The sequence below is a fragment of the Callionymus lyra genome, chromosome 15, assembly GCF_982586985.1.
Source record: "Callionymus lyra chromosome 15, fCalLyr1.hap1.1, whole genome shotgun sequence".
NCBI lineage: Eukaryota > Metazoa > Chordata > Actinopteri > Syngnathiformes > Callionymidae > Callionymus > Callionymus lyra.
Genome location: NC_141832.1, coordinates 13,955,968 through 14,099,844, shown reverse-complemented (window position 1 = coordinate 14,099,844; position 143,877 = coordinate 13,955,968). Strand labels below are relative to the sequence as shown.

The window sequence follows — 143,877 nt, the reverse complement described above, 5'->3', positions numbered from 1 at the left end:
CTGAGAAGGCAGAGGAACCCTGGGCTGGAGAAGTTCATAGATAACTGAGGAAAGAACGTGGGAGTTCTTTTCAAAGGAGATAGTTTTGGCAGCGAAGAAGAGATTCAAGAAATTAGAGGATAAACAATCCGTGTGAGGCGGTGAAAGAGTTCGTCCATCTCAGCGAGGACATCGCCGAACCTTGTGTGGAGCAACCTCTTGATGTCGCAGGCAGAAGAAAACCATGTATTAAAATGAATCGACGAGGCAGAAAAAACAAGATAAACATATTTATTTATACAATTGTATTGTTTTTTAAAAGCCTTGCATTATTCAAGCAGCTAGTCTAAATCAAATGTTTTTTTGCATTTTATTGTTTTAAAAAAATGGTTTTATTTATCATTAATTATTTTCGATACTATATTATAATAATATTTTCATCTAATATTCTCATTTTTTATTTGATCTGCTTTTCTCTTTGTAAAATAAAACCATTTTTTTTCAAAAATCTTTTTTATTATATCTTATTGTGAAATTAAAGTAGTAAAAAATTAATTTATTATGAGATTAAAGTCCTATTAAGTACATATATTATAAGATTAAAGATGTACACAGAACTTTATTACGAGTTGAAGAACTAAATGTATCAAATGTTAAGTTAATATTAGTTAAGTTATCTCGCTGTTGAGCTGGTGATGTCTAATCCGCGCTGCTTTATACTTACCGATACCTATACTGTCGTTATAATTGCTATTTTGCATTTCGTACGACGTTAATCTCGTAATAAAGTATTTTGTACAACTTTAATCTCGAAATAAAGTATTTTTACAACTTTAATCTGAAAATAATGTATTTGGTACGACTTTAACCTCGTAATAAAGTGTTTTGTACAACTTTAATCTCGTAATAAAGTATTTTATCTATTTATAAATTATCTTGTATCTAATTATTTTATAATTTGTCGTTATTCTTCAGTGACTTTTTTTCTCTAACGTCAAATGATAAAAAAGTTTTTATTTTGGACCTTTTTTTAAGAAGGAAACTTTATTTGATTTGCTCATTTTGCTCTCATCACCGTCATAAAAACTAAAAGTTTTTTTAGTGGATGAAAAACCCTTGATTTATGTTTGTTTAACAACTTTTTATTTTTAATTTATTCGCTTTTTGTTATTAACCCAAATATTTACTCAAAACAAACGATTCAAAAGGAAACTTTATTTAAGAAAAAAGTCTCAGGGTCAACTAGGCCAAAAGCCCCAAAAACCAAGATGTTTGTGGTATCCCTTGTGTTGTTTTTGTGATAGATTACCCTGAATTTGAGGGATTTTATGACAAAACATTAAACAAATTTTAACCTTTTTTATTTCCTAGAAATTTAAGTAAGATTTTTGAATAAAATAAATTAAAGATTAAAAAGAAAAAGTGATAGCTTTACGTTGGTCATCTTATAAAATAAATATTAATTACAAATAAGTGAAAAAGAAAAATATAAACAGTATATCAGAAGAAAAAGTTTTTATAATTATTTATTTTTAGTGAGTAAATACAATATGAATCTATAGAAAAATAATCACCAACGATTGAAAAAAAAAAGGTGTTCAAAAATAAAAGTTTTTTCATTTTCAACTTTATAAGCTATATTTTGACTCAAATATTGAACGGCAGGTGAATTCGTCGAGACGATCAGAAGTTGATAAAACCGTTCTAGCGACGTCAAAGATATTCCGTTGACCCGTTTCACCTTGACCCCTGGCCGGGGTCAGACGACGAGATGTAAGGTCTTTGAAAAGCGACACACAATGAGCAGGTTTTTGGGGTCTTTGTGCGAGGGTCCGGTGTCACATGAAAGACATGGACGCCTTCATCTATATGTCAACATCGTCCACCACATGCACTCTGACAGCAGATTTATGTATTTATGCATCACGCCGGCGCTGCTCAAAGACTCCGGGTCGTGGGGGGGGGTCCGGCTTGTTTGCCCTGCAGACAAAGACGGATGAAGTGCTTTGGGGGGGGCGGAGGGCGACCTTTGGGTTGACGGGGGGAGACTGAAGGAGCGGGTCTGGACATCTGGTGGACGAAGACGGTGAGTCGTCTGGTTCAGATGGTCGACGAGGGACGGAGGAAAGATCTAGTCTGAGTGTCACAGAGTTGATCACCTGTTGTCGTCCCTCGCGTCCTGACGGGTTTAGAGGTGGTGGGATACGGGGGGGGGGGGGTTCAATAGCGTCTCTGTGTCCGAGCTGCATGCTGGGAGTCGACCCTTTTCATTCAGCCAGACTTCCATCTCATAAAGATCGTTTCTATCCCCCCAACATAGCAGCCTCCATGGGAACGTGCGACCTGCGATGTAATCCAGCTTCGGCCCCTGGAGGGGCCAAACACTCTCTTTTCTATGCAGAACCTCCGACCATCTCATGGCCGCAGAAGATCACACAAAATTAGGCATGTGGATAAATTTAGGCACCCTTAAATCTTATTGATTTTAATACCTTTAGCACTAATTATTGGAACTCAAAATTGGTTTGGTAACCTCAGTGACCCTTGACCCCCATACACAGGTGAGTCCAATCATGAGAAAGGGTATTTAAGGAGGCCAAGTGTTTCTCCTCTTTGCATCTTCTCTGAAGAGTGGCAACATGGGAGCCTCAAAACAACTCTCAAATGACCTGAAAACAATGATTGTTCAACATCATGTTTTTTAGGGGAAGGATATAGAAAGCTATCTCAGAGATTGAAGCTCTCAGTTTCAACTTTGAGGAACATTGTGAGGAAATGAAAGATCCCAGGCACAGTTCTAGTTAAGGCCCGGAGTGGCAGACTGAGGAAAATCTCAGATAAACATGAGGCGCAGGATGGTGAGAACAGACCTGCAACATCTACTTGCTGCAGATGGTGTCACTGTGCATCGTTCAACTATTCAGCGCACAAGGAGATTCTTTATGGAAGAGTAATGCGGAAAAAGCCTTTTCTCTGCACACGCCACAAACGCTTAGAGTAAAAAAAAAAGAGTTATTTGGGCATAACCAGGGGCGTTATACATGGCGGAAAAAGAACACAGCATTCCAAGAAAAGAACTTGCTGCCTACAGTAAAATTTGGTGGTGGTTCCATCATGCTGTGTGGCTGTGTGGCCAGTGCAGGGACGGGGAATCTTGTTAAAGTTGAGGGGCGCATGGATTCCTCTCCATATCAGCAGATTCTGGAGAACAATGTCCAGGAATCGGTAACAAAGTCGAAGTTGTGCCGGGGCTGGATCTTTCAACAAGACAATGATCCTAAATTACTGCTCAAAATCTACTACGGCGTTCATGCAGAGGAAGAAGTATAACGTTCTGGAATGGCCATCTCAGTCCCCAGACCTGAATATTATTCACAATTTATGGTGTGATTTAAAGCGGGCAGTCCATGCTCTGGAAAACCATCAAACCTGACTGAACTGGAGAGGATCTGTAAGAAGAATGGTCCAAAATACCTTCCACCAGAATCCAGACCCTAATTGGAATCTATAGGAAGCGTTTAGAGGCTGTTATTTCTGAAGGAGGAGGATGCACATTTCTTTATGCACATGCCTAATTTTGTTTAAATAATTCTTGCACTCTTTCTGTAAATCATATAAACTTTATTTCCCTTCTTAAATATCACTGTGTTTGTCTCCTATAATATATATTTAACTTGATTTTTTTTTTTATCCAAACCAACCAATGATTTATAAAGGAAAACCATGAAAATGTACAGGGGTGCCCAAACTTTTTCATACCAATCTATGTATATACAGTATATGTATATATATGTATGTTTATATATGTATGTACAGTATATATATATAATATATATTCACATTTATTTATAATACAATGTAAGCGTTTACATCTTTAAGTCATGGGTTCTAACCCTCGTTCCTCAGAGTGTTCAGTTCGCTCTCGAGTGTCACGGTGAAGTTCAAAGGTTGAATAAAAAGTCTTCGCTCCTGTGCGAGGCCTGATACGAGATCCAAAAGATTTTGGCCCTTTCTAGCTTCCAGAAGTCCCGTCCCCCCCGCCCCCTCTTGACCTCCTTTCATCCCTCCATCCCTCCACCTCCACTCTTTTTAATACAAATCAGCCTCTCAATGCCGTGCACATGTTCTAGTGTTATTTGAACTCTGGCTGAGAACTTCAAACGGCTCTCAAAGTGAACAGAGTTTCCTCCTCTTTAGCTCCGCGAGAGAACAGAGACGCTCACCTGATCAGAAGGTCCAGGGACCGGGATTATGGGATGCAAATGAGACCTTGTTATCAGCTCTGACGTTTGTTATGAAGCAGAGCAAACATGAAACGCCGGGACCTTTGTAAGCACAACCTTCCTTTTCAAACGCGTCCTCGTCTCTTCTTCTTCTTCTTCTTCTTCTTCTGTTCCTGAATTTGCGTCAAAAGGCTCCAGCGGAGAGTTTTATCACAGCTGCGTCATCAGAATATTCAAGGTTTAAATTTTAGTTTTATATATTTTATCATTTAATTGAAACATTATAATAAACCTAAAAAATAATTATCTTAGAACGTTTGATATTCTATTTCCAATAATTAAAAAATTTATATTATTAATGATTAATACATTCAAAATATTATAATTTATAGCTTAAGTCAATATAAAAACTTTGTATATATACGTATATATATGTATATACTATTTTACCAGACCAATCCAATCGAACGCTGAACCGCATACTGTAACTTTTAATGTTGTAAAACTACCATGAGTTACAAATTTGATGCATAATAAATATATTGTCCACTGCTTCTATGCCTGTGCGTTGAAAGTTTGATCAAGTAGCTCGGTACTCTATAGGTATTGTCTGCACTATTATAGAAACATTTTTATAATGAATTTTTAATAATTTAATAATTTAATATTTACTTTTTAATGATTGGAATTACAATAATAAAGTATGTGTAAAATAATGCATTCAATTTGAACATTTTCGAATATTTAAAATAAATAATTTAAAGAAAACAACCTATAATACTTAAATTGAAATATTATATATATAATTATATAATGATCTCAAAATGAATATGTTTCTTTTAAAACAAACATATTGTTGGACATTCTATTTCCAATAATAATAAAAATATATATATATTTGAATTCGGTAATTTTTTTATCCAGAGCATTTTTAATTAACTATTTTAAAATTCGTAGCATTTTAAATTCAATATAAAAGTGCTGGTATAATAGCACCATCTTACCAGACCAATCCAATCGAGCACTGAGTTACTTCCTCTATTTGTTCAGGCTTTTCCTTGATTTTCTGGAACTTTTGTTGTGTTATCAGTTTTATCTTGACCTTTAAAGTATATACTTTATTGAATATTGTTTTGATTGTTTAAGCGCTTTGTGACCCTGGTCTGGAAAAGCGCTATATAAATAAAAATTACTTACTTACTTACAAATTAAATGTATAATAAATAGAAGCCTCTATTGCTTCAATGTTGTCACATGATTATATGCTCGTCGCACGATTGGATGAAAGTTCACTCAAGTAGCTCAGAACTCAGAACTGGTAATGTCTGGTGGCTTTATTATACCAACATTTTTATATTGAATTTAAAAGCCTATGAACAAAAAAAGATTGAATTTAAAATATTTAATCTTTAATTATGGGAATTATAATATCAAACTCTATGTGTAAAAAAAATAAAAAATAAAAAAAATTATTTTACAAATATTCTAATATGTTTAATTCTATTCAATATTTTTTAAATAATTCAATTGAAAAATGATAATAATATAAAAAATAATTTATATATTTAAAAAAATAAAGTTGTTATTCATTTTCCAATAATTAAAATTAAAAAAAAAAACGTTTTTCTTTTGTAGCTAGCATTTTACATTTTAATAGCGCCATCTTACCAGACCAATCCAATCGAGCACTGAGCCTCTCGCTCTAACTTTTAAATCTGTAAATCTTTCATAAGTTGCAAATCGCATGTATCTTTTTTTTTTAGATATTCAGATAAAGGAATACAACTGTATGTGTAAAGTTTCAACATTTGAAATGTTAAATTCATCCTTTCAATATTCTGATGACACTGATATACTTCTATAAACTCTAAAAAATATATTTTTGTACTTGACTCAAGCTCCTTCTACGTTCTTTTTGAAAGTCTCAAGACGGACATCCAGCCCTTGAGCAACGCATGGCTCCACTACACCTGCTGCTGTAGAGTTCAAAGCAACACGGAGGTCGACTTCCTCAGCTCTGATATGGAGAGGAGTGGGCTTCAGACGGTTATTACGTCAGCCTGGAAGATTGAATCTCACAGCAGGGGGTCCGAGGGCTTTGATGTGAATTTATCTGGAGGTCGAGGGGAGTCAACGGTATTTGATGACTCAAGAACAGATTCATTACTTTATAGATTCAAAGTCAAATATGGCCAATTGAAGTTTTTCTTAAATATATATAAATCGATTAAAATATTGAAACTATCATAAAGGTAAATACATTTAACGTTTTTTTAAATAAAAAAAAATCAGAATTAAAATCATGTTTTATAATATTTATGTTATTTTATGTTGGGAAATTACCTACACATGGATATTTGTGGATTAATATTGAAAATATCCACGTTGCCAAAGAGGAAAAAAGGGAAAGTCTTGCATTTCTTACTTTGACCACCAGATGCCGCCAAAGCTGTTTTAGGCCTTTTTTCTTTTCTTTTTTTTTCTAATAAAATAGAAAATAATTTCTATGAAAAATATTGTTGACAGTGCTAGGTTGGTTTTTTTTGCGTCTCTACACTGCTGGCAGTAAGCTATACACAATACACTATAGAAAATAAACATTTAGAAGAACAAGAAGAATACAATATATTCATTAAATAAATGTACAAAAATAAATAAATACAAATTATGAAAAAAATAAAATAGTAACATGAATGTATAACAACCAAAATATCATTAATACACAATGGAAATGTTATTTATTAACATTTTTTATAATGAGTGATTGTTATAATTCAATGGTTAAGAACTAATTTGGTTAAAATTACTTTGGAAATGTTTTCTTTTGCTAAAGAATAAAAAATGTTTTTGACATATTTGTTTGCATGTAAATTAAGTAAATTTCGATGGAAAATAAATCAATAAATACTTTTCTAGAGTTTAAAACTGCATCAATTTCTCTCTGCGACATTTTTCCTTTGCCAATAAATGCACTTTACTGTGTGAGTTATGAGATAAGATAAGATATACCTTCATTCTTCACACAGTAAGGAATTTTAAGCTGTTGAAGCAGTTCACAAAAATGATTAACTTTTAAAACTCATCATATTACTAAAGTAAACATGTTAAAAATAGTAACGAAACCATAATAAGTAATACAATGAAGAATGAACGAAAAAACAGTGATAATCCAATTCAAAAATAATAATACAATACAATAATCACAATAATAAATTATACAAAAGTAAGTAAGTAAGTCATTTTTATTTGTATAGCGCTTTTCCAGACCAGGGTAACAAAGTGTTAAACAATCAGAAAAATATTCAATAAAGTATATACTTTAAAGGTCAAGATAAAACTGATAACACAACAGGAGTTCCAGCAACAATGTACGTAAATTATTATTATTATACAAAAGCGTTGTTTCCTAACGGTGTCCTCCTCGTACGTTCACATTTCAAAGTTTATAAAACTTAATTAAAATAACAGAATATCTGGTCCAGCTGACATTACCACCTCCGACCACAAGGTAGCAGCATCCTCAAATAAATCCGCACTAACAAATGAACTTTCCTTTTCAATGAATCGTGAATTTCCCTTGTTTGTAACGCGTGAAACTCTCTTTTTTACTTTAAACTAACTCAAAATAATCCACATTCTGAATTGTTTTTAAAGGAGTTTTTTTTTTTTAAGGCATTAGCGCAGGGTTGGATTTCCAGACGTGGGCGCTGGAGTGTGTTGACATCCACGCACGGCGCCATGACGCAGCTCTTCTCTGCTGCTGCATCTCAATGAAACATGAAGCACCGACGTTCTCTCCGGGCGTGAGACGCGGGTCTGGCGGTTGAAGGAGGGGGGTGTGGTGGTGGTGGTGGTGGCGCGGACCGGGATCCACGCACACAACAAGACAACACACACGCCCAGCAGCGGGGGGTCGCTTTGAACCAAAGACCCTTCTGGAGTCAGACCTGGATCCTGGATCGAGGAGGACGATGGAAGGTGGGTCAAGCTGTCACTCAACGAGGACAAAGAGCTGGTTTTGATCGTAATGTCGTGGATGTGGTCCAGACAGGCGTCAGCAGACGTGTTACCTAGCAACCGTCTCCGATGGTCTAAGATCACCAGCGTCTCGGTGACATGTTTGTTTTTTGCTCGCTGCTCTGTGACTAGATTCCTGTCAAGGTGTGTCTTCTCGTGAACATGCTAAACCCGAGAAAATGGACTCGTTTTAGGCTCGTGAGGAGAATTGTAGACTAGGCTATGCTAGCAAAAGATAGCTAGCATGATGTAAACATGTTCTCCACTAATGTTGTATTGTCATAACAATATTTGTATACTGGACACTGCAAAAGTTCAAAGTTCAAAAAGGGAATTGGGTTCGGTTCTTCCAAAAGAAGGTGACGCTGAAAATGTAGAACCTAAAGTTGAAATTCTCTCTAGAAATTGCAAGAAGTATGAACTCAAAATAAAATGACAAAAAACTATTAAAACTTGATAATTGTACGACAGTATTTGAAATAGAATGGTGTAGGGGTGTGTATCGGCAAGAATCCAGCGATACGATACGTATCACGATACATAGGCGAGCGATACGATATATTGTGATACTGTAGTAACGAGGATATATGTGCAGTATTGTCCGAGTACTTGACTCTGGTGTTGCAGAATTTACAGACCACATGACTCTTTTGTTTGTTTTGAAACCAAAATTTGTCCAAACGTCACCTTTAGAAGCTGCTGGAGTCAACCGTATCCTCTCGTTCTCAGTGATCTCCGGGATCTCCCGGGATTTTTACTATATTACTTATTACTTTAGCTGCGGAGGACGTAATGACTGCTGCCATCTAGCGGCTGAAAGTTTAATTACAACACCAAAACTAGTGTTAAGTGTAAATAAATAAAAAAACATATTATTTTATTCTACACACACTTAATTGAAATACACTGCACTTTCACTGGAGGCAGATTCAAACGTTCAGATTGTCCCTCGAAAAGAGAAATATTAAGTCAAAATAAAATGACAAAAACCATTTCAACATGATTATTTTATGACGCAATTTTAAATAAAATGATGTAGGGTTGTGTATTAGCAAGAATTCAGCGATACAATACGTATCACAAAACAGAGGCAATGATACGATACATTGTGATACTGTTGCAACGAGGATATATATATATATAGTATTGTCGAGTACTTGACTCTGTTGTTGCAGAATTTACAGACCACATGACTCTTGACGAAGTTGTAACTGCTTTCATTTGTTTTGAAACCAAAATATGTCCAAACGTCAGCTTTAGAAGTTGCTGGAGTCGACTGTATCCTCTTGTCCTCAGTCATCGCAGGGATCTGCCGGGATTTTTTTTTTATTCCTTTAGAAGCGTAGGACGTAATGACTGAATGAAAGTTTAATTGCAACACCAATAATAGTTTTAAGTGTAAATAAATAAAAAATAAAAAACATTATTATTTTATTTTAAGTAAAAATGGTTTAGGGGTACGTATTGGAATTCAGCTATGTATAACGATACAGGGTATCGTTACGATATATTGTGATAATGTAGTAACAAGGATACAGTTGTAGTATTGTTGAGTACTTGACTCTGAGGTTCCAGAATTTACAGCAAAGTTGTGCTTTTATTTGTTTTGAAATCAAAATATGTCCAAACATCTGCTTTAAAAGTTGCTGGAATCACTGTATCCTCTCGAGCTCAGCTGCAGCGGAAGTGATGTGATTTTATGAAGTAATATCATTTTCTTTATTGAAATATAAACCATAAAAGAACTATGATATAAAGAAAATGGCTTAAAAAGTGGCTAAAAAAAGAAATAAATCCATGCGGTACTTTTGAGTATTAATACAGTATTGTGATAAAAAAGACTATTGCAATACTTTGCTGTATCGTTTCTCACACATATCGTGATGGACTAAATCTTTTTCTTCCAGCTGAACAAGCTTCATGACGTGCGGCTCCGCCTGGGTCGCTGCAGAAGATTGAATGCCTTTAAAATCTGAAGGTAAGATGATCCTCAGTCCTTGCTCTCTGTTCAAACTCGCTCTTAAGAGCTTTGAATTATTACCCACAATGCTCTTGTAACCACCAACACAGTGGAGGTAAATATTTAGCTCTTCGTTCGCAGTCGTCTGGACAAAAGAAGAATCATTTTATCATCCTGGTTTATCAAAGGCTCTAAAAATGGACACTGACCTTGCTGAAAGAGGAAGTGACCATGATAAGAAGGAGGAAGTTGGTCACGGACAAACGACTAAACGCACCACAGATACTATCTTCAACATGTTCTTTCCCCGACTGAGATGCACGTCAGTAGAAGGACAGTTTGCTAGGTTTTTACTAACGTACCTGTTTTTGTTAATTTACATTTTACACAAGGACGAAAGCTCCAGTGTCATGATCAAAGTTATTTCCACTAAAATATGGGAAGAATGAAAAATATAATAAATATATATATTTTTTAAATATTTTAATATCCAAACAGTCTTTACAAACATTTATAATTATGTGACAAAACACTTTTTATATACAATGTGGAAATATTTATGAGACGCTTATATTAAATACTTACTAATATTTATTTTTATTTCGAGACTTTTTGTATAAATCAATAATTATGAGACACTAAAATATAAAATGCATTTATTTTTATTTGTACTTTTTTGTAAAAATATGAGACACTTAAATATAAAGTACATTTATTTTTATTTGTACTTTTTTGTATAAATATGAGACACTTAAATATAAAATGCATTTATTTTTCATTGTACTTTTTTGTATAAATATGAGACACTTAAATATAAAGTACATTTATTTTTATTTCGAGATTTTTTATATAATTATGCGACACTAAAATATAAAATGCGTTTATTTTTCTTTGTACTTTTTTGTATAAATATGAGACACTTAAATATAAAGTAAATTTATTCTTATTTCGAGACCTTTTGTATAGATATTAGACACTTAAATATGAAGTACATTTATTTTATATTGAGACTTTTTGTATAAATATTAGACATTTTAATATAAAGTACATTTATTTTTATTTCGAAACTTTTTGTATAATTATGAGAAACTTAAATATAAAATAAATATATTTTTATTTCTAGACTTTTTGTACAAATATGAGACACTTAAATATAAAGTACATTTATTTTTATTTCGAGACCTTTTGTATAAAGATTAGACACTTAAATATAAAGTACATTTATTTTAATTCGAGACTTTTTTTTATAAATATTAGACATTTTAATATAAAGTACATGTATTTTTATTTTTAGACTTTTGTTTAATTAAGAGATACTTAAATGTAAAATGCATTTATTTTTATTTCTAGACTTTTTGTATAAATATGAGAGACTTAAATATAAAATACATGTAATTAAGTAAGTAAGTCATTTTTATTTGTATAGCGCTTTTCCAGACCAGGGTCACAAAGCATGTATTTTTATTTCTAGATGTTTTGTATAAATATGAGACACTTAATTATAAAAAACATGTATTTTTATTTCTAGATGTTTTGTATAATTATGAGACATTTAAATATTGAATACATTTATTTTTATTTCGAGACTTTTTGTATAAATATGAGAAATTATTTCTACATATTCTATATTCCTTCTTTATTTTTCTTGTTTTTCTATAAACATTGTTTTGTTTGTTATAACGATAGTTTTGTCGTGTATATTTCTAAATGCTGGTAAAAATGCTGAATCATATGATACCAGCAGTATTTGAGCAGCTCTTCCCTCAAACACACGGAGCGAAGCACCTGCTCAGTCACACAATAACACACAAACAAGGCTTCAGTGTTGTCATGGCAACAGTGAGGCACCAGAGGAAGAGAACATGTTTATTAATCCTGTATCAGCAGGTGTTTGTTTGTGCTAGATGACGGGATCTTGACAATATTTCCCGGATGTCCCTTCAGCTTTGAAAACCGTGGGTTGGTTCTGACACCTCTTCGTAGCAACTTCTATTTTTAGGCTTCCGTATCACCGTGAGTGTCATATTTTGCCCTGGACAGTCATAAAACGCATGAATGTATCGTCTCTAGTTTATTGATAATTTTCTAAATGTCACGCCAGACGCTGCGATCTTAAAGGTCATTCTGCACCTCCTTGGCTTCTGGCCTTGTTCTTGTTATCTGTTGTGCCCTCATCTGATGCCAAACCGCCCGCGGGAACAGACGCTCTTACGCAAGTACGCACCTGTACTTGAAGAGCAAACTGGGAGAGTCTATTTTTGCTTTAGTAACCGAGAAAAAAATTCAAGGAATGAAACGGGGGGGGGAAATCTGAACAAAGTAGAATGACCTTGGCTTCAGGTCCCAAGTCAACACCAAAACCAGGTCACTTCCTGTCTATCCAGTACAATCTGGCCCTCATTCTTTGTCCCCTTTTCTCCCACTCTCTTCATTCTTTCGGGCACCATTCCACTTCCCAGTTCCAGCCCTACTTGACTCTACTTGTCCACCAGCCCCTGCTATCTACTCGTGGTGGGCCAGGTAATCCTAAAATAGTGCCGCAAAACATTGGCATTGGTGTTCTTACCAGACACAAAAAGGTCTGGGCCTCATCCATGCACCACAGAATGACTTTTGCAACCAGCCAACTCGTAGTGTTTGTTTTCAGTGGTCGCCTTCTTTGGCAACACTAAAAATAGTAAATGCTCTAGTCTAGTCAAGTAGGGCTAGTGGTCAAGGGCTATTAGAGGTTGAAAACATGGTACCAACTTCAGAACTCATCTTCTTGATACCTCCTTCATTTGATGATTTGTCCTCCCCAGGTTGAGCCCGCGACAGGGTGGTGATGAACAGTCACGGGAACAGCAGCGGTGGAGGTGGACAGCATGCTGACACTCCTCGGCCCACACCAGGGCCCAAGTTGCAGGTGCAACGATCTTTGTCTCGTGACACCATCACCATCCACTTCTCAGCTCTGGGGAAGGAGGAAGATGATGAGGAAGAGGAGCTCTATGGCGGGGCTGTTGGAGTCATGACTCATTTGGATGGTGAGGAAGTTTCTGTGGCTGAAGACCAACCTCCTCGGACTGGGTTTGAAGCAAGAGAGGCGCTGCTGTTGGACGATGTGAAAGCAGTTGCTGTGCTGGATGTCTCTTCAGGGTTTGAGACGTCTACTCCATCTGAAGCGATGGCGATCATTCCTACTACCAACAGCACCACCTCTCCAGCCAGCTCTTCTTGGCCTTCTGAACGGTCCTCAGTCATCACCACGTCCAGTAACTCCTCGTCCCCGGTCAAATCGACACCACTAACATCATCCAAACCGTTCCTCAGCCTGGTCAGATCCTTGTCCAGTGACGTTGAATCCAGAGAGACTCATCCCCCCCCTAGCGTTGCATCATCACATGCCCGCCACAGACATTTAATGAAGTCTTTTGTGAAGTCCCTGTCCACAGATGCCTCAAAGGCTGACCAGGAAGGCACAATGCACCAACAGCCTTCTCATCACCTAGTCACGGCCTCCCAGCGGCCCCCACCACGCAACATGCAGCTGTTCAAACAGTTCTCGCAACCTCGCTTATCTTCCTCTCCTGTTATTGCCAGTCAAGTAAGCAGTGATTCCAAAACAGCCCCTTCATCTCCCATAATGTCCCCAGATGGCAGGTGTTTCTTTAAGGTGCAAGAAGTAGAGGCCAGAATAGAGGACACCAAAAGAAGGCTCTCTGAAGTGATGTCTGATCCTCTGCAGCTCTTTAGTAAGATCATAGGAGATGAGTCTAACATTGGAGCAGTTGGAAGTTCCCCTCATCGTGCCAAACTCCTGTCCTCCAGTGCCTCCGAGCTCAGTGGTGGGATGGCGCTGAATGGACACTCGGAGGGTACTAACAGCTTCAGCATCAAGGAGGAGGAATGGCTGGAGGGGGAAGAGGAGGAAGAGACCCCCACTGAATCTGCATTTTCATCCTTTGGATCGCTGACACCTGCTCAGACACTGTCTCAGCCTTCCACCTTCCCCAAGTCCCCTTCGCTCACTCTAGGTCGTTGCTCCATGTCTGCCCTAGTTGCCCGCCAAGAAGATGAGGATTTTTGTGAGCTGTACAGCGAAGACTTTGACTTGTGTAGTGATACAGAAACACCAGAAGGAGACAAAGCCGGCTCCCACCAACCAGCTAGCGACGGGTTGTGTAGCGAGCTGGAATTGGAGGACGTGGCAGAAGAGGAAGCGGATACCGTACCTGTAGTTTGCCTGGTCTTTCTGACTCAGATAGTTTACTGCTATCTGGTGCTCCAGGTGCCTCCGTATGTGTCCGCAGTGGTGCACGGTGTAGTTTGTGGATTCATGCTAACCCTTGTAGTGCTTTGGCTATCTGCTCCACGTCAAAGCTATTTGGAAATGCGGAGGAGAAGGAGAAGAATTGAAGCGTGGAACTTGGCTCAGTTGGACATCAAGGAACCAGGAATATTCAAGGTACCGTGACTCGTAGGATTAGCAAACTCTTGTCAAGATACCAGTGAATAATGAATCAGTCGATTAAGTGGATATTGATGTAAAAGTGGCTGAACTATCCTTTGAAAAAGGGATTTTTTAATTTTCCATGATCTACTCTTACACAACTACACTACACCCAGAGAGTGTTTTTGTTTGCATTTAAAATATGCTTAATGTCAAGCGATCATAGTACCGGTACACAGTGATATTCTTGCACCAGCAGAAACAAATGGGATCAGATCTCTGTACCACTGGAGGTGATTCGTCCACAAAAATCCTTAAAAAGAGCAATTATATCATCTTTTCCTCCAGCCTTGAACTTACAAGTCTGATGGAATTTGTGTGATCTGTTCTCAATGAACCTGCCGCATACAGGAGGTTCACAACTGTTGACCCACCAGAGGAAGTTATATAAGCACGTACACTTCTAGGTTTGTTCCTTTCATTGAACCGCGGAAACCTTGTGGCCTGAGGGCTCCACTGTTCTGAAAGAGACATTGTGCAGTGAGGCGGAACCAGTGGACGCATATGAGCAACAAACCTTGAAGCTTCCTTTTGCTTTGAGAATAAACAATGTGTTTTTTAAGATAAAGACATGTTTTATAGTGTCTCCAATCTGACTCCGATCTAAGGCTGCAAATTACTACTGAGCCAGACCTTTGGCCTTTGAGTTATTGAATAAATGGATAAGTTAAAATAATCTAAAGTAGAATATTTTCGAGACAGTGGATACAGATTCCATTTTTTAACGGCATACAATCGAATAAATAAAAGCACTTAAACAGAAAAAACGTCCTAGATGCATAATCCAGAATGTGGGGGTAAAAATGCAATGTCTATCCACTAGGCCACCAGTAAATAGAATTGGCGCATTCCAGACTTATTGAAACCTTAGTGATCTCATCAAGCAACCCTAAAACAATGAGAAATTTCATTTAATTTTATGCTGTAAAAAATCCAGTTTTTAAGAATTGCAAATACCAGCTGGAACAAACATCAAAAATCCTGTTACACTAAACCTGTGCACCTACAGGGCTGGATGAACGAGATCCAGAGCTACGATCCAGAGATGTACCACGCCACCCTGACGCACTCTGTTTTCGTTCGTCTGGAGGGCAGCGTCCTTCGTCTTTCCAAACCCAACCGGAACATCTCCCGTCGTGCCATACACAATGAGCCTAAACCCGACATCACTTACATCAGCCAGAAGATCTACGATCTGACAGACAGCAAGGTGAGTTTACGATAATTTGGCAAGGCTTGATGTGTGAGGTAACAAGACTAACCAACGAATCATGAGAATGTCTATATACTTTTCTTTTTTTTAGATCTATCTAATGCCACAGAGTCTGGCGAGGAAGCGTATTTGGAACAAAAAGTACCCAATCTGCATCGAGCTGGCCAAGCAGGACGACTTCATGTCCAAGGTCCAAGGAGAAAGATCGGAAGCCGGGGAAGACAAATGTCCAAGTGAGAAGTTTGAAAAAGCCGAGGGGTCGGGGGAAGAGCTGAAAAGGCGAACTTCTGGAGGCGGAGATTTGACAATCTACTTATTTGGGAGAACCGGTCGCGAGAAAGAGGAGTGGTTTCGCAGATTCCTCCTTGCATCACGGATGAAGTCGGAGGGGCGAGGAGGCAGCCTGTCTGTCATCTGTAAGAGTGGTAAGTGTCGGTTATCAATGTTTATTTTCACGCTCATAAATGCTAAACATTAGCTCTATGCTAAAGGGGTTATTTTAAAGACTAATGGTATCTTATGAACGGTCAGCCTTCCAACCCGCTCACAGCCGCACCAGCAGCAGCCAATCAGGTGGAGGCCTGGAAGCTGACAGCCGGAGCAGCAGTCGTGGAGATTTAGACGAGTTGTCCCACACTCGCCCAAGGGAGGGCTTGTCTGCTCCTTTAACCGGATCTACAGGGAAGCAGAAGATGCTGCTGGACTACAACATCTACATGGCCAAATATGTGAACCCCCAACCACTGTGCACCACCCCATCATCGAGCCTTGGGAATAGCCCAGAGGGCAGCCCAAAGACTTCCAGGAAGGTAAGATGATAAATAAATATATCCTTAGCTGGGTAATATCTATCTATGTGTGTTTTGTTAGCGTCCCGACGGCAGCGTAGAACCGGAGGCTTGGGTCAATGCCTTCCTTGGAAGAATTTTCTGGGACTTCCTGGGAGAGAAGTATTGGGCCAATGTGGTCTCTAAAAAAATCCAGATGAAGCTCAGTAAAATCCGGGTGAGGAATTTTTTGCAGGACGGAGACAGAAAGTGATCTTTTAGTAACTAAATTATTTTGAAATGTTGCAGCTTCCATATGTTATGAATGAACTGACTCTGACTGAACTGGACATGGGCTTCTCCGTACCAAAGATCCTCGGTGCCTCCAAGCCATCTGTGGACCACCAAGGTACAATGGTTTACACTGAAATGATGATCATTAAAAAAACAACAATGCCTTTAGGAGGGTTTTGTTCCGATGAACTGACCCCTCCCCAGTCTTGATATGTGGTGGTGGTAAAGAAGGACAGACGCAGGATTGAGTTTAAGAGAAAATGCTTGTTTAGTGAAACATGCAAAAGTCAGAGAAACAACTTACATAATCATGGACTCTTGGCAAAGCAGAGATCTATCGCAAAAGATATCTTTGAGTGCCTAGCGCAAATTTCTTACGAAATGGCGCCTATTTTATAGTGAATATTGAGGTTAACACCTCTGGTCATTCCCGCTTGGATGATTGGTCAGCTACTCTAAACAACTAGCTTCTAAGATGGCCGTGCCACATGTTCTTGGTCGAAAGTTACTGGAGTTGATTTCTTCTAGAGAGAATTGGTTTATCAGTGGACTTACGCAGATGTCTGTCCTTGTCCTTGACTAGCTGGTACCATCCAAAGATTGTTTTGTTTCTCTCAGTGTGAGTGTAGGCTTGACCCGACCTGAAGAACAGCCGAGCACGTGGATTTTAATGCAAGGCAATGATTATTTAATTTTAATTAAATATGAAACATAACCAGTTAATCAAGTGATTATTTTAAATGTCTGTCAAATCTAGATGATTGATTACAGTAAAATTGTAATTTCCTTCCAAGGTCTGTGGTTTGATCTGGAGGTCTCCTACACCGGGTCTTTCCTCATGACCCTGGAGACGAAGATGAACCTGGCCCGACTCGGCAAGGAGGGCGAGGGGCTCGGAGAGCATGGGAAGGAGTGGTAAGGACTATAAATACATTAAGAAAACACGTCAACTGTCCATAGTGTCAACACAGATCATCATTTTCTTTTGTCTTTCCTGTTGTTTGCTGATCACAATTAACTGTGGATTTCTTGCACGGATGGTAAGTACTGAAGTCAATGCTGTTCATAATTATTTTCGTGTGAGTCAGTTGAGCCTGATTTTGTGTTTGTGTTAGACCCAGGCCACGCACCTACTGCCTGGCAGATAGCGATGAAGAATCGTCGAGTGCGGGCTCGTCGGACGAGGAAGATACAACTGAAGTCCATAGTGAAAAGTCCCTTCAAGCGGGTGCAGAAGGGTGAGTGGTGGAGATGCTCGCTGTCGTTCCATACATCAGGGATGAGGAGGACGCTCAGAATAAGGCGATAATGGTTAAAGAAAATCAAATTAATTCTTTTTATTCAATTTTTTCCAGATTCATTATTGTTTTGTTGTCTCGGAATACGGTAGTACCACGGTTAGACTTCCATGGTCACACACTTTCTCAGATTTCTTTTTTGGACAAGGTACTGCGTATTTAAATGTATTGTAGCAAACTGCAGTATTGAATTTCAAAGTGCTTGTCTTGTGATGTGCGCATTGTTACAAACATGTGAGAACTTAGTGGTAGGTACTAAATACCGAAGCCAACTTACTTATGGTGCCATTAAAACAGTGAAATCCCATGATATTTTTGGCAAGAATCTGGATACCGTAGTAACAAGAATATATGTGTAGTATTGTCGAGTACTTGACTCTGGTGTTGCAGTATTTACAGACCACATGACTCTTGACAAGGTCGTAACTGCTTTCATTTGTTTTGAAACCAAAATATGTCTAAGAATCTGCTGCTGGAGTCGACTGTATCCTCTCGTCCTCAGTCATTGCTGGGATCTTACGGTATTTTATCGTTCTTTAAGCAGGACTTAATGACTGACTCCATCTAGCGGCCGCAAGTTTAATTGCAACACAAATACTAACAAGTCTTGGGAATACTTGCATGTTTTATTTTAAAAACAATTTATTGAACTTTAAACCATTAAGGAACTACGTTGAAAAATAAAATATAATTTGAAGAAAAACTTTAAAAATCCATACAGTGCTGTTTAAATATCGATACAGTATTGTGAAGAAAATAAATTGCGATATATTGCCGTATAAATTCTGACTTCAGGAAATTCATTGACGACTCTTGAGGAGATACTTTTACAGCTGATAGCGTCTGTTGGGTTCATATGTGAGTATTAGCTTCCACGTTGGTCAACAATGATTTCGTAAATCATCGAGTCAGCGTTCTACACAGTGGGTAGCCGGAGATGCTGTCGTGAATAAATCATGAACCTGACTCACTCCGCTCTTCTCCCATCCTCCTCTGCAGCTTCGTAGGAGGCCACAGGCCCAGCAAGATCATGCGCTTCGTGGACAAGATCGCCAAGTCCAAGTATTTCCAGAAAGCCACAGAGACGGAGTTTATCAAGAAGAAGATGGAGGAGGTCTCAAATACGCCCATACTGCTCACTGTGGAGGTGCAAGAGTGCCGCGGGACACTTGCTGTCAACATTCCACCGCCCCCTACTGACAGGATTTGGTACAGTCGTGCTTTTATTTTTACTGTTGCTACAGGACATTCGACGGTAGCGTGATTTAGAGAAAGTTACCATATCCTGAAAATGTAGTTACGTATTTATTTATTAATACGTTTCTTAAGTTATTTGTTATTTTATGCATTTTATTATTTTCTGGAATAATTAAAATCAATAATTAATATATTATTTTTATTAATTAAATTTCAAAAATATTTTCTTTATTTTTTTATTTTTTTTACACATATAGTTCAATATTGTTATTCTAATAATTTAGATATACATTTTTTAAATTCAATATGTTTAATCGTAGCCTTTTAAATTCAACATGAAAATATTGGTAAAATAATGCCAACAGAAAAAGAGTAAGTAAGTAAGTTAGTAATTTTTATTTATAAAGCGCTTTTCCAGACCAGAGTGACAAAGCGATTAAACAAACAAAACAAAATTCAGAGTTCCAGAAAATCAAGGAAAAGCCTGAACAAATAAGCAAATTGATCATGTGCTTCTACTTCTGCACTTGATTGGCTTAAAGTTCAAGCTCACTATTTTACATTTTATTTTTATGTTTGATTGAAAAGGCAAGGAGTTTTAAAAAGTTTAGAAAATGTCTTTTTACATTTTACATAAGGATTTCAAACTGTGTGTTGCAATGCAATATAAAAAAAATGTAATTAAACGACTCCAAAAAAATAATAAAATGCTTAAAAAACAACAAAATTTCCATAAAAAAATTAAAATATTTAAACATATGAGAAATAGATCGATCAATATTCTGATGACAGGGTTCTCCTTCCACAGCACCCTCTGCTGGACAACAGTAAAATCACATTAATAATAATTATAGTATTTAATAGGAAAAAATTAATCGTGGTGTTATTTATTTTTATAGTGATCGCTCATATCCAGAACACTAATTTTATTTTTAATTGTTATTAATTTGTATTTCTGCATTCAGGTACGGCTTCCGGAGTCCACCCCACCTGGAGCTAAAGGCCCGACCCAAACTGGGAGAGAGGGAGGTCACGATCGCTCACGTGACGGACTGGATCGAGAAGAAGCTGGAGCAGGAATTCCAAGTATGATCGATTTAGAACCAGATCAGTGGATTTTATATGAATGTATAGCTCTGCATTCACTTCTTCTTTGGTCTTTTTTTCAGAAAATATTTGTGATGCCAAACATGGACGACGTATGGTTACCCATAATGCACTCTGCCATGGACACACGCTCTAATGCCAACTTAGTTACTGTGACGAGCGACGCCTTGAAGGACTCCGAATCGGAAGAATCCGAGGTCTCTTAGGTGCGAAGTCGCCGACGGACCTGGACGGGTCAAAGGTCACCGTGGTCACGGGAAGAGTCGACCTCGCCCGACCGTCTTCCGGCTTCACTGTTGCACAAATCCATGGCCAGACTTGACAAAGACGCACACAGGTGAGCCGCCGACATTTAGATCTGGTTCTGTATCAAGTCATTAGATCGTCACCTGTTCATCGGACCTTTTCGTTGGCGACGGCGCGTGTGAAGCAAAAGTCTGTGGTCCGTGTTCGCCGTTCAATTCAGCTAGCGATTCCCGAAAAAAACCTTTCCTCCACCAACACATGGACCCACTTGCCTTTTATCAACTACGATTCTTCAATAAGGTCCGGGAACCGGCAAATGAGATGACTTTTTCCGAAGCAGTCGGGACGTCTTGAATCTCAACTTTACGATGTCGGGAGGGGGGGAAAAAAAAGGAACTGATGATCCAAGAGAAAAAGTGTGTTGCTTTCCAGCTACTCCTCGAGATGAATTCATATCAGCTGCCAGCCTTTTGCCGAGGGTCCGACGAATGTACCACACTCTCTCGCTGCGCAAGGAATTGCTCTTTCACCGACGATGCGCTTCAAGGTCCATGTTTTCGTTGTGGCGCGTTCTTTGGAACCCTTTTTTTTGTTACTTCCTGTGTGTTTTTTCTGTTGTGGGAAATCCTTTTTCGTGCTAATGGGAAAACACTGTGTGGACATTTGTGAAAACACATTTGACAAATACTTTACTGCTCATACTATTTAAAATTATTTAAGACCGTATCATAGGCCGGTGTTGACGCTCAACGGCGACCTCTGCTGGCGTTTTGTTGTAACGGATATTTATAACGAAAACATTCTGACCTCAAAAGTAAAAAAAATATAATTCGAGTCTACTTAAGATGTTTCTTTTTGTGGACACTGTATACGGTTTGTGAACAGCTGGGCATTAATGTTAATGGTTTTGTGACCCCTGGCGTTTGTTCAGAGTGAAGTTGGCTACAAGCTCCAGTCGATTCGTGATAAAATAAGCGTTATTTCTAAGAGATGTAGGTGCTAAAAACAAATTTAGCTTGTGGCCAAATTCTCTCAATGTTCAAGATGTCATGGTGACGCATTGCATTTTTTGTTCAAATATTTGGTTTCTCTCATTTTTCCTCAATACTCATTCTACTGCTATCTTTTAATCAGTACATTTAGCTTTAAAGGGGTTTTAGGTATTGTATCGACCGCTCATAGCAAAATAGATCCAGGAACAATTTTTTTTCAACAAATCTAAAAAATGTTTGACTTCATGACCAATTCGTCGGCTCCATCGCTGTAGATTCGAAGGAAATGTTAATTTAAACTGAAGAGCTGTGATTTCGTTTTTCAGTATGATTTGAAGCTGCTAGTTTGTGTTTGAATAAGTCGTCCTTCCTGTACCGTACACTAGCGTGGCTTTATGTTCAAATGTGTCAAGTGACGTATGAGGCAGAAAGTGCCTTGAGAAACAAACATTCCTCCATCGTAAGCCGTTACATTCTGTTGGTTTAAAAGAAGAAAAAAAAAGAAGTCTTTGTGCCATCAGTCTTCATGACATCTTTATTTCAGTTGCACAGTGATGGAAAAATTGTCCAACGTCGCTGTCCAGTTATGTCACAGAATGTTTCCCCTTCTGATCAAGTAGATCAATAAAAAAATTAAAAAAAACATTTGCTTGATATTTAATTCAAATGTTGTTTCTTGCTTAAAAAGAGAGACTTGGGGAGGATGCCAAGAAACTCCAGTTATGACAAGATGTCTGCTCTTGCACTGGTCTTCACCCTCGGGACCATGAAAAGGTCGGTCAGGTTTGAAGAAGAGTGCCATGGACGTGTGAAGAAAACAAACCCAAGAGTGGAGTGTAGAAAGTAACTTTATTCACAATTACAAGGCAGATTCCAGCAACACAAACAAAAAAATCATGTCAACACAGATGGTGCTAAAATTACCTTTATCCGGAATAAAATGTTATGTTTATAGAACTTACCAGTCAAACATACCAATGCCTTCAGTGTCACTATCCTCACGTAGTTACCAGCACCTTTATGAAAATAAAGAACAATTAATTCACAAGAATAACGATAACAACTAGAGAAATTGAGGCAGGAAAATCAGACGAATTAAGTTAACTTCACAAAGAGTCAGAAGTCTAACGCATTGAGGTCATCATTTAATATACAAAGAGGTTTTTCCCACATTTAAAAAAAAAAAAAAAAAAAACTCACCGTCAAGGAAGTTGACACGATGCAATACTTTCTTTCAGGGCCACACATTCACAGCATCTAGAGAGAAAAAAAAATGTTTTTCTTCTAAAATATAATAAACTAAAGAGTAAAAAAAAACGTCAATGGGGAAAATTCAGGTAGAAATTTGTACTTCATTTTAATCAGAAGTCTAACGCAAAGAATTCATCATAATTTCCCCCACATTTTGTTAAAGAGATGTTTACATTTTCATCCGTTCATCAAACTCTTGCACCATCTAATAGTAAACTATAAGTTCAGTCACGTGTTCTTACGTCCTCGAGGGCCATTTTCAGTCCACGTGGTGAGGCGCCACCATTTCACGTCATCTTCAGGGGCCTCCACGCAGGAACACTGCACCACACAAAAACACACTATTATAAGCACGACTTACAAAATAAAATATGTATTCAAGCGTGGTTAAAATAAAAAATAAAAAAAACTCACCTATGAATTTCCTTCGCGGCAAAAATGATGAACCATCATGAATGTTACATCATGTGTTAAATGCTTGATAAGAAAGTTGACAAATTAAACTAGAAAATTGATGGTTAAGCATCGCTTTTATCGCAGTTAAACCTCAAGAACCTCCAGCACATGTGCTGCTGCTGCTGCGTTAAAAGAAACTCGTCTTCTTCTTCCTCTTCTTCGCAATCGCATATGCCTTCAGACCCACTACTGCCACCCATCGGCCGATAGAGCCATTGCAGGCAATTTCTTAAGAACCTTTTCGTATTGTGAAAATCTTGCAAACATTAAAGGTCTAATTTGTTTTTGTTTTTTTGTGAATTAATTACTAAAACAACTTTTAGTATTATTATCATCACAACTGTATTATTTTTGTTTTTGTCAAGATCATTCCGGACGACAACATCCAAGTTTATTTACTTTTTGTCATTTTATTTGCCACTTTTATTATATTCATTTGTTGTTTTTATGCCACTTTAATGTAACATCTCCTATTTTATTGTATTCATCTAATTTTATTTCATTCATATTTATGTCATTCTTATTATTCTAAACAGTCATTACCATACACAATTCCTGGGATGTGTATATATGACAGGCACTTAAAAAAACAAAAGATTCTGATGTATATCGTTTTTTAAAACAAATAATAATAATAATAATAATAATAATAAATCATAACAACAGTACATCAATGTAGCTTTATGTCACTTTAGGGGCTCTGCCAAAAAGAGTGTGTGTGTGATTGTGTGTGTGTGTATATAAACTAGTAAGTAAGTAAGTAAGTAGTAAGTATAATTTTTATTTGTATAGCGCTTTTCCAGACCAGGGTCACAAAGCGCTTAAACAATCAAAACAATATTCAATAAAGTATATACTTTAAAGATCAAGATAAAACTGATAACACAACAGGAGTTCCAGAAAATCAAGGAAAAGCCTGAACAAATAAAAACGTCTTAAAATGTTTCTTAAAGGAGTCAGTAGATCCATCAAGCGCAGAGAGAGAGGAAGATCGTTCCAAAGTTTAGGAGCAACAGCCTGGGAGGATTTCTCTCCTCTGGTCCTGAAACTATTGTTTTTCTGTTGCTTTTCTTTGTAACCAAATGTCTTGTTAATTTTTACCTCACTTTTTTTATGGCTCAAATGGGCTTCAATTAATCCGCCTGTGTGCAAAATAAAGTTGTAACTCTATTGTCCATGTCTTGTATCAAAGGAATTAAATATATACTTTTTTTGTGAAGATGTCTCCATCGTATATTAATCTGTTTAAAGAAGTATATTCTAAAATACGGATTTATTCAAATTACATATTTATTTATTTGTTTATCTTCTGGGCGACCACCCCAGCGATCCGCCAGGTGGCAGCAGGTCTCACCGAGTGCGTCGCGGCCCCGGCATGAACAAGCGAAGAAGAGCGATGAGCAGAAAGCACACACACTGGTTTACTCCAGGAAGACACCGCTGATGGTGTCTCACGTTTTTCATGTCCTTCTTAGCGACCGTCTTCGACCGAGACCGAATCATGGCGTCTTCATAGTGACCCGGACTGACCAGTATTTGAAGTGAACGAACATGGACTGGACTGTGAGCAGGCGGGCCCTGGTGTGGTGCCTTCTGTGCTGCGCCGTGTTCCCACCGAAGGTAAGAATCCAGCAGAATGTATTGTCCTGGTAGAAAACACAACAATTCGTCTGTAAATAAACCTGTTAAACCCTGTTAAATCCATCTCAAATAATGGCCGTGCGTCTGTTGTGGTGCTGGCGCATATGTTCTTCAGATGGAAGCTAGTATTAGCTGGAGCTAAAAGTCTGATTAAAATAAACTAAAAAACATTTTCTTTTGCTCTGTTTTCTCACTTCTTTGTTCTAAGTGATGCTGGAAAACTGTTTAAATAAAACTGTTTATGTCGTTGTTTTTGTTATCAACAACCTGAATCGAGGCTGTTGATGTCATTATACTGTGTATAACTACATTAAATACATTGTTTTGACTTCACTGTTGGTTTAATCCCAGATAACTAATCTAAAGTGATCATTTGAAGTAAATACTTGTGTAAAAGCATCGGTTGAATTCACACACTAAAGCTTTTTCAGTGATCAAAACTAGTTGTATCCTTTGTCTTTGTTATTTTTGTTTGATCTATGTTCGTTATCTTTTGACTTGGATTGTATCATCTTGTTCTTTCTCTTTATTCCTCTTTTTTCTTGTTCTTATTTTATTTTTATTTTTATGAATAATTGCTGTATTGCTGTGTCTAATTGGGAAAAAAACAATTTATATAAAGATCAATTAAGTTCTACCTAATATAACCTAGTTTTAGATCACAATAAAAACTCCCTCCATGATTTTTGATAATATTCTCTTATCCAAATGCATGTATTGTCTACCCCTAGAGTGACCCTCTCCTGCCCCCCCAAATCTTTGTTTGTGACCCAAGGGGATGTATATATCGACCAATCCACAAAGGGCTCATTATGTCATAAAATTGTGATTTTTGTTTTGTTACAGAGGCATCTGCTGGTACAAAATCCATGGCTTTTTTTCATGGCAAACCTATCCTGACATAAAACAGACAACTTTATATTAGTGCCACTACATGATCTGCGAATTGTTTAAAAAAAAAAACACAACTTTATTTAAAAAAAAGCTAAGAATATATATACATTACAGATGTATATTCTAAGCCCAAAATTCATTTGAAATATGAAACAAATAATCAAGTCTTTGTGTATGTTGACTTTTAAATATCACATAACATTTTGTCTCCTGTTTACAATTAGTTGAAGCATTACACTGTGATTTACTGGGAGCTTCTAAAAAGAACCACCTTAAGCTCAACAAAAACCTTTCCCAGGAACGTCTTATTAGTTGTTTTATTATGAACCCCTTGATGTTCTCGACTCGATTAATTTTTCTCTTCATATTTTATAAAAACCAATGATGAGAGACTTGAAAAAACATTATTATCGGCTATTAAGATGAAGTTTTTTTTTAAATGTAATGCAAATGGTTTGCTGATTTCTCAGAATGTGTAATAAACTTTGTTTTTTTTTCCGAATCTCCTCGGCATAAAAACATGGCGACCCGAGAGAAGCCACCGCGCCTGCGCAATTGACATCATGAACATGTTTCCATCTTCTAAGACCAAGTGGTAACAATATTTGGGGTTTTCTCTTCAAAAAAACCCAGATGCCCTTATTAATAAATCTAAAGTTAAACCTAACCATTAGTTTCATATTAGCTTAGCAAGAGGACAATATGTTCATCTTTAAACAGCCTCTCGGCTCAAACGGTTGAGTAAACCCACTCAGCTAAGTTGCGGATTATCAGCCAACTAGATCTGTGAACCCCCCTCTTGTATTGTTAAGAGGATTCTCAGGTGTATCTTGGGTAAAGCCACAGATTTCCTATCCTCTCTATGTCGAGTGAAACGACAGTCGTTTGTGATCGTGAACTGTGTAAAAGCAGCATGTTGCACTGCAGCTTCTTCTTATCACGACGGCGTAGATTGGGCTCGGCGTGTGCGCCGACCGGAGACGGCACGTGACCGACATCCTCTCCGCTGAGGCGAAAACATGCACCGATAAATCAAGTGTTTGTTCAGGCTGAATACACACTCCAAACTTTCACCTCGCACCGTTGGATGGATAATACCGTCTGATGGCATGTCAACCTGCCCGGTTCTCGAGAGTAAAACCATCGTCGGGTTTGCTTAACCCCCGGGGGGGTCAACTGCCGCAACTTCCTCTTCCACTGAGCAAAGAGGCATTTAGATCATCTATTTAATGTTTGAACTCATTTGCGTAACCAGAAGAAAAAATACTTTTGCTTAATTCCGAGGAACCGTCGAGAAACTTCGTACCAAGAAGACTTTTTTTTGTAGCGGCCACAGGTCGACATCAGGAAAGATCTTTGTGAGATTACGAAAGACTATTAGTTTTCATGCGCCTCAGGTGAAATGGTGCGTCAGTTGTTAAACACTTTTCTCAAGTAATTCTATCCTTTTCACCACAGTCCTGGAGGACTTCTATGGAAAGAAAATGAAATGTTCTGATGAGGATATTTATGTTTGAGGTGACGATGAGACCTTTCCTGTGCTTACCCACCTTTTGATTCAGTTCCTTTTTATCTTCTATTTTTGAAGCCACCACTTTCCAGATTGATTGTGAACATTTATGATCTCTGCTTGATGAAAAATTTGAACACAACATTGTTGTCGTACCTTGGCGGTAATCCGGATTTTAGAGTACTTTGAATTCGATCTAGCTATGAAGCTCGGGCCTGGAGTTTAGACGACGTGTTTTCAGTTTTTCAAACTGAAACTCTTAATGTTGCCACATATGTATTTGGGACAAATAAAATGTCATTTAATTATCCATTTATTAATCAATATATCTTGACTTAATTGTAATTGACTAACGTCTTCGACCCAGCTCTTCCATTATTTACAAAATAATTGATACAAACTTATTTAAACCTACTATTTTATTGTTGAGCAGAAAGAACTTTCCTTTTTTTTTAATTATGGGATAGCTGCCAGAAACAACATGTTCCCGGTGCAGAAGGTTGTGAAATACCAACTCTTTGCTCTTTAGTGATCTTTTGAGTGGAGTGTGTATGAAACCAAGCCTCAAGTTGCACTTATGTTTGGATAATTCAACCTTTTTTTTTCTATTGTGCAACACTCGTGCGAAGACGTGCATTTAAAAAAAGGGAAGAAAGAGGAAGCACAAAAAAAAACTTGCGCCACGATGATGCATCTGTTATTAGACTTGCCTCAAATGAAAAAAAATTGAGCTGTTGTATGTTAATCAAGATGCCTGTTGTGCTAGAAAATAAAGTAACATAAAATTTAACCCGAAAACCTTTTTTTTAAAGAAAGATGTTTGTGAGCTTTGGCATCGCTCCACGAGCGGCGTTGTGCGCTGAGAACTGTAGCAGGTGCACAATGTCAACATGAATTTTGTAGATCGCAGTGATAAAATGTAATGTTTGCAAACGTGAGCGAACCTCGAGATCTCGGGTTGTTTGAAGTTTTCCCTTTAAGTACCATCAACCATTTAAAAGCGGTTTAATCGGCGGATCCGATCGCCTTTGTCTCGTTAATACGACCAGTTAATCCGGTTCAAAACAAGACGCACTAGTTTCCATCGATGTAAAACCATACACTTAAAAATTCTTTAAAAACTCTTCAAACTTTCATGGTGTTTTGAAATGTATATCATAAAAATTGAATGTAACCACTTTTTGGCCAAATATCAAGATGCCTCCATTTGCGAAAACATAACTATACATTAAAAATAACGATAGATTAATTAATAACTTTTTTCGCCACACGTTGAATTCAACAATACTTGGAAGAATTATTAGCTTCCCACACTGGTCCAAAGGTCACTATCGTTTCACTAGTACTATTGCACAACACAAACCCTAATTTACAACCCCCTCGTTGTCCCTCAGCTCTTGGCTGTATAATCACTCAGTCGGCATCCCACTTCTGACACCTTGTGTTTGGGATGAGAAGAATGCATGGGCTTAACCCATGGTCACCTTGGCCTTTTTCTTCATTCTGTTTTGACTAGCAATAGTTTGTCTATCAAGTGAAATTGACACAGCAAAACCATGTGACCTGTACTATTTGCTTTCGACACAACCTGACTTTGACCTCATCCCTGCCCACGAAGAGCGATGTACCCACCTTAGCTACCAAAATCTGTTGACGGGGAAGCTTGAAAGTGTCAGATTTGTATGTCCATGTTATTAGCTTGTGTGTCTGTATGGCGGGTTATGGAACAGTAGTTTAAAGGCAATAGGTGGCGCCCTAGCACAGAGCTTTAGTTGGTCAGTTTGGTTGCTAGGGAGAGTTTGAAGAGAGGAGGTTGGTCTTTTTAATTCAAAATGTAGCTTGCTAACCTACACGACAAAGTCAAGGTTGTTGTACTTACCTTTCCTCTCTATTAGCATACCCAAAAATGTGCTGAATGTGGGCTTTTCTTTTGCTGTGCAAAGCTCATCTGTTACACAAATATTAGGTTTTCTGAGAAGGACTGTAAGTTAAATATCCTACGATGCCAAACGTTCTTTTGGAACATGACGTCTTCATGGGAATAGGAAACAAATGTTGGACTGTATTTGTACTTCCTTAACTTCTATTTTCGGTGAACGCATCTTCTTTGGCCGCATTTTGAAGATACTAGGAATCAGGATAGATAGATGGATAAATGACAAAAGTATCGCCCGTCTAAGAATTTACAGACCACATGAGTCTTGAAGAAGTCGTAACTGCTTTCATTTGTTTTGAAACTAAAATATGTAAAAACATCAGATTTAAAAGCTGCTGGAGTCGACTGTATCCTCTCGTCCTCAGTCATTGCAGGGATCTCGTGAGATTTCATTGTCCCTTTAGCTGCGTAGGAGGTAATGACTCCATCTAGTGGCCGACAGTTTGATTGCAACACAAAAACAAAAAAAAGTGTTAATATTTTCATGTTGATTTTTTTTAGATTTTTTTTTTCTTTTTTACACAGTTTATTCAAATATAAACCATAAAAGAACTTTGTTAAAAACGAAAAAATATTTTAAAGCCCAAATAATTAATTGGTAATAATAAAAAAATAATTTAAAAAAAACATTCAATATCGATACAGTATTGTGAAAAAAGAATAAAGCGACATAAAGGTGTATCGATATTTTCCTCACAACCCTGCTCTCTTCAACTTGAACCTCATACTGAAGGAACTTGTTATAGTGTTTGGTCAATTTCACGCTTTCCAGTAAATTCCACTCGATTGATATTTGAAATGTCCGTCCCTGCAGGAGCTGTGCAGCGCCAGCACAGTGGCGCTCCCAGAGAGCCTCCTCTTCGTGTCCACGCTGGACGGTAACCTGCACGCCGTCAGCAAGAAGTCCGGCTCCATCAAATGGACTCTGAAAGAAGGTAGGAGCCTCAGATCCTGTCTTTAGACCAGAAGCTAAAGTGTAATTATTAACCGAGAGGGGAGCAAATGTAGCCTGTAATCAAGGACAACATGAGATACAAGCGTGTCACCTGCTCACACGCATGCATGTCACTATGATATTATGGTATGTTAATGGATAAGAGAGTGGGCGGTCTTTGAAATACCTTTTTTTTTCCTTTTTTTTTTGTGGAAGCTGTTTTTGCTATGTTTGATTAATTCATATTATGGTCCAGACAAGCGTCTGGTTAAGCCGGCCTGTGTTGTGGCTTCACCGTGATTGGCTGATCTTTTTTTTTTTTTTTCCTGTGTCGTCAGTTTTTCCAAGAGACCTTGTGAATTCTAATGAGGATTGTTCCGTCCACACACACACACACACACACACACACACACACACCTGTTGTGATGCTCTGACCAGAGAGAGTAAATCCATGTTCGGCTCAAACGTGCTCGACCCCCAAAAAAACAACATAAAAAACGCTCGACTCCACTTGCCTAATATTTGCTCTGGGCTCCCTGAAGCTTATTTGTGGGTCAACAGTGGACCCCACCTTTTCTACCGTGTGCCAGTCGTTTACCTTGAGCCGACACTGGTTTGCAGTTTGAAGCTAAGACTCGGCTTCCTCGTTCTATTGAGCAAACAGATCAGACGTCGGCCTCGCCCTGAAGGCGCATCCTGCAGGGAGGCGTTTGAGATGGATTAAGGGTGTGTTACTTTAACCCAATTACATCAACTAAACATTAGTTGGGGAAAATACCGTCTTGTTTTTAAACCCACACATCAGAATTCCTTCTTTCAACGTTAAGTCACTTGACAGATTTGCCCCCCCCCCGGCCATGGGTTTAAAAGCTGTGGCCTCGGGTTCACCTTTTGTTCAATGTTATCTATAAAAATGGTCTTAATTGTGGGAGTTTTTTATCCACTGACCACATCCGGAGCGTTATTCACAGTGGTCCCTCATCCATGTTGGAACATCAGATAATCCTCAACACTATCACAGAACTCGGTGGGAGGATCGCCGCACCCGCCTTACTTATGGTGCCAACAAAATCCCATGATGCCTTTCTACATAGTACATGCTCTGTTAGTCACGGCTGATTGATTGCTACAGTACTGTATATAAATTTGCCATATATTGCCATGTTAGAAGTCCGTTATGGCTACAGTTGGTTGGCTGGGCGGCAAAGCAGTATTGGAGCTGTTTAGGTCACCGTTTCCAAGAGAGCTGTTAAGAGAGATGCAGCTTAATATGTGATGTTAGGTTTTCTAGTTCAATTTAATTTGTACTTGTTTAAATGAAACACATTAATTTATTATTATTTGAAGTAAAAATGTGGGAACATACTTCTTTATTATTTAACTTAAATAAAAAGTGCGTAAGTGATTTTAATAAACAAATAAACGCTCCAGTAAAAGTAGTTGAGTAAGGTCACTTCTGAATATTTACTACTGTCTTTTTCATGAGGGCCTAAATGATTGTTTCAAAAGTGGTCATGCCTGCTTGTTCTCCCCACAGATCCAGTTCTTCAGGTCCCGACCCACGTTGCCGAGTACGTATCTCCCGAGCATTGTGTGTCCTCTGTGTATCATGTGTCCATACGACTTGCTGAATGGAGAATGGCCACTGTGGCGCCTCCGATCCTTTGAAAAGGAAAATGCATTGTCAAATCTTCCTCTTTGCGGTTTCTTGTTGTGTGAAAGCAGGACTTTGTGTTGCAGGCCTGCTTTCTTGCCCGACCCCAATGACGGCAGCCTCTACTCTCTGGGAGGGAAGAAGAACGAAGGCCTCACAGTAAGAGGAAATAACTTTTATCGACAATGATCATCTGTCTCGTTCCCCATTTCAAGATCTTTTCTTTTTTTTTTGTCTCGATAGAAATTACCGTTTACGATTCCTGAGCTGGTCCAGGCTTCTCCCTGTCGCAGCTCCGACGGAATCCTCTACATGGGTAAGATGTGGAAGTGTGACCAGGAAAATATGATGAACTTAGTCACTTCTGTCCTCTTCATGTCCCGATGTCCTCTTCACGTGTCCAAACCATCTCAACTTTGTCTTCATCCACCTCTATCCCTGATGAACTCATTTATGATCTTAAAACGAATCAAATCTGCTCTTGAACAAGATCCAATTAGTCTTTGAGTAAGAAAAAGGGATTTATTTTTTTCCTCGTAGTGATCCGGTCTAACTTCCTTCGAAAAAAAAAATCCTGTTCTACTCGACCTCCCGGCAGCTCCACCTTGCATCAAGAAAACAATCGTTTCACTACATCCAACATTATTTAATGAAGGAACTGCTGCGCCCTTCTTTGAGAAAACCTTTTTAAAATGTGGTTTCTGATTTAAAGGAACCTTCATGATTAAAGCGGCACTAGGTAACATTTTGATATCTCTCTAGCTGTTACTTTTATTGTGCTGTTGGGGAGTTACATTTTCTCAGCTGCTACATTTGTCGCAGTGGCTGTCGAGCACAAAAGAAAAAAGGGGTCAAAAGTTTAAAAACCAAGTAATACAATCAAGTTAAATACTTTTATTTTATATAAAATTAAAATAAATAATTAAAAGCACCGTTGTCAAAATAAATTTACATTCAAAAATCAAGTTAAAAAAATGATTATTATATTTGACCTAAATTGGAAAATAAAAATCTGTTATAAAAGCACCTTTTCCGAGGGTTGTTTTCTGTTTACTGAAATATTTTTGAGGGGAAATAAATCCTCACAAAAAAGGACAAAATTCCTAAAACCAAAACCCTATAGTCATATTTGGAGCCCATTAATTAACAATCAAACTCTTAAATGGTTATTTTCGTCATGATCTTTGACCTCATGAGGGCCACATTACTACAGTCAAGGGGGGTCGCAGTCACAGTTCCGACACTAGGGGGAGCCAGAAACGACGTTTTAATTCCTGCGTATTCCTAACACACGATGTTTGTGCCGTGCAGGGAAGAAGCAAGACTTGTGGTATGTGGTGGACCTTTTGACCGGAGAGAAACAACAGACGCTGACGTCTTCGTTTGCTGAGATGTTGTGTCCCTCCTCGTCTCTTCTCTATCTGGGACGCACCGGTAACTTTATTTGGAATTCTTTACACACGTTCAGTTATTATGTTCTCAAGAAGATGAGAACCTGCATAGTTTGATAATCGTGTTGTAATTTACCTTGAGCTAAAAGTACATCAGTAATAAACCTTTATTTTTGAAATGCCAGTGAATTATTTGATTAACATTTCGAACATTCCACGATGGATGTCATCCGCCTTCAACAGAATACACCATCACCATGTACGACACCAAAAGCAGGGAGCTCCGCTGGAACGCCACCTACTCGGACTACGCCTCCACGCTACCCGACGACGACACCAAATACAGTAAGACTCCCCCATGGCTTCGTGAGAGGCTTTGAAACATGATCTTTACAGTGTTTTTTTTTCCATGTGCAGAAATGGCTCATTTCGTGTCCAACGGTGACGGCCTGGTGGTGACCGTGGACAGTGAATCCGGGGACGTCCAGTGGGTCCAGAATTATAACTCTCCAGTGGTAGCCATGTATATCTGGCAGCGGGAGGGTCTGCGTAAAGTCGCCCACACTAATGTTGCCGTGGAAACCCTGAGGTACCTCACCTTTATGTCCGGGGAAGTCGGACGCATCACCCAGTGGAAGTACCCCTTTCCTAAGGAGATGAAACCCAAGAATAAATTGATGTAAGTGGATTTGATCGTTCCTAAGTAGTAGGAATGTGAGACATATTGATACATGATATATCGTGATATTATTTCCACAATACTGTATAAATATTTAATGGCACTGTAACAATTTTAGTTTTCGTTTTTTTCTTTTAAATCAGACTTTATCATTTATGGTTTGTATTTCAATTTAGTGTCTTTAAAATATATATATTTTTTATTACAATTTATTACAATTGACATACAAAAAACAGCGTTAGTTTTTTGTTGCAATTAACGTCTGGCCTGTAGATGGCAGCATTCATTACTTCCTCTGCAGCTTAAGGAGAAATGACCCAAACAATGACTGAGATCGAGAGGATACAGTCGACTCCAGCAGCTTTTAAAGCCGATGTTTGGACATATTTTGTTTTAAAACAAAGGAAATTAGTTACGACTTCATCAAGAGTCATGTGGTCTGTAAATTGTGCAACACCAGAGTCAAGTACTCGACAATACTACACATAAATCCTTGTTACTAAAGTATCATGATATAATGCAATATATTGTATCTCTTTTGTCATACAGATTCTTGCCAATAAATGCCAAACGGCAATTAACTATTAACAATGGTAAAGCAGCAAAATATTAGTTTAAAAATATTGTTTTTGGCTCCCTCCTGAGTCAGAACAGTGTAACTGCGATGTTCGACCTACATTGCCACACAACTGCATGTGCATTTGTTAACATCTTCCTGGTAACTTCATGAAGTCTTGCGTTATGTAGTGTGGCTTTGAGATAAACTTCTAGAACATAATTTGTTGTATGCATAGATGGAATTGTGTGCTCAGTACTACTTTTATCTTCAGGGCTACGCTGTATGTGGGCAAATACTCCACCAGCCTGTACGCGTCTCCATCCCTGGTCCACGACGGCGTCACAGTGGTGGTAAGAAACATGTCTTGTAATTCTTGTGAATTGTTCAGCTACATTCTCGACTGAACATCCCTTAATGTTTGCGCAGCCTCGTGGGAGTTCCTTCCCCATGCTGGAAGGTCCCGGCAGCCAGGAGGCCGACGAGGACAAGGAGTGCGTCATCACGCCGAGCACCAGCGTGAAGTTCAACGCCGCGCTCCGGGAGAAAAACCGCATCAACTTCATGAGGAACTCTCTTCTCCTCATCGGTACGATTGTTTTGCGGCTTCATCATGCGAGGATCCGGTACTGACGGTGAAGATTATTGGCTGTTGCAGGACATCACGAAATGCCACCTGAAGCTCACAACAAGATCCTGGAGAAATTCCCGGAAAGCTTCCCACGCAACCAAGGCAACGTCATCCCTCCCAAGACCGACAAGAAAGTGGAAGAGGTTTGTTTCTTTCACATTTCTGTCCCTGAAACGGTAATTTATTGGACTTGTCTATCGCTGCAGAAGGTGAATGACAGCGGGATGGACGAGGGCCCGTCCCCCTCTCTGCCCGACACGTCCATCCAAGAACCCGGGATTCACGGTCGCACCGTCCGACCAGAGGCGTCTGTGGATTCCATGCTCAAAGATATGGCCACGATCATCTTCTCTACCTTCTTACTGGCAGGCTGGGTTGCCTTTGTCATTACCTACCCAAAGGCAAGTTCAACACCTCCATCTGGTGGTCAGTAGAGGGAAATGCATGCCTCTTAGACAGTGGTCTCAAACTCAACTGTGGTCAATTCTTCTGGAAACCAGGCTGGAGGTTCTTATATCATCGTTTTCTAAACAAGTTACAGTTCTAGGTTGATGTTTGATGGATTTTTGTGTGGTTTCACTGTGATTTTTGGCAAGTTTTGTTCCATTGTACGTCATTTTATTTTAGAAATCTCTTCCATCTCGACTATGATCAAAGATGTATAATTTATCTTTATTCCTTTACATACCGTTGTTGTAAGAAGCTTGCTCTGCCTGCACTCAATATACTCAATATGAATATCTCATCACAGGCTGAAAATGGCCACCAGGGCGGACGTTTCATCTTAAAAGGCACCTAATGGGCTGATTTAGGTGTCTCTTAAATTGTTCTAGGACCTCTATTATACTCATCAGCGTGTTTCTTTCTGCACAAAGCTCTCATTTAATAAAAATATTTACATTAGAAAATACGCTTAAGCCCCGCTCACTTAAAATGCACTGTTTTGCCTGAGAAGAAGTCTCGTCCAAGCAACCAAGCACCACGAGTTGCATTCAAGGACTCACCCCTGGAACTCCCGTTTTGTACATTAAAAATGAATAATAAAAATAAGGTTTGCTGCTTAATGTACACATTACAAAAATGCCTAAAGGCAGAAGTAGCTCTCACCATGTTTACTTAAATATTTATTTTGTTTCACGATTAACATGTAGGTACTTAACTTATTTAGGGCCCCAAATAATTTCTGACACAACAGCCCACAAAGTCTGTATCAATGGAAGCAATGGAATTACATTTCTATAAATAATCTATTTTATTTTCATCGGCAAAAAAAAGCATGTAATAATTGTTAGTATCATTATCTATCTGGTACACATTGGGTTTCTGCGATTGTAGTTATTTGCTTATACACCAGATGGAGCCACACCTCCAGCTAAAGCAATACACCAAAATAAACCCCAAGTTACAAATGTATATAATTCCAAATGTAGGTATGAAGCATGGCTAGCAGCAGGTTAGATAATCTCAAGGTTTAAATAACTGCATCTATATACTCCGGCCTCCTCCCAGACTTCTGTTTTTAGATCCTCCATTCACTTCATGTTTTTTCTTCATTGTATTGAGGGCATTTTTGAGGCAGGATCTTGAACAATCTTCTGTACGTTCCATGCAGAGTGTCCACAGGCAGCAGCAGCTGCAGCACCAGGAGTTCCAGAGGCAGATGGAGGAGCGGCTGGAGCTGCTGCAGAGGCAGCAGCCCTTCTCTCCTGCAGACATGGCTTTGACCCCAGACAGCGACTATCTGGACGTGGCCCACGCTCGCTCCGACTGCTCGGACCAGAGCAGTCCCAACGTCACCCCCCGTGCCTCCAACCACTCCAATCTGTCCGTGACCGAGCCCGGCGGCTTCGCCAATGAACATGAAGAAGCAGGTACAGAAGCAACAACTCCCATGATGCCTTTTTGACACACTGCTCTATTTAGTGACGGCTTATTCGGCTATTACAGTACCGCATTTAAATTCTTTGTTGCGATGTCGAAAGTGATCGACAGCTGTGATGGGGTTGGCTGGGCGGCAAAGCATTTTGGTAGCTGTACAGGTCACCGTTACCAAGAGGAACCAGGGAATATTTTACTGGTCACTATTTAGTGAAAAATGTTGAATGTAAACACTGTTAAAAAAAAAAAAAGAGGGACAACTGTCATCGTCTATTTGGCCAAGATTTAATGTTATTATTGTTTGTTTTTAGAAGAGGACTCCGTCTTTGTTCGAGTTGGAAACATCACTTTTCAGCCCAAGCAGGTGTTGGGTCACGGCGCGGAGGGCACCATCGTTTACAAGTAGGTTTGTCTGCACGACATTTCCCGGTGTTCCCGCTAACACTTCAGTGCCTTTTGATTATAATTATTTTTTTATCCACCAGGGGGCAGTTCGACAACCGACCCGTGGCAGTGAAGAGAATTCTACCCGAATGTTTCAGCTTCGCAGACCGCGAGGTCCAGCTGCTGAGGGAGTCGGACGAACACCCGAACGTCATCCGCTACTTTTGCACCGAGCGCGATCGTCAGTTCCAGTACATCGCCATTGAGCTCTGCGCTGCCTCGCTTCAAGAGGTATTTCATTTTACTCCTCCTTGAACTTTTGTTTGCTAGGTGTACGTATTGTCAAGACTCTGGCGATACAATATGTATCACGATACATTTTTAACGATACGTTTTGATACTGTAATAACAAGGATATATTTGTCGTATTGTTGAGTACTTGACTCTGGTGTTGCAGAATTTACAGACCACAGGACTCTTGATGAAGTCGTAACTGTTTTAATTTGTTTTCAAACCAAAATATGTCCAAATATCAGCTTTAAAAGCTGCTGCAGTCCTATGTATCCTCTCGTCCTCAGTCATTGCCAGCATCCAGCAGAATTACATTGTTGATTGATTACAATTTATTGAGATATTAAACCACAAAAGAAATATGATCAAAATAAAATATCACCTATCAAATTGTACACCCCTACTAATCGCTGTGTTTGATCCCAGTATGTTGAACGGGCCGACTTCAACCGTCACGGGCTGGAGCCGGTGGACCTCCTTCAGCAGACCATGTCGGGACTCGCTCATCTACACTCTCTCAACATCGGTAGGAACCACCACCACCACTTTATCTGTGCTCCTGCCCACTGGTCCTCATCCTGTCCACTCCAGTCCACAGAGACCTGAAACCTCACAACATCCTGGTGTCCATGCCTAACGCACATGGACGCGTCCGGGCCATGATCTCGGACTTTGGACTGTGTAAGAAGCTGGCAGTGGGCCGGCATAGCTTCAGCAGAAGGTCTGGGGTTCCTGGGACGGAGGGCTGGATCGCTCCCGAGGTACTCAGCGAGGACTGCAAGGATAACCCGGTAAGTGGTGCTTTTTTTATCCGTTCCAAGATTCAGAACCTACAGTTTACGCGAATACCTGCAGAAGAAATAAGTGGTTTGAGGAGACGTCTAAAGATGAGCTTCACAGGCATTGATGTTTATATCATTGATTTGTTAGCGGTGGTTACAATGAAAAGTTATTCCCCTCACAAGATCTCCTCCCATCAGTAATGTTTGAGTCATCTAGTGATGTTTAGATCTATGTTCACTTGAGTGTTTTTTTTGTTGTTAGAATTGACCTTATAAATTTAGTTTATTCTTACCATCAAATGCGACCTCTTCCAGACCTGCTCCGTGGACATCTTCTCTGCCGGTTGTGTGTTCTACTACGTGGTGTCCCAGGGATCCCACCCTTTTGGGAAATCTCTACAGAGACAAGCGAACATCTTACTGGGCACTTACAGCCTCGAGCACCTCCAGCCCGACATGCACGGTGAGAAAACGAGAAAAGTTCTCGTGTCTTCGCTCGGCTCTAAACCCAACTCCTGCTAACAGGTGACATCGTGGCTCAAGACCTCATCGAGAAAATGTTGAGTGAGAAGCCTCAGCAGCGCCCGTCAGCCGAGTGCGTCCTCAAACACCCGTTCTTCTGGAGCCTGGAGAAAGAGCTGCAGTTCTTTCAGGTGTGTTTTTTTTTTTAATACCAGTCAGTCGTGTCAGTCGCCTCCCTTCATGAATCCTCATGAACTTAAAGAGTGTTTTGAACAAGTTAATTTGGTTCTATTTCAGGACGTGAGTGACCGAATAGAAAAGGAGCCGCTGGACGGACCGATCGTCAGACGGCTGGAGTACGGCGGCAGAGCGGTGGTGAAGGGCGACTGGAGAGAACACATAACGGTGCCACTGCAAACAGGTAAACGTCTGACACGGATCCTTCAACTATCTTTACTTCATTCAATCTTCAGGATCAGATACGAAATACATTTTTCGTTTTAAATTTAAGAAAATGTAAGCGGGCATCTCCACTGGTGCTGGAAAACATTCTGTTACGGTTGCAGATGAATACCACACAGTGATTACTAAAGGGTTCCTTGGAATAATCTTAAAGGACATTTAAAACAGGATCTGAAAAAATACATTAATTTGCCCTAAAATGTCGGAGATATTTAACCCGAAATTTAAACTTCAAAACATGTAAGTAAGTAATTTTTATTTATATAGCGCTTTTCCAGACCAGGGTCACAAAGCGCTTAAACAATCCAAACAATATTCAATAAAGTATATACGTTAAAGATCAAGATAAAACTGATAACACAATAGGAGTTCCAGAAAATGAAGGAAAAGCCTGAACAAATAAAAACGCCTTAAAATGTTTCTTAAAGGAGTCAGTAGATCATCAAACACAGAGGAAGATCGTTCCAAAGCTTAGGAGCAACAGTCTGGAAGGATTTCTCTCCTCTGGTCCTGAACCGTGTGAGAGGAACCATCAGTAGCTTATTATAATGTAGTGGATATTTTTAATTTTTATTTTCAAATTTGCTTCACGGTTGACTAATAAAGATTGATTAAATGATAAAACAAGTACAACAATTGTATTTATTGATATGTTTAATGTTACAGAGACTCACGGAGTGAACTCATCATCTCATAATGTGCACTATGGATTTTTTGTTACAAATTAAAATAATAAAAATACAGTAAATGAAGTCAAATAACTGTTTTGTTTTTTCATCTTAAGATTTGAGGAAGTTCCGTTCCTACAAGGGCGGCTCGGTGCGAGACCTTCTTCGGGCAATGAGGAACAAGGTTTGTGTTGTTCTTTGACACAAGTAAGACTTTCTTCACTTCTTCTATTCAATCTCCGTTCTCTTTTTTCTTCAGAAACATCATTACCGGGAGCTGCCACTAGAGGTTCAGGACACTCTGGGTTCCATCCCCGATGACTTTGTCTCGTATTTCACCTCACGGTTTCCTCACCTGCTGATGCACACATACCTGGCCATGCGGACCTGCACACAGGAAAGGCCTTTCTTGCCTTACTACTCCACTGCTGAGCAGTTTTTAAAACCCGATGCCCTCCACACGCACCCGAGGCCGCGGGTTCACACGTGTGCTCCAGCACCTCCGTCCCAGTCGCAGGAGTCGACACCAGAATCGGCGTTGATCGCTGAGAAACTCTCTGGTCCCTGTGAAGAACCGGAGCAGACACACCTGCACTGCCAAAAAGAGTCCCCCCAGACGAGTGAACCAGAGTGAACTACAAATGTTTTCACCCAGCACAAAATAAATGTCGCTACTGCCTTATTTATGGAGGAGAAATGGAGCCGGGGTAGATGTTCTGTGTGCTGGTGAGGACCAGGCCTGCAGTGCCTGGGATTCACCGGCAGAATCAGCTGTCGACCCTCCAGTCAAGTGCCTCCTCTTGTTCCCAAGGCTTTCACGAAGATCCATCCGCACGTTCTTCTGACGCCCAGGAGCCAACAGGGGGCGCTGCCTCTTGTTCCGCAGTTATATTTTATATTGACACGGCAATGGAGTCTGTCTCCAAAAAAAAACAAAAACACTTGGCTCCTTCTGTTGGCCCTCAGCGGGCCCGACAGTCGTCTGTGATGTTATTGTGCATGCTGTATTGTCAAGCGCGTCTTTCCAACGCCCAAATATGGTATGCAGATTTTTATCCAATCAGTTGTGACGACTGGTGTCAATCATCTAATGTCATCAATGTGCCTTTTCTACATTTTCTGATTCACCTTCTGGGTTCAGATCTTTTAAATGAACTATGCTTAAAGCTGCTAATTTGCTTCTCTTGTCAGTAATTTAAAAATAGTTTACAATATTTTTTATCGTGCAGGAAATTGAGTCAAGTGATGGCGCCGGAGTTCCTGCTCGTTCAAGTGAAGTTGACGACTTGTCTTTTATTTTTTTTCCATCGTTGTTATTGTTTTTTTTATTAATTTCCGAAGTTTTCTACTTTTTTTCTGTGATTCATTGTCTTTGCTCGTTCACAATAAGGCCTGTTCAACAGTGACGCAGATTTTTAAAAAATAACTTATATGCTGACTTTATCAATAAACTCACTTTTTGAAGTCACGAGTGCAGAACTTTTTGTTCGGTGCCTTGTAGTAGAAAATAATCAGCTTCATTATGTTACTAAATACTAAAAATAGCATTTTTAAGATAAAAAAAACGTGATTTATTTAAAATAAAGATTTTGTTATGCAATATATAAATTTGTTAATGTTTGCTTTAATCATAATAAATAATATATGTAAAGTGCGGACCCTGAGGTAATTGAATTGCCCACACCTGCTCAACTTGAATTGTTCGCGGACTTTTATTTTGAAAGGGCCGATCTCCGGGTCTCGACGGAAGTACAGCCGTTAATGTATCTCACCTGCTGAACTCTAATAACGGTACGTAAATATTTCATGTTGAAGTCTTAAACAGTCATTTTGGGTCGATGCAGCAACTGTGTTTTAGGCATAAGAGTTATGGACATTTTCTGGAACCAACAATTATTTAATATTTCCCTGAATCATGTGTTTATTTTTGTTATAAAACGGCTAAATTGTTGCCAATGCTTGTATTGCATCAGCCATGTGGGAGAGCTCGCGCCACTGTGTGTATCTCTTTACACAGTGTTTTGTTAAACAAACGTTATTTATTTAGTTATTGTAAAAGTCTGTTTAATATGTAGAAGAAAACAACAAACTTGTTTCTTACTATAAAGTACTGTTACGGTTATCGATCAGGAAAAATAAAAATACTATTTACTTTTAAGGGAGTAATGTAGTAGGTATGTGTGTACAATTTAATTTAATATTAAAGTAAATACGTTTCCAATGATATAAGTATCATGTCACTGTGATATATACGAATAAAGTTATGGTAAAAATGTACAAAATTCTGGTCAAGCTTCTTATTACTAAGACAATTGTTCAATATTTTAGGTTTAGATGACCCCCTTCAGATCCACTGGGGTCAGGCGGCCACACTTACCCGTGGCAGACCATCATATCTCCCCAGAGACATCTGTACTCTTGGCCTGGAAGTGAGAGAGAAGATGCCGTTCTGTTTGCACCTCACTGTGAGTTCAAATGTCATTTTAAATGCAGATGTTTAAGGTAGTTTCTCCACTGATCTATGGGTATAAGTGAAGAAACGACTACTAAACCTACTTGAATTGTTCTGGTAGAAAAACTTGCTAATATTGATCGTGGTTATGTTGGTATTGTATAAGCTCTAATTTATCTTTGCACTATTTTAATTGTGAATTCTTTTTTTTACGTTGGCTTGTTATTTTTCACCTCCTAGTTAAAAGACCACTCATTTCCTTGATAACAAGTTCAGTTACTGGTCAACAACCGAAAACCCCTGAGTTATCTATCATAACCTCAGGTTCTACGAGTTGGTGCGAAGCCCTCCAACGGCTTCGCTATGGGTTTACCCCGAGGCACCGCCTCGTCTCTGAGAAAGCTTAATGAACTCGCCACCCAGCAGGGGGCAGTCCCTTCCTATAAAGGCGGGAAGCACCCGCCGCACTTTCTCCAACTGAAAACTCAGCGAGAAGGGCGGCCGCTGGGCGACGAGGTTGGAGGGCTTCGCACCAACTCGTAGAACCTGAGGTTATGATAGATAACTCAGGGGTCAGAGACATTGACAAAATTAAATTGATCAAAGAGAAAATCTCTCCCCCTTTTTTGGGAACCCCTACTGTCTCTGAGCCCCTCTCCTCCTCTTGGTCATCCTTCACTGCTGTATCTTTGGGTGATATTTCAGCACTAGTGAACAAGATGAAACCCTCCTCTTGCTCAGATGACGTCCTTCCTTGTAGGCTTTTTATCAAAGTATTTGATGTAATTGGCCCCTGGGTTACCAATATGGTGAACCTCTCCCTTTCCACAGGGGTTTTTCCCAATGCATTTAAACATGCCATTGTGGAGCCTCTGCTCAAAAAACCAGGCTTAGACCCAACTGACCTCAGTAATTTCAGGCCTATTTCTAAGCTCCCTTTCTTGTCCAAGATCTTGGAGAAGGTGGTGTCCGAGCAGCTGTCTTTGTTCTTGGATCAGAGCGACATCCATGAGAAGTTTCAGTCTGGCTTCCGTAAACATCACTCTACGGAGACAGCTTTACTGAAAGTGTCCAGTGACATCATGATGTCGGCTGACTCTGGTAAATTCACTGTTCTGGTTCTCTTGGATCTGTCGTCAGCCTTTGACACAGTTGATCACCAGATCCTTCTGAGAAGACTAAGGGATGAAGTGGGACTGTCTGGGTCTGTGTTAGAATGGTTCTCATCTTACCTTTCTGGGCGCAGTTTTAGTGTATCTGCCAATCAAATGAGGTCTGAATCGGCAGATCTGTTGTGTGGAGTCCCTCAAGGTTCTGTTCTGGGTCCTTTATTGTTTTTGCTGTACTTGATTCCCCTTGGTAAAATCATTCAGAGATTTCCAGATGTTTCTTATCACATTTTTGCTGATAACATCCAGCTCTACTGCTCTTTTGACCCAACTGAGCCCCAAAGGCTGAACAGCTTAGTCAATTGTTTGCTAGAAATCAAACAATGGCTGAGTGAAAACACTTTACAGCTTAATGTGGACAAAACTGAAACTCTGGTGATTGCTCCTGATGATACGATTCCAGGGTTGAGTCAGTACTTGGGTGACTTAGGTCAGTCTGTCAAACTGAGCCTGAGAAACCTGGGTGTTGTATTTGATAAAGACATGTCTCTTGTTCAACACTGTAGAAAACTGACCAGAAACTGTTTCCTTCAACTGAGAAAAATCTCTAAACTTAGGAAAATGCTGTCACAACATGATCTGGAGCTTGTAATCCATGCGTTTGTTTCTTCTCGTCTGGACTATTGTAACAGTTTGTTTTCATGTCTTAACAAGAAGGAGCTGTCTCGCCTGCAGTTGATTCAGAACTCTGCAGCGAGAATTCTGACCCGCTCTAGTAGAAGAACTCACATTTCTCCGGTCCTTAAAACTCTTCACTGGCTTCCAGTTTCTTTCAGGATCAACTTTAAAATTCTGGTTCTTACTTTCAGAGCTATTCATGGTCAGGCTCCTCCTTACATCACTGATCTGATCCAGCCTTACACCCCAGCTCGGTCTCTGAGGTCTGTGGATCAGAATCTACTTATGGTTCCACGCACACGGCTCAGGACCAGAGGAGAGAAATCTTTTCAGGCTGTTGCTCCTAAGCTTTGGAACAATCTTCCTCTCTCTTTGCGCTTGATGGAGTCTACTGACTCCTTTAAGAAACATCTTAAGACGTTTCTATTTGTGCAGGCTTTTCCTTGAATTTCTGGAACTCCTGTGTTGTTCTCGGTGTTGTCTTGATCTTTGAAGTATGTACTGTTTTTTGAGTATTGTTTTGATTGTTAAAGCGCTTTGTGACCCTGGTCTCGAAAAGCGCTATATAAATATATATTACTTACTTACTTACTTACGTCATTGGTGCTCCGCCCTCCAACGGCTTCGCTATGGGTTTACCCAAAAGGCGAAGCCTGACGGGATAAATGTACCCCCAGCTGGACGCCGCTCCTGGAGCAGCATCACTAGGGCCCCGCCGGCCCAGGGTCCAAACCCACTTGAGCCGTGGGCCCTGAGGGGGGCACAACAGCGCTCAAAACAGTATGAGCTACTGATCCCGCCGTTACGTCGAGGAGATAGGCCTTAGAGAAGGTAGACGTGGACGCCCAAGAGGCAGCAGAGCAGATATCCTCTGCTGCCACACCCCGCAAAAGAGCCACTGAGGCTGCCACGCCACGGGTGGAATGTGCCCTCAGACCGCTAGGAGCGGATCCACCCGCTGCTCGGTAAGCTCGGATAATGGCCGATCTCACCCAATGAGAGAACCTCTGGGGGGAGATCGCCCCTCCCCGCCGGCATCTACCGTGGCAGACAAAAAGGGCATCAGAGCGCCTAAACTCGGCCACCCGCCGCAAGTAACAGGCCAACGCCCTCACTGGACACAACAGGTGGAGACGTTCCTGACCCGGGTCCGAGTGAGGCGGCGGGTGAAAGGCCCGCAGCGTGAAGGTCGTCGCCCGGAACAAGGAACTCAGAATCTTCGGGCGGAACGCTGGGTTAGGACGCAAAGACACCGAAGACTCCTCGACGCCAAAGGAAAGACACTCAGGGCTAATGGAGAGGGCACAAAGCTCACTTGCTCTCTTCGTGGTTGTTAGTGCCAGAAGGAGCGATACCTTGAAAGACAAGATATCCAGTGGGACTTGGTCAAGAGGCTCGAAGGTCGGGCCTGTGAGAGAGTCCAGTACCAACTGGAGATCCCACTGAGGGCTGGAAGGCCTTGCAGGAGGTCGAAGCCTGCAGGCACCCCGCAGGAAACGCGCCACCAAGGGGTGGGCGCGAACCGAAGCACCCTCAAAACCGACATGCCTCGTCGCTATGGCTGATGCGAACACTCTCAGTGTCGCCACAGTCCGCCCGTTATCCAGCAAATGTTGCAGGAAAGACAGGATAGCGGAGACCAAACAAGAGCTGGGGTCCAAGGACCTGTCTGAACACCAGCGGGAGAATATCCCCCACTTTGAGGCATAAAGCCTACGTGTTGATGGGGCCCGGGCGTTCTCCATCGGTGGAGAACGTCCAGGTCCAAGGTCCCGATCAGCTCGTCCCGTGCAGGAGACACACCTTGAGAGGCCGGCCCAGCACCGGGGGCGCTGTCAGAGTCCCCCCCCGCCTGACACAGGGCAGCGGGGCCCCAAGGGATGGCCCACGGGGCCCCGACCGCCATGCGCACCAGCTCCGGGAACCAGAGCGCCCCCGGGGAGTCTGGTGCCACTAGAATTAACCTCAGCCCCCCCCGCCTCGTCCTCCGAATCAAGGGGAGAAGGAGCTGCGGAGGAGGGAAGGCGAACAGCAGACCGACCGGCCACCTCGAATGGGCTAAAGCGTCCACGCCTAGTGGGGGGGCAATCCGAAGCCCTGAGGGAGAACCAAAGAGGGCATTTGAAGTTCTCCTTGCTGGCAAAGAGGTCTGCAACCGGGTGACCGAATCGAGACCAGATCTCGCTTGCCACTGCCTCGGACAGACCCCATTCGTCCTGGACGGCCCCCCTCGACAGTCTGTCCGCTACTGCATTCAGCTCGCCCGGGACGTGCTGGGCTCTGAGCGAAAGCAGGTGACAGTCCGCCCACAGCCAAATCTTCCTTGCCACACTCAGAAGGGCTGGGGATCTGACTCCACCTTGGCGATTTACGTACGCCACGGCGGTGGAGCTGTCTGAAAATACTAGGACGTTGGACCGTGACAGTTGGGGAGAGAGGTGAAGCAGGACATTGTGAATCGCCTTCAGCTCTAGCCAGTTTATGTGTCTGAGCACCGGACTGCTCCAGACCCCACTGGCGTAGGCCTGACCCGAGGTGCCTCCCCAACCTGTCAGGGAAGCGTCTGTAAACACTTGAGTGTAACGAAGGACGCAACCCAATGGAACTCTCCGCCTGAGGTTGGCGTGAGAGTTCCAAAACTGGATGTCCTGCAAAACCCGAGCGGGAAGGCGCACTTTCCGACCTCTTTCCCGCTTGAGGTCTAGCTTGAGACGACCAAACCATCTCTGAAGCTCCCTCATGTGCAGCAAGCCCAGCCGAACAACCGTGTGGGCTGCCGCCATGAGCCCCAGGAGGGACATAACAGTGCCTGCTGTTGTCACGTGACACCGAGCTTCCAGCAACTGTGTTGTCAGTCGGAGAATGGGCTGGATACGCACGTCCGGGAGGCGCGCGTATCCTTCCTCCGAGTTCAACAGTACCCCCAGGTAAACTAACTGTTGAACTGGAGTCAGAGCGCTCTTGCTGAGGTTCACTGTGAACCCCAGGGTGGCAATATGCCTCAACACCTTCTGTGTGTGAGCGTAACTTTCTGCCTCTGACCTGGCAAGGATCAACCAGTCGTCCAGATAGGTCAAGATCCTTACCCCACTCACTCTCAATGGCTCCACTGCCGCTTCCACACTCTTGGTGAAGGTCCTGGGTGCCAGAGAGTAGCCGAACGGGAGTCGAGTGTATTGAAACACCCGACCCTCGAGGGCGAAACGCAAGTACTTTCGATGTCTCTTGACTATCGGTATGTGAAAGTACGCGTCGGTCAGGTCGATAGATGTCATCCAATCCTCTGGACTTACACCTGAAAGCAGTTCTTGACCGTCAACATGCGAAACGGGCGGGTAGCTATGAACTTGTTCAAATAGCTGAGGTCCAGAATGGGCCTCCAACCCCCGGTCTTCTTCGCCACGAGGAAGTACCGGGAGTAAAACCCTGTCATCATCTCGGCTGCAGGGACCAGTTCTACGACCTCCTTCTGCAGCAGAGTAGACACCTCGTTTCTCAACAGGATAATTTCTCCTGCTCCGCCATACGCGTCCAGAGAATCCCTGAAAACGCGAGGGTTGACGGGCAAAAGTAGCGCATAGCCCCGCCTGATTACTCCCCCCAGCCAAGTGGGTCTTAGAAGTAAAACCTGGCGACTCCAAGCCGAATAATGTTCTGTCAGAACCGCAGCCCTGGCGAACCTTGGGTAGTCCTCCGGCCCGCCCCCCAAGGGCGGGCCATAGACGAAAGGGCATCACACAAGCCGCGTCTCTATCTCTTGAATCCACAGAGCATGTACTCGAGTTGGATTCACTAGAACCCCCACTCTCATACATAAAAGCCGGCTCTGTGGGAGAAGCGCGCAAGTGCGCGTGAGACACCTCAGATGCGCGTCGTGCGTGTTCCCTTCCCCCCCCGGAAGTCTTCCCAACTCCCTGAGCACTTCTTAGTGTCACCGGAGCTGACAAAACCCGCGATGTGGAGGAAAGCGCTGGAGAATTAACCCGGAGCTGAAGTGAGTTAGGTCGCGCGCACGTCGGCACCGCATCACTCACCCGGTCCCGTACATTCTCCAGCCCCGCTGGCGGTCCCGACCTGTTCGTCACTCGTGAGATCCGACCGCCACGCACCTCTCCAGTTGATCGACCAGACGGGACGGAAGTCCCTCGCCCTCGCCTGGTCTCAGAACGGCGAAAAACTCGCGCGTAAAAGCACCAGGTTGCGTCAGTTCCATGGCGCTTCTCCGCCGCCAAACGTGACGTCCTCCACGGTGCCAGTGTTTGTAGACAGCGCTGTGGGGGAAGGAACAACCTCCGGTTAACATAGACATGTCCGGACAAGTTCCACTCACCTCATCAGCTGTCACGCTCTGTCGGGCACGAGCGCTGGTCGACGCGGAAGTAAACACAGCTGATTCAGCCGGTCTCGCGGACCTCTGCTCGTCTGTAAACAAAACACATGTGGTTGGAGTCTGCCCCTCATTCGTGTGGACAGACTCCGTTATTGCAGTCTCGGTATGACCCGGACGAAGGGGTTTAAAACCTCCTTCGGACTGTGTTATGAGAGGAAAATCACGCCGTCTATGACCGGCGGAGCATGTTAGCTTAGCATTAGCGGCGAAAGTTTCTAATGACGCCTGTGAATACGTCACACTTACAGGCGGAAACACATGCACGCTACCAACATCTCTCTCAGAACGAACCACAGAAAACGTCATACGTTCTCTTGTTTTATTCCCGACACATTCCCTTGAATGAATAGGGAGGGGGAGGAGCCCTCGGCCGTCGACTCTGCTGCGGCTGCTGGCTCCCCGGCTCGCGCTGCGGATCTTGGCGACGCTCACTCGTCGCACGCCGCCGCTGTTGCCGATGTTGTTGGTGCTGCTGGGGTGGCTGGTCTCTGGTGACGCTTCCCCCCAGCACCAGATGATGATGCCGACGAACGGGATCTCCGTCTCCGCGTATCCCCGTCGCGCATCGTCATCACGCCAAACGTGACGTCATCCATGACGTTTCTCCGCCAAACGTGACGTCATCCATGGCGCCGGGATTTTCTTGACAACGCTCATCGGCGGTCAAACCCCGTCAGCGCATGTCAACACGGAAGTAAACACAGCTGATCAAGCCGGTCTCGTGGACATTTGCTTATCAGGCCGACGAACGGGATCTTCTCCGCGTATCCTCGTCGCGCCTCGTCATCACGCCCATGCAGGTGATGGCGGAGCTGCGCCGCCTCCTGCCGGGCCATTCCTCTCAATGGTGCGTCCGTTCCATGGCGTTTCTCCGCCAAACGTGACGTCATCCATGAGGTTTCTCCGCCAACGTGACGTCATCCATGACGTTTCTCCGCCAAACGTGACGTCATCCATGGCGCCGGGATTTTTTTGACAACGCTCATCGGCGGTCAAACCCCGTCAGCACATGTCAACACGGAAGTGAAGTAAACACAGCTGATCAAGCCGGTCTCGTGGACATTTGCTTATCTGGAAACAAAGCACATGGTTGAGTCTGCCCTGATCGCTCTCGCATACCCCATGGTCGACTCCATGCAGCGAGCCAGTCGTCCTCCTCGTCGACATCTGTACATGACCGATGGACGACTCAGCTCGACTCATCAGGGCCCAACACGTTGGAACGTGAGCTTGTCGAGTGCAGCGCACAGGACTGCCGTGTTGTTATTTTAAACAACACGGCAGTCCTGTGTTGATCATAATCATGATCTGAGGCGGCGTGGGTCGACAAGCCTCGAACGCTTCCCAACACTGTCAAAAGCCGTGGGAAGCGCTCGGAAGGCCACATAATCATCCCGTGTGATTTGGGCCTCTAGGCAAAACGAAGCAGACACGTGTGTCTCCTCTTCAGGGAGTCTTCGTGCACACATGGTTCACTTCAATATTCATTCGCCATCATTACATTCCACTGTCAGGAGCTTTCTCGCTGAGTTGAAAAAGGAGAAAGTGCGGCGGGTGCTGCCCGCCTTTATAGGAAGGTACTGCCCCCTGCTGGGTGGCGAGTTCATTAAGCTTTCTCAGAGACGAGGCGGTGCCTCGGGGTAAACCCATAGCGAAGCCGTTGGAGGGCGGAGCACCAATGACGTAGAACCAACTGAACCATTTGGTTTTGTCGTTCATTGTCAAGCCAAAGGAAAAGTACTTTTATCTTGTTTTTGTGTTTTAATCGTTTTATCTTGTTTATATTCAGTTGTCATTTCTCATCAGTAAAAAGCTAGATTGTAACCATTCAGAAATCTCTATACAATTATCATTAAATATAAATGATGACGAAGAACCAAGTTTCCCTACCATCACTACCACTAGGGGGCGAGCCATTCTTGAATAGTTAATTCAAAGCAACATTTGTGGTAGTGTACATGAAACTATGGACACCAAGAGGATTTCTAAATACATTTGAGCATCACAAAGTAACATTGCAAAGAAGCAGTGGTTCTATGAGGGCTTAACCAGGTTACCAACCTGTATCTAAAGAAAAGTATAGAGATAACTTAGTTTCTCTAAGCTAGTGTTACTGCCTAACTGCCTAACTGCCTAACTAGAATGATAATGGCTGCAGTCAAAATGGAAAAAATGTTTGGACATAGTTGCATAATCAGTGCAGTTAAGCATCATTATTACAGGAATCTTATCTTTGACGAGGTTGAATTTGATTCCCATTTGAGAGGGTGCAGATTGAGCTGTGGATGTGGAGGGTACTTTATCTAAAACGTGTTTTCGGCTAAGGTTGTGAAGCAAATTGCTAGTGTTGTCGATGCCGGCTAACACTTTTGCTCGATAGCATTGGTAAGATATAGTTGTTTTGATCACGTCTGGCATTCTGAACCAAACTTCCACACTACACACGTGGCTGCTCTTGTGGTATTAGTTAATCTGAGGCAACAACGTGTGCTTCGCTTTGAGATCTCTCGCCGCAGACGCTGTGTTGTTGGTGTGCAGCAGTGAAATAGGTCCCCCGTAGAAAAACTTGATCTTTGTTTGGTGATATTCACCGGTATAGCAGTATATGAAAAATGTAACAATACAATTTTTATTTTCCTCACCAAAACAATTTATTTTTCATGAACATCCACAAAAGTTTGACAAATTAGAACAAGACAGTAAAATACTGAATTTGCAGTGGTATATGAGTATAGTACAAAATACTGAACCAGTCCTTGTCCACTAGTTCAGTAGCAGTGGGTATTTGTGACATTAGATGCAATTATTACAGGGATCCTCTGGAAGCAGCTAGAATTTGCTGTTGGCTCGTAAACTGTTTTCCTTGCAAAGAGGCAAAAGGACACAAGTGTATGATATAAGTGCATAAGATTCTGTCACAATTCTACATATTTCATCGTGGTTAAGGCTGGATTCCCAGGAACAAAATGTAAGGCTATTGATGAGCTACTTCTTAGTGATGTTGCAGGCTACCAGGCCCCTGAATGTGAAGCCCACGTAGAACGTGATGTTTTCATTGCTGTGAGGCACTGAAGGTGCATGGAGGGGCAGAAGGCTGAACTTCCTCTTTTTGGGACCAGCCAGGTAGACGATTATCTTCAGTCAAACCGGACACTTGTTTCAGTATCACTGCAGTCTCAGGCCGCATCTACACTCTCTCAACATCGGTAGGAACCACCACCACCACTTTATCTGTGCTCCTGCCCACTGGTCCTCATCCTGTCCACTCCAGTCCACAGAGACCTGAAACCTCACAACATCCTGGTGTCCATGTCTAACGCACATGGACGTGTTCGGGCCATGATCTCGGAAGGTCTGGGGTTCCTGGGACGGAGGGCTGGATCGCTCCCGAGGTTCTCAGCGAGGACTGCAAGGATAACACGGTTAGTGGTGCTTTTTCATCCGTTCCAAGATTCAGAACCCAGAGTTCACGCTTTTACCTGCAGAAGAAAGTGCTTATCGGAGATTATTTGAGGAGACGTCTACAGATGAGCTTCACAGGCATTGATGTTTATATCATTGATTTGTTAGCGGCGTTTACAATGCAAGTTGTTCCCCTCACAAGATCTCCTCACACCTGTAATGTCTGAGTCATCTAGTGATGTTTAGATCTATGTGTTTTATTTTTGTTAGAATTGATCTTATAAATGTAGTTGTTTTTTTTCAAATATGTTTATTGAGACATATTCAACAATGTATACATTTTCAGACATATAATATACTTTTTAGTTTTTTTAACAGACAAGGGAAATTCAGAAAAAAATGATTTTAGTTTCTTTTCCCCCCAATCAGAAAATAAAATAGAAATAGAAATAAAAAAATAAATAAAGTAAAGTAATACATTAACTAAAAATAAATAAAAAACACACAAATAACAAACCAAAGGTTTTTTTTTCTTTTGAAATGCAGTGTATACATCAAAAAAAAGTTTGAGCATTTGAATTCAATATGAATTTGATATGAATACCCGTGTGCTCCCCTCCCTCCCCACCCCTCCCCGGCTCATCTCACAGTACTGATGGAATGACACGTAAAAATATAGTTTCTTCTCAGTCAGGCAGTGCCTGAAGTTCAGTAAAATATTCAATGAAAGGTTTCCATTTGACATAGAATGACTCTGTAGTGCCTTTTAATGTGTATTTAATTTTTTCCAATTTAAGATAGTACATTGTTTCTCTGAGCCATTTTGGTATTGGCGGAGCATCAGATGATTTCCAGCTCTGGAGGATGCAGCGTCTGGCAAGCAGTGAAGTAAATGCAACCATTTCTCTCTGTGTGGTGCTCAGTCCACTGGTGATGTTAGGTGTACCAAAGAGAGCAATATATGGACAAAGTTTCAACTGCACGCCAAACACTGTGCTCATGATTGAAAAATATCTGGACCAAAAAATCTGAATTTTTGAGCATTAAGAAAAATATGTGTGAGAGGTTGCATGGAGAGCTCTGACATCTGTCACATACATCAGTAATGGTGTCGTAGATCCTCGACAGTTTGGACTTTGAGTAATGAACTCTGAACAGAACTTTGAATTGGATCAGTCCAAGTCGAGCACACGAGATAGAGGACCCAACCATACGCAAGTCCCTCCCCCAGTAATCCTCAGTGATGCGCATCCCCAGCTCCTCCTCCCATCGCTCCCTTGTTCCTGTATCTTCTGTGCTGATTGACAGGATAGAGGCATATCATTTAGAGATTGACCCCCTCTGCTGGTGATTAATTGTAAGAAACTCTTCCCAGGGTTGATTGGGAGGCAGTGAGGGAAAGTTTGAAAAAGTTTTGGAAACAAAACTTCGGATCTGCAAATATCTGAAGAAGTGTGAAGCCGGTAGCTCATATAATGTAGAAAGCTCATTAAAATCGGCAAAAATGTCATTTATGTACAAATCTTTTATATGTTTAATACCTCTATCCTGCCAAGCAGCGAATGAAGAGTCCAACACAGAAGGAGGAAACGCATGGTTAAGGCTCACGGGTGTAAGAGGAGAAACATCTCTAAACTTAAAGTGACGCCTGAATTGAAGCCACATTTTAACTGGTTGTGAACAACTGGATTATTTGTAAATTCTGAAAGTTTTAAGGGAAGTGAAGAATACAACAGAGCTGTCATAGAGGTTCTCCGACAAGACGCCAGCTTCATATCACACCAAGAAAATTTTGACGATGCTACATAGAAGCCAATTTTTTGAATGTGAGAGGCCCAGTAGTAAGCTTGAAAATTTGGTAGAGATAGACCGCCATCAAATTTGCAATTTTGAAGAATAGCCTTTTTGATCCTCTGCGTTTTTCCAGACCATAAAAAATAAGTTATTATCTTATCAATAGGGTTAAAGAAGTACTTGTGCAGAAAGCATGGCAGAGTTTGAAAGAAATACAAGAATTTAGGAAGAATATTCATTTTGACCACATTGATTCTACCAATTAATGAAAGGGGAAGACTGGACCACCTACGGATGTCAGATTTCATCTCTGAGATTAAAGGGGTAAAATTTGCTGAAACTAGTTTAGATATAGTTGAAGTAACATTGAACCCCAAGTACTTGAAGCCAGTCAGATAAAATTTAAACGGGAAATTGGGCGATTGCATTTGTTGTGCTGAGCCATTAATAGGGAAACAAACACTTTTATCGAGATTTAATTTGTAACCGGAAAATTTACCAAATTTGTCCAGAATGTTCAAAATCACAGGCACACCAACAGCAGGGTTTTCAACATAGAGAAGCAAGTCATCAGCATAAAGAGAGAGTTTGTGTTCTTTTCCATTGCGTATGATACCTTGAAACCCTCTTTCAGACCTCAGTGCAATAGATAGCGGCTCGATGGATAGAGCGAAAAGTGACGGAGAGAGTGGGCAACCTTGGCGAGTTCCACATTCTAGACCAAAATTATTAGACTTGATATAATTTGTGATTATACTGGCAAGAGGCGAAGAATACAAAAGACGTATCCAGGAAATGAATACGTCCCCAAATTTGAATTTTTCTAAAACGGAAAAAAGGTATGTCCACTCTACTCTATCCAAGGCCTTCTCGGCATCCAACGATATTGCAATCTCTGGTTGAGCCTCAGTCTGATCAGAGTAAATGATATTAAATAAAGTGCGGGTATTGAAGAATACCTTTTATGAAACCATTTTGCTCTTCGGATATTATGGTAGGCATGACTTTCTCTAATCTAGTAGCGAGGATCTTTGCTAATACTTTGACATCAGAATTTAGTAGAGAGAGCGGTCTGTAAGAGCCGCACAAGCTCGGGTCTCTGTCTTTCTTGGGTAGTATTACAATTTGTGCCTGGGTAAACGTTGGAGGCAACGTGCCAAGCTCAAGTGATTCATTGAACACAGATAGTAATAGTGGGGCTAATTTCAATTGAAATGTTTTAAAAAACTCAATAGGGAAACCATCAGGTCCAGGGGCTTTGTTTGATTGCATATTTCTAATTGATTGTATGATTTCTTCTAGGGTCAAGGCTGCATCTAGTTTTTCCCGTTGAGTTTCTTCAATTTATGGGAAGCACAATTTTCCAGGAAGTCTCTCATTACATGATCATCCTCCGGAAAATTTGAACTATATAAATCCGAATAGAAGGTTTTAAAAATATTATTAATGTCGATGGGGTCGTCTGTCAATGAGTTATTGTTTGTTTCTTATTTCCATGATATGACGAGAGGTTGCTCGCCTGCGGAGTTGATGAGCCAATAATCTGGATGGTTTTTCCCCATGTTCGTAATAAGTGCCGCGACTACGGAGAAGTAAGCGTTCTGCATCTTTGGTAGATATCAGATCGAACTCTGCCTGCAAGTCGAGCCTCCGTTTGAACAACTCTGGAGTTGGATTTTCAGAATATTTTTCATCCAGATTACTTATGTCAACAACAATTTGTGAGAGTCTAGCATTCCATTTTTTTTTGTATGGGACGAATAAGAAATGATTTGGCCTCTGAGGTAACATTTTAATGCCTCCCATAGTAAACTATGAGAGGAGCAGTCTTTACGATTTATGTCCAAAAAGTCATCTATTGATTTATAAATAAATTTACAGAAGTCCAGATCTGCCAGTAGAAGTGAATCAAACCTCCAGGGTGGTCGATTGTGCCTGTGAGTGGACGAATTTATATCAAAGATCACTGGAGCGTGATCAGAGATAACAATACTTAAGTAATCCAAATTGGATACGAGAGGGTTCAAAGTCTCATCTATTAAAAAGTAATCTATTCTTGAATATGAATGGTGGACTGGGGAAAAGAAAGAGAACTTCTTGGAGGAAGGATTCCTGTGTCTCCAAGGATCAACCAGACCATCTGAATAGCAAAATCCATAAACATTTTTGACATTGATGACTGTGTCTGTTTTTTAGAGCTAGAACGATCTAGTGTATTTTCCTGGACACAATGAAAATCCCCACCTAAGATTACAGAGTGAGAGTCTAGGAAAGGAAGACCACTAAGTAATTTCCCTGCAAATGTGGCATCGTCAAAATTAGGAGCATAGATGTTTACCAAGAGAACTTTGGTTTGTATGAGGGTACCAGCAACGATAACATACCTGCCATTTATGTCCGCTATTACCTTTGTGGCTGTAAACTGTGTTCTCTTGTTGACAAGAATGGCGACCCCTCTAGCTTTTGAGTTAAAATTTGAGTGGAATATTTGACTCACCCAGGGGTTCCGCAGTCTATTGTGATCTTTAATTCTCAGATGCGTCTCCTGCAAGAACACTATGTCACAATTATTTTTTTTCAATTGAGTGAAAACCTTGGATCGTTTGATGGGCTCCCCCATTCCTTTAATATTCCAGCTAAGAAACCTCAGCGGCCTCCCTGAGAAGTGATTTGTGTTACTCATAAGCAAATGCTGTGTACATTAATAAGTGAGACGGTGATGATGAGCCGAGGAGAGTCCCTTCCCCTTTTCCCCCGAAAACCAACAAAAACAAGTGAATAAGAAAAACAATAAAAGTTAAAAGAAAAAACCCACAAACCCAAACGACACGCAAAGTCCCCTCCAAAAACAAAACTGGAGTGACGGCCGTGTAAAACCCACTAAGTAAGAAAATTCGTTCATAATAAACGACACAGAGTTAGTTTACCAACCCACAAAAAAAAGTTAACGCAACTACCTCAAATGAGTGGCCCCCGAAATCTGGCCACATCATAATAGAGCGCAGATGAAGAAAAAATTCAGTACAATCATCCGAAAGATACTTGTAAATTGTATTAAGATTCAGAACCATATTTGCAAGTGCAAAGAACAATATAACAAGAAATGTAAAAATGAAATGTTTCAAAATAGAAATCTTATAAAAACTTAATATATAACATTAAACCATTTACAGCTTTTCAAGCTGTCAAGGAACAGAAACCTGAGTTATGCAGCAGCACAGACACCATCACTTCTCACTCAATGTTTTGATGTATTTTGCTGCTTCATCGGCTGATGTGAACTCCCTCTCAGTCCCGTTATGTGTGACCCGTAGGCGGGCAGGGTACAACAGACCATACCGAACTCCATCCAGAGCCCATAGTTGTTGACGTTGAATGCAGCCCTGGCTCAGGCTACCTTCGCGGTGTAGTCAGGAAAGATCAACAAGTTATTGTCTCCAAACCTGATGCGTCCTCTCTCCCTGGCCCGGCGCAAGATGTCAGCACAGTCTCTGTGGTAGTGGAAGCTGGCGACGATGGGACGTGGACGATCCCCGGGATTCAGTTTCGGTCGTAGTGTGGGACCGGTCGAGCTCCGGCATCGCCTCCAAACCGAACGCCTCCTTCAGCATGCTGGACACCACGGATGTAGAACAGCTGTCGGGTCCCTCCGGAACGCCCAGGATGCGCACGTTGTTACGGTTTGGTTAGCCAACAGGTTTAAAGTGCTGGTTTAGGTCGATAGCTTCAGCGCTAATGTAATTAAATTTAAAGTTTTACTGAAAGATTTCGGGAGCCTTCTCCAACACGTCCTACTCCATTGCTCATGTCGTGAACTAAAGAGTGTTTTGAACGAGTTAATTTGGTTCTATTTCAGGACATGAGTGACCGAATAGAAAAGGAGCCGCTGGACGGACCGATCGTCAGACGGCTGGAGTACGGCGGCAGAGCGGTGGTGAAGGGCGACTGGAGAGAACACATAACGGTGCCACTGCAAACAGGTAAACGTCTGACACGGATCCTTCAACTATCTTTACTTCATTCAATCTTCAGGATCAGATACGAAATACATTTTTCGTCTTAACTTTAAGTCAAAGAAAATGTAAGCGGGCATCTCCACTGGTGCTGGAAAACATCCCATTCTATTACGGTTGCAGATGAATACCACACAGTGATTAATAAAGGGTTCCTGGGAATAATCTTAAAGGACATTTAAAACAGGATCTGAAAAAATACATTAATTTGCCCTAAAATGTCGGAGATATTTAACCCGAAATTTAAACTTCAAAACATGCAAGTAAGTAATTTTTATTTATATAGCGCTTTTCCAGACCAGGGTCACAAAGCGCTTAAACAATCCAAACAATATTCAATAAAGTATATACTTTAAAGATCAAGATAAAACTGATAACACAACAGGAGTTCCAGTAAATCAAGGAAAAGCCTGAACAAATAAAAACGTCTTAAAATGTTTCTTAAAGGAGTCAGTAGATCATCAAACACAGAGGAAGATCGTTCCAAAGCTTAGGAGCAACAGTCTGGAAGGATTTCTCTCCTCTGGTCCTGAACCGTGTGAGAGGAACCATCAGTAGATTCTGATCCACAGGCCTTAGAGCCCGAGCTTATTATAATGTAGTGGATATTTTTAATTTTTATTTTCAAATTTGCTTCACGGTTGACTAATAAAGATTGATTAAATGATAAAACAAGTACAACAATTGTATTTATTGATATGTTTAATGTTACAGAGACTCACGGAGTGAACTCATCATCTCATAATGTGCACTATGGATTTTTTGTTACAAATTAAAATAATAAAAATACAGTAAATGAAGTCAAATAACTGTTTTGTTTTTTCATCTTAAGATTTGAGGAAGTTCCGTTCCTACAAGGGCGGCTCGGTGCGAGACCTTCTTCGGGCAATGAGGAACAAGGTTTGTGTTGTTCTTTGACACAAGTAAGACTTTCTTCACTTCTTCTATTCAATCTTTCTCTTTTTTCTTCAGAAACATCATTACCGGGAGCTGCCACTAGAGGTTCAGGACACTCTGGGTTCCATCCCTGATGACTTTGTCTCGTATTTCACCTCACGGTTCCCTCACCTGCTGATGCACACATACCTGGCCATGCGGACCTGCACACAGGAAAGGCCTTTCTTGCCTTACTACTCCACTGCTGAGCAGTTTTTAAAACCCGATGCCCTCCACACGCACCCGAGGCCGCGGGTTCACACGTGTGCTCCAGCACCTCCGTCCCAGTCGCAGGAGTCGACACCAGAATCGGCGTTGATCGCTGAGAAACTCTCTGGTCCCTGTGAAGAACCGGAGCAGACACACCTGCACTGCCAAAAAGAGTCCCCCCAGACGAGTGAACCACAGTGAACTACAAATGTTTTCACCCAGCACAAAATAAATGTCGCTACTGCCTTATTTATGGAGGAGAAATGGAGCCGGGGTAGATGTTCTGTGTGCTGGTGAGGACCAGGCCTGCAGTGCCTGGGATTCACCGGCAGAATCAGCTGTCGACCCTCCAGTCAAGTGCCTCCTCTTGTTCCCAAGGCTTTCACGAAGATCCATCCGCACGTTCTTCTGACGCCCAGGAGCCAACAGGGGGCGCTGCCTCTTGTTCTGCAGTTATATTTTATATTGACACGGCAATGGAGTCTGTCTCCAAAAAAAAACGAAAACACTTGGCTCCTTCTGTTGGCCCTCAGCGGGCCCGACAGTCGTCTGTGATGTTATTGTGCATGCTGTATTGTCAAGCGCGTCTTTCCAACGCCCAAATATGGTATGCAGATTTTTATCCAATCAGTTGTGACGACTGGTGTCAATCATCTAATGTCATCAATGTGCCTTTTCTACATTTTCTGATTCACCTTCTGGGTTCAGATCTTTTAAATGAACTATGCTTAAAGCTGCTAATTTGCTTCTCTTGTCAGTCATTTAAAAATAGTTTACAATATTTTTTATCGTGCAGGAAATTGAGTCAAGTGACGGCGCCGGAGTTCCTGCTCGTTCAAGTGAAGTTGACGACTTGTCTTTTATTTTTTTTCCATCGTTGTTATTGTTTTTTTTATTAATTTCCGAAGTTTTCTACTTTTTTTCTGTGATTCATTGTCTTTGCTCGTTCACAATAAGGCCTGTTCAACAGTGACGCAGATTTAAAAAAAAAAACAACTTATATTTTATCAATAAACTCACTTTTTGAAGTCATGAGTGCAGAACTTCTTGTTCGCTGCCTTGTAGTAGAAAATAATCAGCTTCATTATGTTACTAAATACTAAAAAAAATACTAAAAATAGCATTTTTAAGATAAAAAACGTGATTTATTTAAAATAAAGATTTTGTTATGCAATTTATAAATCCGTTAATGTTTGCTTTAATCATAATAAATAATATATGTAAAGTGCGGACCCTGAGGTAATTGAATTGCCCACACCTGCTCACTTGAATTGTTCGCGGACTTTTATTTTGAAAGGGCCGATCTCCGGGTCTCGACGGAAGTACAGCCGTTAATGTATCTCACCTGCTGAACTCTAATAACTGTACGTGAATATTTCATTTTAAAGTATAATACAGTCATTTTCGGTCGATGCATCAACGGTGTTTTAGGCATAAAAGTTATGGACATTTTCTGGAACCAACAATTATTTAATATTTCCCTGAATCATGTGTTTTTTTTGTTATAAAACGGCTAAATTGTTGCCAATGCTTGTATTGCATCAGCCATGTGGGAGAGCTCGCGCCACTGTGTGTATCTCTTTACACAGTGTTTTGTTAAACAAACGTTATTTATTTAGTTATTGTAAAAGTCTGTTTAATATGTACGAAAGAAAACAACAAACGTGTTTCTTACTATAAAGTACTGTTACGGTTATCGATCAGGAAAAATAAATATACTATTTACTTTTAAGGGAGTAATGTAGTAGGTATGTGTGTACAATTTAATATTAAAGTAAATACGTTTCCAATGATATAAGTATCATGTCACTGCTATGTATACGAAGAAAGTTACGGTAAAAATGTACATAATTCTGGTCAAGCTTCTTATTACTAAAACAAAAGTTCAATATTTTAGGTTTAGATGACCCCCTTCAGATCCACTGGGGTCAGGCGGCCACACTTACCCGTGGCAGACCATCATATCTCCCCAGAGACATCTGTACTCTTGGCCTGGAAGTGAGAGAGAAGATGCCGTTCTGTTTGCACCTCACTGTGAGTTCAAATGTCATTTTAAATGCAGATGTTTAAGGTAGTTTCTCCACTGATCTATGGGTATAAGTGAAGAAACTACTACTAAACCTACTTGAATTGTTCTGGTAGAAAAACTTGCTAATATCGATCGTGGTTATGTTGGTATTGTATAAGCTCTAATTTATCTTTGCACTATTTTAATTGTGAATTCTTTTTTTTACGTTGGCTTGTTATTTTTCACCTCCTAGTTAAAAGACCAGTCATTTCCTTGATAAGAAGTTCAGTTACTGGTCAACAACCGAAAACCTACTGAACCATTTGGTTTTGTCGTTCATCGTCGAGCCAAAGGAAAAGTACTTTTATCTCGTTTTTGTGTTTTAATCGTTTTATCTTCGTGTTTATATTCAGTTGTCATGTTTCATCATTAAAAAGCTAGATTTTAACCATTCAGAACATTCTATACAATTATCATTAAATATAAAAGATAACGAAGAACCAAGTTTCCATACAAAACACGAGGGGGCGAGCCAACTTAAAAATATCGTGGCTATTGTTATCTTAAATCTGTACCAACAACTTTTCCAATGCAATGCTGAGTTGATGTTTCGTGGGCTGATGAGGACAAGGTGTGCAGTGCATGGAATTCACCTGGAGAATCCAGTGAAGTGTCTTCTTCTGCACCAAAGCCTTGGACGAAGAACAATCCTCACGTCCTTCTTTCCACCGTGAGCTCCCAGAACCAACCGGAGCGCAGCTTCTTGTTCTTGCCCCTAAAATCTGCTAAAGCTGCTAAATTGTGAACGAATCCATGGAGTGTAAGAGTGCTGCCTGAAAATGGAAGACAAAAAAATGATAGCTTTGCCAGTAAAGATTCATCAAAGTAATACTTTTTGGCAAAATGATGGAGAACCTTGCATGATGAGAGATGATGAGCTAGGGCTGAGCGGTATGACATAATGTTCATGTCATGTTTTTTTTAATATTCTATCGGTTTCACCGTATTTAATGTTTGTTTTTTTTTCTCATGCAAGAGTGTTCTTACCCACATTTTCTTTTAAAAAGAAAATAATTACAGCAGTCGATTGGCTTAAATAGCCCATACTACTGTCATAAGGGTTGTATCATGTTTTGTTTTCATGTCCAGACACAGGTTAAAGCATGACCTCTTCAGTTTGGTGGCAGTAACTATGTTAAAGATGAGAATGATAATGGTTACAGTAAAAATGGAATATTTTTATTGGACATAGTTGCATAATCAGTGCAGTTAACCATCATTATTACAGGAACCATATCTTTGATGAGGTTGAATGTGATTGCTTTCGCTATCTTGACCCCTCACTTGAGAGGGTGCAGATCGAGCTGTGGATGCGGATTATCTATTACTTTATCTAAAACGTGTTTTCGGCTAAGGTGGTGAAGCAAATTGCTAGTGTTGCCACCGCCGGCTACCACTTTTGCTCGATGGCATTGGTAAGAGATGGTTGTTTGGATCACGTCTGAGATTTCAAAACAAACTTTCACACTACAGACGTGGCTGCTCTTGTCGTATTAGTTAATCTGAGGCAACAACGTGTGCTTCGCTTTGAGAGCTCTCGCCGGCAGCCAATGTACGCTCAAAACTTTCCTGTGCAGACGCTGTGTTGTTGGTGTGCAGCAGTGAAATAGGTCCCCCGTGAAAAAACTTGATCTTTATTTGGGATATTCACAGGTATAGCAGTATATGAAAAATGTAACGAAAATAAAACTTGTTTACGGTACGAAGCGGTATACCACACAGGCCTAGTACATAGAGAACAATACGATTTTTTTCCCTCACCAAAACAATTTATTTTTCATGAACATCCACAAAGGTTTGACCAATTGGAACAAGACAGTAAAATATTGCATTTGCAGTGGTATATGAGTTTAGTACAAAATACTGAACCAGTCCTTGTCCACTAGTTCAGTAGTGTTGGGAAACAATTTCCGTCGCTGATCCTCTCACAACCGTCCCGGAACACGAATCGCTGTCTTCACGTAAAAGATGAAATGGATGGAGGAAGAACTTAGAGGAGTCAGAATTGTCTTTTCGAATCACCGTTTTGCAAAAGGGGAGAACTCCAGTACTACAGTTTTCGCAAACTGCACTTGCTACTGCTCAGACGGGTCCGAGGAAAGTTCTGACAAGCCCCACAGTGCGGCTTCGTTTTATTGAAGGAAAACAATGTGCGATTACATATTCAAACAAGCCAATAAAATTCAAGACAGTTCATGATAGAGGTGTGGTTCTTCGTCTGACGGCTCACGTTGTCCAGGATGTTGGTTCCATGTGTCAATCGCGGTACATCTATCTGCCCCCCAGTGAATTTCCTCTTAGAATCAGAACATCAAGTTACATAGCAGGTCACAATGACAATGAATTTAGTAGAAGTTTTAGAGTGTGTGTTTCCACAGTAGCAGTGGGTATTTGTGACATTAGATGCAATTATTACAGGGATCCTCTGGAAGCAGCAAGAATTTGCTGTTGGCTCGTAAACTGTTGTCCTTGCAAAGAGGCAAAAGGACACAAGTGTATGATATAAGTGCATAAGATTCTGCCACAATTCTACATATTTCATTGTGGTTAAGGCTGGATTCCCAGGAACAAAATGTAAGGCTATTGATGAGCTACTTCTTACTAATGTTGCAGGCTACCAGGCCCCTGAATGTGAAGCCCAAGTAGAACGTGATGTTTTCATTGCTGTGAGGCACTGAAGGTGCATGGAGGGGCAGAAGGCTGAACTTCCTCTTTGTGGGACCAGCCAGGTAGACGATTCCATCTTCAGTCCAGCCGGACACTTGTTTCAGTATCACTGCAGTCTCAGGTCGCTTCAATACCTCTCCACTCCACCACTTTGAGCGAGAGGCATTTCCTAATTCTCCAAACTTCATCTTGTGGACAAACTTGTCCAATCCTTTTCCTTTCCCAAGGAAAAAATGTGTGTAAAGTCTTCTCTTCCATGTTTTGATTTCCTTTGTCTTGGTCCAGTAGCGTTTTTTAAGTTCCTCAACTGCTGACTGCACTCTTTCATATTTGGTTTCATGATCATCCGGCCAAAACAATAATGTCAACAAGAAAAGTGCTCCTGGTGAACATTTTCTATTGTCAGTCGGGAATTGTTGGCATAGAGCCTTCAGGTCTCTCATAGAGGGTGACTGTGTTTGGGGCGACAAACAGTTCAGAGTGATATGGGCCAAGATGTAACAGATTATATCATTTTGGCGCAACTTTGCCTGCAGTGGATTTCTTGGGTAAAGAGAAATAATTGTCTTCAGGATCTGCACTCCATTCTTCTTGTCAGTTAGCTTGAAGATAATTGATGTTATGTTTCCCCCTCCAAGTCGATAAATGATCATTTGTTTTTGGAATGGAGTTAGATTGTCGGGAATTTGCTGATTTGGCTGAAAATCAATCCCACTAAAGAGGTTTCCAAACTCTGACGATTTTTTTGTCAACCACTTCAGTGGATGGCTGATCTTCTCCTCATGACTTCCTGGTGTCTTCTCTTCATCTGCTTCGATTTCTGTCTGGAAATAACTGAGATCTTCTGATATCCACTCAAGTGAATCTTGCATGGCCTTATGCAGTTTTTTCAGACGGTCATGAAATGGTTTCCACGAGTCGTGAATTTCGAGGGGAATGTAATCCGTAAGCAGGAACTTTGTCAATTCGGAGCGGCCGTGTGGTGTTGAAAACATTGGCAGTGACTGAATCAGCTTCAGCAAACTGCATCCAACCTCTACCTCATCAAAATATCCAGCATTGTTCAAATGTTCCATATCTGCTTCAGCAGCTCTCTCGCAGTCTTGGAAACACTCTATGGCTTTAAGAGCAGTCTCCACTGCATCTGCTACACTGTCCACAGTTTTGGGGGCTTTGCTGTCGTCAATGGCTTTGCATTTAGCTTGAAACCATCTTTTGTACACTTGGCCTTTGGTGTCGAGAATGTGTGAGTTGTTGGGCTGTTTTTTTGCAGCAACCTCTGCCCAGTGTTTAGCCACCTCAAAACGTGCATATTTATAATGAAAGCGAGCGAGATGCTGTGCAATAAAGGGATCTTCCCTGAAACGCGTGAATGCTTCTTCAAGTAAAGCAATTGCTGGGTCTGGGCCGCCTTCGTGCTCACAAACATACTCTATAAGAGGGGCGAACAAAGTGTCAGATGTGTCACCCTTGCTTTTTTTGGATCGCCGGATGAAAAGATCCCTCAGAAATGTGTGATATTCATATCTTCCAAATCTGTGTTCAAAAAGTACACTTTCTCCAAGTAGATTCATGGCCAACTTGCTTTGATTCATTTGCTTATCCAGAAGTTGTTCTAGGATTTCTTTTGCAACTAGTGGATGGATAATTCTGATGGATTCAATGTGAGTTTTGTCGTCTTTTAGGTGTAGAAACACCAGTTTTGCCTGATCGCTGAGGTATTTTTCAAACTTGGATCTTCCCACATGAAGTGTCATAGATAGCAAGGCTTCACAGTGTGACTGGGAGATGTAGGAGTTTTGAACATATGTGTTTAGCAGTGCCACATAATGCATGAGGCGTGTGACAACAGACTTGCTGTCAATGTCCTCGAGTAGATGCTTGACGAACTGTCGAATATACTCTTCTGAGAAACCTTTGCTCATCAGGACAAAGGTGAGAATGAAATCTGGCTTGTATTGTTGTTCAAGTTTATCAAGTTTCGCAGCAAATTTCCTCTTTTCTATTTCTGACAGTCCGTGAGTGACTGAGACATTTTGAAGTGAAGACTCATTGATTTTCCTTTCTGGATCGTGAGACCTCCTGCAACTCAGTAAAATAAAGCAAAGTGTTCCATTTTGAATCTTTTTCTTAGTCATGGCAACTTCCAGCTCCTTTCTGAGATCTTCCAGGTATTCCTTATCAGAATCTTCAATCAGGAGCAGGAGTGGCAGACACCTTTGTGGATCTTTTTCTTCATATTCTCTTAGTTCAACTGCATGTTGAGAAACATCCGCAACTGTTTGGTCAGATTTTACGACGGCACATCTCAGTGTTTTTCTTTGGTTCCATAACAACAGCCTTGCCACTGTGCTGCCACCACTTCCAGGATGATGGTTGATATTTATGTTGACCACAGGGTCCTGACAGGCATTATATTTCAGGTTGTCATTAAGAAGTTTGGAAGCCTTTCCATATGCATCTCTTTCAATCACCTCACCCACATAACCTTGATCAGCAAGCCAGAAGTTCATCCACTCCACTCTGCCTCCTCTGTAAAATTGCTGCTCAATTTTCTCCTTTTCCTCATCGATGAAGTCGACGTTTGTTTCATCACAATGATTCACTGAAAGAATCTCCAAGGAATTCATTCTTTCCTCTTCCTGTGTTACAAGAGTGCATGTCCCGTTCACGAAAGGTAAAAGTTTGTCAACTGTTTTAACTGGCTGCACCTGCTTCAAAATTGTGTCAACGTGGCTCATTTTCAGCCCAACAACGCTGTGATTGTCCACAGCCTCTTTGCCATATGACTCTGCAAATGCTTGCCACTTTAAGAAGTTTTCCTCAGACTCGCAGATACAGATGATGTCTTCATGACCTTCCATGTCTCTGTAGAATTCATGGAATGTATACAAAAGTGGTTTCTCAACTTCTGAAGTGATGAGGAAAATAACTTGAAATGCCCCTTTAGGAAAGATATGTTTGCATATCAGAGACACCAATTCAGAAAGGAGAGTCATTTTGGATTTAATCCATGTCATTTCATCACATGGATTGTCGTTTCCATTGTAGTCAGAACGACCATTTGAGAAAATCCAGCTAGTCTGTTCAAACAGATGCAAGCGTCTCTCTAATTCTTTGACGGCCATGCCAGTGGGGAGCCTGTAGCTCTGCAAAGAACGCATGTTTGCCACATGATGCTGAAGGAATGTATTGCACAGACCTGAGACCTTTGAGTCTGGGTCAAAGTCAAATACACAGAAGATGTTCAGGTTTAACAACCAGTCAATATTGTCGAGATCAGCAGAGGATATTTTGTTGGTGACTAAAATGAACCACTTGTCTTTATCAATGAATTTCTTTCCATCTGTCATCAGCATTGTGAGTTTTCTTCCAAGGTCCTTGCAGATAGATGGAGCATTGTAGAAATGACTTTTCTCTGCATCCTCTCTTTGAGCATCTCGATCTTTGGTCCGTTCATAGAAGTGATTTATGTCTGTGTCATTCACTGGTTCCGTTTTTGAGCCCATCCTTCGATAAATTGTTGCTTTCTCAAATTGTACTTTGTTGCTGGATTCATTGAACTTGGGCAAACGAACAGAATACACTTTGTTCTTGACGATACTGATCTTGGGTACTATATCAACCTCAACAACATACTTCTTTTCTGTACCTTCATGATCCATGACCTCAACAAATCTTGGTGGCCGCATGCACTGTCGAATCTGATCCTTGTCAGAGGAGAAGCTCCTTTCAACGTAGTCCAAAGCGTCTACATACATGTCCTTCTCTTTAACTGGTACACCAATTATCTCACCGTGCACATATCCTGAATCTTCTCTGCTGTCCATCACGCCAAAGTGTATTGTTCCATTTGTCCTAATGTTTATACAACCTGTTGCAAATTTAAGAACCTCACAGGCAAACTTTGCTTGCAGTCTGGTGCGGTCTAGTGTGGCCGCCAAAGCAAAAGACTTGTATTCATGACAGGGGGTTATCAGGTCAAATGCTCCAGATTCTGGTAGTAGGACTCGATTCTTCACGTATATGAAATCAAGAGCTTCCTGATCAAACGGTCGTGGTTTGCAGTCATCCTTTGTGTTGCTTTTGTCTGCCGGTGTCTGCTGGCTCTGTGCACCCTGGTTAGGACCGTGGACCAGTTCGGGTTGGCCTGTTGTAGGTGGACTGTTTTGTGATTTTGTCTTATTCGCCTTCTTTTTCACTTCATGTTGACTGTCACTGGCAGAGATTTCGTTTTGCTTAACCTGTTGACGTTTGATGAGCTCATCTCTCTTTGATATGATTAAAAAAGAAGGTGCCTTGTCCTGTGCCTTGCACATTTTTCTTGACAAAAAGTCCTCATCTAGTTCGAGAAGAATTTTTCCGTTAACTTTCTCATTATGGAGTCTTTGAACATACTTCTCCTTCAGCCCGATCGATCTGAGCCAGTCTCTTACTTGATCTTCACTCCAGTTTTCGAGGGCAATCTGCTCTTCATCAGCTACATGGTGAGAAAAGATCGGAAACTTATTATTTTGTCATCAGCAACTCATTTTAAAAACTTTAAACTTTTTTTTCTTTCACCAAGTGAAACAATAAAGGTTGCATCATATTTACACAATTTTATGTAATTTATTAGAATGTCTTAATCCTCACATAGCTGAGTTGATGTTTTGTGAAGTACAGTAAGTAAAGTGAAGGTTATTTGTAAAGCGCCTTTTTTTTAGACCAGGGTCACAAAACGCTTTAACAAACAAAAACAATGACAGCCAGTGAAAAGTTTTAAGGATCAGGGAAATGTGAGTTCTTCTACTAGAGCAGGTCAGAATTCTCGCTGTAGTTTTGTATGAACAGTATCTTTAAAGCACGTATCAATCTACAGTCACTGAGCTCAACCAGCAGTGGCTGCAGCGTGAGTCGCTCCACTGAAAACACGGACTGAAAAGTACCAGCTTTGGGGTGGGCTGGGTTTACAGCTTGCAAAAGGTTGAGAACCCCTGCCCTGGGATAATTTATTTTCGGTTAGAGCTGCTAACTGTATCAAAACATTTGTAGACGGTGTTTGTGATTCACAAACAAATCTTCTGTTTCTTATGTACGTCCAACATCAGGTGTCAGTGAGTTGCTTTGAATATTGCTCAAATTCTAATTGTTCAGAATTTCAACCGTCTGGTTTCAATTTATAGACCAAGTGACAACTACTTTTAAGTTCTAAACCACTGACTCGTGATCACTGACACCTTCAAAAGTTCATTGTTGATATTTGTTTATATATACAGTATTTGTATTTATTTGGGGTTTTTCTTTTGGTTATTGCAATGTCCAAGGGTGGGGGCAGCAGGAAGTTCTTGTGTCAGTATGTGTGTGATTGTGCGATTCTTTAATGTGCCTTGATTGTTTATCTGTCTATAAAACGTAAACAATGATCGGAAAAAACATGGTATTCGTGGTGTAATGACAACGGTGTTACATAACAACAATAAACTGGAATACATTTAAGAAGGTAAAATGTATTTAACATTTGTAAACAACAGAAGTGTAATAAACATTACAGTCAGCGCTTCATCCAACTTATGAAAGTAAATGATTAACTCTAAGTTGAGTTAAGTGAATTATTTTATAATAATCTTATTTACCATTACCCTTTAACTGTACTCTAATATTTTAACTGGAAGATATGTTCTTGGTTTCGATTTTAAGGAAATCCACCCTCCTGTGGCTGACAAAAGGAATGGTAGGGCGGGCACTGAAATTCAGCCTCAATTCTAAACAATAAACATCTTACCCATAGCTTTATCTTCTTATTTCCACATCTCAGGACTGTGGTCTTCTTTTCTCACATTCCACCCTGCAAAGAAAATGGCGTCATTTTAATTTTTTTATGTTGACGATTGTTTCACACACCTGTATAAACACATGTATTCATCTGAAGTAATATAACATAAGATGTGGGTCCAATTGGGAATAATTTAAACACTCGTTTACAAATAAATATTAATCTTTATCATTTTTTGTTAAATCTTTGGATTAATTGTAAGCAGTGGTTTAAGATTTATTGTAGCATCCCGCCTTTCCCTGTATCTACAACTATGGCTGAAAAATAACTTAATTTATAATATTAACAGTCGTGCAACGACTGAGGTTTAGCTTTTACTTGCCTTTTCTTGTCTTAAAGCCGCTCCCTGCATGTGTCGAGGTACCGTCCAGATCTTCTGCCGGTGTTTCGTGTCTCGACTTTGGTTTTATGTGAACTCTCGTTTAAGCTCCGCCCACTTTCAGAAGAAAACGTTTGAGTTCATGAGCAAGTGACGTTGACGGAGAAATACTAACATAGAACTTCATCCATTTCTAATGCATCAGTCACAATCAATTATTGTTATAGGTTTTTATTTTTTTATTTTATTGATCGAAATAGACAAATAAACTAGACTTTTTTTGTTGCCGATGCTTGTATTGCATCAGCCATGTGGGAGAGCTCGCCCCACTGTGTGTATCTCTTTACACAGTGTTTTGTTAAAGAAACATTATTCATTTAATTATTGTAAAAGTTTATGTTTAATATGTACGAAAGAAAACAACAAACATGTTTCTTACTATAAAGTACTGTTACGCTTATTGATCAGTAATATAAAGCTGCTGGACAGGTTGATAACGTGACAGTCGAGAACACAGTGCCACTCCTGAACAGGTGTGACAAGGTGTCACGCCCAACTTAAAAATATCGTGGCTATTGTTTTCTTAAATATGTACCAACAACTTTTCCAATGCAATGCTGAGTTGATGTTTCGTGGGCTGATGAGGACAAGGTGTGCAGTGCATGGAATTCACCTGGAGAATCCAGTTAAGTGTCTTCTTCTGCACCAAAGCCTTGGACGAAGAACAATCCTCACGTCCTTCTTTCCACCGTGAGCTCCCAGAACCAATCTGCAATCTCTGGTTGAGCCTCAGTCTGATCAGAGTAAATGATATTAAATAAAGTGCGGGTATTGAAGAATACCTTTTATGAAACCATTTTGCTCTTCGGATATTATGGTAGGCATGACTTTCTCTAATCTAGTAGCGAGGATCTTTGCTAATACTTTGACATCAGAATTTAGTAGAGAGAGCGGTCTGTAAGAGCCGCACAAGCTCGGGTCTCTGTCTTTCTTGGGTAGTATTACAATTTGTGCCTGGGTAAACGTTGGAGGCAACGTGCCAAGCTCAAGTGATTCATTGAACACAGATAGTAATAGTGGGGCTAATTTCAATTGAAATGTTTTAAAAAACTCATTAGGGAAACCATCAGGTCCAGGGGCTTTGTTTGATTGCATATTTCTAATTGATTGTATGATTTCTTCTAGGGTCAAGTCTGCATCTAGTTTTCCCGTTGAGTTTCTTCAATTAGTGGGAAGCACAATTTGTCCAGGAAGTCTCTCATTACATGATCATCCTCCGGAAAATTTGAACTATATAAATCCGAATAGAAGGTTTTAAAAATATTGTTAATGTCGATGGGGTCGTCTGTCAATGAGTTATTTTTGTTTCTTATTTCCATGATATGACGAGAGGTTGCTCGCCTGCGGAGTTGATGAGCCAATAATCTGGATGGTTTTTCCCCATGTTCGTAATAAGTGCCGCAACTACGGAGAAGTCAGCGTTCTGCATCTTTGGTAGATATCAGATCGAACTCTGCCTGCAAGTCGAGCCTCCGTTTGAACAACTCTGGAGTTGGATTTTCAGAATATTTTTCATCCAGATTACTTATGTCAACAACAATTTGTGAGACTCTAGCATTTAATTTTTTTTTTGTATGGGACGAATAAGAAATTATTTGGCCTCTGAGGTAACATTTTAATGTCTCCCATAGTAAACTATGAGAGGAGCAGTCTTTACGATTTATGTCCAAAAAATCTTCTATTGATTTATAAATAAATTTACAGAAGTCCAGATCTGCCAGTAGAAGTGAATCAAACCTCCAGGGTGGTCGATTGTGCCTCTGAGTGTACAAATTTATATCAAAGATCACTGGAGCGTGATCAGAGATAACAATACTTAAGTAATCCGAATTGGATACGAGAGGGTTCAAAGTCTCATCTATTAAAAAGCAATCTATTCTTGAATATGAATGGTGGACTGGGGAAAAGAAAGAGAAATTCTTGGAGGAAGGATTCCTGTGTCTCCAAGGATCAACCAGACCACTCCGAATAGCAAAATCCATAAACATTTTTGACATTGATGACTGTGTCTGTTTTTTAGAGCTAGAACGATCTAGTGTATTTTCCTGGACACCATTAAAATCCCCACCTAAGATTACAGAGTGAGAGTCTAGGAAAGGAAGACCACTAAGTAATTTCCCTGCAAATGTGGCATCGTCAAAATTAGGAGCATAGATGTTTACCAAGAGAACTTTGGTTTGCATGAGGGTACCAGCAACGATAACATACCTGCCATTTATGTCCGCTATTACCTTTGTGGCTGTAAACTGTGTTCTCTTGTTGACAAGAATGGCGACCCCTCTAGCTTTTGAGTTAAAATTTGAGTAGAATATTTGACTCACCCAGGGGTTCCGCAGTCTATTGTGATCTTTAATTCTCAGATGCGTCTCCTGCAAGAACACTATGTCACAATTATTTTTTTTCAAATGAGTGAAAACCTTGGATCGTTTGATGGGCTCCCCCATTCCTTTAATATTCCAGCTAAGAAACCTCAGCGGCCTCCCTGAGAAGTGATTTGTGTTACTCATAAGCAAATGCTGTGTACATTAATAAGTGAGACGGTGATGATGAGCCGAGGAGAGTCCCTTCCCCTTTTCCCCGAAAACCAACAAAAACAAGTGAATAAGAAAAACAATAAAAGTTAAAAGAAAAAACCCACAAACCCAAACAACACGCAAAGTCTCCTCCAAAAACAAAACTGGAGTGACGGCCGTGTAAAACCCACTAAGTAAGAAAAGTCGTTCATAATAAACGAGACGGAGTTAGTTTACCAACCCACAAAAAAAAGTTAACGCAACTACCTCAAATGAGTGGCCCCCGAAATCTGGCCACATCATAATAGAGCGCAGATGAAGAAAAAATTCAAATACAAATTGTTATTATCCGAAAGATACTTGTAAATCGTATTAAGATTCATAACCATATTTGCAAGTGCAAAGAACAATATAACAAGAAATGTAAAAATGAAATGTTTCAAAATAGAAATCTTATAAAAACTTAATATATAACATTAAACCATTTACCACTTTTCAAGCTGTCAAGGAACAGAAACCTGAGTTATGCAGCAGCACAGACACCATCACTTCTCACTCAATATTTTTACGTATTTTGCTGCTTCATCGGCTGATGTGAACTCCCTCTCAGTCCCGTTATGTGTGACCCGTAGGCGGGCAGGGTACAACAGACCATACCGAACTCCATCCAGAGCCCGTAGTTGTTGACGTACCTCGTTGAATGCAGCCCTGGCTCAGGCTACCTTCGCGGTGTAGTCAGGAAAGATCAACAAGTTATTGTCTCCAAACCTGATGCGTCCTCTCTCCCTGGCCCGGCGCAAGATGTCAGCACAGTCTCTGTGGTAGTGGAACCTGACGACGATGGGACGTGGACGATCCCCGGGATTCAGTTTCGGTCGTAGTGTGGGACCGGTCGAGCTCCGGCATCGCCTCCAAACCGAACGCCTCCTTCAGCATGCTGGACACCACGGATGTAGAACAGCTGTCGGGTCCCTCCGGAACGCCCAGGATGCGGACGTTGTTACGCCGTGATCTCGCCTCCAGGTCCTCACACTTATTCTCCAGTGTCGTCACAACCGTCTCAAGACGCTTCACTGTGGCTTTAAGTTGAGTGATGTCGTCGGAGCAGCCAGAGAGAGAAACCTCCATTTCCCCCACAGTAGACCTCAGGTCCGCAATGTTAGCATCAACCGCTGCTATGTCGCTAGCCACCTTAGCTTTAACAGTTTAAGCTTTTCAAAGTCCATCGTTTGACAATGGGTTGAATGCTCGGGGCTAGCCGGGCGCTCACGCGAGGCTTCGGCATCAGCAGGCCTCGACTGTTGTTGAGTCGAGTTACCGCTCCTGGAGTTCTTGGTGCCCTTTCCCGACATCTTTGGTTAGCCAACAGGTTTAAAGTGCTGGTTTAAGTCGTTTTCTTCAGCGCTAATGTAATTCAATTTAAAGTTTTACTGAAAGATTTCGGGAGCCTTCTCCAACACGTCCTACTCCATTGCTGGCCAAACCACGCCCCCATAAATTTAGTTTTTGATACTTTTTCCAGATCCCATTTCTATACTAAACCCATGTTTTGTGTTTGTTGTGTTTATTCTTACCATCAAATGCGACCTCTTCCAGACCTGCTCCGTGGACATCTTCTCTGCCGGTTGTGTGTTCTACTACGTGGTGTCCCAGGGATCCCACCCTTTTGGGAAATCTCTACAGAGACAAGCGAACATCTTACTGGGCACTTACAGCCTCGAGCACCTCCAGTCCGACGTGCACAGTGAGAAAACCAGACTTGGAAAAGTTCTCGTGTCTTCGCTCGGCTCTGAACCCAGCTCCTGCTAACAGGTGACATCGTGGCTCAAGACCTCATCGAGAAAATGTTGAGTGAGAAGCCTCAGCAGCGCCCGTCAGCCGAGTGCGTCCTCAAACACCCGTTCTTCTGGAGCCTGGAGAAAGAGCTGCAGTTCTTTCAGGTGTGTTTTTTTTTTTTTTAATACCAGTCAGTCGTGTCTTCGCCTCCCTTCATGAATCCTCATGAACTTAAAGAGTGTTTTGAACAAGTTAATTTGGTTCTATTTCAGGACGTGAGTGACCGAATAGAAAAGGAGCCGCTGGACGGACCGATCGTCAGACGGCTGGAGTACGGCGGCAGAGCGGTGGTGAAGGGCGACTGGAGAGAACACATAACGGTGCCACTGCAAACAGGTAAACGTCTGACACGGATCCTTCAACTATCTTTACTTCATTCAATCTTCAGGATCAGATACGAAATACATTTTTCGTCTTAACTTTAAGTCAAAGAAAATGTAAGCGGGCATCTCCACTGGTGCTGGAAAACATCCCATTCTGTTACGGTTGCAGATGAATACCACACAGTGATTACTAAAGGGTTCCTGGGAATAATCTTAAAGGACATTTAAAACAGGATCTGAAAAAATACATTAATTTGCCCTAAAATGTCGGAGATATTTAACCCGAAATTTAAACTTCAAAACATGTAAGTAAGTAATTTTTATTTATATAGCGCTTTTCCAGACCAGGGTCACAAAGCGCTTAAACAATCCAAACAATATTCAATAAAGTATATACTTTAAAGATCAAGATAAAACTGATAACACAACAGGAGTTCCAGAAAATCAAGGAAAAGCCTGAACAAATAAAAACGTCTTAAAATGTTTCTTAAAGGAGTCAGTAGATCATCAAACACAGAGGAAGATCGTTCCAAAGCTTAGGAGCAACAGTCTGGAAGGATTTCTCTCCTCTGGTCCTGAACCGTGTGAGAGGAACCATCAGTAGCTTATTATAATGTAGTGGATATTTTTAATTTTTATTTTCAAATTTGCTTCACGGTTGACTAATAAAGATTGATTAAATGATAAAACAAGTACAACAATTGTATTTATTGATATGTTTAATGTTACAGAGACTCACGGAGTGAACTCATCATCTCATAATGTGCACTATGGATTTTTTGTTACAAATTAAAATAATAAAAATACAGTAAATGAAGTCAAATAACTGTTTTGTTTTTTCATCTTAAGATTTGAGGAAGTTCCGTTCCTACAAGGGTGGCTCGGTGCGAGACCTTCTTCGGGCAATGAGGAACAAGGTTTGTGTTGTTCTTTGACACAAGTAAGACTTTCTTCACTTTCTATTCAATCTCCTTTCTCTTTTTTCTTCAGAAACATCATTACCGGGAGCTGCCACTAGAGGTTCAGGACACTCTGGGTTCCATCCCCGATGACTTTGTCTCGTATTTCACCTCACGGTTCCCTCACCTGCTGATGCACACATACCTGGCCATGCGGACCTGCACACAGGAAAGGCCTTTCTTGCCTTACTACTCCACTGCTGAGCAGTTTTTAAAACCCGATGCCCTCCACACGCACCCGAGGCCGCGGGTTCACACGTGTGCTCCAGCACCTCCGTCCCAGTCGCAGGAGTCGACACCAGAATCGGCGTTGATCGCTGAGAAACTCTCTGGTCCCTGCGAAGAACCGGAGCAGACACACCTGCACTGCCAAAAAGAGTCCCAGACGAGTGAACCAGAGTGAACTACAAATGTTTTCACCCAGCACAAAATAAATGTCGCTATTGCCTTATTTATGGAGGAGAAATGGAGCCGGGGTAGATGTTCTGTGTGCTGGTGAGGACCAGGCCTGCAGTGCCTGGGATTCACCGGCAGAATCAGCTGTCGACCCTCCAGTCAAGTGCCTCCTCTTGTTCCCAAGGCTTTCACGAAGCTCCATCCGCACGTTCTTCTGACGCCCAGGAGCCAACAGGGGGCTGGGTTCAGATCTTTTAAATGAACTATGCTTAAAGCTGCTAATTTGCTTCTCTTGTCAGTAATTTAAAAATATTTTACAATATTTTTTATCGTGCAGGAAATTGAGTCAAGTGACGGCGCCGGAGTTCCTGCTCGTTCAAGTGAAGTTGACGACTTGTCTTTTATTTTTATTCCATCGTTGTTATTATTGTTTTTGTTTTTTTTAATTAATTTCCGAAGTTTTCTTCTTTTTTTCTGTGATTCATTGTCTTTGCTCGTTCACAATAAGGCCTGTTCAACAGTGACGCAGATTTTTAAAAAATAACTTATATGCTGACTTTATCAATAAACTCACTTTTTTTTTTTTGAGTGCAGAACTTCTTGTTCGCTGCCTTGTAGTAGAAAATAATCAGCTTCATTATATTACTAAATACTAAAACAAATACTAAAAATAGCATTTTTAATTTAATTTATTTAAAATAAAGATTTTCTTATGCAATTTATAAATCCGTTAATGTTTGCTTTAATCATAATAAATAATATATGTAAAGTGCGGACCCTGAGGTAATTGAATTGCCCACACCTGCTCAACTTGAATTGATCGCGGACTTTTATTTTGAAAGGGCCGATCTCCGGGTCTCGACGGAAGTACAGCCGTTAATGTATCTCACCTGCTGAACTCTAATAACTGTACGTGAATATTTCATTTTAAAGTATAATACAGTCATTTTCGGTCGATGCATCAACGGTGTTTTAGGCATAAGAGTTATGGACATTTTCTGGAACCAACAGTCTTTTAATATTTCCCTGAATTATGTGTTTTTTTTGTTATAAAAAGGCTAAATTGTTGCAGATGCTTGTATTGCATCAGCCATGTGGGAGAGCTCGCGCCACTGTGTGTATCTCTTTACACATTGTTTTGTTAAACAAACGTTATTTAATTGTTGTAAAAGTTTATGTGTAATATGTACGAGAGAAAACAACAAACATGTTTCTTACTATAAAGTACTGTTAGGGTTATTGATCAGGAAAAAAAAAATACTATACTATTAAGGGAGTAATGTAGTAGGTATGTGTGTACAATTTAATTTAATGTTAAAGTAAAGACGTTTCCAGTGATATAAGTATCATGTCCCTGTGATGTATACGAAGAAAGTTATGGTAAAAATGCACAAAATTCTGGTCAACCTTCTTATTACTAAGACAATTGTTCAATATTTTAGGTGTGACCTCCAAACAAAACAGTGTCTTTATGCAATGATGGTCATTTTTATCAATGAATTAATCATTTAAATAATTTATTAAAGTTCAATTAGAAAATCTGACTCTAAAAACATGCATAGAAAAGACAAATTAACAGCCCAGATTGAACAAAAATGCCACATGTTGTTTAAATATACATCAATGGAAACATGGTGCACAGTAACAGTGTATTTGTAATGATTCAATTCATGACGTTGGCGTTGAAAGTGACGTAAAATGAGAGTCAACATGGCTGGTCGGTCTTGACCAAAGAAATTAGTGAGTGAATCGATCGATTTAAAAGATATTTGGACTCGCAGATAAATGTTTGACTTTAATATAATAGTGGTTCTAATAAACATGTTACTCACCTTCGATGTTTTCGAAGAAGTTTTGTCGAGTAGAAACGTGGAAAAAGAGTTGTTGTGCGTGTACTTGGTCAATATGATCATTTCTATATTCTTCGTGAACTAGGATGTTCTACGTCATCAGTATTGGTGTAAAGTGGTCACACAAAAACATGGCAAACATAGTTGAACTGGGAATACTGCGATCCAGCAGCCATTCAGTTTTCACCATCAAGATTGTGACTTATGCTGGTATCCAGTAAATTCATTCATTTCTATACAATTATCATTACATATAATGATGACGAAGCACCAAGTTTCCCTACAAAACACTAGGGGGCGAGCCATTCTTGAATAGTTAATTCAAAGCAACATTTGTGGTAGTGTACATGAAAATATGGACACCAAGAGGATTTCTAAATACATTTGAGCATCACAAAGTAACATTGCAAAGAAGCAGTGGTTCTATGAGGGCTTAACCAGGTTACCAACCTGTATCTAAAGAAAAGTATAGAGATAACTTAGTTTCTCTAAGCTAGTGTCACTGCCTTTAACATTAAATTACCTGCTTTGCCCTTTTTTCTGCTTAGTTTGTTTACAGTTTATTTGGTTCCATGCAGGTTGTGAGTGACAGAATAGAAGAGAAGCTGCTGGACAGGTTGATAAACGTGACAGTTGAGAACACAGTGCCACTCCTGAACAGGTGTGACAAGGTGTCACGCCCAACTTAAAGATATCGTGGCTATTGTTTTCTTAAATCTGTACCAACAACTTTTCCAATGCAATGCTGAGTTGATGTTTCGTGGGCTGATGAGGACAAGGTGTGCAGTGAAGATTCATCAAAGTAATACTTTTTGGCAAAATGACGGAGAACGTTGCATGATGAGAGATGATGAGCGTTTATGACGAAATGTTCATATCACGTTTAAAAAAAAATAATTCTATCACTGTTTCACGGTATATAACAGGGTTTTTTTTTCTCATGCAAGAGTTTTCTTACCCGCATTTTCTTTAAATAAGAAAATAATTACTGCAGTCGGTTGGCTTAAATCAGTGGTTCTTAACCTGGGTTCGATCGAACCCTAGGGGTTCGGCGAGTTGGTCTCAGGGGTTCGGACACACCCGAATTATCGTGTAAATTCGTGATGACAGACCCTGCTTGGCCATCATTGGCTACAGACGATAATGCTACACTGCTTGGCCAATCAGTGCTGAGGGGAATTTAGTGCGACTGTCGTGGTAGTACGTCACGTTATTCCTTTGTTAATATTTTAATCGGTACTAACTATGTTGGGAAAAAGAAGAAAGTGGACCGACAAATATGTACAACATGGATTCACATGTAACACGGAACGTGATGGGAGTGAGCGTCCTATCTGCAGGATTTTCAAAGCCAAGTTGAGCAACTCTAGTGTTGCACAGGCAAAACTGAAGGAACACTTCTTGAAGCTGCATGGAGACGGGGAATACAAGTAATCACATTTTATTTTTCATTAAAGAGGGGTTCGGTGAATGCAGATATGAAACTGGTGGGGTTCGGGACCTTCAACAAGGTTAAGAACCACTGGCTTAAATAGCCCATACTACTGTCATAAGGGTTGTATCATGTTTTGTTGTCATGTCCAGACACACGTTAAAGCATAACCTCTTCAGTTTGGTGGCAGTTATTATGTTAAAGATGAGAATGATAATGGTTGCAGTCAAAATGGAAAAAAATGTTTGGACATAGTTGCATAATCAGTGCAGTTAACCATCATTATTACAGGAACCTTATCTTTGACGAGGTTGAATGTGATTCCCATTTGAGAGGGTGCAGATTGAGCTGTGGATCGTTCATCATCGAGCCAAAGGAAAAGTTCTTTTATCTTGTTTTTGTGTTTTAATCATTTTATCTTCGTGTTTATATTCAGTTGTCATGTCTCATCAGTAAAAAGCTAGATTGTAACCATTCAGAACATTCTGTACAATTATCATTACATATAATGATGACGAAGCACCAAGTTTCCCTACAAAACACTAGGGGGCGAGCCATTCTTGAATAGTTAATTCAAAGCAACATTTGTGGTAGTGTACATGAAAATATGGACACCAAGAGGATTTCTAAATACATTTGAGCATCACAAAGTAACATTGCAAAGAAGCAGTGGTTCTATGAGGGCTTAACCAGGTTACCAACCTGTATCTAAAGAAAAGTATAGAGATAACTTAGTTTCTCTAAGCTAGTGTTACTGCCTTTAACATTAAATTACCTGCTTTGCCCTTTTTATGCTCAGTTTGAGAACAGTTTATTTGGTTCCATGCAGGTTGTGAGTGATAGAATAGAAGAGAAGCTGTGGGTTGATAACGTGACAGTTGAGAACACAGTGCCACTCCTGAACAGGTGTGACAAGGTGTCACGCCCAACTTAAAAATATCGTGGCTATTGTTTTCTTAAATCTGTACCAACAACTTTTCCAATGCAATGCTGAGTTGATGTTTCGTGGGCTGATGAGGACAAGGTGTGCAGTGCATGGAATTCACCTGGAGAATCCAGTTAAGTGTCTTCTTCTGCACCACAGCCTTGGACGAAGAACAATCATCACGTCCTTCTTTCCACCGTGAGCTCCCAGAACCAACCGGAGCGCAGCTTCTTGTTCTTGCTTGAAACAGCAAAAATGGTGTCCGCCCCTAAAATCTGCCAAAGCTGCTAAATTGTGGACGAATCCATGGAGTGTAAGAGTGCTGATTGAAAGTGGAAGACAAAAAAATCAGTAATCTCAACCTTCAACAAGGTTAAGAACCACTGGCTTAAATAGCCCATACTACTGTCATAAGGGTTGTATCATGTTTTGTTTTCATGTCCAGCCACAGGTTAAAGCATAACCTCTTCAGTATGGTGGCAGTTATTATGTTAAAGATGAGAATGATAATGGTTGCAGTCAAAATGGAAAAAAATGTTTGGACATAGTTGCATAATCAGTGCAGTTAACCATCATTATTACAGGAACCTTATCTTTGACGAGGTTGAATTTGATTCCCATTTGAGAGGGTGCAGATTGAGCTGTGGATGTGGAGGGTACTTTATCTAAAACGTGTTTTCGGCTAAGGTTGTGAAGCAAATTGCTAGTGTTGTCGATGCCGGCTAACACTTTTGCTCGATAGCATTGGTAAGAGATAGTTGTTTTGATCGCGTCTTTCATTCTGAACCAAACTTCCACACTACACACGTGGCTGCTCTTGTGGTATTAGTTAATCTGAGGCAACAACGTGTCCTTCGCTTTGAGAGCTCTCGCCGCAGACGCTGTGTTGTTGGTGTGCAGCAGTGAAATAGGTCCCCCTTAGAAACACTTGATCTTTGTTTGGTGATATTCACCGGTATAGCAGTATATGAAAAATGTAACAATACAATTTTTTATTTTCCTCACCAAAACAATTTATTTTTCATGAACATCCACAAAAGTTTGACAAATTAGAACAAGACAGTAAAATACTGAATTTGCAGTGGTATATGAGTATAGTACAAAATACTGAACCAGTCCTTGTCCACTAGTTCAGTAGCAGTGGGTATTTGTGACATTAGATGCAATTATTACAGGGATCCTCTGGAAGCAGCTAGAATTTGCTGTTGGCTCGTAAACTGTTTTCCTTGCAAAGAGGCAAAAGGACACAAGTGTATGATATAAGTGCATAAGATTCTGTCACAATTCTACATATTTCATCGTGGTTAAGGCTGGATTCCCAGGAACAAAATGTAAGGCTATTGATGAGCTACTTCTTAGTGATGTTGCAGGCTACCAGGCCCCTGAATGTGAAGCCGAAGTAGAACGTGATGTTTTCATTGCTGTGAGGCACTGAGCGTGCATGGAGGGGCAGAAGGCTGAACTTCCTCTTTTTGGGACCAGCCAGGTAGACGATTATCTTCAGTCAAACCGGACACTTGTTTCAGTATCACTGCAGTCTCAGGCCGTATCTACACTCTCTCAACATCGGTAGGAACCACCACCACCACTTTATCTGTGCTCCTGCCCACTGGTCCTCATCCTGTCCACTCCAGTCCACAGAGACCTGAAACCTCACAACATCCTGGTGTCCATGCCTAACGCACATGGACGTGTTCGGGCCATGATCTCGGAAGGTCTGGGGTTCCTGGGACGGAGGGCTGGATCGCTCCCGAGGTTCTCAGCGAGGACTGCAAGGATAACACGGTTAGTGGTGCTTTTTCATCCGTTCCAAGATTCAGAACCCAGAGTTCACGCTTTTACCTGCAGAAGAAAGTGCTTATCGGAGATTATTTGAGGAGACGTCTACAGATGAGCTTCACAGGCATTGATGTTTATATCATTGATTTGTTAGCTGCGTTTACAATGCAAGTTGTTCCCCTCACAAGATCTCCTCACACCTGTAATGTTTGAGTCATCTAGTGATGTTTAGATCTATGTGTTTTATTTCTGTTAGAATTGATCTTATAAATTTTGTTTTTTTGTTTTTTTTTTCAAATATGTTTATTGAGACATATTCAACAATGTATACATTTTCACACATGTAATATACTTTTTTGTTTTTTTAACAGACAAGGGAAATTCAGAAAAAAAAGATTTTCGTTTCTTTTCCCCCCAATCAGAAAATAAAATAGAAATAGAAATAAAAAAATAAATAAAGTAAAGTAATACATTAACTAAAAAAGAAGTAAACAACACACAGATAACAAACCAAAGGTGTTTTTTTCTTTTGAAATGCAGTGTATACATCAAAAAAAAGTTTGAGCATTTGAATTCAATATGAATTTGATAAGAATACCCGTGTGCTCCCCTCCCTCCCCACCCCTCCCCGGCTCATCTCACAGTACTGATGGAATGACACATAAAAATATAGTTTCTTCTCAGTCAGGCAGTAAAATATTCGATGAAAGGTTTCCATTTGACATAGAATGACTCTGTAGTGCCTCTTAATGTGTATTTAATTTTTTCCAATTTAAGATAGTACATTGTTTCTCTGAGCCATTTTGGTATTGGTGGAGCATCAGATGATTTCCAGCTCTGGAGGATGCAGCGTCTGGCAAGCAGTGAAGTAAATGCAACCATTTCTCTCTGTGCGGTGCTCAGTCCACTGGTGATGTTAGGTGTACCAAAGAGAGCAATATATGGACAAAGTTTCAACTGCACGCCAAGCACTGTGCTCATGATTGAAAAATATCTGGACCAAAAAATCTGAATTTTTGAGCATAAGAAAAACATGTGTGAGAGGTTGCATGGAGAGCTCTGACATCTGTCACATACATCAGTAATGGTGTCGTAGATCCTCGACAGTTTGGACTTTGAGTAATGAACTCTGAACAGAAGTTTGAATTGGATCAGTACAAGTCGAGCACACGAGATAGAGGACCCAACCATACGCAAGTCCCTCCCCCAGTAATCCTCAGTGATGCGCATCCCCAGCTCCTCCTCCCATCGCTCCCTTGTTCCTGTATCTTCTGTGCTGATTGACAGGATAGAGGCATATCATTTAGAGATTGACCCCCTCTGCTGGTGATTAATTGTAAGAAACTCTTCCCAGGGTTGATTGGGAGGCAGTGAGGGAAAGTTTGAAAAAGTTTTGGAAACAAAACTTCGGATCTGCAAATATCTGAAGAAGTGTGAAGCCGGTAGCTCATATAATGTAGAAAGCTCATTAAAATCGGCAAAAATGTCATTTATGTACAAATCTTTTATATGTTTAATACCTCTATCCTGCCAAGCAGCGAATGAAGAGTCCAACACAGAAGGAGGAAACGCATGGTTAAGGCTCACGGGTGTAAGAGGAGAAACATCTCTAAACTTAAAGTGACGCCTGAATTGAAGCCACATTTTAACTGTTTGTGAACAACTGGATTATTTGTAAATTCTGAAAGTTTTAAGGGAAGTGAAGAATACAACAGAGCTGTCATAGAGGTTCTCCGACAAGACGCCAGCTCCATATGACACCAAGAAAATTTTGACGATGCCACATAGAAGCCAATTTTTTGAATGTGAGAGGCCCAGTAGTAAGCTTGAAAATTTGGTAGAGATAGACCGCCATCAAATTTGCAATTTTGAAGAATTGCCTTTTTGATCCTCTGCGTTTTTCCAGACCATAAAAAAGAACTTATTATCTTATCAATAGTGTTAAAGAAGTACTTGGGCAGAAAGCATGGCAGAGTTTGAAAGAAATACAAGAATTTAGGAAGAATATTCATTTTGACCACATTGATTCTACCAATTAATGAAAGGGGAAGACTGGACCACCTACGGATGTCAGATTTCATCTCTGATATTAAAGGGGTAAAGTTTGCTGAAACTAGTTTACATATAGTTGAAGTAACATTGACCCCCAAGTACTTGAAGCCAGTCAGATTAAATTTAAACGGGAAATTGGACGATTGCATTTGTTGTGCTGAGCCATTAATAGGGAAACAAACACTTTTATCGAGTTTTAATTTGTAACCGGAAAATTTACCAAATGTGTCCAGAATGTTCAAAATCACAGGCACACCAACAGCAGGGTTTTCAACATAGAGAAGCAAGTCATCAGCATAAAGAGAGAGTTTGTGTTCTTTTCCATTGCGTATGATACCTTGAAACCCTCTTTCAGATCTCAGTGCAATAGATAGCAGCTCGATGGATAGAGCGAAAAGTGACGGAGAGAGTGGGCAACCTTGGCGAGTTCCACGTTCTAGACCAAAATTATTAGACTTGATATAATTTGTGATTACACTGGCAAGAGGCGAAGAATACAAAAGACGTATCCAGGAAATGAATACGTCCCCAAATTTGAATTTTTCTAAAACGGAAAAAAGGTATGTCCACTCTACTCTATCCAAGGCCTTCTCGGCATCCAACGATATTGCAATCTCTGGTTGAGCCTCAGTCTGATCAGAGTAAATGATATTAAATAAAGTGCGGGTATTGAAGAATACCTTTTATGAAACCATTTTGCTCTTCGGATATTATGGTAGGCATGACTTTCTCTAATCTAGTAGCGAGGATCTTTGCTAATACTTTGACATCAGAATTTAGTAGAGAGAGCGGTCTGTAAGAGCCGCACAAGCTCGGGTCTCTGTCTTTCTTGGGTAGTATTACAATTTGTGCCTGGGTAAACGTTGGAGGCAACGTGCCAAGCTCAAGTGATTCATTGAACACAGATAGTAATAGTGGGGCTAATTTCAATTGAAATGTTTTAAAAAACTCAATAGGGAAACCATCAGGTCCAGGGGCTTTGTTTGATTGCATATTTCTAATTGATTGTATGATTTCTTCTAGGGTCAAAGCTGCATCTAGTTTTTCCCGTTGAGTTTCTTCAATTTATGGGAAGCACAATTTGTCCAGGAAGTCTCTCATTACATGATCATCCTCCGGAAAATTTGAACTATATAAATCCTAATAGAAGGTTTTAAAAATATTATTAATGTCGATGGGGTCGTCTGTCAATGAGTTATTGTTTGTTTCTTATTTCCATGATATGACGAGAGGTTGCTCGCCTGCGGAGTTGATGAGCCAATAATCTGGATGGTTTTTCCCCATGTTCGTAATAAGTGCCGCAACTACGGAGAAGTAAGCGTTCTGCATCTTTGGTAGATATCAGATCGAACTCTGCCTGCAAGTCGAGCCTCCGTTTGAACAACTCTGGAGTTGGATTTTCAGAATATTTTTCATCCAGATTACTTATGTCAACAACAATTTGTGAGAGTCTAGCATTACATTTTTTTTTGTATGGGACGAATAAGAAATTATTTGGCCTCTGAGGTAACATTTTATTGTCTCCCATAGTAAACTATGAGAGGAGCAGTCTTTACGATTTATGTCCAAAAAGTCATCTATTGATTTATAAATAAATTTACAGAAGTCCAGATCTGCCAGTAGAAGTGAATCAAACCTCCAGGGTGGTCGATTGTGCCTGTGAGTGGACGAATTTATATCAAAGATCACTGGAGCGTGATCAGAGATAACAATACTTAAGTAATCCGAATTGGATACGAGAGGGTTCAAAGTCTCATCTATTAAAAAGTAATCTATTCTTGAATATGAATGGTGGACTGGGGAAAAGAAAGAGAACTTCTTGGAGGAAGGATTCCTGTGTCTCCAAGGATCAACCAGACCATCCGAATAGCAAAATCCATAAACATTTTTGACATTGATGACTGTGTCTGTTTTTTAGAGCTAGAACGATCTAGTGTATTTTCCTGGACACAATGAAAATCCCCACCTAAGATTACAGAGTGAGAGTCTAGGAAAGGAAGACCACTAAGTAATTTCCCTGCAAATGTGGCATCGTCAAAATTAGGAGCATAGATGTTTACCAAGAGAACTTTGGTTTGCATGAGGGTACCAGCAACGATAACATACCTGCCATTTATGTCCGCTATTACCTTTGTGGCTGTTAACTGTGTTCTCTTGTTGACAAGAATGGCGACCCCTCTAGCTTTTGAGTTAAAATTTGAGTGGAATATTTGACTCACCCAGGGGTTCCGCAGTCTATTGTGATCTTTAATTCTCAGATGCGTCTCCTGCAAGAACACTATGTCACAATTATTTTTTTTCAATTGAGTGAAAACCTTGGATCGTTTGATGGGCTCCCCCATTCCTTTAATATTCCAGCTAAGAAACCTCAGCGGCCTCCCTGAGAAGTGATTTGTGTTACTCATAAGCAAATGCTGTGTACATTAATAAGTGAGACGGTGATGATGAGCCGAGGAGAGTCCCTTCCCCTTTTCCCCGAAAACCAACAAAAACAAGTGAATAAGAAAAACAATAAAAGTTATAAGAAAAAACCCACAAACCGAAACGACACGCAAAGTCCCCTCCAAAAACAAAACACTGGAGTGACGGCCGTGTAAAACCCACTAAGTAAGAAAAGTCGTTCATAATAAACTACACGTTTACCAACCCACTAAAAAAAGTTAACGCAACTACCTCAAATGAGTGGCCCCCGAAATCTGGCCACATCATAATAGAGCGCAGATGAAGAAAAAATTCAAATATAAATTGTTATTATCCGAAAGATACTTGTAAATCGTATTAAGATTCAGAACCATATTTGCAAGTGCAAAGAACAATATAACAAGAAATGTAAAAATGAAATGTTTCAAAATAGAAATCTTATAAAAACTTAATATATAACATTAAACCATTTACAGCTTTTCAAGCTGTCAAGGAACAGAAACCTGAGTTATGCAGCAGCACAGACACCATCACTTCTCACTCAATGTTTTGACGTATTTTGCTGCTTCATCGGCTGATGTGAACTCCCTCTCAGTCCCGTTATGTGTGACCCGTAGGCGGGCAGGGTACAACAGACCATACCGAACTCCATCCAGAGCCCGTAGTTGTTGACGTACCTCGTTGAATGCAGCCCTGGCTCAGGCTACCTTCGCGGTGTAGTCAGGAAAGATCAACAAGTTATTGTCTCCAAACCTGATGCGTCCTCTCTCCCTGGCCCGGCGCAAGATGTCAGCACAGTCTCTGTGGTAGTGGAACCTGACGACGATGGGACGTGGACGATCCCCGGGATTCAGTTTCGGTCGTAGTGTGTGTCCGGTCGAGCTCCGGCATCGCCTCCAAACCGAACGCCTCCTTCAGCATGCTGGACACCACGGATGTAGAACAGCTGTCGGGTCCCTCCGGAACGCCCAGGATGCGCACGTTGTTACGCCGTGATCTCGCCTCCAGGTCCTCACTTATTCTCCAGTGTCGTCACAACCGTCTCAAGACGCTTCACTGTGGCTTTAAGTTGAGTGATGTCGTTGGAGCCGCCAGAGAGAGAAACCTCCATTTCCCCCACAGTAGACTTCAGGCCCGCGACGTTAGCATCAACCGCTGATATGTCGCTAGCCACCTTAGCTTTAACAGCTCGAATGTCTTTCTTTAAGGGCGATAGTGCCTCGTCGAGTGCGGCCTTCAACTCTTCTTTCAATATATCCGCTATCTCCTTACGGAGAGCGGCGAGAAGCTGCAGTTTAAGCTTTTCAAAGTCCATCGTTTGACAATGGGTTGAATGCTCGGGGCTAGCCGGGCGCTCACGCGAGGCTTCGGCATCAGCAGGCCTCAACTGTTGTTGAGTCGAGTTACCGCTCCTGGAGTTCTTGGTGCCCTTTCCCGACATCTCTGGTTAGCCAACAGGTTTAAAGTGCTGGTTTAGGTCGATAGCTTCAGCGCTAATGTAATTAAATTTAAAGTTTTACTGAAAGATTTCGGGAGCCTTCTCCAACACGTCCTACTCCATTGCTCATGTCGTGAACTAAAGAGTGTTTTGAACAAGTTAATTTGGTTCTATTTCAGGACGTGAGTGACCGAATAGAAAAGGAGCCGCTGGACGGACCGATCGTCAGACGGCTGGAGTACGGCGGCAGAGCGGTGGTGAAGGGCGACTGGAGAGAACACATAACGGTGCCACTGCAAACAGGTAAACGCTTCACACGGGTCCTTCAACTATCTTTACTTCCTTCAATCTTCAGGATTAGATACGAAATACATTTTTCGTCTTAACTTTAAGTCAAAGAAAATGTAAGCGGGCATCTCTGGTAATATATGGTATGCAGATTTTTATCCAATCAGTTGTGACGACTGGTGTCAATCATCTAATGTCATCAATGTGCCTTTTCTACATTTTCTGATTCACCTTCTGGGTTCAGATCTTTTAAATGAACTATGCTTAAAGCTGCTAATTTGCTTCTCTTGTCAGTCATTTAAAAATAGTTTACAATATTTTTTATCGTGCAGGAAATTGAGTCAAGTGACGGCGCCGGAGTTCCTGCTCGTTCAAGTGAAGTTGACGACTTGTCTTTTATTTTTATTCCATCCTTGTTTTTGTTTTTTCATTAATTTCCGAAGTTTTCTACTTTTTTTTCCGTGATTCATTGTCTTTGCTCGTTCACAATAAGGCCTGTTCAACAGTGACGCAGATTTAAAAAAAAAAAAAGTATATTTTATCAATAAACTCACTTTTTGAAGTCACAAGTGCAGAACTTCTTGTTCGCTGCCTTGTAGTAGAAAATAATCAGCTTCATTATGTTACTAAATACTAAAAAAAATACTAAAAATAGCATTTTTAAGATAAAAAACGTGATTTATTTAAAATAAAGATTTTGTTATGCAATTTATAAATCCGTTAATGTTTGCTTTAATCATAATAAATAATATATGTAAAGTGCGGTAATTGAATTGCCCACACCTGCTCACTTGAATTGTTCGCGGACTTTTATTTTGAAAGGGCCGATCTCCGGGTCTCGACGGAAGTACAGCCGTTAATGTATCTCACCTGCTGAACTCTAATAACTGTACGTGAATATTTCATTTTAAAGTATAATACAGTAATTTTCGGTCGATGCATCAACGGTGTTTTAGGCATAAAAGTTATGGACATTTTCTGGAACCAACAATTATTTAATATTTCCCTGAATCACGTGTTTATTTTTGTTATAAAAAGGCTAAATTGTTGCCAATGCTTGTATTGCATCAGCCATGTGGGAGAGCTCGCGCCACTGTGTGTATCTCTTTACACAGTGTTTTGTTAAACAAACGTTATTTATTTAGTTATTGTAAAAGTCTGTTTAATATGTACGAAAGAAAACAACAAACTTGTTTCTTACTATAAAGTACTGTTACGGTTATCGATCAGGAAAAATAAAAATACTATTTACTTTTAAGGGAGTAATGTAGTAGGTATGTGTGTACAATTTAATTTAATATTAAAGTAAATACGTTTCCAATGATATAAGTATCATGTCACTCTGATATATATACGAAGAAAGTTATGGTAAAAATGTACAAAATTCTGGTCAAGCTTTTTATTACTAAGACAATTGTTCAATATTTTAGGTTTAGATGACCCCCTTCAGATCCACTGGGGTCAGGCGGCCACACTTACCCGTGGCAGACCATCATATCTCCCCAGAGACATCTGTACTCTTGGCCTGGAAGTGAGAGAGAAGATGCCGTTCTGTTTGCACCTCACTGTGAGTTCAAATGTCATTTTAAATGCAGATGTTTAAGGTAGTTTCTCCACTGATCTATGGGTATAAGTGAAGAAACTACTACTAAACCTACTTGAATTGTTCTGGTAGAAAAACTTGCTAATATTGATCGTGGTTATGTTGTTATTGTATAAGCTCTAATTTATCTTTGCACTATTTTAATTGTGAATTCTTTTTTTTACGTTGGCTTGTTATTTTTCACCTCCTAGTTAAAAGACCAGTCATTTCCTTGATAACAAGTTCAGTTACTGGTCAACAACCGAAAACCTACTGAACCATTTGGTTTTGTCGTTCATCGTCGAGCCAAAGGAAAAGTACTTTTATCTTGTTTTTGTGTTTTAATCGTTTTATCTTCGTGTTTATATTCAGTTGTCATGTTTCATCATTAAAAAGCTAGATTTTAACCATTCAGAACATTCTGTACAATTATCATTACATATAAAAGATAACGAAGAACCAAGTTTCCCTACAAAACACGAAGGGGCGAGCCAACTTAAAAATATTATGGCTATTGTTATCTTAAATCTGTACCAACAACTTTTCCAATGCAATGCTGAGTTGATGTTTCGTGGGCTGATGAGGACAAGGTGTGCAGTGCATGGAATTCACCTGGAGAATCCAGTTAAGTGTCTTCTTCTGCACCAAAGCCTTGGACGAAGAACAATCCTCACGTCCTTCTTTCCACCGTGAGCTCCCAGAACCAACCGGAGCGCAGCTTCTTGTTCTTGCTTGAAACAGCAAAAATGGTGTCCGCCCCTAAAATCTGCCAAAGCTGCTAAATTGTGAACGAATCAATGGAGTGTAAGAGTGCTGACTGAAAATGGAAGACAAAAAAATGATAGCTTTGCCAGTAAAGATTCATCAAAGTAATACTTTTTGGCAAAATGATGGAGAACCTTGCATGATGAGAGATGATGAGCTAGGGCTGAGCGCTATGACATAATGTTCATGTCATGTTTTTTTTTATATTCTATCCGTTTCACCGTATTTAATGTTTGTTTTTTTTCTCATGCAAGAGTGTTCTTACCCACATTTTCTTTTAAAAAGAAAATAATTACAGCAGTCGATTGGCTTAAATAGCCCATACTACTGTCATAAGGGTTGTATCATGTTTTGTTTTCATGTCCAGACACAGGTTAAAGCATGACCTCTTCAGTTTGGTGGCAGTAATTATGTTAAAGATGAGAATGATAATGGTTACAGTAAAAATTGAATATTTTTATTGGACATAGTTGCATAATCAGTGCAGTTAACCATCATTATAACAGGAACCATATCTTTGATGAGGTTGAATGTGATTGCTTTCGCTATCTTGACCCCTCACTTGAGAGGGTGCAGATTGAGCTGTGGTTGTGGATTATCTATTACTTTATCTAAAACGTGTTTTCGGCAGCCAATGTACGCTCAAAACTTTCCTGTGCAGACGCTGTATTGTTCATGTGCAGCAGTGAAATAGGTCCCCCGTGGAAACACTTGATCTTTATTTGGGATATTCACAGGTATAGCAGTATATGAAAAATGTAACGAAAATAAAACTTGTTTACGGTACGAAGCGGTATACCACACAGGCCTAGTACATAGAGAACAATACGATTTTTTTCCCTCACCAAAACAATTTATTTTTCATGAACATCCACAAAGGTTTGACCAATTGGAACAAGACAGTAAAATATTGCATTTGCAGTGGTATATGAGTTTAGTACAAAATACTGAACCAGTCCTTGTCCACTAGTTCAGTAGTGTTGGGAAACAATTTCCGTCGCTGATCCTCTCACAACCGTCCCGGAACACGAATCGCTGTCTTCACGTAAAAGATGAAATGGATGGAGGAAGAACTTAGAGGAGACAGAATTGTCTTTTTGAATCACCGTTTTGCAAAAGGGGAGAACTCCAGTACTACAGTTTTCGCAAACTGCACTTGCTACTGCTCAGACGGGTCCGAGGAAAGTTCTGACAAGCCCCACAGTGCGGCTTCGTTTTATTGAAGGAAAACAATGTGCGATTACATATTCAAACAAGCCAATAAAATTCAAGACAGTTCATGATAGAGGTGTGGTTCTTCGTCTGACGGCTCACGTTGTCCAGGATGTTGGTTCCATGTGTCAATCGCGGTACAAACGTCAGTTAACTGATAAAACAGGAACCTGGTACGATGTGTTCCAGTGTGTCAGCAAGATGTGTTTTGTCTGTCTCGCTATCTGCCCCCCAGTGAATTTCCTCTTAGAATCAGAACATCAAGTTACATAGCAGGTCACAATGACAATGAATTTAGTAGAAGTTTTAGAGTGTGTGTTTCCACAGTAGCAGTGGGTATTTGTGACATTAGATGCAATTATTACAGGGATCCTCTGGAAGCAGCAAGAATTTGCTGTTGCTGTTGGCTCGTAAACTGTTGTCCTTGCAAAGAGGCAAAAGGACACAAGTGTATGATATAAGTGCATAAGATTCTGCCACATCTACATATTTCATTGTGGTTAAGGCTGGATTCCCAGGAACAAAATGTAAGGCTATTGATGAGCTACTTCTTACTAATGTTGCAGGCTACCAGGCCCCTGAATGTGAAGCCCAAGTAGAACGTGATGTTTTCATTGCTGTGAGGCACTGAAGGTGCATGGAGGGGCAGAAGGCTGAACTTCCTCTTTGTGGGACCAGCCAGGTAGACGATTCCATCTTCAGTCCAGCCGGACACTTGTTTCAGTATCACTGCAGTCTCAGGTCGCTTCAATACCTCTCCACTCCACCACTTTGAGCGAGAGGCATTTCCTAATTCTCCAAACTTCATCTTGTGGACAAACTTGTCCGATCCTTTTCCTTTCCCAAGGAAAAAATGTGTGTATAGTCTTCTATTCCCTGTTTTGATTTCCTTTATCTTGGTCCAGTAGCGTTTTTTAAGTTCCTCAACTGCTGACTGCACTGTTTCATATTTGGCTTCTTTTTCAGTGTCTGAGTCATGATCATCCGGCCAAAACAATAATGTCAACAAGAAAAGTGCTCCTGGTGAACATTTTCTATTGTCAGTCGGGAATTGTTGGCACAGAGCCTTCAGGTCTCTCATAGAGGGTGACTGTGTTTGGGAGGACAAACAGTTGAGAGTGATATGGGCCAAGATGTAACAGATTATATGATTTTGGCGCAGCTTTGCCTGCAGTGGATTGCTTGGGTAAAGAGAAATAATGGTCTTCAGGATCTGCACTCCGTTCTTCTTGTCAGTTAGCTTGGAGATAATTGATGTTATGTTTCCCCCTCCAAGTCGATAAATGATCATTTGTTTTTGGAATGGAGTTAGATTGTCGGGAATTTGCTGATTTGGCTGAAAATCAATCCCACTAAAGATGTCTCCAAACTCTGACGATCTTTTTGTCAACCACTTCAGTGGATGGCTGATCTTCTCCTCAGGACTTCCTGGTGTCTCCTCTTCATCTGCTTCGATTTCTGTCTGGAAATAACTGAGATCTTCTGATATCCACTCAAGTGAATCTTGCATGGCCTTATGCAGTTTTTTCAGACGGTCATGAAATGGTTTCCACGAGTCGTGAATTTCGGGGGGAATGTAATCCGTTAGCAGGAACTTTGTCAATTCGGAGCGGCCGTGTGGTGTTGAAAACATTGGCAGTGACTGAATCAGCTTCAGCAAACTGCAGCCAACCTCTACCTCAGCAAAATATCCAGAATTGTTCAAATGTTCCATATCTGCTTCAGCAGCTCTCTCGCAGTCTTGGAAACACTCTATGGCTTTAAGAGCAGTCTCCACTGCATCTGCTACACTGTCCACAGTTTTGGGGGCTTTGCTGTCGTCAATGGCTTTGCATTTAGCTTGAAACCATCTTTTGTACACTTGGCCTTTGGTGTCGAGAATGTATGAGTTGTTGGGCTGTTTTTTTGCAGCAACCTCTGCCCAGTGTTTAGCCACCTCAAAACGTGCATATTTATAATGAAAGCGAGCGAGATGCAGTGCAATAAAGGGATCTTCATTGAAACACATGAATGCTTCTTCAAGTAAAGCAATTGCTGGGTCTGGGCCGCCTTCGTGCTCACAAACATACTCTATAAGAGGGGCGACGAAAGTGTCAAATGTGTCACCCTTGCTTTTTTTGGATCGCCGGATGAAAAGATCCCTCAGAAATGTTTGATATTCATATCTTCCAAATCTGTGTTCAAAAAGTACACTTTCTCCAAGAAGATTCATGGCCAACTTGCTTTGATTCATTTTCTTATCCAGAAGTTGTTCTAGGATTTCTTTTGCAACTAGTGGATGGATAATTCTGATGGATTGAATGTCAGTTTTGTCGTCTTTTAGGTGTAGAAACACCAGTTTTGCCTGATCGCTGAGGTTTTCTTCAAACTTGGATCTTCCCACACAAAGTGTCATAGATAGCAAGGCTTCACAGTGTGACTGGGAGATGTAGGAGTTTTGAACATATGTGTTTAGCAGTGCCACATAATGCATGAGGCGTGTGACAACAGACTTGCTGTCAATGTCCTGGAGTAGATGCTTGACGAACTGTCGAATATACTTTTCTGAGAAACCTTTGCTCATCAGGACAAAGGTGAGAATGAAATCTGGCTCGTATTGTTGTTCAAGTTTATCAAGTTTCGCAGCAAATTTCCTCTTTTCTATTTCTGACAGTCTGTGAGTGACTGAGACATTTTGAAGTGAAGACTCATTGATTTTCCTTTCTGGATCGTGAGACCTCCTGCAACTCAGTAAAATAAAGCAAAGTGTTCCATTTTGAATCTTTTTCTTAATCATGGCAACTTCCAGCTCCTTTCTGAGATCTTCCAGGTAGTCCTTATCAGAATCTTCAATCAGGAGCAGGAGGGGCAGACACCTTTGTGGATCTTTTTCTTCATATTCTCTTAGTTCAACTGCATGTTGAGAAACATCTGCAACTGTTTGGTCAGATTTTACGACGGCACATCTCAGTGTTTTTCTTTGGTTCCATAACAACAGCCTTGCCACTGTGCTGCCACCACTTCCAGGATGATGGTTGATATTTATGGTGACGACAGGGTCCTGACAGGGACTATATTTCAGGTTGTCATTAAGAAGTTTGGAAGCCTTTCCATATGCATCTCTTTCAATCACCTCACCCACATAACCTTGATCAGCAAGCCAGAAGTTCATCCACTCCACTCTGCCTCCTCCGTAAAATTGCTGCTCAATTTCCTCCTTTTCCTCATCGATGAAGTCGACGTTTGTTTCATCACAATGATTCACTGAAAGAATCTCCAAGGAGTACATTCTTTCCTCTTCCTGTGTTACAAGAGTGCATGTCCCGTTCACAACAGGTAAAAGTTTGTCAACTGTTTTAACTGGCTGCACCTGCTGCAAAATTGCGTCAACATGGCTCATTTTCAGCCCAACAACGCTGTGATTGTCCACATCCTCTTTGCCATATGACTCTGCAAATGCTTGCCATTTTAAGAAGTTTTTCTCAGACTCGCAGATACAGATGATGTCTTCATGACCTTCCATGTCTCTGTAGAATTCATGGAATGTATGCAAAAGTGGTTTCTCAACTTCTGAAGTGATGAGGAAAATAACTTGAAATGCCCCTTTAGGAAGGATATGTTTGCATATCAGAGACACCGATTCAGAAAGGAGAGTCATTTTGGATTTAATCCATGTCATTTCATCACATGGATTGTCGTTTCCATTGTAGTCAGAACGACCATTTGTGAAAATCCAGCTAGTCTGTTCAAACAGATGCAAGCGGCTCTCTAATTCTTTGACGGCCATGCCAGTGGGGAGCCTGTAGCTCTGCAAAGAATGCATGTTTGCCACATGATGCTGAAGGAATGTATTGCATAGACCTGAGACCTTTGAGTCTGGGTCAAAGTCGAACACACAGAAGATGTTCAGGTTTAATAACCAGTCAATATTGCCAAGATCAGCAGAGGATAATTTGTTTGTGACTAAAATGAACCACTTGTCTTTATCAATGAATTTCCTGTCATCTGTCATCAGCATTGTGAGTTTTCTTCCAAGGTCCTTGCAAATAGATGGAGCATTGTAGAAATATTTTTTCTCTGCTTCCTCTCTTTGAGCATCTCGATCTTTGATCCCTTCATAGAAGTGCTTTATTTCTATGTCATTCACGGGTTCCGTTTTTGAGCCCATCCTTCGATAAATTGTTTCTTTCTCAAGTTGTACTTTGTTGCTGGATTCATTGAACTTGGGCAAACGAACAGAATACACTTCGTTCTTGACGATACTGATCTTGGGTACTATATCAACCTCAACAACATACTTCTTTTCTGTACCTTTAGGATCTATGACCTCAACAAATCTTGGTGGCCGCATGCACTGTCGAATCTGATCCTTGTCAGAGGAGAAGCTCTTTTCAACGTAGTTCAAAGCGTCTACATACATGTCCTTCTCTGTAACTGGTACACCAATTATCTCACCGTGCACATATTCTGAATCTCCTTGGCTGTCCATCACGCCAAAGTGTATTGTTCCATTTGTCCTAATGTTTATACAACCTGTTGCAAATTTAAGAACCTCACAGGCAAACTTTGCTTGCAGTCTGGTGCGGTCTAGTGTGGCCCCCGAAGCAAAAGACTTGTATTCATGACAGGGGGTTATCAGGTCAAATGCTCCAGATTCTGGTGGTAGGACTCGATTCTTCCTGTATATGAAATCAAGAGCTTCCTGATCAAACGGTCGTGGTTTGCAATCATCCTTTGTGTTGCTTTTGTCTGCCGGTGTCTGCTGGCTCTGTGCACCCTGGTTAGGACCGTGGACCAGTTCTGGTTGGCCTGTTGTAGGTGGACTGTTTTGTGATTTTGTCTTATTCGCCTTCTTTTTCACTTCATTTTGACTGTCACTGGCAGAGATTTCGTTTTGCTTAACCTGTTGACGTTTGATGAGCTCATCTCTCTTTGATATGATTAAAAAAGAAGGTGCCTTGTCCTGTGCCTTGCACATTTTTCTTGACAAAAAGTCCTCATCTAGTTCGAGAAGAGTTTTTCCGTTAACTTTCTCATCATAGAGTCTTTGAACATACTTGTCCTTCAGCCCGATCGATCTGAGCCAGTCTCTTACTTGATCTTCACTCCAGTTTTCGAGGGCAATCTGCTCTTCATCAGCTACATGGTGAGAAAAGATCGGAAACTTATTATTTTGTCATCAGCAACTTATTTTAAAAACTTTAAAAAAAAAATTCTTTCACCAAGTGAAACAATAAAGGTTGCATCATATTTACACAATTTTATGTAATTTATTAGAATGTCTTAATCCTCACATAGCTGAGTTGATGTTTTGTGAAGTACAGTAAGTAAAGTGAAGGTTATTTGTAAAGCGCCTTTTTTTTAGACCAGGGTCACAAAACGCTTTAACAAACAAAAACAATGACAGCCAGTGAAAAGTTTTAAGGATCAGGGAAATGTGAGTTCTTCTACTAGAGCGGGTCAGAATTCTCGCTGCAGTTTTGTATGAACAGTAACTTTAAAGCACGTATCAATCTACAGTCACTGAGCTCAACCAGCAGTGGCTGCAGCGTGAGTCGCTCCACTGAAAACACTGACTGAAAAGTACCAGCTTTGGGGTGGGCTGGGTTTACAGCTTGCAAAAGGTTGAGAACCCCTGCCCTGGGATAATTTATTTTCGGTTAGAGCTGCTAACTGTATCAAAACATTTGTAGACGGTGTTTGTGATTCACAAACAAATCTTCTGTTTCTTATGTACGTCCAACATCAGGTGTCAGTGAGTTGCTTTGAATATTGCTCAAATTCTAATTGTTCAGAATTTCAACCGTCTGGTTTCAATTTATAGACCAAGTGACAACTACTTAAGTTCTAAACCACTGACTCGTGATCACTGACACCTTCAAAAGTTCATTGTTGATATTTGTTTATATATTTGTATTCATTTGGGGTTTTTCTTTTGGCTATTAATCCAAGGGTGGGGGCAGAAGGAAGTTCTTGTGTCTGTATGTGTGTGATTGTGCGATTCTTTAATGTGCCTTGATTGTTTATCTGTCTATAAAAAGTAAACAATGATCGGAAAAAACATGGTATTCGTGGTGTAATGACAACGGTGTTACATAACAACAATAAACTGGAATACATTTAAGAAGGTAAAATGTATTTAACATTTGTAAACAACAGAAGTGTAATAAACATTACAGTCAGCGCTTCATCCAACTCATGAAAGTAAATGATTAACTCTAAGTTGAGTTAAGTGAATTATTTTATAATAATCTTATTTACCATTACCCTTTAACTGTACTCTAATATTTTAACTGGAAGATATGTTCTTGGTTTCGATTTTAAGGAAATCCACCCTCCTGTGGCTGACAAAAGGAATGGTAGGGCGGGCCCTGAAATTCAGCCTCAATTCTAAACGATAAACATCTTACCCATAGCTTTATCTTCTTATTTCCACATCTCAGGACTGTGGTCTTCTTTTCTCACATTCCACCCTGCAAAGAAAATGGCGTCATTTTAATTTTTTTACGTTGACGATTGTTTCACACACCAGTGTAAACACATGTATTCATCTGAAGTAATAAAAAGTAAGATGTGGGTCCAATTGGGAATAATTTAAACACTTTACAAATAAATATTAATCTTTATAATTTTTTTTTTAATCTTTGGATTAATTGTAAGCAGTGGTTTAAGATTTATTGTAGCATCCCGCCTTTCCCTGTATCTACAACTATGCCTGAAAAATAACTTAATTTATAATATTAACAGTCGTGCAACGACTGAGGTTTAGCTTTTACTTGCCTTTTCTTGTCTTAAAGCCGCTCCCTGCATGTGTCGAGGTACCGTCCAGATCTTCTGCCGGTGTTTCGTGTCTCGACTTTGGTTTTATGTGAACTCTCGTTTAAGCTCCGCCCACTTTCAGAAGAAAACGTTTGAGTTCATGAGCAAGTGACGTTGACGGAGAAATACTAACATAGAACTTCATCCATTTCTAATGCATCAGTCACAATCAATTATTGTTATAGGTTTTTATTTTTTTATTTTATTGATTGAAATAGACAAATAAACTAGACTTTTTTTGTTGCCGATGCTTGTATTGCATCAGCCATGTGGGAGAGCTCGCCCCACTGTGTGTATCTCTTTACACAGTGTTTTGTTAAAGAAACGTTATTCATTTAATTATTGTAAAAGTTTATGTTTAATATGTACGAAAGAAAACAACAAACATGTTTCTTACTATAAAGTACTGTTACGCTTATTGATCAGTAATATAAAGCTGCTGGACAGGTTGATAACGTGACAGTCGAGAACACAGTGCCACTCCTGAACAGGTGTGACAAGGTGTCACGCCCAACTTAAAAATATCGTGGCTATTGTTTTCTTAAATATGTACCAACAACTTTTCCAATGCAATGCTGAGTTGATGTTTCGTGGGCTGATGAGGACAAGGTGTGCAGTGCATGGAATTCACCTGGAGAATCCAGTTAAGTGTCTTCTTCTGCACCAAAGCCTTGGACGAAGAACAATCCTCACGTCCTTCTTTCCACCGTGAGCTCCCAGAACCAACCGGAGCGCAGCTTCTTGTTCTTGCTTGAAACAGCAAAAATGGTGTCTGCCCCTAAAATCTGCCAAAGCTGCTAAATTGTGAACGAATCAATGGAGTGTAAGAGTGCTGACTGAAAGTGGAAGACAAAAAAATGATAGCTTTGCTAGTAAAGATTGGCGCCGGAGTTCCTGCTGGTTCAAGTGAAGTTGACGACTTGTCTTTTATTTTTATTCCATCGTTGTTATTATTGTTTTTTTTATTAAAATAATCGGCTTCATTTTGTATGAATATGTGAATATTTCATTTTAAAGTAAAATACAGTCATTTTCGGTCGATGCATCAACGGTGTTTTAGGCATAAAAGTTATGGACATTTTCTGGAACCAACAATTATTTAATATTTCCCTGTATTATGTTTTTATTTTTGTCATAAAACGGCTAAATTGTTGCAGATGCTTGTATTGCATCAGCCATGTGGGAGAGCTCGCGCTACTGTGTGTATTTCTTTACACATTGTTTTGTTAAACAAACTTTATTTATTTAATTATTGTAAACATTTTTGTTTAATATGTACGAGAGAAAACAACAAACATGTTTCTTACTATAAAGTACTGTTACGGTTTTTGATCAGGAAAATAAATATACTATTTACTTCTAAGGGAGTAATGTAGTAGGTATGTGTGTACAATTTAATTTAATATTAAAGTAAATACGTTTCCAGTCATATAAGTATCATGTGCCTGTGATGTATACGAAGAAAGTTATGGTTAAAATGCACAAAATTCTGGTCAACCTTCTTAATACTAAGAAAATTGTTCAATATTTTAGGTGTGACCTCTAAACAAAACAGTGTCTTTATGCAATGAAGGTCATTTTTATCAATGAATTAATCATTTAAATAATTTATTAAAGTTAAATTAGAAAATCTGACTCTAAAAACATGCATAGAAAAGACAAATTAACAGCCCAGATTGAACAAAAATGCCACATGTTGTTTAAATATACATCAATGGAAAGATGGTGCACAGTAACAGTGTATTTGTAATGATTCAATTCATGACGTTGGCGTTGAACGTGACGTAAAATGATAGTCAACATGGCTGGTCTTTTCATTTAAAAGATATTTGGACTCACAAATGAATGTATAACTTTAATATAATAGTGGTTCTAATAAACATGTTACTCACCTTCGATGTTTTCGGAGAAGTTTTGTCGAGTAGAAACGTGGAAAAAGAGTTGTTGCGCGTGTACTTGGTCAATATGATAATTTCTAAATTCTTCGTGAACTAGGATGTTCTACGTCATCAGTATTGGTGTAAAGTGGTCACACAAAAACATACCAAACATAGTTGAACTGGGAATACTGCGATCCAGCAGCCATTTAGTTTTCACAATCAAGCGTGTGACCTATGCTGGTATCCAGTAAATTCGTTCATTTCCGCTTGAAAGACTGTCTTCTAAATACATTCCTGCAATTATTTTACACATTTACTGTCGACCTGGACAGCGATGATGCTTTTACCCTTGGGTTGAATGACCCCATTCAGATCCACTGGGGTCAGGCGGCCACACTTACCCGTGGCAGACCATCATATCTCCCCAGAGACATCTGTTCTCTTGGCCTGGAAGTGAGAGAGAAGATGCCGTTCTGTTTGCACCTCACTGTGAGTTCAAATGTCATTTTAAATGCAGATGTTTAACGTAGTTTCTCCACTGATCTATGGGTATAAGTGAAGAAACGACTACTAAACCTACTTGAATTGTTCTGGTAGAAAAACTTGCTAATATCGATCGTGGTTATGTTGTTATTGTATAAGCTCTAATTTATCTTTGCACCACTTTAATTGTGAATTTTTTTTTTAACGGTGGCTTGTTATTTTCACCTCCTAGTTAAAAGACCACTCAGTTCCTTGATAACAAGTTCAGTTACTGGTCAACAACCGAAAACCAACTGAACCATTTGGTTTTGTCGTTCATTGTCAAGCCAAAGGAAAAGTACTTTTATCTTGTTTTTGTGTTTTAATCGTTTTATCTTGTTTATATTCAGTTGTCATTTCTCATCAGTAAAAAGCTAGATTGTAACCATTCAGAAATCTCTATACAATTATCATTAAATATAAATGATGACGAAGAGCCAAGTTTCCCTACCATCACTACCACTAGGGGGCGAGCCATTCTTGAATAGTTAATTCAAAGCAACATTTGTGGTAGTGTACATGAAACTATGGACACCAAGAGGATTTCTAAATACATTTGAGCATCACAAAGTAACATTGCAAAGAAGCAGTGGTTCTATGAGGGCTTAACCAGGTTACCAACCTGTATCTAAAGAAAAGTATAGAGATAACTTAGTTTCTCTAAGCTAGTGTCACTGCCTTTAACATTAAATTACCTGCTTTGCCCTTTTTTCTGCTTAGTTTGTTTACAGTTTATTTGGTTCCATGCAGGTTGTGAGTGACAGAATAGAAGAGAAGCTGCTGGACAGGTTGATAACGTGACAGTTGAGAACACAGTGCCACTCCTGAGCAGGTGTGACAAGGTGTCACGCCCAACTTAAAAATATCGTGGCTATTGTTTTCTTAAATCTGTACCAACAACTTTTCCAATGCAATGCTGAGTTGATGTTTCGTGGGCTGATGAGGACAAGGCGTGCAGTGAAGATTCATCAAAGTAATACTTTTTGGCAAAATGACGGAGAACGTTGCATGATGAGAGATGATGAGCGTTTATGACGAAATGTTCATATCACGTTTTAAAAAAAAATATTCTATCACTGTTTCACGGTATATAACAGGGTTTTTTTTTCTCATGCAAGAGTTTTCTTACCCGCATTTTCTTTTAATAAGAAAATAATTACTGCAGTCGGTTGGCTTAAATCAGTGGTTCTTAACCTGGGTTCGATCGAACCCTAGGGGTTCGGCGAGTTGTTCTCAGGGGTTCGGACACACCCGAATTATCGTGTAAATTCGTGATGACAGACCCTGCTTGGCCATCATTGGCTACAGACGATAATGCTACACTGCTTGGCCAATCAGTGCTGAGGGGAATTTAGTGCGACTGTCGTGGTAGTACTACACGTTATTCCTTTGTTAATATTTTAATCGGTACTAACTATTTTGGGAAAAAGAAGAAAGTGGACCGACAAATATGTACAACATGGATTCACATGTAACACGGAACGTGATGGGAGTGAGCGTCCTATCTGCAGGATTTTCAAAGCCAAGTTGAGCAACTCTAGTGTTGCACAGGCAAAACTGAAGGAACACTTCTTGAAGCTGCATGGAGACGGGGAATACAAGTAATCACATTTTATTTTTCATTAAAGAGGGGTTCGGTGAATGCACATATGAAACTGGTGGGGTTCGGTACCTTCAACAAGGTTAAGAACCACTGGCTTAAATAGCCCATACTACTGTCATAAGGGTTGTATCATGTTTTGTTTTCATGTCCAGACACACGTTAAAGCATAACCTCTTCAGTATGGTGGCAGTTATTATGTTAAAGATGAGAATGATAATGGTTGCAGTCAAAATGGAAAAAAATGTTTGGACATAGTTGCATAATCAGTGCAGTTAACCATCATTATTACAGGAACCTTATCTTTGACGAGGTTGAATGTGATTCCCATTTGAGAGGGTGCAGATTGAGCTGTGGATGTGGAGGGTACTTTATCTAAAACGTGTTTTCGGCTAAGGTTGTGAAGCAAATTGCTAGTGTTGTCGATGCCGGCTAACACTTTTGCTCGATAGCATTGGTAAGAGATAGTTGTTTTGATCATGTCTGGCATTCTGAACCAAACTTCCACACTACACACGTGGCTGCTCTTGTGGTATTAGTTAATCTGAGGCAACAACGTGTGCTTCGCTTTGAGATCTCTCGCCGCAGACGCTGTGTTGTTGGTGTGCAGCAGTGAAATAGGTCCCCCGTAGAAAAACTTGATCTTTGTTTGGTGATATTCACCGGTATAGGAGTATATGAAAAATGTAACAATACATTTTTTTATTTTCCTCACCAAAACAATTTATTTTTCATGAACATCCACAAAAGTTTGACAAATTAGAACAAGACAGTAAAATACTGAATTTGCAGTGGTATATGAGTATAGTACAAAATACTGAACCAGTCCTTGTCCACTAGTTCAGTAGCAGTGGGTATTTGTGACATTAGATGCAATTATTACAGGGATCCTCTGGAAGCAGCTAGAATTTGCTGTTGGCTCGTAAACTGTTTTCCTTGCAAAGAGGCAAAAGGACACAAGTGTATGATATAAGTGCATAAGATTCTGTCACAATTCTACATATTTCATCGTGGTTAAGGCTGGATTCCCAGGAACAAAATGTAAGGCTATTGATGAGCTACTTCTTAGTGATGTTGCAGGCTACCAGGCCCCTGAATGTGAAGCCCACGTAGAACGTGATGTTTTCATTGCTGTGAGGCACTGAGCGTGCATGGAGGGGCAGAAGGCTGAACTTCCTCTTTTTGGGACCAGCCAGGTAGACGATTATCTTCAGTCAAACCGGACACTTGTTTCAGTATCACTGCAGTCTCAGGCCGCATCTACACTCTCTCAACATCGGTAGGAACCACCACCACCACTTTATCTGTGCTCCTGCCCGCTGGTCCTCATCCTGTCCACTCCAGTCCACAGAGACCTGAAACCTCACAACATCCTGGTGTCCATGCCTAACGCACATGGACGTGTTCGGGCCATGATCTCGGAAGGTCTGGGGTTCCTGGGACGGAGGGCTGGATCGCTCCCGAGGTTCTCAGCGAGGACTGCAAGGATAACACGGTTAGTGGTGCTTTTTCATCCGTTCCAAGATTCAGAACCCAGAGTTCACGCTTTTACCTGCAGAAGAAAGTGCTTATCGGAGATTATTTGAGGAGACGTCTACAGATGAGCTTCACAGGCATTGATGTTTATATCATTGATTTTTTAGCGGCGTTTACAATGCAAGTTGTTCCCCTCACAAGATCTCCTCACACCTGTAATGTATGAGTCATCTAGTGATGTTTAGATCTATGTATTTTATTTTTGTTAGAATTGATCTTATAAATTTAGTTGTTTTTTTGTTTTTTTTCAAATATGTTTATTGAGACATATTCAACAATGTATACATTTTCAGACATATAATATACTTTTTAGTTTTTTTAACAGACAAGGGAAATTCAGAAAAAACTGATTTTAGTTTCTTTTCCCCCCAATCAGAAAATAAAATAGAAATAGAAATAAAAAAATAAATAAAGTAAAGTAATACATTAACTACAAATAAATAAAAAACACACAAATAACAAACCAAAGGTTTTTTTTTCTTTTGAAATGCAGTGTATACATCAAAAAAAAGTTTGAGCATTTGAATTCAATATGAATTTGATATGAATACCCGTGTGCTCCCCTCCCTCCCCACCCCTCCCCTGCTCATCTCACAGTACTGATGGAATGACACGTAAAAATATAGTTTCTTCTCAGTCAGGCAGTGCCTGAAGTTCAGTAAAATATTCAATGAAAGGTTTCCATTTGACATAGAATGACTCTGTAGTGCCTCTTAATGTGTATTTCATTTTTTCCAATTTAAGATAGTACATTGTTTCTCTGAGCCATTTTGGTATTGGTGGAGCATCAGATGATTTCCAGCTCTGGAGGATGCAGCGTCTGGCAAGCAGTGAAGTAAATGCAACCATTTCTCTCTGTGCGGTGCTCAGTCCACTGGTGATGTTAGGTGTACCAAAGAGAGCAATATATGGACAAAGTTTCAACTGCACGCCAAGCACTGTGCTCATGATTGAAAAATATCTGGACCGGAATTTTTGAGCATGAGAAAAACATGTGTGAGAGGTTGCATGGAGAGCTCTGACATCTGTCACATACATCAGTAATGGTGTCGTAGATCCTCGACAGTTTGGACTTTTGAGTAATGAACTCTGAACAGAAGTTTGAATTGGATCAGTACAAGTGGAGCACACGAGATAGAGGACCCAACCATACGCAATGCCCTCCCCCAGTAATCCTCAGTGATGCGCATCCCCAGCTCCTCCTCCCATCGCTCCCTTGTTCTTGTATCTTCTGTGCTGATTGACAGGATAGAGGCATATCATTTAGAGATTGACCCCCTCTGCTGGTGATTAATTGTAAGAAACTCTTCCCAGGGTTGATTGGGAGGCAGTGAGGGAAAGTTTGAAAAAGTTTTGGAAACAAAACTTCGGATCTGCAAATATCTGAAGAAGTGTGAAGCCGGTAGCTCATATAATGTAGAAAGCTCATTAAAATCGGCAAAAATGTCATTTATGTACAAATCTTTTATATGTTTAATACCTCTATCCTGCCAAGCAGCGAATGAAGAGTCCAACATAGAAGGAGGAAACGCATGGTTAAGGCTCACGGATGTAAGAGGAGAAACATCTCTAAACTTAAAGTGACGCCTGAATTGAAGCCACATTTTAACTGGTTGTGAACAACTGGATTATTTGTAAATTCTGAAAGTTTTAAGGGAAGTGAAGAATACAACAGAGCTGTCATAGAGGTTCTCCGACAAGACGCCAGCTTCATATCACACCAAGAAAATTTTGACGATGCCACATAGAAGCCAATTTTTTGAATGTGAGAGGCCCAGTAGTAAGCTTGAAAATTTGGTAGAGATAGACCGCCATCAAATTTGCAATTTTGAAGAATTGCCTTTTTGATCCTCTGCGTTTTTTCAGACCATAAAAAAGAAGTTATTATCTTATCAATAGTGTTAAAGAAGTACTTGGGCAGAAAGCATGGCAGAGTTTGAAAAAAATACAAGAATTTCATTTTTGACCACATTGATTCTACCAATTAATGAAAGGGGAAGACTGGACCACCTACGGATGTCAGATTTCATCTCTGAGATTAAAGGGGTAAGATTTGCTGAAACTAGTTTAGTACTTGAAGCCAATCAGATTAAATTTAAACGGGAAATTGGACGATTGCATTTGTTGTGCTGAGCCATTAATAGGGAAACAAACACTTTTATAGAGATTTAATTTGTAACCGGAAAATTTACCAAATTTGTCCAGAATGTTCAAAATCACAGGCACACCAGCAGCAGGGTTTTCAACATAGAGAAGCAAGTCATCAGCATAAAGAGAGAGTTTGTGTTATTTTCCATTGCGTATGATACCTTGAAACCCTCTTTCAGACCTCAGTGCAATAGATAGCAGCTCGATGGATAGAGCGAAAAGTGACGGAGAGAGTGGGCAACCTTGGCGAGTTCCACGTTCTAGACCAAAATTATTAGACTTGATATAATTTGTGATTACACTGGCAAGAGGCGAAGAATACAAAAGACGTATCCAGGAAATGAATACGTCCCCAAATTTGAATTTTTCTAAAACGGAAAAAAGGTATGTCCACTCTACTCTATCCAAGGCCTTCTCGGCATCCAACGATATTGCAATCTCTGGTTGAGCCTCAGTCTGATCAGAGTAAATGATATTAAATAAAGTGCGGGTATTGAAGAATACCCTTTATGAAACCATTTTGCTCTTCGGATATTATGGTAGGCATGACTTTCTCTAATCTAGTAGCGAGGATCTTTGCTAATACTTTGACATCAGAATTTAGTAGAGAGAGCGGTCTGTAAGAGCCGCACAAGCTCGGGTCTCTGTCTTTCTTGGGTAGTATTACAATTTGTGCCTGGGTAAACGTTGGAGGCAACGTGCCAAGCTCAAGTGATTCATTGAACACAGATAGTAATAGTGGGGCTAATTTCAATTGAAATGTTTTAAAAAACTCAATAGGGAAACCATCAGGTCTAGGGGCTTTGTTTGATTGCATATTTCTAATTGATTGTATGATTTCTTCTAGGGTCAAGGCTGCATCTAGTTTTTCCCGTTGAGTTTCTTCAATTTATGGGAAGCACAATTTGTCCAGGAAGTCTCTCATTACATGATCATCCTCCGGAAAGTTTGAACTATATAAATCCTAATAGAAGGTTTTAAAAATATTATTAATGTCGATGGGGTCGTCTGTCAATGAGTTATCGAACTCTGCCTGCAAGTCGAGCCTCCGTTTGAACAACTCTGGAGTTGGATTTTCAGAATATTTTTCATCCAGATTACTTATGTCAACAACAATTTGTGAGAGTCTAGCATTACATTTTTTTTTGTATGGGACGAATAAGAAATTATTTGGCCTCTGAGGTAACATTTTAATGTCTCCCATAGTAAACTATGAGAGGAGCAGTCTTTACGATTTATGTCCAAAAAGTCATCTATTGATTTATAAATAAATTTACAGAAGTCCAGATCTGCCAGTAGAAGTGAATCAAACCTCCAGGGTGGTCGATTGTGCCTCTGAGTGGACGAATTTATATCAAAGATCACTGGAGCGTGATCAGAGATAACAATACTTAAGTAATCCGAATTGGATACGAGAGGGTTCAAAGTCTCATCTATTAAAAAGTAATCTATTCTTGAATATGAATGGTGGACTGGGGAAAAGAAAGAGAACTTCTTGGAGGAAGGATTCCTGTGTCTCCAAGGATCAACCAGACCACTCCGAATAGCAAAATCCATAAACATTTTTGACATACATGACTGTGTCTGTTTTTTAGAGCTAGAACGATCTAGTGTATTTTCCTGGACACAATGAAAATCCCCACCTAAGATTACAGAGTGAGAGTCTAGGAAAGGAAGACCACTAAGTAATTTCCCTGCAAATGTGGCATCGTCAATATTAGGAGCATAGATGTTTACCAAGAGAACTTTGGTTTGCATGAGGGTACCAGCAACGAGAACATACCTGCCATTTATGTCCGCTATTACCTTTGTGGCTGTAAACTGTGTTCTCTTGTTGACAAGAATGGCGACCCCTCTAGCTTTTGAGTTAAAATTTGAGTGGAATATTTGACTCACCCAGGGGTTCCGCAGTCTATTGTGATCTTTAATTCTCAGATGCGTCTCTGTGAAAGAAATATTGCTTTATTACAATATTAATGTGTTTTAAACTGCTTACTACATTATCACAATATTAATGTGTTCACTTCTTTACCACAAATGCATATGTGTTCGAAACCACTGATTGCCTTAATCACAATGTGTATGTGTTTTGAAACTCCTCACAAGATATTTCCCATCAGGGGTCAGCAAGGGCAAGTGAAGGAACAGGGAATGAGTTGGGAGGGGGCAGGTGAGAAAGAGCAGATAACTGTGGGATGCTCCCTAACCTTGAGTGTTATCTGTAAGACTGTTTTGAACTGCTGATGCCAATGCTGTGATGTAACCTGCACAATGAATCTTACTAAGGACAAACTAAGTTGGGAGGGGGGATGAGCAGAAGAGACTGCTTTTGATGTAACCCCTCCAAAATGTGTTTTGCTTTGAACAAACTGAATAAAAAGGGAGGGACGCTGGAACTTCGTCGGACAGTCGGTGCGAGCTAACTTCCGCGTTGGTTCTGGCTGTATCCTCTAGAGTGAAGAAACAATCTCTTACTGGTGTGAGTCTGAATCTTTTGCTATTGAACTGATTTGTCTGTGAAACATTGTGAACAGTTTTTCTGACATTTAACTTGGTCCTTCGAGCCGGATGCCAACGCCCTTTCTTCGGTGGATGATCGACGATGCCTGAACCACACGGTGCACCGGCCAGTGGGTCTTACAAACCCCTGGGAGACCTCCTTTCCACGAGGCCAGGAGTCGGACATCATCTACCGGAGAGAAAGCCGACGGCATCCAAGACCAGATCAACTCCACCAGCGAAGAGATTGAGGTCAGTTACATTTTCTGACCAAAGGTTGTGTCATTGTGATATAAAGCATCGTTGTATCAAATGAACGGAACGTGGGACTAAAGGGGACAACGTAGACGTCCCTCCACGAGATCACTGTGTGGTCTAAGGCTGTATTATTGTAATACGGAGTGTCATTGTGACAAAAGGTACAAGTAAATAGAAAGAGGTTTAATCTTTTCTGTTTAAAGGCCGCACTTGCAGTACGGGGTGTTACTGTAACACCAGGGCCATTTTCTCACTGAGAGGTTGTTGGGATTCTTGTCGGTCGAAACCTAACGGTGAGAACGTAAAACTGACCAAGAGTTTACAAAACCATCATAGAAATTGGATGTCTTGAGTAAAAGAAAGAATCTAAAACTGGTGAAACGACTGTGAGTATAAACACCCAGGGGTGCCCGCCTCGTTTGAGGTAGAAGTTTGACACCCGGTCGCCACCAGGCATTTAGCATTTTCCTTCGAAAAAACTCGGCAAGACACATACCAGAACGACATGAAGAAGGCAAATAAGACTTCTACGGGTGTAGAAGCAATTAATAAGGAGAGAGAAAAAGAAGAACAAATGTGTAAAGTTAAGTTGGCAGAATTAGACAATAAAGGTTGTTGCAGGTTTGTGAAAAAGTGGCAGAATCAGTATAGTTTTCCAGGAGATGTTGATAATGAGACAGAATTGAGTAAGTTGTTGAGTAAATTGTCTTTGAAAGATAGAGAAAAGGGAAAGTTGAACGAAGTACATGGAAAGCAGTGGTACGCATGTAAGACTCTGTATGACAGAGCAAGGGAAAAGAATCAGAAAATAAAAAATAAAAAACAAATGAAAGTGTGTTTAGTATCAGTAAATTGTGCTACAAAAAATTAAATAAAGATTTAAAGTGAAATTACTGATCCAATAACAAAACCATCATGAACATAGTTGCTTTTAGAATCATGCAGTGGTCAGTACCTGACATGAATGAAGTGAGCATAAGTGACTGATACAGGAAAGTGTTTTAGGCTACAATAACTACATACCTGAAGTAATAATGATACAGCTAAGGTTAAACTAACTGTTTAAGATGAAAATGAATTTGAACAAATTGATGATTCAGGAGCAAGTTTAACTGTGTCTCCGATCGCTGATAATGTGCAAAGGGGAAGCTCCCCTAGAGCAGAAAAGTTGGAATTCCCTCCCTCCGATTTGCACGGGCGGGGGCCAATTCCAACTCCAACACCGCGGGTTCACCAGGCGGGAGGGGCCGGAGTGAGGGAAATACCTAAGATATATCCGTGCCTGCCCGAGACACCTCCATTGTACACACCAACAATGATGACATCAAACTCATCAGCGGCAATCCCCCCTGAAAAGAGAGTTTTGCCAGCCGTGACTCCATCTCAGGGAGACGCGATCACAACTCAGTAGCAGCCTCCTCTACAAGTTGGAATGCTGCCAGCCCTGACCTGAGCTCAAGTCATTGTGATTATAACTCAAACAAACCAGTTGGATCTGGAACTTTTGAGAAACGGGTGACAAGAAGTATGGGGGGGGGGGGTCGGTGATTGGGAAAAACAAATGAATCCACAGCATCCACTACGAGAAAAATCCGAGCTGAAGCTACATGATATTAACGAACAGACTACAGGAGCATTCCCTATGATTCAAATGCCGAGTAATGATGCAAATGTACCATTCTATGTTTTTAGACCATGGACACCCGTAGAAATTAAAGACATAGTTAAATCTATTGCAACACCTGCTGCAGACATAAAACAGTTTGTCAAAGAAATCAGAGACCTTGTCACTGGTCACAGGTTGAACGGTCACGAGATAGCTAAATTAATGGCACTATCTACAGGAAGTAGATACGGGATTGTAATGGAGGGGTGGACGGGACTGAATGATCAAGGTAACGTCATACCATATGCACAAGTCATGTTACCCCTGAATGACATTTTGGAAAGATGTGAACGGATCTATGCACAGAGACCTGATCCTAATCAAATAGCAGCCTGCAGACAGAATGAAGACGAAAACATAGACGACTTTAAAATCAGATTAATGGATGTTTTTAACAAACATGGTAGGACTCCGGAAGATCATCCAGCTCTATGGAAATCACATTTAAAAATTATTTATTGAACGGGACATCTTGCCAGAGATTGTCCTGAGAAAAGCAAGCGCAGAGATAAACCCAGACGAAAACACTACTCTGATGATTCGTCTGAGGATGAAGAATGACTAGGCCTACAACAGGTGGCGGCACCAAGGTCACAACCGAATGCACCGCCATGTGAAACTGATAAATCAGAAGAAGAAATTAACCTCTCACATACAAGATTGTGTTGAAGAAATTTGTCGAATTGAAGCATGTCATACTTAAGGAAATATATTTTATATAGTTACGACGCAAATGCATCGTGAATCTTTATTAAAAGGATGTTGTTTTCTTAGTAAAACAAACATAAATATGGAGCATTTAAACATTAATTTAATGTGTCAATTTTTCATTTTTTTAATAAGTATTATAGACTTTATTGAGGTTAATTCCATGTAAAAGAAGAATATGTTGTTTGAGTTGATAAATTTGAAATTAATTTGTCTTTGTCGGAATAATGATACTGAAATTGGTCGAAGAATTTCTAGCTACTAGTTTTTCAATCTAGGTGGTTTTATAGTTGTTGTGTGAATTAATGTTGTTTGACTATATTTTGGACTATGGAAGTATTTGTCTTGTCCCATCTTTGAGCAAACAGTAACAGCAAAAGGAGGATTCATGACATCAGTCCTGATGCAGAAACATGGTAGCAAGATGAGCCCAGTTGCATATTATTCACAACAGTTGGATCCAGTGGCACGAGCAACGCCAGAATGTGTACAAGCCGTGCTCTCTGCGGCGCTCGCTGTGCAAGCGTCCGCCGAGGTCGTCCCGTTTCACGCGTTGACTCTGAAAGTACCACACGCGGTATCAGTCTTACTGTTGGAAACGAAAATGCAGTTCTTATCACCTGCTCGACATCTACATTGCACTGCTGTATTGTTATCTCAGGGACACATTAACATCGTCAGGTGTGGAGCACTCAATCCAGCGTCATTAGTGCCCACACCACTAGATGGCACTCCACATGACTGTGGAAGCCAAGTCCAAATTTTAACTAAACCACGACCAGACTTGACGGATACACCTTTAACGACAGGAACCGTAGTGTTTGTTGACGGTTCAGCAATTAAAGATGAAAAAGGAAAAAACAAAGTGGGGTACGCGGTGACGACCGCAGATAAAGTACTTTATCAAGGGAAATTAAAGTCAACTAGTTCAGCTCAGGCAGCTGAGCTGGCAGCCCTTATAAAGGCATGTGAAATTTTTGAAGGTGATGATGTAACTATCTGGACAGATAGTCAATATGGATACGGTTCTGTGCACGTGTTTTGTCAACAGTGGGCGAGAAGAGGATTTAAAACGACAACAGGAAAAGAAGTAGCTCACAAAGAGTTACTCGTAAAATTGTTACATGCCATCCAACTACCAAAGAAGTTGGCAATATGTAAATGTGAAGCACATTTAACAGGAAATGATCCAGTCACTATTGGAAACAGACTGGCTGATCAGGCTGCAAAAGATGCAGCACATAAAAGCCCACAAGTTGGAACAATGCTTGCACAGAAGACCACATCCTCACAAGAAACACCTGTAAAAGAAAATGAAGTGTTAATAAGCAGACAACAAAACGCACCTCACACAGAGAAGACATATTGGGGAAAACAAGGTGCTGAAACAAACTCAAAAGGTCTGAGTACACTATCAGATGGGAAACCGTGGTTACCAAAATCTATGTTTGAATGGGCAGCAAAATTGAGTCATGGTTTGAGCCATGTCTCAACAGGAGGGATGGTAGCCCAAGTAAAACAGCATTGCCACGTTCAAGGGTTCACTCTATATTCAATTTTTTTTTGTCACAATTGCCTTATTTGCATAAAGAACAATGCACAAGGGTATTTAAGACCCAAACGGGGAAAGTTCTCAGAACCACCAGAACCATTTCACACCATAAACATGGACTACATTGAACTAAACAAAGCACAAGGTAAACAATATTGTTTGGTAATCATTGATGTGTTTTCAAGATGGGTAGAAATTTTTCCAACAGCACATGCTGATGCAAAGACAGTTGTTAAAGCACTGTGTGGTCGAATTATTCCTACATTTGGTATTCCATCGCTCATTCGAAGCGACAATGGTTCACATTTTCTTAACAAAGCTGTAACCAAAGTTGGTGAACTCATGAACATTGATTTGAAACGACAATGTGTATACCACCCCCAGTCCGCAGGACTGGTTGAAAGAACCAATGGTACTGTGAAATCGAGGCTTGTGAAAACAATGAGAGAAACAAAAAGACAGTGGCCAGACTGTGTTGGTCTCGTTGAAATTGGTATGAGAATTGTACCCGCTGAAGGGAAAACATTGTCTCCATTTGAAATCATACACGGTAGACCTTATAATTTACCTGATCTAGCACCCAAAGGTCAAAGTATAACAGGAGGGTCAATTCTGGCACACATGAGAAGACTGTATGAACAGAGAAACGTTCGTAAGCACAATGATCTGCCAGTTTGTTCTGACCCACAGACTTTCCAGGTGCAAATTGGAGACTTGGTGTTTCTAAAAGTGCTGCGACGACTTAAGTGGGACAGTGAACGGTGGGACGGTCCTCACGAGGTGGTGGCTGTCAGTCCAACAGCGGTAAAGGTCGACGGCCGGACCGGTTGGATTCATCAATCTCAGTGCAAACTTCGACGACTGCCTCCTGGTCCTGACGGTTCCGGAGCCCCTACCACGTTTCAACAAGCCAAAAAGACAGAGTGATAAAGGTCCTCTGCTGAGCCCGGCAGCCCTGTCACTCCGACGAAAGACCACAGCGCCCCATCCTCAATTGCACGTGTCAAAAAGACCACAGCGCCCCATCCTCAATTGCACGTGTCAAAAAGACCACAGCGCCCCATCCTCAATTGCACGTGTCAAAAAGACCACAGCGCCCCATCCTCAATTGCACGTGTCAAAAAGACCACAGCGCCCCATCCTCAATTGCACGTGTCAAAAAGACGGACGAGTGAGGAAAGGCTCTTTGCTGAGCCCGGCAGCCTTGCCCTTCACTCCAACGCATCGGACGAGAGTTTATCCGCGGTAAACGCACGCTCTCGAGGGTTCAGAAGAAACCCCAACGAACGGAACTAGAGTTCTTCCGCGGCAAACGCACACTCTCGAGAAGAATGATGAACCAACCACAGAGACTTCTCCGTTCCGGATGGGTGAGAAACCTTGGACAATGTATGATTGTATGTACTATGATTATGGGAACGGTATTAGTCTTTTTGTGGGCATTGTACATCTTGGAGTGGGGTCCACCTAATTCTAAGGTAGTAGAACGAAACTTCAATCAAACTAAGAACCTGACTAGAAGCAAACGAGACAAGGAATTTGATGACAGATGTCTTTGCGGAGGGTCAAGCCTTTGTCTAGCCCAATGCAATGAAGGTGTTTACTTAGGGAGGGGACCACCAGGTTATGTCACACACAAAGACATAGGAGATATTAGTCGGCTACAACAATATACAGGCACCTTTATAAATCTTACACAACTAGCTAATGACACGATTTTAACAATTCCGTTAGCTAACTTTCACACTGAATCAACCGATAAAAAAACTCAAGGCTGTACGGTTTAATGAATGGTCAAAATATTGGTTCTATCTCATGTCCCAAGAAACCTCGGCTAAGAGAGATGCATGGTGGGGATGGGATAATTATGTAACAACAGAAAGCGGTGATTATTGGCCAAAAGCCAAACGATATAATTGCGCAAAAAATTGGAAAGATAAAGTGTACATGACGCACAGCGGAATGAATCTGATATTCACTTTTAAAGCCATGACAGAACTCCCAAACAAAGATAAAACAGATTGTAGCGTTTTGACACTATGGGCCTGGTATGCAAATGGTGCAGATCCATTCGTCCTAATAAAAGTATGCTATAGACCAATCTTAGAAACCAAGACACACCTGCTCCCAACGGAGAAACCATCAAAGAATTGTTGGCAGTTGACACAGGACTCACTATTGATAACAATCTCTACCTTGAGCGTGTTGTAAACATTGCCAGATCCATCAGAAAGGATTGTGCAGTTTGCATGAGACCGAGGGCAGCAGTAACACTGGTTGAGCCGATTGGAAACTCGTCATGCGTGATGAACATGACACAGGGTTTCAAAGTGAAAAGTTACTGCATGCCATATGCTCAAAGGTACCCCATAATCGGAGCAACGTCCAAACCCTTCTTGTTCCATCCACCGACAGGGGGCAAATTTGTTTGTTACTCCCGAACATCCTGTGGTAAAGACGTCTGCAGGGATTATGGGAGGTTGAATGCATCGTTCTGTGATCAAACTGTTAACTTGTCAAAGAATGCCTTGAAACACGTCATTTGATCTCAGTTGTGGTGGTGGTGTGGAGGTGGGGTTTTGAGAAACAGATTGGTGGAAGAATGGACGGGTAAATGTGCTTATGTAACAGGAGTACAAGAGAAAAAGACTTATGTGTTGAATGATGATTATGTGTTGGATGATGATGACCAAATTGTAGACATGAATTTAACCGACGCGAGAGCGAAAAGAAGCATTCCTGATTCACCAATGGTTAGTAATACACCTGTGTACTTTGATGCCAAACTCATAGCATGGAAGGTGTGGTCCCCAATCCAGTCTTACAATGGTTAAACGACACGTTCGTAGCTGGAAAAATGTAATCCTAACTATTGCCGGTATAATTATGGCTATTATCTCATTTTTAATTTTAATAGTAGCATGTGGTATTCCTTGTTTGTGTATAATGATGGCTAAAATGATGGACGCAGTTAGCGTCAAGGTAGCCGCTCATGTCACTATAGCCATGGCACAATACGAGTTGGTGCCAGTTGAAGACGACTCAGAATGCGAAGTCTAAAATGTATCGATGATATTCCAGTTTATTTTGACGCTGTAACTGAAAAGTCTACCAAGGCAGAGGTTATGAGCCGAGTGTTTTACAAATTGGAAATGTCGGGAAATGTTGTATATATATGTAATGAAATGTTGGCTTCTTGCTGGGAAAGGGTTTCTATCTTCTTTTTGCCCACAGGAAGGGTTTTTGGGGATAGTTTTCTTCCCATTTCAGCAATAAGTCTTTTAAAACACTGTTTAATATTGATAAACAGGAGGGAAATGTGAAAGAAATATTGCTTTATTACAATATTAATGTGTTTTAAACTGCTTACTACATTATCACAATATTAATGTGTTCACTTCTTTACCACAAATGCATATGTGTTCGAAACCACTGATTGCCTTAATCACAATGTGTATGTGTTTTGAAACACCTCACAAGATATATCCCATCAGGGGTCAGCAAGGGCAAGTGAAGGAACAGGGAATGAGTTGGGAGGGGGCAGGTGAGAAAGAGCAGATAACTGTGGGATGCTCCCTAACCTTGAGTGTTATCTGTAAGACTGTTTTGAACTGCTGATGCCAATGCTGTGATGTAACCTGCACAATGAATCTTACTAAGGACAAACTAAGTTGGGAGGGGGGATGAGCAGAAGAGACTGCTTTTGATGTAACCCCTCCAAAATGTGTTTTGCTTTGAACAAACTGAATAAAAAGGGAGGGACGCTGGAACTTCGTCGGACAGTCGGTGCGAGCTAACTTCCGCGTTGGTTCTGGCTGTCTCCTCTAGAGTGAAGAAACAATCTCTTACTGGTGTGAGTCTGAATCTTTTGCTATTGAACTGATTTGTCTGTGAAACATTGTGAACAGTTTTTCTGACAGTCTCCTGCAAGAACACTATGTCACAATAATTTTTTTTCAAATGAGTGAAAACCTTGGATCGTTTGATGGGCTCCCCCATTCCTTTAATATTCCAGCTAAGAAACCTCAGCGGCCTCCCTGAGAAGTGATTTGTGTTACTCATAACAAATGCTGTGTACATTAATAAGTGAGACGGTGATGATGAGCCGAGGAGAGTCCCTTCCCCTTTTCCCCCGAAAACCAACAAAAACAAGTGAATAAGAAAAACAATAAAAGTTAAAAGAAAAAACCCACAAACCCGAACAACACGCAAAGTCTCCTCCAAAAACAAAACTGGAGTGACGGCCGTGTAAAACCCACTAAGTAAGAAAAGTCGTTCATAATAAACTACACGGAGTTAGTTTACCAACCCACAAAAAAAAGTTAACGCAACTAACTCAAATGAGTGGCCCCCGAAATCTGGCCACATCATAATAGAGCGCAGATGAAGAAAAAATTCAAATACAAATTGTTATTATCCGAAAGATACTTGTAAATCGTATTAAGATTCAGAACCATATTTGCAAGTGCAAAGAACAATATAACAAGAAATGTAAAAATGAAATGTTTCAAAATAGAAATCTTATAAAAACTTAATATATAACATTAAACCATTTACAGCTTTTCAAGCTGTCAAGGAACAGAAACCTGAGTTATGCAGCAGCACAGACACCATCACTTCTCACTCAATGTTTTGACGTATTTTGCTGCTTCATCGGCTGATGTGAACTCCCTCTCAGTCCCGTTATGTGTGACCCGTAGGCGGGCAGGGTACAACAGACCATACCGAACTCCATCCAGAGCCCGTAGTTGTTGACGTACCTCGTTGAATGCAGCCCTGGCTCAGGCTACCTTCGCGGTGTAGTCAGGAAAGATCAACAAGTTATTGTCTCCAAACCTGATGCGTCCTCTCTCCCTGGCCCGGCGCAAGATGTCAGCACAGTCTCTGTGGTAGTGGAACCTGACGACGATGGGACGTGGACGATCCCCGGGATTCAGTTTCGGTCGTAGTGTGGGACCGGTCGAGCTCCGGCATCGCCTCCAAACCGAACGCCTCCTTCAGCATGCTGGACACCACGGATGTAGAACAGCTGTCGGGTCCCTCCGGAACGCCCAGGATGCGCACGTTGTTACGCCGTGATCTCGCCTCCAGGTCCTCACTTATTCTCCAGTGTCGTCACAACCGTCTCAAGACGCTTCACTGTGGCTTTAAGTTGAGTGATGTCGTTGGAGCCGCCAGAGAGAGAAACCTCCATTTCCCCCACAGTAGACTTCAGGCCCGCGACGTTAGCATCAACCGCTGATATGTCGCTAGCCACCTTAGCTTTAACAGCTCGAATGTCTTTCTTTAAGGGCGATAGTGCCTCGTCGAGTGCGGCCTTCAACTCTTCTTTCAATATATCCGCTATCTCCTTACGGAGAGCGGCGAGAAGCTGCAGTTTAAGCTTTTCAAAGTCCATCGTTTGACAATGGGTTGAATGCTCGGGGCTAGCCGGGCGCTCACGCGAGGCTTCGGCATCAGCAGGCCTCAACTGTTGTTGAGTCGAGTTACCGCTCCTGGAGTTCTTGGTGCCCTTTCCCGACATCTTTGGTTAGCCAACAGGTTTAAAGTGCTGGTTTAAGTCGTTTTCTTCAGCGCTAATGTAATTCAATTTAAAGTTTTACTGAAAGATTTCGGGAGCCTTCTCCAACACGTCCTACTCCATTGCTGGCCAAACCACGCCCCCATAAATTTAGTTTTTGATACTTTTTCCAGATCCCATTTCTATACTAAACCCATGTTTTGTGTTTGTTGTGTTTATTCTTACCATCAAATGCGACCTCTTCCAGACCTGCTCCGTGGACATCTTCTCTGCCGGTTGTGTGTTCTACTACGTGGTGTCCCAGGGATCCCACCCTTTTGGGAAATCTCTACAGAGACAAGCGAACATCTTACTGGGCACTTACAGCCTCGAGCACCTCCAGCCCGACGTGCACAGTGAGAAAACCAGACTTGGAAAAGTTCTCGTGTCTTCGCTTGGCTCTGAACCCAGCTCCTGCTAACAGGTGACATCGTGGCTCAAGACCTCATCGAGAATATGTTGAGTGAGAAGCCTCAGCAGCGCCCGTCAGCGTAGTGCGTCCTCAAACACCCGTTCTTCTGGAGCCTGGAGAAAGAGCTGCAGTTCTTTCAGGTGTGTTTTTTTTTTTTAATACCAGTCAGTCGTGTCTTCGCCTCCCTTCATGAATCCTCATGAACTTAAAGAGTGTTTTGAACAAGTTAATTTGGTTCTATTTCAGGACGTGAGTGACCGAATAGAAAAGGAGCCGCTGGACGGACCGATCGTCAGACGGCTGGAGTACGGCGGCAGAGCGGTGGTGAAGGGCGACTGGAGAGAACACATAACGGTGCCACTGCAAACAGGTAAACGTCTGACACGGATCCTTCAACTATCTTTACTTCATTCAATCTTCAGGATCAGATACGAAATACATTTTTCGTCTTAACTTTAAGTCAAAGAAAATGTAAGAGGGCATCTCCACTGGTGCTGGAAAACATCCCATTCTGTTACGGTTGCAGATGAATACCACACAGTGATTACTAAAGGGTTCCTGGGAATAATCTTAAAGGACATTTAAAACAGGATCTGAAAAAATACATTAATTTGCCCTAAAATGTCGGAGATATTTAACCCAAAATTTAAACTTCAAAACATGTAAGTAAGTAATTTTTATTTATATAGCGCTTTTCCAGACCAGGGTCACAAAGCGCTTAAACAATCCAAACAATATTCAATAAAGTATATACTTTAAAGATCAAGATAAAACTGATAACACAACAGGAGTTCCAGAAAATCAAGGAAAAGCCTGAACAAATAGTAATGTCTTAAGATGTTTCTTAAAGGAGTCAGTAGATCCATCAAGCGCAAAGAGAGAGAGGAAGATCGTTCCAAAGCTTAGGAGCAACAGTCTGGAAGGATTTCTCTCCTCTGGTCCTGAACCGTGTGAGAGGAACCATCAGTAGATTCTGATCCACAGGCCTTAGAGCCCGAGCTTATTATAATGTAGTGGATATTTTTAATTTTTATTTTCAAATTTGCTTCACGGTTGACTAATAAAGATTGATTAAATGATAAAACAAGTACAACAATTGTATCTGTAATCTCCTTTCTCTTTTTTCTTCAGAAACATCATTACCGGGAGCTGCCACTAGAGGTTCAGGACACTCTGGGTTCCATCCCCGATGACTTTGTCTCGTATTTCACCTCACGGTTCCCTCACCTGCTGATGCACACATACCTGGCCATGCGGACCTGCACACAGGAAAGGCCTTTCTTGCCTTACTACTCCACTGCTGAGCAGTTTTTAAAACCCGATGCCCTCCACACGCACCCGAGGCCGCGGGTTCACACGTGTGCTCCAGCACCTCCGTCCCAGTCGCAGGAGTCGACACCAGAATCGGCGTTGATCGCTGAGAAACTCTCTGGTCCCTGCGAAGAACCGGAGCAGACACACCTGCACTGCCAAAAAGAGTCCCCCCAGACGAGTGAACCAGAGTGAACTACAAATGTTTTCACCCAGCACAAAATAAATGTCGCTACTGCCTTATTTATGGAGGAGAAATGGAGCCGGGGTAGATGTTCTGTGTGCTGGTGAGGACCAGGCCTGCAGTGCCTGGGATTCACCGGCAGAATCAGCTGTCGACCCTCCAGTCAAGTGCCTCCTCTTGTTCCCAAGGCTTTCACGAAGATCCATCCGCACGTTCTTCTGACGCCCAGGAGCCAACAGGGGGCGCTGCCTCTTGTTCTGCAGTTATATTTTATATTGACACGGCAATGGAGTCTGTCTCCAAAAAAAAACGAAAACACTTGGCTCCTTCTGTTGGCCCTCAGCGGGCCCGACAGTCGTCTGTGATGTTATTGTGCATGCTGTATTGTCAAGCGCGTCTTTCCAACGCCCAAATATGGTATGCAGATTTTTATCCAATCAGTTGTGACGACTGGTGTCAATCATCTAATGTCATCAATGTGCCTTTTCTACATTTTCTGATTCACCTTCTGGGTTCAGATCTTTTAAATGAACTATGCTTAAAGCTGCTAATTTGCTTCTCTTGTCAGTAATTTAAAAATAGTTTACAATATTTTTTATCGTGCAGGAAATTGAGTCAAGTGATGGCGCCGGAGTTCCTGCTCGTTCAAGTGAAGTTGACGACTTGTCTTTTATTTTTATTCCATCGTTGTTATTATTGTTTTTTTTTTTTTTTATTAATTTCCGAAGTTCTGCTTCATTGGTGCTCCGCCCTCCAACGGCTTCGCTATGGGTTTACCCCGAGGCACCGCCTCGTCTCTGAGAAAGCTTAATGAACTCGCCACCCAGCAGGGGGCAGTACCTTCCTATAAAGGCGGGCAGTACCCGCCGCACTTTCTCCATTTTCAACTCAGCGAGAAAGCTCCTCGTTACAGCATGGCGGACGTAAGCATGAGCGTGGACGTAGACGTGTCTTTGTGTTTAACGTGTGACACCCCCCTGGGGAGGGGGGACACACATGTGCTCTGCTTCGTTTGTCTAGGCCCAGATCACGCGGTTGCGGATTGTGGGGCCTGCCGTATGCTTCCCGAGGAGGTCCGGAAGAGACGGGGAGCATACGAGGCCCGTCGGCGCACGCCGCGTCCTCCAGCCAGGTCGTGGGCCGACTACGACGAGGAGGACGACCGGCGGTGTTATGAGGCGGATCCGAGCACCCTGTTCGGTTCCGAGCCGGGGGACGTCGAAGCGGTCGGGGGAGCCGGGCCGGCTCCTCGCTACCCGCTTGACGCCCTGCCGCGCATATTCACCGCCGCGGCGAACCGCATGGAGGTCGAGCTCCCCCCCGTGCCTCCACTCGCGCCACCACCGTTTACATGCGGAGTGAAGGTCGGGCGGAACGAAGCGCGCAGGCCTGCTGTTCCGGGGGTTATTTGTCCTAAGCTGGACGAAATCTGGGGCTACGCGCGGCGAGGGTCTGCCTCTCCCATGGCTTCAGGGCCTCCCGTAGGATCCTACGGACCCTATTGCCGTGTGGACGGGGTGGACTGGCGGCGCGGTGTCCCGGAGCCCTCGGATACGGTACGTGCCGCCCTCGACCCGGGGGCTCGACTGTGGCCAGGCCGCCCTGTAGCTCTGCCTAGAGCTGAAGACAGGTTGACGGCAATGTTGTTCAACCGATCCTACAAGGGGGGGACGCAGGTGGTCTCCCTCGCGAAAAACATGGCTCTCCTGTGCGGTGCGCTCGACAGGCTCACCGTGGACCGAGACGACCTTGGACCTTCGGAGTTGGAGGAAGTCAAGGACTCGGTGGCTGCGCTCCTCCGGATGTCGCAGGCGTACGCGATCCTGGGAGGGGGTCTACGCGACGCTGGACAGCTGGGCCACCGGCACCTGTGGCTAGACCTGGCCACAGCGCTGCCGGAGAGAGACCGGAGGCTCCTCCTGGACGGACCAATTACGGAGGACTCGCTGTTCGGTCCGGAGCTCCGGAACGTCGTGGCCCGGCAGGAGGCAGCGCAGCAGGAGTCGGCGCAGCTCCGCCATCACCTGCATGGCCGTGAGGACGAGGCGCGACGGGGGTCCGGCGCTCGGAGACGGAGAGCCCGTTCGTCGGCCCCATCAGCTGGTGCGGGGGGGAAGCGTCACCAGAGCCAGCCGCCCCAGCAGCACCAGCAGCAACGGCAACAGCCGCGGCAGGCGACGAGCGAGCGTCGCCGGGTTCCGCAGCAGGAGCCGGGGAGCCAGCAGCGGAGCCAGCAGCCGCAGCGGAGCCAGCGGAGGAGGGACCCGCAGCGGCGAGGACGCAGGGGCGTCGAGGCTTCGTCTCGGGGGAGCCCTCCTCCCCCTTACTCTTTCAAAGGGCTTTATGTAAATAAAAACAAAAGAACGTATGACGTTTCTGTGGTTCGTTATGAGAGAGAGGTTGGTAGCGTGCATGTGTTTCCGCCTGTGAGTGTGACGTATTCACAGGCGTCATTAGAAACTTTCGCCGCTAATGCTAAGCTAACATGCTCCGCCGGTCATAGACGGCGTGATTTTCCTCTCATAACACAGTCCGAAGGAGGTTTTAAACCCCTTCGTCCGGGTCATACCGAGACTGCAATAACGGAGTCTGTCCACACGAATGAGGGGCAGACTCCAACCACATGTGTTTTGTTTACAGACGAGCAGAGGTCCGCGAGACCGGCTGAATCAGCTGTGTTTACTTCCGCGTCGACCAGCGCTCGTGCCCGACAGAGCGTGACAGCTGATGAGGTGAGTGGAACTTGTCCGGACATGTCTATGTTAACCGGAGGTTGTTCCTTCCCCCACAGCGCTGTCTACAAACACTGGCACCGTGGAGGACGTCACGTTTGGCGGCGGAGAAACGCCATGGAACTGACGCAACCTGGTGTTTTTACGCGCGAGTTTTTTCGCCGTTCTGAGACCAGGCGAGGGCGAGGAACTTCCGTCCCGTCTGGTCGATCAACTAGAGGTGCGTGGCGGTCGGATCTCACGAGTGACGAACAGGTCGGGACCGCCAGCGGGGCTGGAGAATGTACGGGACCGGGTGAGTGATGCGGTGCCGACGCGCGCGCGACCTAACTCACTTCAGCTCCGGGTTAATTCTCCAGCGCTTTCCTCCACATCGCGGGTTTTGTCAGCTCCGGTGACACTAAGAAGTGCTCAGGGAGTTGGGAAGACTTCCGGGGGGGGAAGGAAACACGCACGACGCGCATCTGAGGTCTCTCACGCGCACTTGCGCGCTTCTCCCACAGAGCCGGCTTTTATGTATGAGAGTGGGGGTTCTAGTGAATCCAACTCGAGTACATGCTCTGTGGATTCAAGAGATAGAGACGCGGCTTGTGTGATGCCCTTTCGTCTACGGCCCGTCCATGGGGGGCGGGCCGGAGGACTACCCAAGGTTCGCCAGGGCTGCGGTTCTGACAGAACATTATTCGGCTTGGAGTCGCCTGGTTTTACTTCTAGGACCCACTTGGCTGGGGGGAGTAATCAGGCGGGGCTATGCGCTACAGTTTGCCCGTCAACCCCCGCGTTTTTCAGGGATTCTCTGGACGCGTATGGTGGAGCAGGAGAAACTATCCTGTCTGAGAAACGAGGTGTCTACTCTGCTGCAGAAGGAGGTCGTAGAACTGGTCCCTGCAGCCGAGATGATGTCAGGGTTTTACTCCCGGTACTTCCTCGTGGCGAAGAAGACCGGGGGTTGGAGGCCCATTCTGGACCTCAGCTATTTGAACAAGTTCATAGCTACCCGCCCGTTTCGCATGTTGACGGTCAAGAAACTGCTTTCAGGTGTATGTCCAGGAGATTGGATGACATCTATCGACCTGACCGACGCGTACTTTCACATACCGATAGTCAAGAGACATCGAAAGTACTTGCGTTTCGCCCTCGAGGGTCGGGTGTTTCAGTACACTCGACTTCCGTTCGGCTACTCTCTGGCACCCAGGACCTTCACCAAGTGTGTGGAAGCGGCAGTGGAGCCTTTGAGAGTGAGTGGGGTAAGGATCTTGACCTATCTGGACGACTGGTTGATCCTTGCCAGGTCAGAGGCAGAAAGTTACGCTCACACACAGAAGGTGTTGAGCCATATTGCCACCCTGGGGTTCACAGTGAACCTCAGCAAGAGCGCTCTGACTCCAGTTCAACAGTTAGTTTACCTGGGGGTACTGTTGAACTCGGAGGAAGGATACGCGCGCCTCCCGGACGTGCGTATCCAGCCCATTCTCCGACTGACAACACAGTTGCGTGACAACAGCAGGCACTGTTATGTCCCTCCTGGGGCTCATGGCGGCAGCCCACACGGTTGTTCGGCTGGGCTTGCTGCACATGAGGGAGCTTCAGAGATGGTTTGGTCGTCTCAAGCTAGACCTCAAGCGGGAAAGAGGTCGGAAAGTGCGCCTTCCCGCTCGGGTTTTGCAGGACATCCAGTTCTGGAACTCTCACGCCAACCTCAGGCGGAGAGTTCCATTGGGTTGCGTCCTTCGTTACACTCAAGTGTTCACAGACGCTTCCCTGACAGGTTGGGGAGGCACCTCGGGTCAGGCCTATGCCAGTGGGGTCTGGAGCAGTCCGGTGCTCAGACACATAAACTGGCTAGAGCTGAAGGCGATTCACAATGTCCTGCTTCACCTCTCTCCCCAACTGTCACAGTCCAACGTCCTAGTATTTTCAGACAGCTCCACCGCCGTGGCGTACGTAAATCGCCAAGGTGGAGTCAGATCCCCAGCCCTTCTGTGTGTGGCAAGGAAGATTTGGCTGTGGGCGGACTGTCACCTGCTTTCGCTCAGAGCCCAGCACGTCCCGGGCGAGCTGAATGCAGTAGCGGACAGACTGTCGAGGGGGGCCGTCCAGGACGAATGGGGTCTGTCCGAGGCAGTGGCAAGCGAGATCTGGTCTCGATTCGGTCACCCGGTTGCAGACCTCTTCGCCAGCAAGGAGAACTTCAAATGCCCTCTTTGGTTCTCCCTCAGGGCTTCGGACCGCCCCCCACTAGGCGTGGACGCTTTAGCCCATTCGAGGTGGCCGGTCGGTCTGCTGTTCGCCTTCCCTCCTCCGCGGCTCCTTCTCCCCCTGATTCGGAGGACGAGGCGGGGGGGGCTGAGGTTAATTCTAGTGGCACCAGACTCCCCGGGGGCGCTCTGGTTCCCAGAGCTGGTGCGCATGCCGGTCGGGGCCCCGTGGGCCATCCCTTGGGGCCCCGCTGCCCTGTGTCAGGCGGGGGGGACACTGACAGCGCCCCCGGTGCTGGGCCGGCCTCTCAAGGTGTGGCTCCTGCACGGGACGAGCTGATCGGGACCCTGGACCCGGACGTTCTCCACACGCTGGAGAACGCCCGGGCCCCATCAACACTTAGGCTTTATGCCTCAAAGTGGGGGATATTCTCCCGCTGGTGTTCAGACAGGTCCTTGGACCCCAGCTCTTGTTTGGTCTCCGCTATCCTGTCTTTCCTGCAACATTTGCTGGATAACGGGCGGACTGTGGCGACACTGAGAGTGTTCGCATCAGCCATAGCGACGAGGCACGTCGGTTTTGAGGGTGCTTCGGTTCGCGCCCACCCTTTGGTGGCGCGTTTCCTGCGGGGTGCCTGCAGGCTTCGACCTCCTGCAAGGCCTTCCAGCCCTCAGTGGGATCTCCAGTTGGTACTGGACTCTCTCACAGGGCCGACCTTCGAGCCTCTTGACCAAGTCCCATTGGATATCTTGTCTTTCAAGGTATCGCTCCTTCTGGCACTAACAACCACGAAGAGAGCAAGTGAGCTTTGTGCCCTCTCCATTAGCCCTGAGTGTCTTTCCTTTGGCGTCGAGGAGTCTTCGGTGTCTTTGCGTCCTAACCCAGCGTTCCGCCCGAAGATTCTGAGTTCCTTGTTCCGGGCGACGACCTTCACGCTGCGGGCCTTTCACCCGCCGCCTCACTCGGACCCGGGTCAGGAGCGTCTCCACCTGTTGTGTCCAGTGAGGGCGTTGGCCTGTTACTTGCGGCGGGTGGCCGAGTTTAGGCGCTCTGATGCCCTTTTTGTCTGCCACGGTAGATGCCGGCGGGGAGAGGCTCTCTCCCCCCAGAGGTTCTCTCATTGGGTGAGATCGGCCATTATCCGTGCCTACCGAGCAGCGGGTGGATCCGCTCCTAGCGGTCTGAGGGCACATTCCACCCGTGGCGTGGCAGCCTCAGTGGCTCTTTTGCGGGGTGTGGCAGCAGAGGATATCTGCTCTGCTGCCTCTTGGGCGTCCACGTCTACCTTCGCTAAGGCCTATCTCCTCGACGTAACGGCGGGATCAGTAGCTCATACTGTCTTGAGCGCTGTTGTGCCCCCCTCAGGGCCCACGGCTCAAGTGGGATTGGACCCTGGGCCGGCGGGGCCCTAGTGATGCTGCTCCAGGAGCGGCGTCCAGCTGGGGGTACATTTATCCCGTCAGGCTTCGCCTTTTGGGTAAACCCATAGCGAAGCCGTTGGAGGGCGGAGCACCAATGAAGCAGAACCCCTGAGTTATCTATTATAACCTCAGGTTCTGCGAGTTGGTGCGAAGCCCTCCAACCTCGTCGCCCAGCGGCCGCCCTTCTCGCTGAGTTTTCAGTTGGAGAAAGTGCGGCGGGTACTGCCCGCCTTTATAGGAAGGTACTGCCCCCTGCTGGGTGGCGAGTTCATTAAGCTTTCTCAGAGACGAGGCGGTGCCTCGGGGTAAACCCATAGCGAAGCCGTTGGAGGGCTTCGCACCAACTCGCAGAACCTGAGGTTATAATAGATAACTCAGGGGTTTTCTTCTTTTTTTCTGTGATTCATTGTCTTTGCTCGTTCACAATAAGGCCTGTTCAACAGTGACGCAGATTTTTAAAAAATAACTTATATGCTGACTTTATCAATAAACTCACTTTTTTTTTTTGAGTGCAGAACTTCTTGTTCGCTGCCTTGTAGTAGAAAATAATCAGCTTCATTATATTACTAAATACTAAAACAAATACTAAAAATAGCATTTTTAAGATAAAAAAAATGTATATATATATATATTTTTTATTTAAAATAAAGATTTTCTTATGCAAATTATAAATCCGTTAATGTTTGCTTTAATCATAATAAATAATATATGTAAAGTGCGGACCCTGAGGTAATTGAATTGCCCACACCTGCTCAATTTGAATTGATCGCGGACTTTTATTTTGAAAGGGCCGATCTCCGGGTCTCGACGGAAGTACAGCCGTTAATGTATCTCACCTGCTGAAATCTAATAACGGTACGTAAATATTTCATTTTAAAGTATAATACAGTCATTTTCGGTCGATGCATCAACGGTGTTTTAGGCATAAGAGTTATGGACATTTTCTGGAACCAACAGTCTTTTAATATTTCCCTGAATTATGTGTTTATTTTTGTTATAAAACGGCTAAATTGTTGCCGATGCTTGTATTGCATCAGCCATGTGGGAGAGCTCGCGCCACTGTGTGTATCTCTTTACACAGTGTTTTGTTAAACAAACGTTATTTAATTGTTGTAAACGTTTATGTGTAATATGTACGAGAGAAAACAACAGACATGTTTCTTACTATAAAGTACTGTTATGGTTATTGATATGTAACAAAACAGTGTCTTTATGCAATGATGGTCATTTTTATCAATGAATTAATCATTTAAATAATTTATTAAAGTTAAATTAGAAAATCTGACTCTAAAAACATGCATAGAAAAGACAAATTAACAGCCCAGATTGAACAAAAATGCCACATGTTGTTTAAATATACATCAATGGAAACATGGTGCACAGTAACAGTGTATTTGTAATGATTCAATTCATGACGTTGGCGTTGAAAGTGACGTAAAATGAGAGTCAACATGGCTGGTCGGTCTTGACCAAAGAAATTAGTGAGTGAATCGGTCGATTTAAAAGATATTTGGACTCGCAGATAAATGTTTGACTTTAATATAATAGTGGTTCTAATAAACATGTTACTCACCTTCGACGTTTTCGAAGAAGTTTTGTCCAGCAGAAACGTGGAAAAAGAGTTGTTGCGCGTGTACTTGGTCAATATGATCATTTCTATATTCTTCGTGATCTAGGATGTTCTACGTCATCAGTATTGGTGTAAAGTGGTCACACAAAAACATGGCAAACATAGTTGAACTGGGAATACTGCGATCCAGCAGCCATTCAGTTTTCACCATTAAGATTGTGACTTATGCTGGTATCCAGTAAATTCATTCATTTCTATACAATTATCATTACATATAATGATGACGAAGCACCAAGTTTCCCTACAAAACACTAGGGGGCGAGCCATTCTTGAATAGTTAATTCAAAGCAACATTTGTGGTAGTGTACATGAAAATATGGACACCAAGAGGATTTCTAAATACATTTGAGCATCACAAAGTAACATTGCAAAGAAGCAGTGGTTCTATGAGGGCTTAACCAGGTTACCAACCTGTATCTAAAGAAAAGTATAGAGATAACTTAGTTTCTCTAAGCTAGTGTCACTGCCTTTAACATTAAATTACCTGCTTTGCCCTTTTTTCTGCTTAGTTTGTTTACAGTTTATTTGGTTCCATGCAGGTTGTGAGTGACAGAATAGAAGAGAAGCTGTGGGTTGATAACGTGACAGTTGAGAACACAGTGCCACTCCTGAACAGGTGTGACAAGGTGTCACGCCCAACTTAAAAATATCATGGCTATTGTTTTCTTAAATCTGTACCAACAACTTTTCCAATGCAATGCTGAGTTGATGTTTCATGGGCTGATGAGGACAAGGTGTGCAGTGAAGATTCATCAAAGTAATACTTTTTGGCAAAATGACGGAGAACGTTGCATGATGAGAGATGATGAGCGTTTATGACGAAATGTTCATATCACGTTTAAAAAAAAATATTCTATCACTGTTTCACGGTATATAACAGGGTTTTTTTTTCTCATGCAAGAGTTTTCTTACCCGCATTTTCTTTTAATAAGAAAATAATTACTGCAGTCGGTTGGCTTAAATCAATGGTTCTTAACCTGGGTTCGATCGAACCCTAGGGGTTCGGCGAGTTGGTCTCAGGGGTTCGGCAGAGCCTCTGCCACGGCGGTTCGGACACACCCGAATTATCGTGTAAATTCGTGATGACAGACCCTGCTTGGCCATCATTGGCTACAGACGATAATGCTACACTGCTTGGCCAATCAGTGCTGAGGGGAATTTAGTGCGACTGTCATGGTAGTACGTCACGTTATTCCTTTGTTAATATTTTAATCGGTACTAACTATGTTGGGAAAAAGAAGAAAGTGGACCGACAAATATGTACAACATGGATTCACATGTAACATGGAACGTGATGGGAGTGAGCGTCCTATCTGCAGGATTTTCAAAGCCAAGTTGAGCAACTCTAGTGTTGCACAGGCAAAACTGAAGGAACACTTCTTGAAGCTGCATGGAGACGGGGAATACAAGTAATCACATTTTATTTTTCATTAAAGAGGGGTTCGGTGAATGCACATATGAAACTGGTGGGGTTCGGTACCTTCAACAAGGTTAAGAACCACTGGCTTAAATAGCCCATACTACTGTCATAAGGGTTGTATCATGTTTTGTTTTCATGTCCAGACACACGTTAAAGAATAACCTCTTCAGTATGGTGGCAGTTATTATGTTAAAGATGAGAATGATAATGGTTGCAGTCAAAATGGAAAAAAATGTTTGGACATAGTTGCATAATCAGTGCAGTTAACCATCATTATTACAGGAACCTTATCTTTGACGAGGTTGAATGTGATTCCCATTTGAGAGGGTGCAGATTGAGCTGTGGATCGTTCATCGTCGAGCCAAAGGAAAAGTTATTTTATCTTGTTTTTGTGTTTTAATCATTTTATCTTCGTGTTTATATTCAGTTGTCATGTCTCATCAGTAAAAAGCTAGATTGTAACCATTCAGAACATTCTGTACAATTATCATTACATATAAATGATGACGAAGCACCAAGTTTCCCTACAAAACACTAGGGGGCGAGCCATTCTTGAATAGTTAATTCAAAGCAACATTTGTGGTAGTGTACATGAAAATATGGACACCAAGAGGATTTCTAAATACATTTGAGCATCACAAAGTAACATTGCAAAGAAGCAGTGGTTCTATGAGGGCTTAACCAGGTTACCAACCTGTATCTAAAGAAAAGTATAGAGATAACTTAGTTTCTCTAAGCTAGTGTCACTGCCTAACATTAAATTACCTGCTTTGCCCTTTTTATGCTCAGTTTGAGAACAGTTTATTTGGTTCCATGCAGGTTGTGAGTGACAGAATAGAAGAGAAGCTGTGGTTTGATAACGTGACAGTCGAGAACACAGTGCCACTCCTGAACAGGTGTGACAAGGTGTCACGCCCAACTTAAAAATATCGTGGCTATTGTTTTCTTAAATCTGTACCAACAACTTTTCCAATGCAATGCTGAGTTGATGTTTCGTGGGCTGATGAGGACAAGGCGTGCAGTGCATGGAATTCACCTGGAGAATCCAGTTAAGTGTCTTCTTCTGCACCACAGCCTTGGACGAAGAACAATCCTCACGTCCTTCTTTCCACCGTGAGCTCCCAGAACCAACCGGAGCGCAGCTTCTTGTTCTTGCTTGAAACAGCAAAAATGGTGTCCGCCCCTAAAATCTGCCAAAGCTGCTAAATTGTGGACAAATCAATGGAGTGTAAGAGTGCTGACTGAAAGTGGAAGACAAAAAAATCAGTAATCTCAACCTTCAACAAGGTTAAGAACCACTGGCTTAAATAGCCCATACTACTGTCATAAGGGTTGTATCATGTTTTGTTTTCATGTCCAGACACAGGTTAAAGCATAACCTCTTCAGTATGGTGGCAGTTATGTTAAAGATGAGAATGATAATGGTTGCAGTCAAAATGGAAAAAAATGTTTGGACATAGTTGCATAATCAGTGCAGTTAACCATCATTATTACAGGAACCTTATCTTTAACGAGGTTGAATGTGATTCCCATTTGAGAGGGTGCAGATTGAGCTGTGGATGTGGAGGGTACTTTATCTAAAACGTGTTTTCGGCTAAGGTTGTGAAGCAAATTGCTAGTGTTGTCGATGCCGGCTAACACTTTTGCTCGATAGGTAAGAGATAGTTGTTGTGATCGCGTCTTTCATTCTGAACCAAACTTCCACACTACACACGTGGCTGCTCTTGTGGTATTAGTTAATCTGAGGCAACAACGTGTGCTTCGCTTTGAGATCTCTCGCCGCAGACGCTGTGTTGTTGGTGTGCAGCAGTGAAATAGGTCCCCCTTAGAAACACTTGATCTTTGTTTGGTGATATTCACCGGTATAGGAGTATATGAAAAATGTAACCATACAATTTTTTATTTTCCTCACCAAAACAATTTATTTTTCATGAACATCCACAAAAGTTTGACAAATTAGAACAAGACAGTAAAATACTGAATTTGCAGTGGTATATGAGTATAGTACAAAATACTGAACCAGTCCTTGTCCACTAGTTCAGTAGCAGTGGGTATTTGTGACATTAGATGCAATTATTACAGGGATCCTCTGGAAGCAGCTAGAATTTGCTGTTGGCTCGTAAACTGTTTCCTTGCAAAGAGGCAAAAGGACACAAGTGTATGATATAAGTGCATAAGATTCTGTCACAATTCTACATATTTCATCGTGGTTAAGGCTGGATTCCCAGGAACAAAATGTAAGGCTATTGATGAGCTACTTCTTAGTGATGTTGCAGGCTACCAGGCCCCTGAATGTGAAGCCCAAGTAGAACGTGATGTTTTCATTGCTGTGAGGCACTGAGCGTGCATGGAGGGGCAGAAGGCTGAACTTCCTCTTTTTGGGACCAGCCAGGTAGACGATTATCTTCAGTCAAACCGGACACTTTTTTCAGTATCACTGCAGTCTCAGGCCGCATCTACACTCTCTCAACATCGGTAGGAACCACCACCACCACTTTATCTGTGCTCCTGCCCGCTGGTCCTCATCCTGTCCACTCCAGTCCACAGAGACCTGAAACCTCACAACATCCTGGTGTCCATGCCTAACGCACATGGACGTGTTCGGGCCATGATCTCGGAAGGTCTGGGGTTCCTGGGACGGAGGGCTGGATCGCTCCCGAGGTTCTCAGCGAGGACTGCAAGGATAACACGGTTAGTGGTGCTTTTTCATCCGTTCCAAGATTCAGAACCCAGAGTTCACGCTTTTACCTGCAGAAGAAAGTGCTTATCGGAGATTATTTGAGGAGACGTCTACAGATGAGCTTCACAGGCATTGATGTTTATATCATTGATTTGTTAGCTGCGTTTACAATGCAAGTTGTTCCCCTCACAAGATCTCCTCACACCTGTAATGTTTGAGTCATCTAGTGATGTTTAGATCTATGTGTTTTATTTCTGTTAGAATTGATCTTATAAATTTTGTTTTTTTGTTTTTTTTTTCAAATATGTTTATTGAGACATATTCAACAATGTATACATTTTCACACATGTAATATACTTTTTTGTTTTTTTAACAGACAAGGGAAATTCAGAAAAAAAAGATTTTCGTTTCTTTTCCCCCCAATCAGAAAATAAAATAGAAATAGAAATAAAAAAATAAATAAAGTAAAGTAATACATTAACTAAAAAAAAAGTAAACAACACACAGATAACAAACCAAAGGTGTTTTTTTCTTTTGAAATGCAGTGTATACATCAAAAAAAAGTTTGAGCATTTGAATTCAATATGAATTTGATAAGAATACCCGTGTGCTCCCCTCCCTCCCCACCCCTCCCCTGCTCATCTCACAGTACTGATGGAATGACACGTAAAAATATAGTTTCTTCTCAGTCAGGCAGTGCCTGAAGTTCAGTAAAATATTCGATGAAAGGTTTCCATTTGATATAGAATGACTCTGTAGTGCCTCTTAATGTGTATTTAATTTTTTCCAATTTAAGATAGTACATTGTTTCTCTGAGCCATTTTGGTATTGGTGGAGCATCAGATGATTTCCAGCTCTGGAGGATGCAGCGTCTGGCAAGCAGTGAAGTAAATGCAACCATTTCTCTCTGTGCGGTGCTCAGTCCACTGGTGATGTTAGGTGTACCAAAGAGAGCAATATATGGACAAAGTTTCAACTGCACGCCAAGCACTGTGCTCATGATTGAAAAATATCTGGACCAAAAAATCTGAATTTTTGAGCATTAAGAAAAACATGTGTGAGAGGTTGCATGGAGAGCTCTGACATCTGTCACATACATCAGTAATGGTGTCGTAGATCCTCGACAGTTTGGACTTTGAGTAATGAACTCTGAACAGAACTTTGAATTGGATCAGTACAAGTCGAGCACACGAGATAGAGGACCCAACCATACGCAATGCCCTCCCCCAGTAATCCTCAGTGATGCGCATCCCCAGCTCCTCCTCCCATCGCTCCCTTGTTCCTGTATCTTCTGTGCTGATTGACAGGATAGAGGCATATAATTTAGAGATTGACCCCCTCTGCTGGTGATTAATTGTAAGAAACTCTTCCCAGGGTTGATTGGGAGGCAGTGAGGGAAAGTTTGAAAAAGTTTTGGAAACAAAACTTCGGATCTGAACTGTGAAGCCCGTAGCTAATATAATGTAGAAAGCTCATTAAAATCGGCAAAAATGTCATTTATGTACAAATCTTTTATATGTTTAATACCTCTATCCTGCCAAGCAGCGAATGAAGAGTCCAACACAGAAGGAGGAAACGCATGGTTAAGGCTCACGGATGTAAGAGGAGAAACATCTCTAAACTTAAAGTGACGCCTGAATTGAAGCCACATTTTAACTGTTTGTGAACAACTGGATTATTTGTAAATTCTGAAAGTTTTAAGGGAAGTGAAGAATACAACAGAGCTGTCATAGAGGTTCTCCGACAAGACGCCAGCTCCATATGACACCAAGAAAATTTTGACGATGCCACATAGAAGCCAATTTTTTGAATGTGAGAGGCCCAGTAGTAAGCTTGAAAATTTGGTAGAGATAGACCGCCATCAAATTTGCAATTTTGAAGAATTGCCTTTTTGATCCTCTGCGTTTTTCCAGACCATAAAAAGAACTTATTATCTTATCAATAGTGTTAAAGAAGTACTTGGGCAGAAAGCATGGCAGAGTTTGAAAAAAATACAAGAATTTAGGAAGAATATTCATTTTGACCACATTGATTCTACCAATTAATGAAAGGGGAAGACTGGACCACCTACGGATGTCAGATTTCATCTCTGATATTAAAGGGGTAAAGTTTGCTGAAACTAGTTTACATATAGTTGAAGTAACATTGACCCCCAAGTACTTGAAGCCAGTCAGATTAAATTTAAACGGGAAATAGAGAGAGAGTGGGCAACCTTGGCGAGTTCCACGTTCTAGACCAAAATTATTAGACTTGATATAATTTGTGATTACACTGGCAAGAGGCGAAGAATACAAAAGACGTATCCAGGAAATGAATACGTCCCCAAATTTGAATTTTTCTAAAACGGAAAAAAGGTATGTCCACTCTACTCTATCCAAGGCCTTCTCGGCATCCAACGATATTGCAATCTCTGGTTGAGCCTCAGTCTGATCAGAGTAAATGATATTAAATAAAGTGCGGGTATTGAAGAATACCTTTTATGAAACCATTTTGCTCTTCGGATATTATGGTAGGCATGACTTTCTCTAATCTAGTAGCGAGGATCTTTGCTAATACTTTGACATCAGAATTTAGTAGAGAGAGCGGTCTGTAAGAGCCGCACAAGCTCGGGTCTCTGTCTTTCTTGGGTAGTATTACAATTTGTGCCTGGGTAAACGTTGGAGGCAACGTGCCAAGCTCAAGTGATTCATTGAACACAGATAGTAATAGTGGGGCTAATTTCAATTGAAATGTTTTAAAAAACTCAATAGGGAAACCATCAGGTCCAGGGGCTTTGTTTGATTGCATATTTCTAATTGATTGTATGATTTCTTCTAGGGTCAAGGCTGCATCTAGTTTTTCCCGTTGAGTTTCTTCAATTTATGGGAAGCACAATTTGTCCAGGAAGTCTCTCATTACATGATCATCCTCCGGAAAATTTGAACTATATAAATCCTAATAGAAGGTTTTAAAAATATTATTAATGTCGATGGGGTCGTCTGTCAATGAGTTATTGTTTGTTTCTTATTTCCATGATATGACGAGAGGTTGCTCGCCTGCGGAGTTGATGAGCCAATAATCTGGATGGTTTTTCCCCATGTTCGTAATAAGTGCCGCGACTACGGAGAAGTAAGCGTTCTGCATCTTTGGTAGATATCAGATCGAACTCTGCCTGCAAGTCGAGCCTCCGTTTGAACAACTCTGGAGTTGGATTTTCAGAATATTTTTCATCCAGATTACTTACATCAACAACAATTTGTGAGAGTCTAGCATTTAATTTTGTTTTTGTATGGGACGAATAAGAAATTATTTGGCCTCTGAGGTAACATTTTAATGTCTCCCATAGTAAACTATGAGAGGAGCAGTCTTTACGATTTATGTCCAAAAAGTCATCTATTGATTTATAAATAAATTTACAGAAGTCCAGATCTGCCAGTAGAAGTGAATCAAACCTCCAGGGTGGTCGATTGTGCCTGTGAGTGGACAAATTTATATCAAAGATCACTGGAGCGTGATCAGAGATAACAATACTTAAGTAATCCGAATTGGATACGAGAGGGTTCAAAGTCTCATCTATTAAAAAGCAATCTATTCTTGAATATGAATGGTGGACTGGGGAAAAGAAAGAGAAATTCTTGGAGGAAGGATTCCTGTGTCTCCAAGGATCAACCAGACCACTCCGAATAGCAAAATCCATAAACATTTTTGACATTGATGACTGTGTCTGTTTTTTAGAGCTAGAACGATCCATTAAAATCCCCACCTAAGATTACAGAGTGAGAGTCTAGGAAAGGAAGACCACTAAGTAATTTCCCTGCAAATGTGGCATCGTCAAAATTAGGAGCATAGATGTTTACCAAGAGAACTTTGGTTTGCATGAGGGTACCAGCAACGAGAACATACCTGCCATTTATGTCCGCTATTACCTTTGTGGCTGTAAACTGTGTTCTCTTGTTGACAAGAATGGCGACCCCTCTAGCTTTTGAGTTAAAATTTGAGTAGAATATTTGACTCACCCAGGGGTTCCGCAGTCTATTGTGATCTTTAATTCTCAGATGCGTCTCCTGCAAGAACACTATGTCACAATTATTTTTTTTCAAATGAGTGAAAACCTTGGATCGTTTGATGGGCTCCCCCATTCCTTTAATATTCCAGCTAAGAAACCTCAGCGGCCTCCCTGAGAAGTGATTTGTGTTACTCATAAGCAAATGCTGTGTACATTAATAAGTAAGACGGTGATGATGAGCCGAGGAGAGTCCCTTCCCCTTTTCCCCGAAAACCAACAAAAACAAGTGAATAAGAAAAACAATAAAAGTTATAAGAAAAAACCCACAAACCCGAACAACAGGCAAAGTCTCCTCCAAAAACAAAACTGGAGTGACGGCCGTGTAAAACCCACTAAGTAAGAAAAGTCGTTCATAATAAACGAGACGGAGTTAGTTTACCAACCCACAAAAAAAAGTTAACGCAACTACCTCAAATGAGTGGCCCCCGAAATCTGGCCACATCATAATAGAGCGCAGATGAAGAAAAAATTCAAATACAAATTGTTATTATCCGAAAGATACTTGTAAATCGTATTAAGATTCAGAACCATATTTGCAAGTGCAAAGAACAATATAACAAGAAATGTAAAAATGAAATGTTTCAAAATAGAAATCTTATAAAAACTTAATATATAACATTAAACCATTTACCGCTTTTCAAGCTGTCAAGGAACAGAAACCTGAGTTATGCAGCAGCACAGACACCATCACTTCTCACTCAATGTTTTGACGTATTTTGCTGCTTCATCGGCTGATGTGAACTCCCTCTCAGTCCCGTTATGTGTGACCCGTAGGCGGGCAGGGTACAACAGACCATACCGAACTCCATCCAGAGCCCATAGTTGTTGACGTACCTCGTTGAATGCAGCCCTGGCTCAGGCTACCTTCGCGGTGTAGTCAGGAAAGATCAACAAGTTATTGTCTCCAAACCTGATGCGTCCTCTCTCCCTGGCCCGGCGCAAGATGTCAGCACAGTCTCTGTGGTAGTGGAACCTGACGACGATGGGACGTGGACGATCCCAGGGATTCGGTTTCGGTCGTAGTGTGGGACCGGTCAAGCTCCGGCATCGCCTCCAAACCGAACGCCTCCTTCAGCATGCTGGACACCACGGATGTAGAACAGCTGTCGGGTCCCTCCGGAACGCCCAGGATGCGCACGTTGTTACGCCGTGATCTCGCCTCCAGGTCCTCACTTATTCTCCAGTGTCGTCACAACCGTCTCAAGACGCTTCACTGTGGCTTTAAGTTGAGTGATGTCGTTGGAGCAGCCAGAGAGAGAAACCTCCATTTCCCCCACAGTAGACTTCAGGCCCGCGACGTTAGCATCAACCGCTGATATGTCGCTAGCCACCTTAGCTTTAACAGCTCAAATGTCTTTCTTTAAGGGCGATAGTGCCTCGTCGAGTGTGGCCTTCAACTCTTCTTTGAATATATCCGCTATCTCCTTACGGAGAGCGGCGAGAAGCTGCAGTTTAAGCTTTTCAAAGTCCATCGTTTGACAATGGGTTGAATGCTCGGGGCTAGCCGGGCGCTCACGCGAGGCTTCGGCATCAGCAGGCCTCAACTGTTGTTGAGTCGAGTTACCGCTCCTGGAGTTCTTGGTGCCCTTTCCCGACATCTTTGGTTAGCCAACAGGTTTAAAGTGCTGGTTTAAGTCGATTTCTTCAGCGCTAATGTAATTCAATTTAAAGTTTTACTGAAAGATTTCGGGAGCCTTCTCCAACACGTCCTACTCCATTGCTGGCCAAACCACGCCCCCATAAATTTAGTTTTTGATACTTTTTCCAGATCCCATTTCTATACTAAACCCATGTTTTGTGTTTGTTGTGTTTATTCTTACCATCAAATGCGACCTCTTCCAGACCTGCTCCGTGGACATCTTCTCTGCCGGTTGTGTGTTCTACTACGTGGTGTCCCAGGGATCCCACACTTTTGGGAAATCTCTACAGAGACAAGCGAACATCTTACTGGGCACTTACAGCCTCGAGCACCTCCAGCCCGACGTGCACAGTGAGAAAACCAGACTTGGAAAAGTTCTCGTGTCTTCGCTTGGCTCTGAACCCAGCTCCTGCTAACAGGTGACATCGTGGCTCAAGACCTCATCGAGAATATGTTGAGTGAGAAGCCTCAGCAGCGCCCGTCAGCGTAGTGCGTCCTCAAACACCCGTTCTTCTGGAGCCTGGAGAAAGAGCTGCAGTTCTTTCAGGTGTGTTTTTTTTTTTTTTGTACCAGTCAGTCGTGAACTTTTGTTCTTTCCCATCACTTGAAAGTGTCTTCGCCTCCCTTCATGAAACCTCATGTCGTGAACTAAAGAGTGTTTTGAACAAGTTAATTTGGTTCTATTTCAGGACGTGAGTGACCGAATAGAAAAGGAGCCGCTGGACGGACCGATCGTCAGACGGCTGGAGTACGGCGGCAGAGCGGTGGTGAAGGGCGACTGGAGAGAACACATAACGGTGCCACTGCAAACAGGTAAACGTCTGACACGGATCCTTCAACTATCTTTACTTCATTCAATCTTCAGGATCAGATACGAAATACATTTTTCGTCTTAACTTTAAGTCAAAGAAAATGTAAGCGGGCATCTCCACTGGTGCTGGAAAACATCCCATTCTGTTACGGTTGCAGATGAATACCACACAGTGATTAATAAAGGGTTCCTGGGAATAATCTTAAAGGACATTTAAAACAGGATCTGAAAAAATACATTAATTTGCCCTAAAATGTCGGAGATATTTAACCCGAAATTTAAACTTCAAAACATGCAAGTAAGTAATTTTTATTTATATAGCGCTTTTCCAGACCAGGGTCACAAAGCGCTTAAACAATCCAAACAATATTCAATAAAGTATATACTTTAAAGATCAAGATAAAACTGATAACACAACAGGAGTTCCAGAAAATCAAGGAAAAGCCTGAGCAAATAAAAACGTCTTAAAATGTTTCTTAAAGGAGTCAGTAGATCCATCAAGCGCAAAGAGAGAGGAAGATCGTTCCAAAGCTTAGGAGCAACAGTCTGGAAGGATTTCTCTCCTCTGGTCCTGAACCGTGTGAGAGGAACCATCAGTAGCTTATTATAATGTAGTGGATATTTTTATTTTCAAATTTGCTTCACGGTTGACTAATAAAGATTGATTAAATGATAAAACAAGTACAACAATTGTATTTATTGATATGTTTAATGTTACAGAGACTCACGGAGTGAACTCATCATCTCATAATGTGCACTGTAGATGTTTTGTTTCAAATTAAAATAATAAAAATACAGTAAATGAAGTCAAATAACTGTTTTGTTTCTTCCTTCTTCGGGCAATGAGGAACAAGGTTTGTGTTGTTATTTGACACAAGTAAGACTTTCTTCACTTTCTATTCAATCTCCTTTCTCTTTTTTTTTCTTCAGAAACATCATTACCGGGAGCTGCCACTAGAGGTTCAGGACACTCTGGGTTCCATCCCCGATGACTTTGTCTCGTATTTCACCTCACGGTTCCCTCACCTGCTGATGCACACATACCTGGCCATGCGGACCTGCACACAGGAAAGGCCTTTCTTGCCTTACTACTCCACTGCTGAGCAGTTTTTAAAACCCGATGCCCTCCACACGCACCCGAGGCCGCGGGTTCACACGTGTGCTCCAGCACCTCCGTCCCAGTCGCAGGAGTCGACACCAGAATCGGCGTAGATCGCTGAGAAACTCTCTGGTCCCTGTGAAGAACCGGAGCAGACACACCTGCACTGCCAAAAAGAGTCCCCCCAGATGAGTGAACCAGAGTGAACTACAAATGTTTTCACCCAGCACAAAATAAATGTTGCTACTGCCTTATTTATGGAGGAGAAATGGAGCCGGGGTAGATGTTCTGTGTGCTGGTGAGGACCAGGCCTGCAGTGCCTGGGATTCACCGGCAGAATCAGCTGTCGACCCTCCAGTCAAGTGCCTCCTCTTGTTCCCAAGGCTTTCACGAAGATCCATCCGCACGTTCTTCTGACGCCCAGGAGCCAACAGGGGGCGCTGCCTCTTGTTCTGCAGTTATATTTTATATTGACACGGCAATGGAGTCTGTCTCCAAAAAAAAACCACTTGGCTCCTTCTGTTGGCCCTCAGCGGGCCCGACAGTCGTCTGTGATGTTATTGTGCATGCTGTATTGTCAAGCGCGTCTTTCCAACGCCCAAATATGGTATGCAGATTTTTATCCAATCAGTTGTGACGACTGGTGTCAATCATCTAATGTCATCAATGTGCCTTTTCTACATTTTCTGATTCACCTTCTGGGTTCAGATCTTTTAAATGAACTATGCTTAAAGCTGCTAATTAGCTTCTCTTGTCAGTCATTTAAAAATATTTTACAATATTTTTTATCGTGCAGGAAATTGAGTCAAGTGAAGTTGACGACTTGTCTTTTATTTTTATTCCATCGTTGTTATTATTGTTTTTTTTTTTTTTTATTAATTTCCGTTTTCTACTTTTTTTCTGTGATTCATTGTCTTTGCTCGTTCACAATAAGGCCTGTTCAACAGTGACGCAGATTTTTAAAAAATAACTTATATGCTGACTTTATCAATAAACTCAATTTTTTTTTTTGAGTGCAGAACTTCTTGTTCGCTGCCTTGTAGTAGAAAATAATCAGCTTCATTATGTTACTAAATACTAAAAAAAATACTAAAAATAGCATTTTTAAGATAAAAATGTATATATATATATTTTTTTATTTAAAATAAAGATTTTCTTATGCAATTTATAAATCCGTTAATGTTTGCTTTAATCATAATAAATAATATATGTAAAGTGCGGACCCTGAGGTAATTGAATTGCCCACACCTGCTCAATTTGAATTGATCGCGGACTTTTATTTTGAAAGGGCCGATCTGCGGGTCTCGACGGAAGTACAGCCGTTAATGTATCTCACCTGCTGAACTCTAATAACTGTACGTGAATATTTCATTTTAAAGTATAATACAGTCATTTTCGGTCGATGCATCAACGGTGTTTTAGGCATAAGAGTTATGGACATTTTCTGGAACCAACAGTCTTTTAATATTTCCCTGAATTATGTGTTTTTTTTGTTATAAAACGGCTAAATTGTTGCCGATGCTTGTATTGCATCAGCCATGTGGGAGAGCTCGCGCCACTGTGTGTATCTCTTTAGACAGTGTTTTGTTAAACAAACGTTATTTAATTGTTGTAAAAGTTTATGTGTAATATGTACGAGAGAAAACAACAAACATGTTTCTTACTATAAAGTACTGTTATGGTTATTGATATGTAACAAAACAGTGTCTTTATGCAATGATGGTCATTTTTATCAATGAATTAATCATTTAAATAATTTATTAAAGTTAAATTAGAAAATCTGACTCTAAAAACATGCATAGAAAAGACAAATTAACAGCCCAGATTGAACAAAAATGCCACATGTTGTTTAAATATACATCAATGGAAACATGGTGCACAGTAACAGTGTATTTGTAATGATTCAATTCATGACGTTGGCGTTGAAAGTGACGTGAAATGAGAGTCAACATGGCTGGTCGGTCTTGAGTAAAAAAATCAATGAGTGAATTGATTGATTTAAAAGATATTTGGACTCACAGATAAACGTATAACTTTAATAGTGGTTCTAATAAACATGTTACTCACCTTAGATTTTTTGGAAAGGAGTTTTGTCGAGTAGAAACGTGGAAAATGTTGTCGGAGAGTTTTTGCGCGTGTACTTTGTTAATATGATCATTTCTATATTCTTCGTGAACTAGGATGTTCTACGTCATCAGTATTGGTGTAAAGTGGTCACACAAAAACAAAGAAAACAAAGTTGAACTGGGAATACAGCGATCCAGCAGCCATTCAGTTTTCACCATCAAGCGTGTGACCTATGCTGGTATCCAGTAAGTGTTGTTTTTCTTTCAGGACAAAATGAACGCTTGAAAGACTGTCTTCTAAATACATTCCTGTAATTATTTTACACTTTTACAGTCGACCGGGACAGCGATGATGCTTTTACCCTTGGGTTGAATGACCCCATTCAGATCCACTGGGGTCAGGCGGCCACACTTACCCGTGGCAGACCATCATATCTCCCCAAAGACATCTGTACTCCTGGAAGTGAGAGAGAAGATGCCGTTCTGTTTGCACCTCACTGTGAGTTCAAATGTAATTTTAAATGCAGATGTTTAAGGTAGTTTCTCCACTGATCTATGGGTATAAGTGAAGAAACGACTACTAAACCTACTTGAATTGTTCAGGTAGAAAAAATTGCTAATATCGATCGTGGTTATGTTGGTATTGTATAAGCTCTAATTTATCTTTCTTTTTTTTTAACGCTGGCTTGTTTTTTTCACCTCCTGGTTAAAAGACCAGTCATTTCCTTGATAACAAGTTCAGTTACTGGTCAACAACCGAAAACCAACTGAACCATTTGGTTTTGTCGTTCATCGTCAAGCCAAAGGAAAAGTACTTTTGTCTTGTTTTTGTGTTTTAATCGTTTTATCTTCGTGTTTATATTCAGTTGTCATTTCTCACCAGTAAAAAGCTAGATTGTAACCATTCAGAACATTCTGTACAATTATCATTACATATAAATGATGACGAAGAACCAAGTTTCCCTACGAAACACTAGGGGGCGAGCCATTCTTGAAGTTAATTCAAAGCAACATTTGTGGTAGTGTACATGAAAATATGGACACCAAGAGGATTTCTAAATACATTTGAGCATCACAAAGTAACATTGCAAAGAAGCAGTGGTTCTATGAGGGCTTAACCAGGTTACCAACCTGTATCTAAAGAAAAGTATAGAGATAACTTAGTTTCTCTAAGCTAGTGTTACTGCCTTTAACATTAAATTACCTGCTTTGCCCTTTTTTCTGCTTAGTTTGTTTACAGTTTATTTGGTTCCATGCAGGTTGTGAGTGACAGAATAGAAGAGAAGCTGCTGGACAGGTTGATAACGTGACAGTCGAGAACACAGTGCCACTCCTGAGCAGGTGTGACAAGGTGTCACGCCCAACTTAAAAATATCGTGGCTATTTTTTTCTTAAATCTGTACCAACAACTTTTCCAATGCAATGCTGAGTTGATGTTTCGTGGGCTGATGAGGACAAGGCGTGCAGTGCATGGAATTCACCTGGAGAATCCAGTGAAGTGTCTTCTTCTGCACCAAAGCCTTGGACGAAGAACAATCCTCACGTCCTTCTTTCCACTGTGAGCTCCCAGAA

At 41.4% G+C, this 143,877-nt stretch overlaps 6 protein-coding genes, 2 long non-coding RNA genes, 1 other non-coding gene and 2 pseudogenes across 10 annotated transcripts; 7 read left to right on the top strand and 4 right to left on the bottom strand.

The window, feature by feature from the left end:
- The first annotated feature begins 7,812 nt into the window (after positions 1 to 7,812).
- Positions 7,813 to 21,173, top strand: tex2 (testis expressed 2). Its single transcript, XM_087810166.1, has 13 exons — positions 7,813 to 8,180; positions 10,127 to 10,197; positions 12,981 to 14,626; positions 15,681 to 15,881; positions 15,976 to 16,309; positions 16,416 to 16,693; positions 16,755 to 16,889; positions 16,961 to 17,060; positions 17,740 to 17,860; positions 18,067 to 18,183; positions 19,243 to 19,452; positions 20,406 to 20,526; positions 20,610 to 21,173. Exons 3-13 carry the CDS (start codon positions 13,004 to 13,006, stop codon positions 20,751 to 20,753), a joined length of 3,384 nt encoding a protein of 1,127 aa, XP_087666292.1. The 5' UTR covers positions 7,813 to 8,180; positions 10,127 to 10,197; positions 12,981 to 13,003; the 3' UTR covers positions 20,754 to 21,173.
- Positions 21,174 to 22,452: 1,279 nt separating this feature from the next.
- LOC148065026 (small nucleolar RNA SNORA76) lies at positions 22,453 to 22,584 on the bottom strand. The gene has a single exon (XR_015713481.1). It is a non-coding gene; the product is annotated as a small nucleolar RNA SNORA76 (small nucleolar RNA).
- A 31-nt stretch (positions 22,585 to 22,615) lies between these two features.
- LOC148065025 (uncharacterized) lies at positions 22,616 to 23,634 on the bottom strand. The gene is made up of 4 exons (XR_015713464.1): positions 23,451 to 23,634; positions 23,279 to 23,357; positions 22,986 to 23,042; positions 22,616 to 22,801 (listed from the first exon to the last, which is right to left on the bottom strand). It is a non-coding gene; the product is annotated as an uncharacterized LOC148065025 (long non-coding RNA).
- A 1,261-nt stretch (positions 23,635 to 24,895) lies between these two features.
- Positions 24,896 to 41,727, top strand: ern1 (endoplasmic reticulum to nucleus signaling 1). Its single transcript, XM_087810167.1, has 22 exons — positions 24,896 to 25,112; positions 30,288 to 30,408; positions 31,945 to 31,978; positions 32,148 to 32,220; positions 32,305 to 32,377; positions 33,373 to 33,495; positions 33,696 to 33,797; positions 33,870 to 34,131; positions 34,962 to 35,040; positions 35,117 to 35,276; positions 35,346 to 35,461; positions 35,525 to 35,719; positions 36,931 to 37,189; positions 37,508 to 37,598; positions 37,682 to 37,871; positions 38,298 to 38,397; positions 38,463 to 38,662; positions 38,969 to 39,116; positions 39,179 to 39,306; positions 39,413 to 39,536; positions 40,362 to 40,429; positions 40,505 to 41,727. Exons 1-22 carry the CDS (start codon positions 25,044 to 25,046, stop codon positions 40,877 to 40,879), a joined length of 3,090 nt encoding a protein of 1,029 aa, XP_087666293.1. The 5' UTR covers positions 24,896 to 25,043; the 3' UTR covers positions 40,880 to 41,727.
- Positions 41,728 to 42,628: 901 nt separating this feature from the next.
- On the top strand, positions 42,629 to 60,205 carry LOC148065023 (serine/threonine-protein kinase/endoribonuclease IRE1-like). Of its 2 annotated transcripts, none has more exons than XM_087810169.1 (5): positions 42,629 to 42,710; positions 52,146 to 52,296; positions 57,927 to 58,050; positions 58,916 to 58,983; positions 59,056 to 60,205. In XM_087810169.1, exons 3-5 carry the CDS (start codon positions 57,930 to 57,932, stop codon positions 59,428 to 59,430), a joined length of 564 nt encoding a protein of 187 aa, XP_087666295.1. In that variant the 5' UTR covers positions 42,629 to 42,710; positions 52,146 to 52,296; positions 57,927 to 57,929; the 3' UTR covers positions 59,431 to 60,205. The 2 variants fall into 2 exon arrangements, with proteins under 2 accessions (XP_087666295.1, XP_087666294.1); XM_087810168.1 differs by having other exon boundaries at positions 57,547 to 58,050.
- A 3,097-nt stretch (positions 60,206 to 63,302) lies between these two features.
- Positions 63,303 to 70,168, bottom strand: LOC148065022 (sterile alpha motif domain-containing protein 9-like). Its single transcript, XM_087809598.1, has 3 exons — positions 70,102 to 70,168; positions 69,729 to 69,791; positions 63,303 to 68,444 (listed from the first exon to the last, which is right to left on the bottom strand). Exons 2-3 carry the CDS (start codon positions 69,730 to 69,732, stop codon positions 63,889 to 63,891), a joined length of 4,560 nt encoding a protein of 1,519 aa, XP_087665724.1. The 5' UTR covers positions 69,733 to 69,791; positions 70,102 to 70,168; the 3' UTR covers positions 63,303 to 63,888.
- A 4,047-nt stretch (positions 70,169 to 74,215) lies between these two features.
- LOC148065021 (serine/threonine-protein kinase/endoribonuclease IRE1-like) lies at positions 74,216 to 76,192 on the top strand. Its single transcript, XM_087808367.1, has 6 exons — positions 74,216 to 74,224; positions 74,268 to 74,415; positions 74,484 to 74,611; positions 74,720 to 74,843; positions 75,680 to 75,747; positions 75,821 to 76,192. Exons 1-6 carry the CDS (start codon positions 74,216 to 74,218, stop codon positions 76,190 to 76,192), a joined length of 849 nt encoding a protein of 282 aa, XP_087664493.1.
- Positions 76,193 to 91,404: 15,212 nt separating this feature from the next.
- LOC148065020 (sterile alpha motif domain-containing protein 9-like) lies at positions 91,405 to 98,743 on the bottom strand. Its single transcript, XM_087809842.1, has 3 exons — positions 98,689 to 98,743; positions 98,319 to 98,381; positions 91,405 to 97,047 (listed from the first exon to the last, which is right to left on the bottom strand). The coding sequence occupies exons 2-3, from the start codon at positions 98,320 to 98,322 to the stop codon at positions 92,474 to 92,476; spliced, it is 4,578 nt and encodes a 1,525-aa protein (XP_087665968.1). The 5' UTR covers positions 98,323 to 98,381; positions 98,689 to 98,743; the 3' UTR covers positions 91,405 to 92,473.
- Positions 98,744 to 103,880: 5,137 nt separating this feature from the next.
- On the top strand, positions 103,881 to 121,220 carry LOC148065018 (serine/threonine-protein kinase/endoribonuclease IRE1-like; annotated as a pseudogene).
- On the top strand, positions 108,369 to 116,935 carry LOC148065019 (uncharacterized). The gene is made up of 2 exons (XR_015713449.1): positions 108,369 to 109,164; positions 113,787 to 116,935. It is a non-coding gene; the product is annotated as an uncharacterized LOC148065019 (long non-coding RNA).
- Positions 121,221 to 121,477: 257 nt separating the features above from the next.
- On the top strand, positions 121,478 to 139,357 carry LOC148065017 (serine/threonine-protein kinase/endoribonuclease IRE1-like; annotated as a pseudogene).
- The last annotated feature ends 4,520 nt before the right edge of the window (positions 139,358 to 143,877 follow it).

Bases quoted from the DNA above. Each gene is read 5' to 3' on its own strand.
- tex2 (XM_087810166.1), top strand. From the start codon at position 13,004: ATGAACAGTCACGGGAACAGCAGCGGTGGAGGTGGACAGCATGCTGAC. The intron at 14,627-15,680 runs GTACCGTGACTC...GTGCACCTACAG, and splicing joins AGGAACCAGGAATATTCAAG to GGCTGGATGAACGAGATCCA. The intron at 16,890-16,960 runs GTGAGGAATTTT...GAAATGTTGCAG, and splicing joins TGAAGCTCAGTAAAATCCGG to CTTCCATATGTTATGAATGA.
- LOC148065023 (XM_087810169.1), top strand. From the start codon at position 57,930: ATGAGTGACCGAATAGAAAAGGAGCCGCTGGACGGACCGATCGTCAGA. The intron at 58,051-58,915 runs GTAAACGTCTGA...TTTCATCTTAAG, and splicing joins AACGGTGCCACTGCAAACAG to ATTTGAGGAAGTTCCGTTCC. The intron at 58,984-59,055 runs GTTTGTGTTGTT...TTTTTTCTTCAG, and splicing joins TTCGGGCAATGAGGAACAAG to AAACATCATTACCGGGAGCT.
- LOC148065021 (XM_087808367.1), top strand. The intron at 74,416-74,483 runs GTGAGAAAACCA...TCCTGCTAACAG, and splicing joins CCTCCAGTCCGACGTGCACA to GTGACATCGTGGCTCAAGAC. The intron at 74,844-75,679 runs GTAAACGTCTGA...TTTCATCTTAAG, and splicing joins AACGGTGCCACTGCAAACAG to ATTTGAGGAAGTTCCGTTCC.
- ern1 (XM_087810167.1), top strand. From the start codon at position 25,044: ATGGACTGGACTGTGAGCAGGCGGGCCCTGGTGTGGTGCCTTCTGTGC. The intron at 35,462-35,524 runs GTTTGTTTCTTT...CTATCGCTGCAG, and splicing joins CCGACAAGAAAGTGGAAGAG to AAGGTGAATGACAGCGGGAT. The intron at 37,190-37,507 runs GTACAGAAGCAA...GTTTGTTTTTAG, and splicing joins CAATGAACATGAAGAAGCAG to AAGAGGACTCCGTCTTTGTT.